Source organism: Euprymna scolopes, chromosome 39 (genome assembly GCF_053919585.1).
Source record: "Euprymna scolopes isolate OS-2025 chromosome 39, ASM5391958v1, whole genome shotgun sequence".
Taxonomy (NCBI): domain Eukaryota; kingdom Metazoa; phylum Mollusca; class Cephalopoda; order Sepiida; family Sepiolidae; genus Euprymna; species Euprymna scolopes.
The window spans coordinates 75,009,127-75,153,305 of record NC_136520.1 but is presented as its reverse complement, the minus strand read 5'-3'; the positions used below and the strand labels follow the sequence as shown (position 1 = coordinate 75,153,305).

Here is a 144,179-nt window from a genome sequence, read left to right as displayed (position 1 = left end):
AGGAAGTAAGTTTTATATTAAACATAGAAAGTAGAGAGTGAGATTGAACAGTCTGTAACTGGGAGTTGTGGAGTAAAGACATGGGAACACTAGACTGCATAAATGAGCATGTGTAGTCGTGGAGAAGAAAAGGGTGTGCCACTTCAGAATAAACAACTCACAACGACAATAAATGTAAATATGAAACAACTGACTTATTTGAATATTTCGTGAGAGACATGGCTACATTTCAGAAACACATCAGAACAGACGAAAATGGGTGTGATTTAAGGTATGTCGTTCTTTGTACAGTGATCTTAGCAACATATTTGATATAAGTCTTTCATTTTAAGGCCTACGAAAGAAAAGATGTTAAAATTCTCTGATTCTCTCTCCTCTGATCTCGAGTGCGTGGTTCAGTGGGGGAAGAGGTGGCTGGTTACCTTTAATGCATCCAAAACCAAACTGCTATCCTTACATCATCAACGCTCTGATCCCCATCTGGCATCAATTGTGATGGATGGCTCTCGTCTGGGTGAGGCCCCGTGTTTTGACAAGCTTCTGGGTTTGACCTTTACTCCTGATCTGAAATGGAACACGTACATCAAGTCTGTTGCCAAGGTCGCTGGAAAGATGGTGGGATCCTTCTACCGCTCCAGAAGATATCTCACTACGGATGCAATTCTCTATCTATATAAAAGCCAAGTACGTCCAAGGATGGAATACTGTTGCCATATCTGGGCAGGAGCTGCTAAAAACAGCCTATCCTGCCTTGACAGAGTACAAAATAGACTTTGTGGCTTAGTGGGGGATGCCCTTTTCTCTACCCTGCAACCTCTCTCCCACAGAAGAGACGTTGCGAGCCTGTCCTTGTTTTATCGTTATTTCCATGGCAGATGCTCATCTGAACTCCAATCTCTGGTCCCCCCTCGCCAATCTTTCACGAAAAACACCCGTCTAGCTGAATCCACTGTGATAAATTTCCCCCACTCTATATCTGTGCCTAAATCAAAACGCAGATTCCATGAACAAAGCTTCTTTGTTAGAACTGCACGCCTGTGGAACTCTGTTCCGTCTGCCTGCTTCCCTCCGGACTACAACTTGGATGTCTTCAAGTCCAACGTTAACAAATTCCTAATGAACCGCCCCCTTAAGTAAACATTTCAGCAAATCTCCTCACTAACATAATGTACTTGCAATAACCCTTATCCCTGAGTGGCTTCCGGGCCTTGATAAGTGGTGATCACTGTGTAAAAAAAAAAAAAAAAAAACTATTGTTATTGTGATTCAAAGGATATCGTTATTTGTCCAGCGCAAGTGTAAAATATGTTTATCCGTCCTTCTGCCTATAAACTGTTTAGTATGTCCACACGTAGAGATAACCATTATACACAAATTAATAAGAGAAACATTTCTACACTAGATGATATTAAATAGACACGAAATACATGAACACAAATTAACACGCTAGTAAGATTTTTTTTTTTAAGTCTCCTTCAGTATTTAATAGACTATGGATACCCGCGACGGGGTGCCAGCGCATGAAATTTTTGTGGTAGAAGGTGCGCAATCTCCAACCACACCTCTCCTGAGTTGACATTAATAGCAGTAGCAAGTGAAGCGTATGTACAAGGCCACTGGAAACAAATGCTGAGATAAGCGGAGAGCACATACAGCGCCTAGAATTCCCAAATGGTCACCCGCAGGATACTAGCCAGGTTCAACATTGCTTAACTTTGGTGATCTGACAGGAACCGGTGTGTCGATGTAATTATGCCGCATATGCACTCGTTATATAGCCCAAAATTAAAGTAAACTAATACAGGGATTGATTTACTAAAAAAGGAATCTTTAAACGAAGTTTTTTCATATAGTCTTAAATGTTAAAAAATTTCCAAGGCTTATTATATGTGTGTATATGTGTGTATATTTGTGTGTATGTGTGTGCATGTGCGTATGTGTGTGTGTATTATCAATTCCACCTTACATAGCAACATGGCCCAAGTTTTTTTTTTTTTATAAATAGCATTAAAGCCAAGGATCCATAACAACAGCAACAACAAAATAAAATTAATGGGATTCCTGCAATCTTGTCTCGATCTTTTAACCCACTTACCATTTTTTTTCGCCTCGAAATTTATTTTTCTTTCCATATTGAACACAATCTTGTCGCAGACGCGTCTGACTTACAACCGAACGGATCTGGCTTCAACAGAAACAGTTGTTTATCAAGTGTTATTTCCAAATTTATTTATAGGGCGACCAAAAGCAATGTCACCAATGGAATCGTTAATAAAATTCACAATCCTTCCTGCAATCCGACCATTTTTGGTATGTATATGTATATATATATATATATATATATATAAATATATATATATATATATGTGTGTGTGTGTGTGTGTGGGGGTGGGTGTGTGTGTGGGTGTGTGTGTGTGTGTAAAACTTTTTAAATTATTATAGTAATAATTTAATTTTTTTAGTAATAATATATATATGATATAATAGAATACACTAACACCCCTTCTTAGATGAAATGGACTATACCCTCTCACGTGACTGAGAGAAAAGGAATAAAGACAGGAAGAGAATAAGAAGATATGTCGAGTAACTCTTATGTCACCTGTATTCCATTGTATATAAACCCCTTTGCTTTTCACCCATAACCCCGTGTTTCTTGCTGTATTCTTATTTAAAGTAATGATATAACAAATGGCGACAGGATTCGAATTCACAAAAAGGAAATTTTAAGCCAATAATATATTGCAAACGAAGAGAAAAATACTGCACGGAAAATAAAACTACTGAAAAAAGCTAAGACACACAAAAAGTAAGATTTTTTTAATTCGGTCTGTTACAGTCCTACTGAGAAAAAAGAGAAATTGACATTTCACGAAACATTGAAAGGGATAATTTTTGAAAGTCTCCATTTCAAATTTCTTTTGTTTCACAAGAAGAAAAAAATACGGCGGAAAAGAACGCGTGTAGGTTGTGTTTTAGTGTCAATTTCGTGTGTGTTGCAAAACCCTTGTCTACAAAAGAATTTTTTTTTAGAAGCTCTTCAGTGAATTTATTTAATGCTTTGTGTAGGTACTGTTAACCTTTTGTTTTATTACTGTGTTTAAAAAAAATTCTTCAACGTAGAATAATTAGCCGAGTTTATAAAAACGATACAATTAGCACTGGCAGCTCAGCAAAGTCAGATAGAATTTTTACAAAAAGAACAGTTAAAACAAAATGAAGTATTAAAAACAATATTAATGAAACAAGAAAAAAAAAGGATTGTCAGTTCACTCCGGAAGGAATTGCAAATTCGCTGACAGAATTTTTATATGAACCCACTAATAGCTTAACGTTTCGAGCATATTATCGTAGATACGAAAATAGTTTTTCCAAACGATGTCAGGCCTGGTCGGATGAAAAAAAATTATTTTACTGTTGCAAAAACTGGGTTCCCATGAAAATACTAAGTATACAAATTTTATACTCCCAAGGAAACCCGAAGATATTTCTTTTAAAGAGACTATAGAAATTTATCGAACATTTTCGGAGAACGGGATAGCTTATTTTATACTCGTTATAGGTGTTTAAATATTTTGAAACAAGATGGTGAAGACTTTATAGCCTATGCTGGAAGAGTAAATACCCAATGCGAGTTATTTAAGTTGAAAGATCTAAAAGAGGACATGTTTAAATGCTTATAGATAAAGAGATTCGTTCTAGGATATTATCCATTATGAACCAAGACATAGAAATAACCTTACAGAAAGTTACTGAGGAATGCCAGAAACTGTTAAATTTAAAACAAGATAATACTAGTATCGAAGAGAAAAATGTTGACAAAATACAAAGGGTAAAGCAAGGTGACCACTATGTAAAAAAAAATACTGTAAGACGTGTGGAGGAAAGAATCACTTCACAAAAGAGTGCTACTTCAAAAGCAAAATATGCTATAAGTGCGGGCGTAAAGGACACAAGTCAACAGTATGCAAAAAGGAGAAATGTTGTAAGCCTGAAATAAAGATCATTGATTCTAAAAAAGAGTCCATGCATGGTAAAAAACGGAAATATATTGAAGTTAGATTGAATGGCCGAAAAGTAAACTGTCTTTTGGATACTGGAAGTGACATATCCTTAATTGATGAAACAACATGGAAGAAAATTGGTTCTCCAAAGCTGCAAAACACAAAGAAAATTGCCAGAGGAATGTCTGGAAATAGATTAAAATTTAAGGGTGAATTTTATACTAATGTGTCAATGAATGAAAATACTGTAAAAACTAAAATGTGACACCCGGAAAAAATTCTAATCTATTCGGTATAGATTTGATGATACTTTTCAATTTATGGGAGAAACCAATGAACTCATTTTGCAAAAGAGTAAATGTGACAGGATCTGAAAGTCCCAAACTGCTAAGAAGATTTGTTGGGGATTTGAAGAAGGATTTAAAAATGTATTTTCTGAAAGTCTGGGTTGTTGCACTAAAACGAAAGTGAAATTTGAACTGAAAGATGAAACGAAACCGGTGTTTAAACCGAAAAGGAAGGTTCCGCATTCGGCATTAAAAACAATCGAGAAAGAATTAAATAGACTCGAGAAATCGGAGTAATAAAAAAGTGGACTACTCTGAATGGGCATCACCCACAGTTTATGTGAAAAAGAAAAATTTTTAAAATTAGGGTATGTGGAGATTTTTCGACGGGACTGAATAATTCCTTAAAGGATCATAACTATCCACTCCCTACCCCTGAGGAATTATTTTCTAAGTTAAATGGAGGAAAAAAAATCCGCAAAAATTGACTTGTCAGAAGCATATTTGCAGGTCAAAGTCCACAAAGATTGTTCTAACTACCTGACAATGAATACTCATAAAGGGTTATTTTCCCTAGAACGATTGCCGTTTGGGTTGAAAGTAGCACCAAATTTATTCCAACAAATTATGGATGCCATGCTTGCAGTCTTGGATTTTGCTATGGCTTATTTAGATGTTGAAGAACATAAAAACCATATTCGGAAGGTATTCGAGAAAATAGAAAACTACGGATTTAAAGTGACTCTCGAAAAATGTAATTTTGGTATGGACAAGATTGAATATTTGGGACAAATAATTGATTGAAAAGGTAGAAGACCTAAGCCAATTTGGACAGAAGCAATTAGAGACATGCCTATACCAGACAATGTAATGAAGTTACAGTCATTCTTGGGTCTAGCAAACTACTATAATTCTTATATCCGAAATATGCACAAACTAAGTGCACCATTAAATGAATTATTGAAGAAGAATAAAAAATGGCTCTGGACAAAAGAATGTGAGGAAACATTCCAAAAAATTAAAAGATGTCTGTTATTCTGGCTGTGATTCTTTTTCTTTTTCTCTTTTTTTCTCCTCATGACTGGAATAAGCGATTTAAAAAAGAACAACAAATAACTCCATTAATTCCTCTGGGAAGTTATTGACTTATTACAATTTATATCCATTTTCCAAAATTATAAAGATGAGGATTGATAATTTTGATTATTCTGGTTATTGTTTTCAGCTTGGGGGTTACTCTCAACGAGTTTTGGCCGAGGAAATTTTCGACCTTCTTCAGACGAGTATCATCGAACTCAGAAACCTCTACAGAATTCTGAACAGAAACGTTCATTTAATCATGGAATCAGCTTGTTCTCATTCCGTAGAAATTTTAAGTAATTCATTTTAATATTCTTTGTGTCGCTTGTTCTAAAGATTGAGCCTTTAACCTATAGAAGACTATCGTTCAGAACTGGTTGAGTAAATAGTGATTCAGTGGAAAGTGACAATCATAGATATACTATCAACTTCTTTCTTTTTTTCTTCTCTTTTTGCTTAGAATAATGGAAACTATATGAAAGAACATCGAATAACATCATTATTTGCTCTGGGATTTGAATTACTTCTTAGAGCAATTTAAAGCAAAAAAAAAAATCCAGGACTACCCGCTGTCTTCATTAACAGGTAAATACTGACTCAGTAGAAAGTGAAATCTCTCAGAAGTAGTGATTTAATCATCTAAAGTACTGTCGTCCTTTGTTTGTTTTTTTTCTTTTTTCCCCCATGGCTTGAATAATAGAAACGATTAAAAAACAGAACAACAAATAACTCCATTAATTCCTCTGGGAAGTGATTGAATTCTTACAGCAATTTACATCCATTTTCCGATATTATTTGGATAATTCGGATTATTCTGACTATTGTTCTCAGCTTGGAGGTTATTCTCATAATGTTTCGGCCGATGTAATCTCCGACCTTCTTCAGACGTGCCTCATCGAACTCAGAAATCCATACAGAATTCTGAACAGAAACATTCATTTAGTCCATTCCGTTTTGTCAGATGGGAAAATTATATTCCATCTAAAAGACATTTCTCTGATTTTACAGAATAGCCAACAAATCAAATCGGGTAAAAAAAAAAATAATTACACAACAAATAAATGTTACCAAAGGTAAGATAAATTACTTTTCTACCTTTTGGATGAGGTGACATATCAAAGGCCTTCGATAAGGTGTGGCATAAAGGCCTACTTCACATGATTTCCAGCTACGGTATAACTGGAAATGTTTTCTCAATTATAGTGGTTGATAGGCAGAAATCAGAAGCTCACAGTATTAATGTTGGAATCTCTCAGGGTTCCATCCTGAGCCCAACTCTCTTCCTGATCTACATCAATGATTTCCCAAAACACATACTTAAATCATTCGTTGATGACGCGACCATCTACGGCAACACATCAAAGGTTGTAAATGACAAAGTTCTCTCTAATTCTATCTCCTCTGATCTTGCGCGTGTGGTACAATGGGGGAAGAGGTGGCTGATCACTTTTAATGCATCCAAAACCAAGCTTCTATCTTTACATCATCAACGCTCTGATCCCCATCTGGAATCAATTGAAATGGATGGCTCTCGTCTTGGGCGGCTCCATGTTTTGACAAGCTTCTGGGCTTGACCTTTACTACTGATCTGAAATGGAACACGTACATCAAATCTGTTGTCAAGGTCGCTGGAAAAATGATAGGATCCTTCTACCGCTCCTGTAGATATCCCACTGCTGATGCAATTCTCAATCTGTATAAAAGCCAAGTACGTCCAAGGATGGAGTACTGCTGCCACATCTGGGCAGAAGCTGCTAAAAACAGCCTATCTTGCCTTGACAGAGTACAAAATAGACTTTGTAGCCTAGTGGGGATGTCCTTTTCTCTTCTCTGCAACCTCTCTCCCACAGAAGAGATGTTACGAGCCTATTTTTGTTTTACCGTTATTTCCATGGGAAGTGTTCGTCTGAGCTCCAATCTTTGGTCACCCCTCGCCAATGTTTCATGAAAAATACCTGTCTAGCTGAAACCACTGTCAAAATTTTTCCCCACTCTTTATCTGTGTCTTAATCAAAACGTAGATTCCATGAACAAAGCTTATTTCTTAGAAATGCACGCCTGTGGAACTCTCTTCCGTTTGCCTGTTTCCCACCTGACTACAACTTGGATGTCTTCAAGTCCAACATAAACAAATTCTTGATAAACTGCCCCCCTTAAGTCAGACACTTTATCAGATCTACATTACTAACGATTATTACGATATTGTCCTATTGATTACTGTATACGCAATAACCCTTATCCCCGAGTGGCCTCCGGGCCTTGATAAGTGGTGACTTCCATGAAAAAAAAAAGATTTTTGTGTTATAACTTATTTTAAAGTGTTTTTCACTTAAAATAATGACAGTTATCAAGTTAAAATGAATAACCAAATAGTGGTCTCATAAGAGCCATAGACGAGCCTCGATGATTGCTTAAAGATCTAAAATTAAACAAAATATTGGTAAAGCACTACATTTTCGCATGATTGAGAACATTTATCGAGTGTGTTCCTATCAGTATTTTGTTTCATTTTCGATTTTTCAGCGAGTATCGGGTTCATTAGAACACTTGGTTCGCAATTCTCTCTGTGGCCAAATTTTGGGCATGTTCAATTCAGCCGATATATTGCTTGCAGGTTATTGATGATACCTGCTGGTGTGTGTGATCTTCGTCTTTTTGTTTGGTTGTTCGATTGTTGAAATTTTTAATAGAGAAATAATTTTTATTTTTTTTATTTATACACATTCAACATCTCGCCATTTGGGTCAAGAAACGCATTCCTTGACCGGTAGGTCACTTCCATCATCATCAGCAGCAGCATTGGTATAGTCCACTTTCTAGCAACCGGCTCCACTCCTACCCTCTGGATGGGAGGAGGAGGAGGAGGAGGAGGAGGAGGAGGAAAGGGCTTTTGCCCATTTTCGTCAGTTTTAACCTAGCCGTCAAAGGGTCTTGACATTAAAATTCTCCGTCAAAGGGTCTTGACGTTAAAATTAATTTTCCTAATTTCTCTCCTTTAGAAAAAAACGTTTGCTTAGAACTCCATTGGGTGGTACTAAACTGTTAACGTTATTTCATTCTCAGTCATTATAAGACAACTAGGTCTTACGACTGGAAGATTAATACCTGTTATTAAAAGAGAAACGAGTCCTACAACTGGTAAATTATTATTCTCAAAGGATTAACGAAGGAAACATGTGTTGAGGAGTTCTTTTCTAAGAAGAACAAAAATGTATTTCGCCGACGAGACGATCAGAATATCGTCCCTAGGAAGAAAATCCCCTCTTTGAAAGATTTTTCAACCGAAGTTTCCTTCAGAAAGGAAATCTTTCCATAATACAAGAATTTACCCCGTATTTGTACACATAAAGCCTACCAAAGCGGCTTTATGGTCTTCTCTCCCCTTTGAATTAAAAGTCACCTGAGCCTTCACAAAGGAAAATACTTCTTTCTCCCATTTTAGGTCCAAGAAACTTTTTGGTTGTGATTCCTTTCGGGAAAGAAAAAAAAGAACATTTTGCCAAAGAAAGACTGAACATTTCGTTAAAAGGACTGAATTCAAAACAAGGACTGTTTTCCGTTTTCTTTTTTTATATATATGTTTTCTTTCAGCCTTTCTTGCAAGTAAGGATTGACGTCTTTTTTTGCATTTTTTTATATGTAATTTTAAATGTTTCTTAAGGAGTTTTTTTAACCCAGCCTTGGGAAATAAAGGCAATCGATAACTTTTTGTTTTAATAAACTTGGATCATTTTAAACTTATTCGGGTCTGTATTTTTTTTGCTCATTTCCATTAGTTTTTTTTTTTTTACATAGGCATCACCACATTATCAAGGCCAAGAGGCCACTCAGGGATAAGGGTTAAAGAGTGTACAGTAGAGATTGGACAATATAGTAATCATTAGTAATGAAAATTTGATAAATTTGATAACTTATATGGAACAGCTCATCAAGAACTTATTTACGTTAGACTTGAACACAACCATATTGTAGTCAGCCGGAAAGCAGGAAAACGGAAGACAATTCCACAGGCGTGCAGTTCTAATAAAAAAGCTTTGTTCATGGAATCTACGTTTAGGTTTAGGCACAGATAAAGAGTGGGGGAAATTATTGATAGTGTTTATAGCTAGACGAGTGTTTCTTGTGAAAGTTTGGCGAGGGGGGACCATAGATTGAAGCTCAGTCGAACACTTTCCATGAAAATAACGATACATCAGAGACAAACTCGCAACATCTCTTCTGTGAGATAGAGGTTGCAAGGAGGAGAAAAGGACATCTCCTACGAGGCTACGAAGTCTATTTTGAACTCTATCAAGGCAGGACAAGTCCTTTCTAGCAGCTCCTGCCCAGATGTGGCAACAGTATTCCATCCTTGGACGTACCTGGCTCTTATATAGATAGAGAATAGCATCAGCAGTGAGATATTTACCGGATCGATAGAAAGATCCCACCATTTTTCCAGCGACCTTAGCAACAGATTTGATGTACGTGTTCCATTTAAGATTAGGAGTAATGGTCAAGCCCAGACGCTTGTCAAAACTTGAGGCCTCCTGAAGACGAGAGACATTCATTTCAATTGATGCCGGATGTGGAGTTACTCTTTTCCGAGAAATTTGCTCCAAATGCTTTTTTCTTTCTTTCATTTTGTTACTATGAAAAACGGATTTTTATAACGAACCCAAAATTCCGTTACGATTGCCACATTTGTTGGCGATTAGGGTCCTGCGAATGAAGGGACTTAGTACATTAGCTAGTTTACATAGCTAAACCAAAAAGAAAGAATAATTTAAAATATGCTAAAATTGGGAATTTACGAAAAGTCAAATGTTTTAAACCCAGCTTAAAATATTTACAATACGAAAAGAGATTTACAATGAACAAAGATGACTGTAAACAAAGGATTTCGGAAATGTAGGTTAAGCAAAATAAAAAGTTACAAATAGTTTTAAAGCTAGAGGAAAATATTTACAATACACAAAGGTAAACATAGGATTGGCGGAATTTAGTTTAACTATTTATGTAAGAGGAACAGTGTTTTTGCCATATGCAGAGTTTTTCAGATCTGGAGAGAAGTCAGTATTTACCGGAGGTCGGGCTTGGCGATAGGTCGTCGTTGTTACGTCCAAGGAAGTGTTCCTGGCGTATATAGCAACATGCAGAATCTAAGGAGACTTTGCACAACTCCGAAGGAAGTCATTACCTCGTGGAAATAAAGTCAGGTTTCAGATGGAGATACTGTATTTTACAGAACTTCAAGCAGGTGGCAGCCATCAGAAGTCGAAGAAAACAATATAAAGAGTTATGTCTACTTTTGTCGGGTGTGCCACGAAGACACTGATATTTATTGTTAAAGAAGTATCTCTAAAATAATTATTAGTCTACTTGGTTGAATAGTACAGTTGAATAACAGTCACAGAACGGCCATGGTGTAATTATGTTTTGTGACTTGTTTAATTGAATGCGCACACATGCACCCTCTCAATGAATTTTATATTTGTATTGTGATTGGAAATCGTTTATATATAAACTGCGTCAGTCGCTTTAATGCAGATTAGTAAAATATCAATATTTCCCTAAATATACGTCACAAAAGAAATATGAAAATTATACCATCAAAAAGTTGCTTTAAGTTTAGTTATTTCCCAAAATTTTATTCAAATTCATGCTATATTTACGAAGTTATGGCATTTTATTTTTTATCAAAGAAATTTTACTGTCCATCGCTTTATTGCAGATTCCTTGCAATGCCAAAAAAATCAGGCGAATAAAGGTTATCGAAAAGCAAAGGATAGTTGCTGGACTCGCAGAAGGATTGTCCATCAAAAATTTAGCTATGAAGCTGGAATGGGATCCAAAAACCTTGGCTGCATTCTTGAAAACCCCGAACACCAAATCCAGAAATATAAAGGCATCAGGAGAAACCTTTTAGATCGTGATATTCGGAAAATTCGTAGTGAAGTCAATCGAAACACAAACGGCACCAGTTCTTTCGTTTTTGCAAAAGCTGGAATTGCTCCAAGATCCAGGCATGCCCGATACAATGCGTTGAATGAGATTGCAAGGAACATCAAAACCTATTCCAACGACTCCATTAAGCAAACAACATAGGGAAAAACCAATGGTTTGGACACAGAATTGCATGAAAATGGATTTTCGAACAAATCCTGATTAGGGATGAGGCCCATACTACTCTTATCGGTCCGGATAGATGGACCAAAGTTTTAAACACGAATGGAACTCCGACCCGTTACAGAGTTCATCGCCAACAAGGAGGTGGAGGCGTCATGTTTTGGTCGGGAATCATTGGAGATAAGTTGGTTGAACCATTCCGAACGCCAAAGGGTGTAAAGCTTACCAGCAATGTGTACACGGCCTTTTTGGATAATTATTTGTCGACATGGCTAGATGACCTACCATTGTCACGTCGCTTTCAAATGATTTTTATACATGACAATGTATCGTCCCATTCTGTTTGGGGCTAATGCGTTCTTTCTTGAATCTATTGAATTCGTTGAGGAAATTCTCATGACCTGACCACCGTGTTCTCCAAACCTTAATCCCATTGAATATCTCTTATTATCTTATTAAAAAGAGGAGTTTATTAGGGAAGAGAGCAATTTACTTCAAATGATGCCTTGTGGAGAAACATAGTTGATGTTGCTAGATCCACAACTTTTTTTTAAGATCAAACAATTGACTCCCTCGGGGGATAAAAGGTTGTTTTAAATTATTTTTTTAAAAATGGTGAATATGTCATTAAATATTTCATTTATTTGAGGCTCATACCTAGGATATGTTTTTGTTTATTATTCTTTGACAGAAAAATATAATAAAAAATAAAGTTCGGAACATAAGACATTGTATTTTTGCCCTAAAACAACATTTTAAGAAACCTGCAATAAAGCGATGGACAGTAGAAATTCCATGATAAAGATTAAAATGGCATAAAATCGTGAATATCGAATGAATTTGAATAAAATTTTTGAAATAATTAACCTTAAAAGAGTTGTTTGATGATACAATTTCCATTTTGTTGTGACGTTTATTTAGTGAAATATTGATATTTTACTAATCTGCAATAAAGGATATATATATATATATATATATATATATATATATATATATATCCTGTGTAATCGCGTTGACACACCGGTTCTCGTCAGATCACCGAAGTTAAGCAACATTGAGCCTGGTTAGTACCAGATGGGTGACTATTTGGGAATTCTAGGCGCTGTATGTGCTCTCCGCTTATCTCGGCATTTGTTTTCAGTCGTCCTGTACAAACACTTCTCTTGCCGCTAGTATTTAACAATGTTGACTCGGAAGAGGTATGATTGGAGATTGCGCACCTCCTATCATAAAATTTTCACGCGCAGGCACCCCTTCGTGAGTATCCATAGTCTGTCAAAGACTGAAGGAGCCTTTATATATATATATATATATATATATATATATATATATATATAGTGAAAATGTCTGTCTGTCTGTGTACACTTCCCTGCCAAATAACTCTGTCAATTCTCAGTCTACAGACTCGAGATTTGATATAAGAGATATTGAGATTAAGGAAAATCTTTTTAATCGGTTTTCGGACAGAAATTTGGCTGTTAAGGGGTCAAAGTTCAATGATTTGACCTTTAGGAACTCTACCAAACTCCTTCGCCAATTTTGGGTCTAACCACTTGAAACTGTGTATATTTAGACAGCATTTTCTCATTTAGACAAATATTATTGAATAGCACGGAGTTATTCTTTTACAATTTTCCTTTTTATCTTTTCCAATCTCTGAATAGTCCTTTTTGTGTTCTTCTCGAAATTGTATATGTTGGATCCATAATCGCGAGCGCTTTCGACAGATGTGCTATCATCCTCAGGCATATTGTAGAAATAAATGTAGAAATTATTTTTTTATTAAATTACATATATATATACATTTTTTTCATAATCAAGTGGTAGCTTGTTACAAGTTAGGTGGGCGGACTTTTTTTATTTTTTTTAATTTTATATATATATATATATATATATATATTAAATATATTTACACACACACACACACACATACATATATATATATTCAAAATTTATCCTAAACATTTCAAAACGTTTCGGCTGCACTCATAATTAATATTATTTATTTGAGGCTTTTTTTGTTTTAATGTACAATGCTTCAAGTATTCTTAGCCTATTTACATTTCTTACTCTCTGCAATACTCTTGTATTTTCTACCATAATTCTTCGAAATTCCGAATTATGGCAGCCATGTCCCTTCAAATGTTGTGATATGGAGCTAGAGTCAGAGAGGTGGAGAGTCAATCTTCGCGACAATATGTTAGTTGTTGAACCAATGTAGCTACTAATATTGGAGATACATTCTCCTATTGGGCAACTGAATTTGTAAACTACATTGGTCCTTTCTAACAGGTCATTTGCCCGCGAAATGTTTTTCATTATAAGGCTTGTTTTCTGTATTTTTTTTATAATATATAATAAATTTTATTTTTTTATTATTATTGGGAGCCACGTATGTACGGATTATATTTTTAAGAATACTTTCATCGATTTTTTAGTTCTTGTATAACTGGTTACGGTAATATATATTAACAGGTTGATAATTTTCTTGGATATTGCTAATTTGATTCAAATTACTAATGGCTAGTTTTATTTCTTTATCTACAAGAGAGTTTTGGAATTGATTATTTGCTAACTCTTGTTTTATATTTTTAATTCATTAAAGAATATATTTTTGTTTGAGGAAATCACCTTTGCACGGTGTATAAGATTCCTTATTATATTCGTTTTATAACGGAATGGACATTCACTTTTAAAATTTGAAATACAGGAATTAACGGATGTAGGTTTTTTAAAAACGGAGGTGATAAATTCATCGCTAGTAGAGTCAATGAGAACATCTAAAAACGAGATTTTATCATTAGTACTTTTTTTTTTACACAGTGATCACCACTTATCAAGGCCCGGAAGCCACTCAGGGATAAGGGTTATTGCAAGTACATTACGTTAGTGTGGAGATTTGATGAAGTGTTTACTTAAGGGGGCGGTTCATTAGGAATTTTAATAGACAAATGCCTGAGGGAGTATTTATACAAAGATGATGTTACAGACTTTTAGCTTTGTACGACAGGTAAGTCTCTCTCTCTCGGTTCAAAATGTTGACATCCAGCAACAAGCAAGAGCAAGATAGCCAGCAACAAGTCAAACTGCAGACCAGCTTAATGCGGGTACTGGTCTCCCGCTTTGTTGGGTTTTTTTAATCGGAGATCCGCTTCTCCCAGAGGGGCTGCCCTCACCACGCCCCACGGGAGCCCTCTCCACCCCACACACACATGGAAATAAATACATGCATACATACAGATGTATGCCAACATACATATGCATACACCTGCAAACATACACACGTAGTAGCACACAAATACGCATATACATACATATGCATATACATGCGTACATATAATACACATGAAGGAACATTCAAAAAGTCTTAAATGCTCAATGATCAGGACGACGATGATGGTGATGGGAACGATTAAAAAAAAATGGCACGGGTTTACATCTTGTTCTTATTTTTACAAAAAAGTTTCGCTATAGGTGTAGTAAATGATGGTGATATGGACAATTTCACACATTATTTCACAAATAAAATCGACGACGAGTCAAATGTAAACACAGTCCAACCGCTTAATCTTTTTTTTTTTTAAATAAAAAGTATGGTTGATACTAACACTTTTGAAGTAGAAAATGATGATGATATGGACAAATTCACACATTTTCACAAATAAAATCGACGACGCGTGTATATATATATATATACACACACATACACACTATTTAAGTGTTTACCTAAGAGGAACAATGTTTTTTGTTTTTTTTATACCTAGAGTTTTCCAGATTGGGGACCGGAGTTGATTGTTACATACTAGAAAATGAGACCGGCAGTCGATCTAATGATGTAACCGACAAGTATATAGACTAGGCCCATTGGGAAAACCATCTTCTTTCACAGCCTTTCAAGTCCAGGTGCCAACCACAAGAAGAGACTGAAACTATAAAATATGTACCTTTGTCTGTGCGCTAAGATGATGTGAAGTATGCACACACACACACGAAATGACACCAATGCACAATATTATACATGCATTTCAAGAAATGTTTGGTGTTTCTTTATACATTCTCCAGTATGAACATTACATATTATTTATTGAAGACCGTATATACACCCATTATGAACATCAACCATCATTACGAACACGTTTGTATAGATAACTGATATTCTATGTATATTTAGGTATTTGACAACAGTTGTATATGAACCCGCTATCCTATATATATGTTTTGGTGCCGTGACAACTTCACCTATTTAGGAAGCTTCATAAACAAAAAAGGTCAGGCGGTCGACAGCATTTAATCAGCTCCGCAAAATCTTGAGAAACAAATCTAAATTAAGATTTTGTAACAGCAACGCCTTGTCCACAATGGAAGCAAAATTTCTTAATCCAACAAATGCTGCATGTAAAACAGACATTAAACTGATGATGATGATGATGATGATGATTTCATAAGCAAAATTAACGGGGGTGGGGAGCGGAGGGAGCATCCTGTATCTGAAGAACATGGTGTGAATGCTTCCCATTTCCAAATACTTTTTCAATCTTATCATTTTGATCAAGCGGGGGATGGGACATCCTACCGGATGCTAAACATTCACCTGCTATTTCATACATTCCAACTGAGAGATCTTAAGATGCTTAGTCTCTAAGTGCAATTGTTTGTATCTCGCTTGAACTTGGTTCACCGGGTATATTTGGAATTCTTTTTCAAGAGTCGGCTATTCCTATAATTTGATTTTATTTTTATTATTATGATTCTGATTGCTCCTATAATTACTGGAGTGATGGAGATCTTCCAAAGATTCCAATTTCTTTTTTATGCCATACATAAGACCTTAGTATTTCGTTATCCCCCCCTCTCAGCTCTGCTTAATCCAGCTTTATTGGAGACACTAACTTCTAAGATTGCTTCTTTCTCTTTGTCCAATATCGCCATATCAGGTTTAATGGCTTTGTTTTATAGCTACGTAGCGGTACATATCATAGTGGATTGTGTATGACTTATTTCCTACAGTTTTTTCCAGTATATGCTCCCAGGACTTACTGTTACACTGGATATACAACATTTTACACATAGTATACAACTCAATAAGTCCCCAGCCACCGATAATATAAAATCATTATTATTATAAGGTACTAATCTTCAAATGACATGTGTCAAAATTTGAGTCCAATCAGACTATTAGTTTACCAATTATGGTTGTTAAAGCGAAGTTCTTGTAATTTTCAAAACAAAAATCTGAAATTTCGTGCGTTGCTACAGCATCACTTTCTGATGAAAAAAAATACTGTTCAAGCAAGCTAATAGCTTGATAAGTTTTTTCAAACTCCATCGGAAACATATTCGGCGGTTGTCCTAGAAAACATGTCAAAACTCATTTTAGCCAATCAAATTGAAATTGAAGGAGATAGAAATGTTGTAGACGACAAAATATTTTTGGAATATGACATTTTGCTTATGTATTCATCATTTTCCATGAACATTTGTCAGTTTATGCCTACAAGCAGTGCTCCCCCCCCCACTCACTATTTTTTTGTCTTTTTTCAACAGATTCTTATCAATTTGACCCAAAAACGTCGAGCGATTCTAAAATGGAGGACCAATTTACTAGAATGTTGCATTAGAAACTGGACACACTCTACAAATATTTAAATATTGATTTTTTTTTAATAATCAGGTAGATTAGTGTCCATTCGATAATAATCCACTGAAAAAAAAAAAAAACATGAAAAGAAAAGATGAAAATAAAAAATACAGGAGGTTTTACCACTCGTACACATGAACCCATTTGTCAATAAAAAAAAAAAAGTTGTGCTTAAAGTGGGTGCTGCATTTGCTCTCAGTCAATCAAAAAAGAACATGCCTCCAATTCAGAACTTTATTTGCAACTGTTTCAATTATGTGGCACTTTTTTTCTTTTTTTTTTTTTTTTTTTTTTTTTTTTACACAGTGATCACCACTTATCAAGGCCCGGAAGCCACTCAGGGATAAGGGTTATTGCAAGTACATTAAGTTAGTGAGGAGATTTGCTGAAGTGTTTACTTAAGGGGGCGGTTCATTAGGAATTTGTTAACATTGGACTTGAAGACATCCAAATTGTAGTCCGGAGGGAAGCAGGCAGACGGAACAGAGTTCCACAGGCATGCAGTTCTAAGAAAGAAGCTTTGTTCATGGAATCCACGTTTTGATTTAGGCACAGATATAGAGTGGGGGAAATTTTTCACAGTGGATTCAGCTAGACGGGTGTTTTTCGTGAAAGACTGGCAAGAGGGGATCAGAGATTGGAGTTCAGACGAGCACCTGCCATGGAAATAACGATAAAACAAAGATAGGCTCGCAACGTCTCTTCAGTGGGAGAGAGGTTGCAGGGTAGAGAAAAGGGCATCCCCCACTAAGCCACGAAGTCTATTTTGTACTCTGTCAAGGCAGGATAGGCTGTTTTTAGCAGCTCCTGCCCAGATATGGCAACAGTATTCCATCCTTGGACGTACTTGGCTTTTATATAGATAGAGAATTGCATGAGTAGTGAGATATCTTCTGGAGCGGTAGAAGGATCCCACCATCTTTCCAGCGACCTTGGCAACAGACTTGGTGTACGTGTTCCATTTCAGATCAGGAGTAAAGGTCAAACCCAGAAGCTTGTCAAAACACGGAGCCTCACCCAGACGAGAGCCATCAATCACAATTGATGCCAGATGGGGATCAGAGCGTTGATGATGTAAGGATAGGAGTTTGGTTTTGGATGCATTAAAGGTAACCAGCCACATCTTCCCCCACTGAACCACGCGCTCGAGATCAGAGGAAAGAGAATCAGGCACTGGATGAAACATGGATATACCACTTCACTCTAGAGTCAAATCTGTGGTTAACTGTGTGGAATACATAAGATAAAAGCCTCTGAAATGATGCATTACATTCTTAGCATTATGTAAGAGTTAGGGCTCTTGTACTATCAGTCAGAAACAGCAAACTTGTACCATCAACCTGTCAGAAGAATAGCAACCCATGTGAAACTGACAAACAAATGTTCCCAAGTGGTGTCCAGATAAAAAGAGAGATAGTGACAAGGCACTCAATGCCATAGTCAGAAAACAAGGCCAAGCACTGTATATCTTTGAAGTGTCCTTGTGCCTGGCTAATAGACAGAAAAAAAAAAGAGTGCAAATCCAGGCAATAGGTGAAGCCATAATCTACTCTTTCTGTGCACAGAAACAACCAATTTTAACAATCTAAAAAATTGCAAAAAAAAAATTTTAAAAATACAGGGGTTGCACCACTCGTACACGTGAACCAATTTGTTAATAAGAAAGCTGTGTTTAAAGTGGGTGCTTCGATTCAGAGCTTTATCTGCAACTGTTTCAATGCAACAAAAAGGAGTTTTTACATCAATACAGGACAATGGATGAAACATGGATGCACCACTTCATATCAGAGTCAAATCTGCAATTAGCTGAGTGGGTAGCAGCAGGTGAAAGCTGTCCAAAGTAATCAAAGATGCAAACATTAACAACGTTTTGTTGACATATTCTGGAATGCTTCAAGTAAAAACAAAAGAACCATCAATAGCTAATGCTATATAACATTGTTAATGCATTTGAGAAATCCCACTAATAGTTGTAAGTGAAAAAAAGCAAGACAATGCGCTATATTAATCACAACAATGTCGAAACTACAAGTTGAATTGTTTCTGTACCGAGCAACTACTAGATGTTTACAGACTCCAAAGAGATTTAGCTCCAATGAAAAAGTGATGTCAGAAACTAAACCTAACTTTTTTTTGTTTTTTTACATGGGAGTCACCACTTATCAAGGCCCAGAGGCCACTCAGGGATAAAGGTTATTGCGTGTACAGTAATCAATGAGATAGTATTGTAGTAAGCATTAGTATTGGGGGTTTTGATAGAGTGTCTTACTTAAGGGGGTGGTTTGTCAGGAATTTGTTTATGTTGGACTTGAAGACATCCAAGTTGTGGTCAGGTGGGAAACAGGCGAACAGAAGAGAGTTCCACAATCGTGCACTTCTGAGAAAGAAGCTTTGTTCATGGAATCTACGTTTGGATTTAGGCACAGATAAAGAGTGGGGAAAATTTTTGACAGTAGTTTCAGCCAGACGGGTGTTTCTCGTGAAAGATTGGCGAAGGGCGACCAGAGATTGGAGCTCAGACGAGCATTTGTCATGGAAATAACGATAAAACAAAGACAGGCTCACAACGTCTCTTCTGTGGGAGAGAGGTTGCAGGGAAGAGAAAAGGGCATCCCCTACTAAACCATGAAGTCTATTTTGTACTCTGTCAAGGCAGGATAGGCTATTTTTAGCAGCTCCTGCCCAGATGTGGGAGCAGTACTCCATCGTTGGACGTACTTGTTTTTTTTTATAGATAGAGAATTGCATCAGTAGTGAGATATCTTCTGGAGCGGTAGAAGGATCCCACCATTTTCCCAGCGTCCTTGGCAACAGACTTGATGTACGTGTTCCATTTAAGACCAGGAGTAAAGGTCAAACCCAGAAGCTTGTCAAAACATGGAGCCTCCCTAAGACGAGAGCCACCCATTTCAATTGATGCCAGATGGGGATCAGAGCATTGATGATGTAAAGATAGAAGCTTGGTTTTGGATGCATTAAAAGTGATCAGCCACCTCCTCCCCCATTGTACCACGTGCTCAAGATCAGAGGAGATAGAATCAGAGAGAACTTTGTCATTTACGGCCTTTGATGTGTTGCCATAGATGGTCGTGTCATCAGCATAGATGCCAACAAATGATTTAAGTATGTGTTTTTTGGAGATCATTGATGTAGATCAGGAAGAGAGTTGGGCTCAGGATGGACCCCTGAGGGACTCTAGCATTAATACTGTGGGCCTCTTATTTCTGCCTATCAACCACTACTCTTATGAGCCTATCAAAGAGAAATGATTTAATGATTGAGAAAACATTTCCAGTCATACCGTAGCTGGAAATCTTGTGAAGTAGGCCCTTATGCCATACCTTATTGAAGACCTTCGATATGTCAAGAGCAATTGCCCTGGAAAGGAAACCTTTGTCAAGAGATTCACTAATCATATGAGATATAACCATTAGCACATCTGCTGTAGATCTTGCAGAGCGGAAACCATATTGCATGTCACTAAGAAGGTTGTTTCTGTTGCGGTGGTTGACTACTTCTTTATTTAATATGGATTCCAACTACTTACTCATGACACACAGGAGACTTATTGGTCTGTACTGAGAGGGAGATGACTTTTCACCTTAATTCTTAAATACAGGGCATACTGATGAGGTTTTCCAGGGTGTTGGAAAGCACTTCTCCTTAAGGCAACGCTTAAACAGTTTTGTAAGTATGGGGGCAAGTTCTGGTTGGAGCTTTTTCAGCACTATAACTGGAATGCCGTCAGGGCCAGTTGCTTTACTGGAATCAAGGTTCTTGATTAGCTTGGCGACCTCACGCACAGATATTTGTATGTTGCATAGCGTGTTGTCTGTTATAGGAGGAAATACGAGGAGTTGATGGCCATTGTCGCATAGGGTAGAATTAGCTGCAAAGTTCTTGGCAAATAGTTTGACCTTGTCTGATGCTGACGAGATGACCTGAGGTCCATTAATGATAGTTGGGATAGAACGCACGTTTTTGTTCAAGATCCTGTTTGCTATTTGCCAGAACTGGTGGGAACCAAGCCGCTGATCAGCTACTTTGGATTTAACAGACTGAGCATATAGCTCTCTGGCATTTTTTATTACTCTTTTACAGTGGTTGCTGGCAGTCCTGAAAGCAACTTTAGTCTCAGTACATCTATTACATTGGTAGCTATGGAAAAAGTGATTTCTGTGCATGATAGCAGCAGCACATTCTGGGGAGAACCATGGCTGGCTGTTAGGTTTTTATTGGAATTTTTTGGATGGTATGAATCGGTCTATGCCTACAATTAATAACCATTTGGTCAGGTCTGATACTATAGAGGACACATCCTTTTTAAACATGGAATGCAGGGGTACGTCAGGACAAATATGGAACTTTCCAAATATTTTGGGAATAAAAGTTGCTAAAAATGCATCAGAGACTTCTGGTCATTTCTTTGGGATGAATCTTCATTATAGCTTTTGCAGATCCGTCAAAAAGATGGACAAGGTATGTTTCCCTATTGGCCAGATGTAAAACCATACAGAACTGTTTTGTCCCTTTGTATTGTCCATGTTTTGTGTTTTTTTTTGTTTTTTTACATGGGGGTCACCACTTATCAAGGCCCGGAGGCCACTCGGGGATAAGGGTTATTGTATTTTCCAGGTTTGTTCTACGTCCCGTTAAACACATCTTATCCACACATCAATTACAAAATAAGAGACAATCACATGTAACATAAATACATGAACATTAAATTTATGGTATGCAACACACATCAACTTAGTCATTTGTAAATATACACTCGGCTATGTAACAATTACCAACGTTGTTCCCCAACAAGTGTTAAACAAAAAAAAGGAAAAAATATAACAAATAAAAAGGAAGTAAGTTTATCAGCAGAACAATGGAGAGGAAGCTGTTCACCAAGATGCACAAAAGAAAGCAAAAATGGGATTGTTGGTCAGGGTGTGGTGAACAAAAAAAACAAAAAAAAAAAAAAAAAAAAAAAAAAAAGATATAAAGGCAGATATATTTGGGGTTAGTTTACAGGCAGTTTTTGGGTGTGACAGTTTACGATGGTTGGGGACCGTTTGTGGACAGTTAAGGACAGTTGCGAATTTGACACAGTTGAAGGTAGGTTGTGGCTTGGACCAGATCGAGAGAGCTTTAGATGAGCTGATATCAACCGACGTACACAATCTTGACAGAATGTGGATGTGGACGTTAGCATATAGAGGTCGATGGTATCACACACCCATAGGATGCAACTGATATTTGCAGAATACGTGTTGGAGTTGATGTCTTCATTTAATGTTTCTTTTGTTTTATACATGTGAACCTGTGTGCACTCCCATCAGCAAAGACACAGAGAAGATGAAGGAGAAGACCTCGGTGTTTGCTATTGAGCTGGGGACCATGTGATGGTATCACCTAAAGGCATATGTTGCGGCCAAAGACAAATACACAAAAGCATTGATTTGCTAGAGAAGCGTAGTAATCACTGTAGAAGGATGAAATTATGTTTATGAATAAAGTTGAACTTTGCATAAAATTGCTTGGTGCCTTATTGAGCGATTCAAAAAACACGTAAAATAAATTTAAAAAAAAAAAAAATATTTTCCAATGATCAGATTTAATTTTACAAAGAAAAAATAAAAATAATAAAATAACAAAAAACAGCATTAGAATTATTCTTTTAATAAAAATATGAAGAAATTGCTTCAAAAATGTAATGCCATTTTCAAATTCCATAAAAACTATTTTAATTTTCAAAATTTTTATTTTCGAAAATTAAATTTGATATGTTTGTTTTTTTTTTTAAATTTCAATAAAAAATATTTTTATAAAACAATTTTTTTTTTAGTATTTGTAGTTATTGTCTAAAATTCAAACTAATTAAAAGTAAAAAAAATATAGAAATTTCTGTCTTACGTATATGCTCATTACAGAATGAAGATGTCATATTCCAAAACTCACATAAATTAATCAAGTAGAGATTTATTTAGAAAATAACTTTTTTGCAATTGTTAGTTATTTTATAGCAAATCGTATCCCTTACAAAAACTGAATTTGATCTCAGTAGTTCGAATTGAGTTGTCTCATTTAAAACAACATGGCTGATCAAAACACAGCCTTTCATTAACTCAGAGATTTTTTTGTTTTAAGCTAAAAATAAAAATCAAATACTACATGACAATTTATGTGACTTTTAGAATATGATATTTTCATTTGATGACGGGTACATACATTGTAAAGATTTTTATTTTTTTGCTTTTTAATTAGGTTGAATTCTGGACAAGCACTATTTTTTTCCCCGCAAGTCACTTTTTAATCTTTATAATAATGCGTTATCGTATTATCATGCTGATACGTTTCGCAATAATTGTCAGACCACTAAAGATGAAACACAAAAAAGTGACCAAAACTTTTATTGTTATTGTGAAGATTAGCGATCGTTTAAACACATTTCAGGTGAAAACATTAAGTACTTACCTATCATGTGAAAATTAGTATAAATTTCTAAAACTATGAAAAATGATCCAGTTGAAGATGTGATATATTTAAAAAAAAAAAAGTATTCAGCTATAATTACATTCTGAGATGGAGTTAAAAATTTATATATATATGAGGCCAAGGGTGGAGAGTTGTATGTTCTGTTTTAAATTTTAGCTGGTGGCACCCAAATCATATATTTAGTTTTGATCTCACTTTTATATATCAGTATTATAATTGATAGAGAATTATTGTCTCTCTCTCTCTCTATATATATATATATATATGCATACATATGTGTGTGTGTATCAGGTCGCCCAGCGTTGCTCAGTCATAACATATGGTTAAATATGATCCATCATAATTAACCATATGTTATGATAGCTTAATACATGCAGATTCTTTCTATTACTTTATTTATATATATATATATATATATATATATATATATATATATGGCACTTCATACTGTATGATTCTGGGGTCTCAATTATTTTTCTACTGAATCTTTTTTTTTTTTTAATTCATACTAACTTCAACAGGATACTTAAGTACATAATGTTTTCACCTGAAATGCGTCGGTTTAAAAGATCACCATTCTACACAAGTAAAAGTTGTAATTTTACTCATTTTAAAATAAATTGTTCCAAAATCACATTTTGTTGTTCCAGTTTTACTTTAGTGACATTTTAATGCATAACTAAGTGTTACAATGTTTGATTTTACAAAAAAAAAAGAACAAAAAAAAAAAAAAAAGATATTGGTTTATTTAAATTTTAACTCACAACAATTTATTATTACAGAAAATATATTTTTTTGTGTATTGTTAAACCTAAAATACATATATTATTTCAAGAAAGAAATAGAATTAGCAATAAATTAAATTATGGATGTTCTCAACCTTCACCACCCGGTCTCTCTTGAAAGTACTTCATGCTAGAAAAAATCAAGAGGAAACCAGTATCAACAAAAACAATCGAGCTGGTCAAAAAGTTATAACGTGTTGATCTGTATAAATTGATTTTTATACAGCTAGATTAAGACAACAGCCATAGAATTTCCACATAAATCTCTACATATTAACTTATAGAGTAGTTGGTTTTATTTTTTTTTTGTTGTCATATACTTTCACAAATGTAAAAATATTTACTTACTCGTATCAATAACTATTTATTATTAGAACCAACAATGATAAAATTTTTTTTTTTTTAATCAGAAAAGAATTTTGGTATCTGCAAATAGGCAGAATTTTTCCGATTCCAATATTTATTCTAAGTTCTGATTTTTCATGATTCCGATTGTCCAAACATGCACGATTATTAAGTCTAGTGGTTATTGATTAAACCTCCTTCTCTCTCTCACTCTCCGAGTAATCTGAACACATTTTTCTAATGCTGCAATTGTTAATGTTTCTTTTTAAAAAGATTTCCAATTTTTATTTTTCACTTCACTAAAAGATTTGTCTCAATAACAAGTTGCGGTTATGTGAAATCTTCTTAGATTGAAACAGGTTTATTGTAGTGGCCAATGTTTACCTTAATTGAATAAAATAATTATATATATATATATATATATATATATATAGTGCAAAATTTTGTTGAAAATTTAAAGACTCACGTTTTTGTTTTTTATAACCTTCGTTTATTTCCTGGATTTTTCCATTACAGCTGTTTCATTAATGAGTTGGCAATTTTACGATTTATGTTTCCGTAAAGTAACGATATTTCAAAAACAAAAATATATATATATATATATATATATATATATTAAAAATACTAGTGTTACTCAAGTTATTTTAGTCTTTTCAACATTACTATTCGAAAAGGTTTCATATTAGCAATCATCTAGGCCGAAGAATTAATTTTTCAAAACAAATTGTAGCTATGAACATCGTTGTAGGACAATAACAAAAGAAAATTGGAGATTGATTTGTCAATTTTAATGCTATATAGGTCTGACTTTGAAAATATGACAATATAACATATTTATATAATCAATACAGAAATGATAATTGATTGTCCGCTTCCTTCTTTATCAATTAATGGCAGATAAGAGAATGACACATGCTTATCACATGCGTCACCAATTATACCATTCTATCTGAATCTACATCGATCATTTGCATATGTTTAAGCACTTTCAGATTTCCGATAAGGCATCTCATTTTCAATGCATTCCAACACCTTGATGGCAGCATCTGGAATACGAGTACCTGAAAAAAAAAAAAAAAAAAAAAAAAAAAAAAAAAAAAAAAGTTATTAGAACAGATAAAAAATCCAAAATCGTTTTCATGTTATCACATAATGATGAGAGGCAATTATTTTCTTTTTTTAATCTTTTGAAATGAGGCTTCATAATTTGTGCATTCATTCTTTTTGCAGATTTATCCTCATCTTTCACCAGGTTTCAACCAATTATTCCTCTGGCCTTCGGGGCCCATGGCGTAGCGGATAAAGGAGTCGAGTCTATGGTTCCAGATGTGCACTGTCTGAAGAAAGTGGTTTCAATCCTACCCAAAGCAGGCCAGAGGTTTAGTTGGCCAAAACATGCGGAGACAACAACTATGGAAGGCAGTAATTACTCGGGATAAATTACAGGACTTGGTATTCCTATCCCGTCACGGTCGATCACCTGAAGAAGGCCAGAGGATGAATTGGCTGAAACATGGTGAAACAACAACTTTGAAAATGAGGATAACAGTCCGCAAAAAGAATGAATACACAAATTATGAGGGGCAAGTTGATTAACGGATAGAAAACAAATAATTATCGATTAGGTGTCAACATTCCCCCTTCCAAAGATAGAAGATAAATAATTAGGAATTAAAAATAAAAAAAAGAGAACTAGGTTTATCAGCAGAACAAAGATATAGGAAGTAAGGGTAGTAAAAAAAACAAAAAAAAACACTGGGGAATAGGATTGTTAATCAGGACAAAAGATCGGACAACAAGCCAAGCATGCGGGGTCCCATTCCATGAGTGAATGATTTGGGGTCAATTTTACCCCTGTAATGCTCCCTATGGGATCAACCAGAGTTATCCCGGAAAATCCGTTCTTTCACCATGATTAACGTTTCTGCAAAAAAATTTTAAAATCCAAGGTGTGGTTATGAGAAAAGTGTGGACAAACAATTTGGGGTCAATTTTACCCCTATAATGCAATCTAGGCTGAAACCTTCAACCTCCACAAGAGTGCCACTTAAAAATGAATTTTTATCAAGTACTTTGTCTGTTATGGGTCTTTGTTATAAATCGTCCCTCGTAGAAAATATTTTGTTTATTCCATCATTTTCAATCCTCTCATAATATTCTTCCACATCCATTTATCTCATTATCCTCAAGTTGCTTTTGGCCTTGATTGGTATTTAAAAAACATTTACTTTGTATTTACTTTTTTATAATAAGCAGATTACAATGTTATGTAGCTGGTTGCATTCTTACCTGGACCAAAAATTGCGGCACAGCCGGCTTCCGTGAGAAAATCATAATCTTGGGGTGGAATGACTCCGCCAGCAACCACAATTATGTCTCTAAAAAATAAGAACCCACCGGAACAAAATTATTGGTCTTTGTCAGGAATTAAAAATCAAAGTTAGGAGCAATATATTTAGTCTAAAGAAGCTTTCAGTAAAAACATGTAAAAATAAAAATAAAGAATTTAGTTTAAAAAGCCATACCTTCTTGGACTGTTCAACCTACCAAGCAAATATGAACAAACCACCTGAAGATGATTGAATGAATTGAGCAAAAGCTACTCAAATATTAATATAATCTATCTTATCGAGAAAAGTGAGAATGTGAAATTTGGTATAGAGGGTAGTCAGACATGTGGAAAAATTTTTTAATCTGTTTCCATCTAAAAAACAAGGCTACTAAGGGGTCAAAATTGAAAAATTGGTATGTGGGGTGGGGGATGGGGGGGTCATCAGATTTTTTGTTTGTCATCTGTTTCATGAATGCGCATGCGTGAATCGTTCACATGGCAGCTTCCTTATGTTAATAAATAGGTTTGAAAACACTTTTTAAAGATCATGTCAAGCTGACCAAATGGTTATGATACTTGATTCCCTGTTTTTAGGTTTTGGTTTCGACCTCAGCTCGAGTATTTTTTTTTTTTTTATTATTACAAGTAGTGAACTGTTTAGAAAAAACATAATACCCGCATGAACATGTCTCAGTTTCTGTACGAATTTTATGACTGGGCAATGCTGGATGGCCAGCTAGTTTAATATAAACTGTACGAAAATCTGACAAAAATACAAAATAAACAAGCTGAAAAAAATCAACTAAATTAAATAACAGTTATCTTAATAATATTAAATGATATTAACAGTTATCTTAATAATATTAAATGATATTAACAGTTATTTTAATAATATTAAATGATATTAACAGTTATCTTAATAATATTAAATGATATTAACAGTTATCTTAATATTAAATGATATTAACAGTTATCTTAATAATATTAAATGATATTAACAGTTATCTTAATAATATTAAATGATATTAACAGTTATCTTAATAATATTAAATGATATTAACAGTTATCTTAATAATATTAAATGATATTAACAGTTATCTTAATAATATTAAATGATATTAACAGTTATTTTAATAATATCAAATGATATTAACAGTTATTTTAATAATATTAAATGATATTAACAGTTATTTTAATAATATTGAATAATACTAGCGGGACCTGTGGAAATTCCACAGGGAACTCATCCATATGTAATATATTGATGTTGTCATTCTGTAGATGTTAAGTGTAAATGAAGACGCCCTGATATTACTGTAGCTCTTTTGTTAAAACTGCAAAAGTATTTATCCAAGCAAGCAAGGACGCCCGGCGTAGCCAGGTCGTAAAATACGCTTAAATATGATATTTTAATTCTTGCAGATTTTGTATATATTATTATAGAGTTAATGTTCTATTAATTTTTATAAAGTTGCAATTTCAAAAAAAAATATATATATCTATATGACTTTGGTTCATCAGCTTGAATCAAAACTAAATCCCAAACTTATAAATATATATATATAACTTTAGTTCCTTCAGTTATAATCGAAATCGAAACCAAGATTTATGAAGAATTCTTGATAAAATTATTTATAAAAAAAATAGATTACTAAGAATTCTTAGTAAAATTATTTATTACAAGAAATGGAAGTACATAATTAAATGACCCGAATGCAAGCGTGACACAGAAAATAACACACACGCTATGATATTAATATATGGATTATTAGTTTTTTTTAATAATATTAATAGTTTTTTTTTAATAATATTAATAGTTTTTTTTTAATAATATTAATAGTTTTTTTTAATAATATTAATAGTTTTTTTAATAATATTAATAGTTTTTTTTTAATAATATTAATAGTTTTTTTTAATAATATTAATAGTTTTTTTTAATAATATTAATAGTTTTTTTTTAATAATATTAATAGTTTTTTTTTAATAATATTAATAGTTTTTTTTTAATATTAATAGTTTTTTTTTAATAATATTAATAGTTTTTTTAATAATATTAATAGTTTTTTTAATAATATTAATAGTTTTTTTTAATAATATTAATAGTTTTTTTAATAATATTAATAGTTTTTTTAATAATATTAATAGTTTTTTTTAATAATATTAATAGTTTTTTTAATAATATTAATAGTTTTTTTAATATTAATAGTTTTTTTAATAATATTAATAGTTTTTTTTAATTATATTAATAGTTTTTTTTAATAATATTAAGTTTTTTTTAATAATATTAATAGTTTTTTTAATAATATTAATAGTTTTTTTAATAATATTAATAGTTTTTTTAATAATATTAATAGTTTTTTTAATAATATTAATAGTTTTTTTTAATAATATTAATAGTTTTTTTTAATAATATTAATAGTTTTTTTAATAATATTAATAGTTTTTTTAATAATATTAAACCAAAGAAGAAATAAAAATAAAATCAAAAAAGAGAAAGTGTACTTACGGTCTTCCCATGGATTTCAGTACTTTTATCAGCTCAGGAATAAGGGTTTTGTGTCCAGCAGCCAAAGAACTCACACCAACAACATGGACATCAGCATCGATCGCCTGTTTCGCAGCTTCCATTGGCGTCTGTTTCAAAATAAGAAATTTAACAAGAAATTTTATATGATCTTTTTTATCCCAAAAAAAGCTGATACGACATGAGGGGCTACTAATTGGGATCATGTCTACATGTGAGGAATTGAGCCGTGAGATGTCTGTTTACATTCTGAAGTGCCTTCAATGAGTTTCCAGACGTTTTTGTACAAGCATTTAAAATTGTAGACGCTTAAAAATTTGGTATGTTATTGCTATACATTTTATTAGATGACTGGCCAATTTTTATGATTTCAGGTTCAAATGAGCAGCTACAACAGGAATTGAAATACATCCTACTAAAGCCTGATTGTCACAGCTGGTGAATTTCAAAACTGTAATTTGGACGTGAGGAGGACACTTTAGAAGAACAATATGCAATAAGATTCTGTTTTAAACCTGGAAAAATGCCACAGAAACGTACAGATGGCTTCAGACTGGCTTTGGGACCATCTTGCATGAATTGAGCATCAGTTTTTGAGTGGTATAAGAGATTCAAGGAAGACAGGGTGTCTGTGAGGGATGATGAGAGGTGTAGGAGGAGTAAGGAAGTCAGAACACCAGAGCTAAGTGGCTAAATAAAGAATTTCATCGATAAGGACCATCGTATATCGTATGTCTATATATAGTGCACAGTGTGATGTCAGTGTAGGAACTGTACACACTTATTCGTGAGGAACTGAAGATGCAGAAGATTTGCGTGAAGTTTGTCCCAAGGACGCTCCATCCTTGTCAGAGACTATTTGACCAAGATGAGTATCATGACAGTTTCTCACCCTCCCTATAGTCCAGACCTTGCTCCATGTGACTTTTGCTTATTCCCTAACCTCAAGGAAAACCTTAGAGGCTGTCATTATGAGACAATTGAGGAAATGAAAGAGGCTGTGACGAGGGCTATTAACACAATCACACAAGACGACTTCCTTGGGGTCTTCCAGAAGTTGTTGAAACGGTACAATAAGTGCATTGCAGCCAGAAGAGATTACTTTGAAGAGGACTAGAGTTTCATGTGTTTACTATCAATAAAAGTGCCATACAAAAAATGTCTGGAAACTTATCGAAGAAACCTCGTACATCAAATTCTTTTACTTTATTTTTTTTTTAGCTCCTATATAACTACGTTTAAGAAAAAAAAAAAAAAAAGACTTGGCGCTATTTGCGTTTTAAATTTCTAACGGCTGTATTCACTGAAAAAGCAAATAAACCAAACATTTTTTTCATTATTCACCAATAACATCCAGTGTGAATGCACCTGAAGATGATTTTGAAGGTTACATCGGCTGAAACGTTGTGAAGAAAAAAACAACTAAGATGAGAAAAATAGTCCAAAAAATAATGAGCGAATATGTTTAGTCATCTCCTCAAACAGATAACCCTCCTTGCTTTTGTTTTTAACTTTGGAAACAAATTATCTCTATATATAAAAGGCATTTTGTCTGTGTGAGTCTGCTCTCTATGGACTCCAATTTTTGTTTTAATTTTACACAAATATATTGTGTGTTAGGTTTTATATTAGAATGCCTCCAATAAGTATTGAAAAATTGATAACCGAAAAAAATCTGATTAAAGAATGGACAGTCCAATTTTAACACCCTTATATAGCCTAACATGAGTGCATTTGAGAAGTTTTATCACCAAAGCAGAAGGACTGTATAAAAAAATCAACAGGGACACATTTCAAATGAATGTTTGTGTTTAGAGCACAATTGGACTATGATACTTTACTTTTGCGTCTTTAACTTCAAGACATTATATAAATTTTATAAAATCAATATCAGGTTCTCTACAGTGCAATGTAGACTACAATGTATCGTGAACTAACTCACTGCGAGAAGGCATGCGAAATTTTCTCCTGACTAATTAATCAATCTGATTGAAAAATGTGCGATTTCACTGATTTGGATGACAAGAAAAGTATTGTAAATGTGATTCTCATTTAATCCAGGTAACGTTGGGTCTCCTTGCTAGTAATTATAAAAAGGAAAATAAGGCAATAGAACTCACTGAAAATAGAGGGCCTACATCAACATCAAATCCCATATCTGCAAAGCCTGTAGCGATGACTTTTCCACCTCTGTCATGTCCATCCTGTCCGACTTTGGCAACCAAAATCCTGGGACGTCGACCTTCAACTTTTTCAAACTCCTGGGAAAAATAAATGCATTATGCCAGTAATTTCATTTTTCATGTTGATGTACAAAAATAAAAAAGATCATATTTCCAATCATCAACAACAAACATTCAGTTTTCACTAAAAAGACTTATTCACCTTAGGCTCATCATTTTCATAAACTACAGAAATAAAAGCAATAAAACTACATAATTTGCTGTTTCTGAATTTTTTAGATAATTTGTATTATTTCAATTATTCATAACCCTAACCGTTCTCATCTGGAGTGTTATTTGGCCAATGTAATCTCCGACTTTCTTCCGGTCTATCTTGTTGAACTCTGGAATCTTTTTGATTACTCGCAAATTTGCACAGTATTCTGAACAGAACTCTTTATTTAATCCATGGGGGTAGAATGCTCTTGTTCTATCAGCCATGAGTGGGTAGAAGTCCTAAGTAACTTGCAATTGTATTTTGAGTGTCACCCAGTGAGGATTGAACCTTCAACCACTAAAAGAGGGTAACTTACAGTTGAATTTTACCAATTAGTTTATTCATTATGCCACAGGTCTGCTTGATATTGTAATTTGAAATATTTCAATCCATTTCTGGACAAAATAAGAATACATTAGTATTTATGCCCCAAGTGAGATTCGAACTGACAACTTCTCTAAGTTCAGCGCAATAACCGATCAAGAGATTTCAGCAATTAAAACAAAACATATGATTCAACATCAGAACGCATGATTTTTTTTCTTCTCTTTTTTCTTTCTTCCCCTTTTTTCCTTGCATATTTACAGTAAAAAATTGTCAGTGAAGAGAAAAGCTCCTTCCTCCTCCTTTATTTATTGACTTGACATCAGATGACATTCACCAAAGATGAGTTGAGCCGGTTCCTCCCATAGAATACAAAGCATCCCGAATGAATACAGAACAGGCATGATTGTCCACAGCAGCCAAGATAGTCCTGGGACCAGTGACAAACATTATAGACCTGTAAACCAGAGTTAAGTTTGTTGGCTTTGATGGTGTCTAACCACTTCTTCAGCTGGTTTCCTAAGTGTCATCAACTTTGGAGTGGTTCTGGAATTATTGCTTTGTGGATGAACTTCTTTGCATTGCGGTGCACAGCATAACTGAACCAGCCAAGTCTCCTCTATGACTAATGTCCATTATTAAATTTATTCTGGTGTTATGTATGCCAGTATTAAGACATCTGAAGTGTGGGAGAAAAGCTCCCCCACTTCCTCTATTTATAACTATTCAAAAACAAAACAATCAAGATTAACTATTAAAATTAATTAGAAATTCAATTTTTATGTTTTTAGCACGGACCAATATTTAATTTAATTTGAAACAGATTTTATTATAGAGCTTATAAAAAAAAACCCACTATATAACCATCCTAAAAATCACAACTTTATATATAGGATAAGTACAATGTCAGCAGCATAAGATAATCTATTAACACTTATAAAAATGACGCTAACCCCCAACTTTACTCACCTCAACTCGGTTGATGACGTTGTCTACTTCGTCGTTCTCACCATATTCAGTTTTGTATGCTCCACTCACCAGGCGGTCAGAAGCAACGTAACGTCCAAACACCTGAGAGAAAAAGTAAGCAAAAGATTTTACAAACGTATTTATTTGCAAAACAATGAGAAAATGACAAGTGGATACGTAAGCTACACACTCAATCCACATTCGTACGAATCTATGCTGGTCCATTCTACAGCAATAACTGGACGACGGTGTGTTAGAATTATATAAGAAAGGAATATTAATTTTTGTAGATAGATCATTCTACAGTAATAACTGGATGAGAGTGTGTAGTTGGTTGTTTTTGTTTTATGGCATATCAACCTTTTTCGGATTATTTAATGCCGAATCCAAAGATTGTGAAGAAAAAATTTTCAATAAAATATATTTGTTGTTTTCAAGTCGGATTCTATTTAACCCATAGTTGGAACCCTAAAGGTACTACCACTCGGGGTCAGAGTGGACCTGGGAGCAATGGTAATTAAAGGGTGGCTCCACACTCCCCAAAGCCCGCAAGCAGGGGCCTCACCACTGGATATAGTTTAAGGTCATATCCAGCACCTTTAGTTTGGAAGTCAATTTCTTGAAGCTATTGCATGTAGATGTAGCTACGACAACTATCAACAATTTATATAGTTTAAGGCCATATCCAGGACCAGAGAGTGCGTAAGAAAGGAATATTAATTTTTGAAGTAGATCAAGTTCAGAGGAATATTTCACTAAAAAGAAAAATGTGTCGCTACTGGTTTTTATTATAGTCTGTGCTTGCGTTTGTGTTTGAAAAAAACAAAAAACACTTTTGTTGTTAAAACAATTGCAAAAAATACAATAACTATAAATATTACAAAATGCAACTTTTCCTGATATATATATATATATAAGGGGAAGGGCAATGAGCAAGGGAGGATGAAGGAAGAGAGGGAGAGACAAGAAGAGAGAGACACAACACGAAAGAGAGAGAGAGAGAAAGAGACAGACAATGATAGAGAGAAGAAAAACAATGACAGAGATAAACTAGAGGTTAAAATAAAATAATCTCTCAAAGTTACAGTAGACATGGAGGATTGAGAATGTGTGTGGACTTACTAATTCCATGGCATCTGTAATCTCGCCGACTGAACACCTCTCACGAGCTGCATCGATGGAAAGCGCCAAAAGGTTACCGTCTTGGGACTTGCAGCATTCTGTGATCGCTTCTAAACATCTGGCAACCTAATGGAAAAAAAAAATTATTTTCAAAAAAATTTAAAAAAAAACAAGGAAAACATTCTTTTATTTCCTCGATTGAGCACAGATTTTTTTTGCAACTAAATACTTTAAGATAAAATTTTTTTGGTTCTTTAGTACGACAGGGATGCAGATTTTCAGGTTTTACTTTATTAGCTTAGAAGAATGATGATATGGCAAAGACAACCTGGCAGACAGTTTTCTTCAGCATTCCCAAACATGTTACTCAGTACAAGCCCTCCACAGATATTGTTCTTCCGTCACATTCTTTGTTCACCCTCCTTCTTCCTTCTGTCAGTGTTCCCAGCAAGACTCATATTCCTCTCCTTCATATTCGTCATATGCTTCGACTGCTTATATGAATCTGTTCTTCACTAGATCATTCGTAATAGTGTTGTGTGACACGCTGAAGTTCTTTTGAAAGCATCTTATCTCTGTGGCCTGTATCCTTCCATCTCGATCTGCAGTTAGGATTCACAAATGTGGGCATTGATGGTGGTCAAGTGTTTAACTTGAGATTGAAAACCAAGGTGTGCTAGGTTCAAATCCATTTGATTCTACAGAAACGTTTTCATTTAGGTATGTTGGCAACCTTCATGTGGTGCCTCACATAAGTACCCAATGTATTTCTAGAAATGCCGACAGTAATCATCTAATTTATTCGAAAATTAAGCATTCTCAACAATCATTGATTCTTGGACATTTTTCTCGCACATCTTTTGTTGTCAAACCCACTTTTCTTTCCTGCACAATTCCTTGCAGGATGGTCTTTGCAAGACATGAAGATTGTATGATGTGGCGGTACCACTTCATTTTCTCGCCTTTACAGATTTTCAGATTTTCATATGGTCCAACTGCTTGTCTAAGTCTATTCTTCACTTCAACATGTGTAACGTGTAAGGTACTTAAAGCTGTTGACAGCTTCAACTCCTAATTTAAAATCATCATCAAATAATATAAAAATATACACATACCAAAGATTTTTTTTTAAATTACAATCTTTTTTTTTTTTGGTAAAATTCCTAAAAGGAGATCTCAGATTAAAAAAACCGTCATTTTGGCTAATAAAAAAATAATTTTAAAAAAATAGAAGACATTGTCCTATCTCAACACAATTCCTTCTCAAAAAATTCCCCCTATATTTAAAATGAAAAAAAAAAAGAAAAAAAAAATCTGTATAATGTACATACCTGTGATAAAACGAAAATATCATATTCTAAAAATCATATAAACTGATCGAGTAGTTTTATTTTTAAACAAGAAAATTAAATTTTATGAGTATCCTAAAAGCGACTGCCTTGTCTGCCATTTTGAAAAAAATCTCAATACAAAGAAAAGTTAATTCAACAATAATCCAAACTTGTTAAATTTATGCTGTAATGACTATGAATTCCTATTAATCACTTCAAAATGATTTTCTTTATGAAAAAACTGCTAGAAAGCTACTTACGCCTGAAATTATATATACCCATCTCAGAGGCAATTTTGTCGGGGAGGTTATTTATGAATATCAGGAACAATAGAGGTCCAAGGATAGAACCCTGGGGCACCCCCGCATTTATATCATATTGTTTAGATGTACGACCGTCGAGGACAACCTGGATTTTTCTCTTATCTAAGAAGGATTTAATTATGTTAAGTATTCTACCAGTGATACCGTATGATCTAATTTTTCTGAGGAGACCCTCATGCCATACCCTGTCAAAAGCCTTAGATATATCTGGAGCTACCACTCTGCCCTCCCCCGCTTTGTCCAGTGAATGGTATATACGTTCAGAGATCACAGTTAGGATGTCTGCTGTGGAACGGGCTTGTCTAAATCCATATTGTTTGTCAGTCAGTAGTTTAGCATCTGTAAGATGATGGACTAGAGCATGGTTAATTAAGGTCTCAAATATTTTGACAAAAAGTGGGAGGAGGCTAATGGGGCGATAATTTGATGGGTCAGTCCTTTCGCCAGAATTCTTGAATACTGGTACAACAGAAGCAGTTTTCCAACAGCCCGGAAAGCAAGCTTCATTAAGGCATTTGTTGTAGAGTTTGGAGAGAACTGGAGCTACTTCGGCTGAGCACTTTTTTAATAGCACAGCTGGGATAAGATCGGGTCCACATGCTTTTGAAGTTATCCTGTACCTCTATAAGGCCACCATTCACCCATGTATGGAGTACTGTTGTCACATTTGGGCTGGTGCATCTGCTAGTCTCTCGCTCCTTGACAGGGTCCAAAAGAAAGTCGCCAACCTAACAGGTCCTGAACTGTCATCTAGGCTTCAGCCTCTATCCCATCGACAAAATGTTGCATCTCTCTGCCTGTTCTACAAGCACTTGTACCTCCCTCGGCATAAATACCCCTGACAAACCCAACAAGCAGCTAAATCCCACCCCTACACAGTAGAGATCCCCAACAGTTTCTTCCCCAGAACTGCTAGACTTTGGAAATCTCTTCCGGGATTCTGTTTTCCCAACTGTACTGACATGCAGAAGTTCAAGTGTAATGTGAACAAACATCTTGCTGCCCATCTCCCTTCATAATACCCCTGCAACTTATGTCCCTGATAGTAGTTCCCTACTTCAAAGTGGCACCGTGCCTTGTTTGGGGTGAAAATTGAATTTAAAAAAATAAAAAATAAATAAAACTACTTGATCCATATACATAAGTTTTTAAGTATGATAGTTTCACTGCGTCATACGTACATACAGAGATTTTTCTTTTATTGTTTTTTAATTACAAGAAGAATTCTGGACAAGCATCCAATTTCGTTTTAGTGTCTCACCTTTTTGGGATTGCGAGTCTCCCTAATTTTGTTCAACCTGGCTGTTTGAGACTCTCGCACTTTGGTATTGTCAATGGCTAAGACATCGACCAGCTCCTCTTCTTTAAGACGATACTTGTTCACACCAACAATCACCTCTGAAGAAGACGATTAAAATGTTTTTTATTTTTTATTTTTGTTTGTTTAAAAAAACAGATTTCAACAGAAACGGTTTAAAATCAAGTGTTCATTCATTTCACTCATTTTTATCAAAGTTATAGTTTTATTACATGTCCAACCAATATTTATTGTGTCCTTATAAAATTTCACCAATTTTAAAAATCATTTTTTTTTTTGTTTTTAAAAAATGGATGAAATATATTTGATAGACGTTTCTTGGCAATAAAATTCAAAAATAAGAACCCAGTTGGTGACAGGTACTTTAACTAGTTTTTTTTAACAGATTTTTGGTTATTGTCCAGAATTTCTCCTATATTAAAAGAAAAATTATATGATGTACATATCCATGGTAAAATGAAAATAACCTATTCCAAAAATTACGTAAATTGATCCAGTAGTTGTATTTCTATAAGGAAAATCATTTTTAAGTGATTAATGGGAACTCATAGGCATTACAACATGAATTTAGTAAGTTTTATTAGTGTTGAGTTAACCTACCTTTGTCTCTTTTAGATTGTTTTCAAAATAAAACTAGTTGAGCAAATTACATGATTTTTTTGTTTTGTACATCATACAGATTTTTCGTGTTTTTTTTTTTTAATATAGGAAGAATTATAGACAAGAACTTTCCTTTTTAAGAAAAAAAAATTAATTTGTTGTTGTTCTTAAGCCAGTAATCATTTTTAACCTAGGCAAATTATTTTAAAGGAAATAACGTTGGGAAATCAAAAACAATTTTTTTGTTGTTAACTACTCATTTGTGACCTACCTGTGTTAAGAACGCAATGTTTGAAACAAGATTTAAGCCAATTGTACTGTAAATAGGGTTATGGTTTGTAATTTGCATTCAACCATTTTGAATCTGAGGATAGGAAGTACATAATAGGACTTTCCATGGCAGGTGCTCATCTGAACTCAAATCTCTGGTCCCCCCTCGCCAATCTTTCACAAAAAACACCCGTCTAGCTGAACCCACTGTGAAAAATTTTCCCCACTCTATATCTGTGCCTAAATCAAAGAGTGGCTTCCGGGCCTTGATAAGTGGTGATCACTGTGTAAAAAAAAATAAATAAATAAATAAAAAATAAAAATAATAGGAGTGAAAACGAGTAAGCCACATTTAATCTAATGGTATCAAAATTCAGACATTCTGGTTATATAATTTCTTCCTCTCCTCAGATTCAAATTAGCTGAACACAACTTAGAGAGTAATTGTCTGTATTTTTTAGATGAGGTGTTTTCATTTATTGAGATTGTCAGACTGACTTCCTCATCCTGTCCTAGTGACATATGGCCGAGTGGTCCTAGACATTGTATCAAAGTTTATAGTTACCCAAAGGTGCTGAGTTCAATCCTGAACGAAGGCAGTGAAAAGTAACATTCAAAACAGAGAATCAGCAACTATGTCCCAGAGCCTAGCTGGAGTCCGAACACGGTACCCCCGTAATAATAATAATACAGGGTTGGGTTCGAGACTCCTAACAAACGGTTCCCCAGTTCGGTACAAAACACCTGATGAAGGCCGGAGGGCAAAACGGCCGAAACGTTGTGACTGTAACAACCAGGATAAGGAAGTCGGTCCGAAAATCTCAATAAACAGATTAGAGACTTCCACAGTATTTTCACTACAGTAAATTGGCTTAAAACTTCTTTTAAACAATTTTTTCTATGCATATAAGTCAAAAATAAGTAGATAAAATAGTTTTTAATTTTTTAACAGAATTTCCTAAAAAATTGTGTCGATATTAATAATGATTAACGTTTTTTTATGAGAAATTTATCTCAATTTTCTCTACCGTTCATTGGCATGTGCGTGCATTATTTTAAGTTTTTAAACCAATTTACGGAATAGTAAATAATGGTTTTGAAATGTGTAATCTGTGTTCATCCATTTGAAATCTGAAGATAAAAAGTGCATAACAGAAGTAAAAGCGAATAAACCACATCGAATTTTATTGTATTGAAATGCAGATGCTTCTGTGATGGAATTTATTTCTTATTGGCTTAAAACATTTTTTTTTTATATTATAATGGACTTTTGTCCAGAATTCCCAGTCATATTAAAAAGCAAAAATAAAGAAAAATCTGTATGATGTACCCTTGACGGAAATAAAATATCATATTCCAAAAATCACATTAACTGATCCAGTAGTTTTATCTTTAAAAGAAAATCAAATTTTATGAATATCTGAACAGCGACCGTCTCGTTTACTATTTTGACAAAAAATCTCATAAAACAAGGGCGATAACTAAACAATGATTCAAAATTTGTCAGATGTCGTAATCACTACGAATTCCCATTAATTGTTTTAAAAGAAAGTTTTTTATAAAAAAAACTTTTTGAGCAATTAACATGATTTTTTCAAATATATTTTTGCTTCATAACATCATACAGATTTTTCATTTTTGTTTTTTAATATAGGGGGATTCTGGACAAGAATCTCAAAATGAGTAGATAAAATTGTTCTTTTTGTTTCTTGTTGTTTTTTTGTTTTGTTTTTTTTTTGTTTTTGTTTTTTTTACTGATTTTCCGGTACTTATACAATTTAGTCAAGACATTAAAAAATGAAAATATCGAAAAAAGTTTAAATTGTATGTATCCGTTATGGAACGAAGTTCTCCGAAAAAAAAAATTTCACTTCATTTCATCAAGTATTTTTTTGTTTGTTTTTTTTTTTACAGTGGAAAAAACACGTTTTTATGAGAGCGCGTTGAAGGCAGCCATCTTGGATTTTAAAAATGCCAAAGGGAGATAACTCCAGATAAAGCGCTGACACCCCTTCCCGTCATTAATACTAGCTTTTCTTCCTAAAAATCGAACATTTTGCTCGGTATCATAAATTGTTTTTTTTCACTGTAAAAAAAAAAAAAAAAAAAAAAAACTACTTGATGAAATTAAGTGAAATTTTTTTTTTCGGAGAACTTCGTTCCATAACGGATACGTACATTTTAAACTTTTTTCGATATTTTCATTTTTTTAATGTCTTGATTAAACTGTACAAGTACCGATTTTTTTTTTTTTTCTCAGAGGAGAGAGAATTTTTCCAATAGCATTACATTTAAAATAACAAGAAAAGTAACAAGAAAAATAAAAAGGAAAATAAACAAGGGAAATAACTCAAACTGTTTACCGGAGACTTACTTCCCTTTATTAAAGAAAATATTCAGGGGACAAAACTTGTTTGGTAAAATGAATATTAAAATGTAAAAATATAAAAACACTATAATTCAAATGCGTATAAACTTTTTTTCGACATTTTTAGTCACGAAACGCTTGTAAAGAAAAATTTGATCAAAAATTAGCCTTTTTTTAATGACATTTTTGGGTGAGATGAGCAAAGATCAAAGACGGCATAGCATTAGCAGAAAAGAGGAAAGACAATAGGAAGAAAAGAGAACTTGCAGATGAGAGAGAATACTATCCTCCCCCACCATCATTATCGCTGACAATACCTGCTCACGAAGCGGTGTCAGAAATTTCGTGAAAAATAGTGAATAATTCCACCCCATCTTTCCAAGCTTATAACTCCTCGAAAAATGCAATTCAAGCCCTAATTTTTTTTTTCAATTAAAGGAGCAAGGACCAAGATTTCATTAAAAAAAAAAAAAAAAAAAAAAAAACGTGTTTTTTTTTAAAAAAGGTTTTAAACTTCGGACTTTACAGGTAAAATTCTATAAGAACACTGTTTTTTTTTTGTTTTAAATTTGAATATATTATGTATTGACCTTTTCTCTTCAATTTGTGAGTAAATAATTATGTACTCATCGGGTTCTAAATTAATTATTATTAGACATTTACAAAATGGGAGGCGTGAATTATTCGACCCCCTGTCTTTCCAAGCTTATAACTCCTCGAAAAATGTAATTCAAGCCCTAATTTTATTTTCAATTAAAGGAGCAAGGACCAAGGTTCCATTAAAAAAAAAAAAAAGAAAAAACAAATAACGTGGTTAAAAAAAAAGGTTTTAAACTTCAAACTTTACAGGTAAAATTCTAAAAGAACACTATGTTTTTTTTTTTTTAAATTTGAATATATTATGTATTGACCTTTTCTCTTCAATTTGTGAGTAAATAATTATGTACTCATCGGGTTACTAAATTAAGTATTTACTTTTTAATAGACACTTAAAAATTGGGATGGGGGGGGGGTTCGTGAATTTAAAAAAAAAAAAAACGTTTGTCTAAAATATTATATTCGATTTATTGGAAAGAACATAAAATTTCACATTTACCCTGGAAATATCGTAAAAATAGAATCAATAGAAAAATTTTGATAGATTTTTAAAATTTTAAAATTGAAAAATTGAAAAATATTGAGTTTAAAAATTGAAAAATATTGAGTTCGGAAAATTCATTACTGTTTTAAAAAAAAAAAAAAAAAATTTCTATTACTTTTAAAACAACTGTAATAGTTTATTTTGGAAGTATAATCCATAAAGAAAATAAATAACCCACTTTTAACAGAGAAATTCCGAGATTTTTATATTGTATTCGCAGTTTCGTGTTAGGGGTGTCAAAAATTCCTACAAAAATTCTGATACTGCTACAGCTGCTGTAGTGCATCATTAGGTGTATCGGAATTTTTGACACCCCTAACACGAAACTGCGAATAAAATATAAAAATCTCGTAATTTCTGTTAAAAGTGGGTTGTTTATTTTCTCTATGGATTATACTTCCAAAATAAACTATTACAGTTGTTTTAAAAGTAATAGAAATTTTTTTTTTTTTTTTTTTTTTTAAACAGTAATGAATTTTCCGAACTCAATATTTTTCAATTTTTAAACTTTAAAAATCTATCAAAATTTTTCTATTGATTCTATTTTTACAATATTTTCAGGGTCAATGTGACATTTTACGTTCTTTCCAATAAACCGAATATAATATTTTAGACAAACGTTTTTTTAATTCACGCCCCCCCCCATTTTCAAGTGTCTATTAAAAAGTAAATAATTAATTTACTCACAAATTGAAGAGAAAAGGTCAATAAATAACATATTCAAATTTAAAACAAAAAAAAAAACAGTGTTTATTAGAATTTTACCTGTAAAGTTTGAAGTGTAAAACTTTTTTTTTTAAACCACGTTATTTGTTTTTTCTTTTTTTAATGGAACCTTGGTCCTTGCTCCTTTAATTGAAAATAAAATTAGGGCTTGAATTACATTTTTCGAGGAGTTATAAGCTTGGAAAGACAGGGGGTCGAATAATTCACGCCTCCCATTTTGAAATGTCTATTAAAAAGTAAATAATTAATTTATGTACCAAAGTCTTATATATCACAAATTGAAGAGAAAAGGTCAATAAATAATATATTCAAATTTAAAACAAAAAAAAGTACTGTTTTTTAGAAATTTACCTGTAAAGTCCGAACTTTAAAACCTTTTTAAAAAAAAACGTTTTTTTTTTTGTTTTGTTTTTAATGAAACCTTGGTCCTTGCTCCTTTAATTGAAAAAAAAATTAGGGCTTGAATTACATTTTTCGAGGAGTTATAAGCTTGGAAAGATGGGGTGGAATTATTCACTATTTTCACGAAATTTCTGACACACCTAGTGCATCATACTAGATGCAGAACGCCATTGTCCCTCAAGACAGAAAATTGCCATGTTATACAATGAAAAAACAATTTTATTCATTTTGACGTGAGCAATGTTTGTGAGGGAAAAATTATTAAAATACTTTTTCATATAGGAACAATTGGTTAATCAGCTAATGTACTTCCTAATTTCCAGTGTGGTTGCTACCGGAAGTGATGACAAGGAAAATCAATCCCTTCACTTCTATTGTTCTTCAGTTTTTCTATTGTGAATAGATTTTTGCAAATAAAATATAAGAAAAGGACATTGAAAAGTATACAATAAAAATTAATAAAATTATATTGATAAAAATAACAATTAGTTTTTTGTGTTTTGCACTTTTGATAAAAAGCTTTTATTTAAAATTTTATAAGAAATATTTATGAAATTATAAGAACATGTATTTTTTAATTTTAAAAATAAGTTTTTTTTTTTTAATTTATATAATAAATATATTGAAATCAAAATAACAAATAAAATTATTGAAATCAAAATAACAAATAAAATTATTGAAATCAAAATAACAAATAAAATTATTGAAATCAAAATAACAAATAAAATTATTGAAATCAAAATAACAAATAAAATTATTGAAATCAAAATAACAAATAAAATTATTGAAATCAAAATCGAAATCAAAATAACAAATAAAATTATTGAAATCAAAATAACAAATAAAATTATCGAAATCAAAATAACAAATAAAATTATTGAAATCAAAATAACAAATAAAATTATTGAAATCAAAATAAAAACCTATCCAATACATAATATTGCCAAAATAGTTTTTAAAGGATTTTTAAGTGCTTTCGATAATTCTTTTTAAAAAAATAATATTAAAAAAAAAAGACTAATTTCAATAATTCTTAATTAAAATAAAACCAAATAAAATTTTCAATTATTAAATAAAAAAAAACGATCGGAAAAACGTAAAAAAATAAATAAAAATAAAAAACTACTGCACAGGGCAGATATAGGCATGAGAGAAAAAAATTAAGGTTGTCACAACTTCTGGCAGCAGCCATGTTGGAAGTTAGAAAGTATGTTAGCTGACTATAACCAAATAATTTAATTCTTCAGTCTCTATAGCAAGTCATAACTGTAATTTCTTTACTTTCAGCAACTTTGTAGTACCTTCCCTTATTTTATCCTTTAGTCCTCACATTTAACGAGAAATGTTTCTGACAATGAGGAAAGAATTGCCGTTTTTTCACATCATAATCTATCAACACTTATTGTTAGCTAGTTTGTTTTTTTACCCTGAAGTAGTATTTTTTTTTTTTTTAGCTCTTTACATCATGTGGCATCCTGCCTTGTCTGGAGCGATTTCCACACCTACAAAATTGTGTGTGTGTGTGTGTGTGTATATATATATATATACACACACACACACACACACACACACACACACACATATATATACTAGCAGAAGTACCCGTCGTTGACTGGGTTCAAAAACAGCCTACAGAAAATGGATTCTGATTTATGAAAGTATGATAGGTTATGAAAAGGAAGGGTTGTAAAGAGATAGCTTCGAATTTGAGAGTATCAAAACCAAAGCAAAATATGATGAAAGTAAAAATAAAATAGATAAATCCCATAATTTATTATACCATACCTGTTCACACTAAAACACTTATCACAATATTCTGTGGATCTATATTAAAAAACCTTGTTAAACTTTGTGACATATTTCCATTCTATGGAGGTCAGGTGCGAACAAACACCCCATAATTTTATTATACCATATTTCTTCAAACTGAAACATAATTATCAAAGTATACTTACGCAGATAGATATGCAAATTCTTTATTAAAGTTTGTGCCTATTTCGAGTATATGGAGGCCAGGCACGAACACAGACCCCACAATTTTATTATACCATCCCTATTTAAGTTAAAACATACTTATCAAAGTATTATTATGTACATCTATATCAAAAACACTTGTAAACGTTTTTTTTTTAATTTTTTATTTCCATACTTTGTGGACCAGGCGCGAACGCAGCCCCACAATTTTAATGAATCATCATTATGCCAGATCAAACATACCCATTCCTGTGTCTCGATACATCTTCTATCATTATACGTGATCAGTTTTCTATAATAGTCAACCATATAGGAGCCTATTCGTGACCAGACACACACACAGACGTTCAGCTTTATATTATATAAATATATATATATATATACACACACACACATCCATACATATATATATATATATATATATATATATACCTATTTAAATTGCACATTAAACCAAACTTTGCATTTTGGAACAATAACCGTGTGCATGTAGAGGTGACACAAAAATCATAAGTTATCAAATTTGCAAGGAGAATTTTAAACTCACCACTTCCACTGTCAATCCTAGCCTGTTTTCGCGCAGCACATTCTTCAATCTTCAATTTTGGCATACCTGACGCCACAGCTTTCGCCATTCCTCCAAGTTCTTCAACCTGCAAAAAATTATGCAAACATTATTGATTCATTCAAGTTGTGTTCTGCCTGGCTCTCCATCTTTCTCTTTTCCTCCAGGCATTCGCGAATTCATTGGTGCTCATCATTCACAACCCTAGTCACACTTTCTCAAAAGTGTTTTCATGCATTGGCACAGCTTTCTTGGCAATTATACAGGTTGCAGTTTCTTTCTGTCCGAGCATTGCCCATACTGGGTGATTTTCCTGACAGTCGTTTGAGCGTATGGTTAATTCGCATGTCAGTGGGAAGAAAGAAATACACATTTTCTATGAACGTTGAAACACTATCAATAATCCCCTCCCCACTCTTTACCTGTGCCTAAACCTAAACGGAGAGTCCATGAACAAAGCTTCTTTCTTAGAACTGCACGCCTGTGGAATTATCTTCAGTTTTCCTGCTTTGCAGTCGACTACAATATGGTTGTCTTCAAGTCTAATGTAAACAAGTTCTTGATGAGCCATTCCACTTGTTAACAAATTTACTGAATTTCCATTACAAACGATTACTATATTGTCCAATTTCTACTGTACACTCTTTAACCCTTATCCTCGAGTGGACTCTTTACCTTGATAAGTGATGATGCTTATGTAAAAAAAAAAAGAAAAAAAGAAAAACAGAAGAAAAAAGGGTTGTCGTTTTTGCATGTGCTGAGAAAATTGCAAGCTGAAAAAAAAACTTTTTGCGCGAATGTATTTTTTTACAGCATTTGGCAGTTCAAAGGCAAACCCTTATTTTAACACTTTAAAATTTTTATTCATGGTGTTTGGTTTGATTGTTTTTGTAGATGAAAATTGTTTTACTTTTTTTTTATTTCGTTTTGCAGAACATGAATGAGTTTTGCAAGTGAAAAGGGAAAAAAAACAATAGCATCAATGTTTGTTGTATTTTAAGAAGCCAATATCTTCAGACAGCCTGATTTGGTAGCATCAGTGCATCAGATGAGTTATTTAATGCTAAATGCAATAATTCTGCAAAAAGGTTTTTACGAAGAACAAATATTTATTCATGGTGCTTGGTTTGGTTGTTTTTTTTTGTTACGACATATCAAGTATTTCTCGGATTATTTAATGCCAAATGCAATAATTTTGCAAAAAGGTCTTTACGTTTCGAATTCTTTATATCTTCAAATATGTGACAACGGCAATGGAAACAAGTGTCCAAGGGTGACGTGTGCATATTGTAAAAAGTCACCAACACTCGAACTCAAAACCCAACCGATAGGAAACAAAAAGATATATGCAAATTAAGACGTGGTCGAATTTGGGCAAATAAGAAAGCCGGTATTTCTTTTTTGGAGAAGAAAATTCTTCTTTTTGACTTGGAGTCGTTTGAACGTACAGTCAATTCGCATGTCAGAGCAAAGAAAGAAATACGGAATTTCTATGACTGTTGAAACAGAAAAAGAAAAAGGATTGTCGCTTTTGTGTCGAGAACATTGCAAGCTGTAGAAAAACTTCTTTTTTTTTTTTGCACGAACATTTAACCGTATTCGGCAATTCAAAGGCAAACTTAAATTTCTACACTTCATCCTCAACCCTCACTGGCAACCTTGCCAGTGATAAGGACTGACCTGAGAAATAGAAGGAATAAATAAATGAAGACCTGGCCAGAGATAGATTTAGTTTGGATTGGTTGGTTGTTTTTGCTTTACGGCATATCAACCCTTTCCGGATTATTTAATGCCAAATCCAAAGATTTTGAAGAAAATTTTTTTTAATAGAATATGTTTGTTGTTTTCAAGTCGGTTTCTATTTAACCCATAGTTGGGACCCTAACAGGTACTACCACTCCGGGTCAGAGTGGACCTGGGAGCAATGGCAATTAAAGGGTGGCTCCACACTCCCCAAAGCCGGCAAGTTTAAGGTCATATCCAGCGCCTTTAGTTTGGAAGTCAATTTCTTGAAGCTATTGCATGTAGATGTAGCTACAACAACTATCAACAATTTTTCCCCACTCTCTACCTGTGCCCAAACCTAAACAGATTCCATGAACAAAGTTTCTTTCCTAGAACAACCTGCATGTGGGACATTGTTCCATTGGCTTGCTTCCCGGCAGATTACAATATGATAGCCTTCTAGCAGAAGAAATCTTAACCCACTGTCAAAAGATACACGTTCATAACTTAAGCTCATAAAAAATTCAATTTACCTCTTCAATAACTTTCAGTGCAGCTTCATAGATGTCATTTGTTAAACTTTCCATCATGTAGGAACCTCCCCAAGGATCGGCAACCTGTAAAAGAGTTCAGAAATTAGTTTTACACACAAATGAAAAAAAAAATTAGGTAATTAATTTTTTGGTGCTTGTGCAGTATAATTCAATTTTAAAAAATGCATTTTAGAAGAAAGCACTATTATGTACTTACTTGTCATGTCAAAATTAGTAAAAAAAAAAATAATTCCAAAAATTATGAAAAATGATGAAGTAAAATATCTGCTAGAATTATTTGTACAAAAAGAAGCAGGTATTAGCAATCTGCCATTTTCTATTTTGAAATAGCAGCTTTTTAAGAATTAAAATTATCTTGTCAAATTCAGAGACTACAGTTACTTCGCCTGGATTTTAAGTTTTCAACATTAACCAATACTATAAAACTATTATTCTATAATTGGGGGGGGAGGATTTTTCTACACTTTTTTTTTTTTCCTTTTTAATTTTTACTAATTTCAACATGACACATAAGTGCATAATAATGCTGTTACGTAAAATGCATTCTTTTTAAATTGATCCTTTTGTTTTATGTAAGAAAGAAAAATATTCTCAATTCTTTGAAAAGTTAACAGTAATTACTGTAGAATCAAATTTATTTTAGGATGTTATTGATTTTTTAAAGGAACTAACAGGCTTCACCTATTGCCCAGATTTTCACTTCTTTGATGACTACTAGCCAGGCACACAAGTACCATCACAAGAACACTTCAAAGACATACAGTGCTGGGACTTGTTTTCTGACTATGTCAATGAACACCTTCCCACCATCTTTTTTATCTGGACAACACTTCGAAACGTGCTTATCAGTTTCACATGACTAGTATGGTCTGCTCGTCTTCTGACAGATTGAGGGTACAAGTTTGATAACTTGTTTGACTGCTGTTTCAGACTGATAGTACAAAAGCACTAACTCTTGCATAGTGCTAAAAGCAGCTGCTCTACCAAAAGTCGTATAATATCCGAGTTACTACAGTAATATGTTGTGAATGGACAGAAAACCTTGCTGAACTTATCTCTGGTAGGCTTTCCTGAGGCGACAACCCTGTAGATAGACTTGGCTAATAATCTAATTGCGTGAACTTTATTTTTATGATATCCAATTAGTTTAACATCTCCATCAAAAAATATTAATAAAACATCTTGTTCAGGAATTCCTACTTAGGATTCCTCCTATAAATTTGGCTCCTAAAAAAGCCCCTCATATCTCAGTGATAATATGCCTTGTGTATGTTAAAAAAACAAGAAAAAAAAATTCCCCAAAATTAAAAATGAAAATAAAAACAAATCTGTATTGATGTACATATCCATAACAGAAAGAAAATATCATATTCCGAAAATCATGTAAATTGATCAAGTAGTTTTATTTTATAAAGAAAATCATTTTTAAGTATATTTAAGTTTTTCCAATATCCCTATGGTAAGAATGGCTTTCTAAAATCTTGCAAGTTTGAATTATTTGGAGTTATTTCTCTCGTTTTCAAGAAGGTGTCGTGATATTGTCCTTATTCATTTGACGATGAAATTTGATTTTCTTAAAATAAAAAATGTATTAAATACGTTTACAAGTCAAATTACTATGCAAAAAGTAAACAAATATTTATTTGTTTAAAATTAATATTTTGGTGATGGACACTATCCTCAGAATTTTATACATATTTTCCCCTCTTCCATGACGTTAGATTGAAGAAAAAACAGTTAGTAAAGAATCAGCATGTTGTCCGTCTGCAGTGTTATTTTAAAATGCAGGAAGGATACGCTTGGCGCACATGATATTAAAGTCAGAATTATGTTTTAACATTTGAACAACGCTTCTAGTCACGGAAAACAATTCTGACTTTTGATTTTATCTAAAATTTCAATTTACACAATTTTTAATTTTCTTTGCTTATGAAGATTGGATTCTTTTTTTGTTTTTTAATGCAGTGTGACCCGAATATAAGAGACTGGGTTTCTTATATATGGGTTACACTGTACATTAACACAGGCTCTAATTTGGAACCAAGGTCACTTTAATATGCATATTTCTTTTTTTTTTCTTTTTTTTTTTATTCAATTTTCACCCCAAACAAGGCACAGTGCCACTTTGAAGCAGGGGGCTACTATTAGGGACTTAATTAGCGGGGTCATTATGAAGGGAGAAGAGTAGAAAGATGTTTGTTAACATTACACTTGAACTTCTGCATATCATTGCAGTTGGGAAAGCAGAATCCCGGAAGGGAGTTCCAAAGACCCGCAGTTCTGGGGAAGAAACTATTGGAGTAAAAGGCTTTCTTGCACCTAGGGATCTCTACTGTAAAGGGATGAGACTTAGTAGCTTGTCGGGTTTGTCGGGGGGTAGTCACGTCGGGGAGGTACAAGTGTTTGCAGTTCGTCAGAGCATTCACCATTAAAGTATTTGTAGAACAGGCAGAGGGATGCAACATCTCGTCGATGGGACAGAGGTTGAAGCCTAGATGACAGTTCTTATAGTCAGGTTACTCTATATATATAAACTGCGTTAATCACTTTATTGCAGATTAATAAAATATCAATATTTCACTAAATATATGTCACAAAAAAAATAAAAAGTGTATCATCAAATGACTCCTTTAAGGTTAATTATTTCCCAAAATTTTATTCGAATTCATGCGATATTCATAAAGTTATGCCATTTTATTCTTTATCAGGGAATTTCCACTGTCCATCGCTTTATTGCAGGTCTCTTAAAATGTTGTATTAGGGCAAAAATACAATGTCTAATTATGAAAACTTTACTTTTTATTGTATTTTTCTGTTAAAGTATAATAAACAAAAGCACATCCTAGGTGCTAAGCCTCAAATAAATTAATTATTTATCGCCATAGCCACCATTTTTTTTAAATAACTTTTAACAAACTTTTGTCCACCGAAGAAGTCAATTGTTTGATCTGAAAAGGAGTTATGGTTCTGGCAACATCAACTGCTTTCGTCCACAGGGTATCCTTTGAAATAAATTGCTCATCTCACTCATAAACACCTCTTTTCAATATTGACCAGAGATGTTCAATGGGGTTAAGATGGTGACTAGCTCATGAGGGTTTCTCCAAAGAAGCCCATAGATTCAAGGAAGGTTGCAGTCGCCCTAGCAAAATGGGATGGTGCATTGTTATGCATAAAAATCATCTGAAAGCGACGTGACAATGGTAGGTCATCTAGCCATGGTGACAAATGTTTATCCAAAAAGGTCGTGTACGCATTGCTGGTAAGTTTTACACCCTTTGGCATTCGGGATGGTGCAACCAACTTATCCCTAATGATTCCCGCCCAAAACATGATGACTTCACCTCTTTGTTGGCGATGAACTCTATAAGGTTGGAGTTCTGTTAGAGTTCCAAACTTTGGCCCATCCATCCGAATCGTCAAGAGTAGCACGAATCTCATCTGTAAATCGAACATATTGGAAATCCATTTTCATGGAATTCTGTGCTCAAGTCTTTCGTTTTTTTCCGTATGTTGTTTGCTCAATGGAGGCCTTGGAATAGTTTTGATGTTCCTTGCTATCTCATTCAACACATTACATCAGGCTTGACTTGATCTTGGAGCGATTCCAGTTCTTGCAAAAATGGAAGCACTGGTGCAGTTTCAGTTTCGGTTGACTTCCCCACGAATTTTCCAAATATCACGATGCGTGCCCTTATCCTTTCTGGATTAAGTGTTGGGGTTGTTCACATGAATTTGAATAAAATTTTGGGAAATAACTAATCTTGAAACAGTCATTTGATGATATAATTTTCAATTTTTTGTGACATATTTAGTGAAATATTGATATTTTACTAATCTGCAATAAAGCGATTGATGCAGTTTATATATATATATATATTACTCTCCTACAGAAAATCTTTTATATCCGTTTTACTTATATTCGGGTCTCTTATATCCGGGTTACACTGTATAAGGGAAATTCTGTACATTTGAAACAATTTTCTCCAGCTTGGATTACCACCTTGTCACGGTGAAGTAGCTAGAGCGTTTCAATGACCCCCTAGAGCTATGCTGGCAGGAGCAAAAGCTTCTGGCAGAGCCACCCATGCCAGAAAGGTCGATGGATAGAAACCAGACAAAGAGTGATCCCTGGTCCCCCAGGTTGGGAGTTAAGGATAGGGCTAATGACCCTTTCTCATAAAACAAGCATGCTACAGAAACGGCAACAAAGAGAACCTCTACTTCAGCGTGTGGGTGAGGGGGGGGGCCTTATGAGTCAAGTGAAACTCGTATGAATGCTGGTGGCCAAAGCCGAGAGGACATTAACAGCAGGATGAGGAAGGACCTTAACACCACTAAAACCAAGATTAGATTAGGACATTGGCCGAGAGCAACTCTGAGACAAATGGTGGAAAAGGAGAGGAAAGTTATGCAGCATTCTTAGGGTTCACTAGCTAGGTTGACTCAGGATAGGCGGAGGTGTAGGGGATTTGGTGCTGCCCAACACACCACTGGGTGTAATGGTTCATGATGAAATACAATTTTGGAAGACCAAACTGCTCCAAAAAAGATCAAATTCATAAAATTTGGCTTTACAAACCCTGGACAAAATATGACTGACCTCCCTTTGATGTAGCCTTATTTCTGAATATCATAGTCTTAATATACGATCACTTTTATAAGTGTGAGGAAGGAACTTATAGTAATTTCGATGTACAGCATCGAAGAAAGCAGCAAAAAATTACACATTAAAAAAAAACATTCAAAAAGAGCAAGGAAAAAAATAAAAGCACATTGTCTGTCAAGAGGTCCTGAACTGAAAGAGTAAATAACAGATTACAATGTGATTTTATTATTTGTATTGAACTATGTAGCACAATATTACTTTCTGAGTATTTATTAGTACTTATTAATTTATCTCATTTGAGTCAGTTTTATATTTAAAATACAATGGGCATTTTTCATAGAAGTATTAATAAATTCATATTTGCTGTGTTTTATTGTCCAAAAAAATCTTTTTTTTTTTGCACTATCCAAAATAAAATCTTTTTTTTTTTTATCAAAAAAAAAAAAAAAAAAAAAAAAAAAAAAACATTTTTTTTGCACGATCCAAAAAAAATCTTTTTTTTTATCTAAAAAAAATATCAACTTTATCCAAACATTGATTAAATATATTTCTCATTCTGTGGAATTTCCACAGGTCCCGCTCGTATTTAAATAAAAGATTATCACCTCAGACTGACAGCCATACAGCAGGTGTTTTCTGGCAAATTGGAGCCAATTCGAAACCAATGTAATATAGGTGATTGGGGGTTGCTTGCAAATTTAACATTTAATATTTCCTTGATGTAACAGTGCATGTACGAGCATGTGGGAAAATATCAGCATGAACTGTAATTGGCGTACGAAAATATCAGCAGCAGTAGCCAAAAAATACAAAAAAAAAAACCATCACATATGCAAATTAGGAAGAGTGCGCAGCGATAAGAAAAAGAGGACACCACATGGTCGGGGATTAGAAAAAGTGCAGTTGAAAAAGATAGACGTGTAAAGTTGAAGACGAGAAATGGTTGTCTACATCCAGCGTGTGATGGAGCAGAAAGAGAAAAGCGACCGGGTGAGATGGACATGTGGCAACGAGCCTTTTAAGCTGGCATTGAGACTGGGGAGAAAGAAAAATGATAATAAACGATTGTGTTAAAAAAGAAAAGCCGAGTCGTGTATATTTTGTTTTATTTGTTTGTTCCTGTGACATTATATTGACACTTGCTCCTTTGGAAGAAGCTGGTTCAACGTACTTAGGGTGAATGCTGTACAACAACAATGTAATTGAATGAGCTTTGGCCAACTGAACTCACCTTTGGAATGCCAGACTCTTCTTGTAAAATGATTTGTGTATTTCTCGCAATGCGAGCACTGAATGCTGTTGGTAAGCCTAGGGCTTCATCAAATGAGTTAGTGTGTAGCGATTGCGTTCCCCCAAATACAGCAGCCATGGCTTCTACTGCAGTCCTGATAATGTTATTATGGGGATCCTTTAAAAGAGAAAAGAAATTAGAAAATTAACAAGAATTATATTTTAAATTTCAAGTTAAAATATTAATACGTGTGTGTGTGTGTGTGTGTGAGAAAAGTATTAATATTTTAACTTGATCGAATTTAGCAAGGAATACTACATTTATTTATTTATAATGGAAAAACGTTTAACACAAAATGGTTGGAGATGACGACTAAAAGAAACTTGGGAAGAGGACAAAAAGAAAAAAATATGACGGTTGGTCGGCGAAGATGATGGAGTTAATTTAATGTCTACGTTCAACCACTGGTAACATATGCAGTATCATGCAGCACTCGCGACATATTTATACTTGGGAGTGTCTTACCTGTTCAGTTAAGGACCAACCGGATGTCTGACAGTGGCACCTCAACAATTTGGATTTGGGATTGCTAGGATTAAATTTGCCAACAAGATGGGCCCAGAGACGGCGACCTGCACGCAACTTAGCTATTTCCTGAAATTTAAAAGAAAAAAATTAAACGGTTTTAAATTATTTCCGATTCTATAAAGTTTTCGATTCTTGTCCAGAAAAATCTTTATAATGTACATAGCTGACGGAATTAAAAAATCATACTCCGAAAATCACAGCCCGTGTTAATGGGAAATCTGTGACTTTACTGGTCTGGTCTTACATCGTTCACTGCTATAGTCAGTCACCTCAATTTAGGCAGTAACTGTTATGAAGTAATGAAATTAATAGTTTGTTATTGTTATAAACCAAAGTTCTGTTTGTTTGTGGTTAGGACTCTTTATTTTGCAGCAAACCACAAGGACCAGCGGCATCATTGATCTACCAAGAGAGTACACAGGATAGGAGATGATTCGGTCGAGAGGCAAAGCACCCCACTATGGCACCAACAATTGTGACGAGACAACGTACGATCAAAAGAGCACCTGTTATATCGGGTGCAGTTTGACGAGGTTTTTTTTTTTTTTTTTTACACAGGCATCACCACATTATCAAGGCCAGGAGGCCACTCGAGGATAAAGGTTAAAGAGTGTACAGTAGAAATTTTTTTTTTTTTTTTTTTTTTTTTATTACATATTCACCCCAAACAAGGCACATTGCCACTTTAATGTAGGGGGCTACTATCAAGGGAAACATCTACTGGGGTACTATGTAGGGATTAGGGCAGCGAGATGTTGGTTCACGTTGCACTTGAACTTATGCATGTCAGTACAGTTGGGGAAGCAGTGACCTGGAATGGAATTCCAAAGTCTAGCAGTTCTGGGGAAGAAACTACTGGAGTAGAAGGATCTTTTACATCTAGGGATCTCTACAGTGTGGGGGTGGGATTGTGTAGCTTGTCGGGTCTGTCGAGGGTGTTCACGTCGTGGGGGCACAAGTGCTTGCAGTTCTTCAGAGCATTCACCATTATAATACTTGTAGAACAGGCAGAGGGATGCAACGTTTCGACGATGGGACAGAGGCTGAAGTTTTGATGCCAGTTTAGGGCCTATCAGATTTGCGACTCTTTTGAACCCTGTCAAGGAGCGAGAGACTAGTAGCCGATGCACCGGCCCAAATGTGACAGCAATACTCCATACATGGGCGAATAGTGGCCTTATAGAAGTACATGATACTTTCGGGTGTTAGAAGTTTTCTAGCACGGTAGAGAGAGCCCACCTTCCTCGCAGCGGCCCTGACAATGCCCTCGATGTAATTGTTCCAGCTCATGTTTCCTCTGAACGTTAGGCCAAGGAGCTTGAAAGACGTACTCTCAGCTAAAGAGTTGTTGGCCATTGCTATAGGTGGTAGAGAAGGTTTCTTGTAATTATTGAATGAAACCAGTTTTGTCTTGGTGGCATTGAACGTTACCATCCATTTTTGTCCCCATTCCACTACTGATTTGAGGTCATCCTCTAGTGTTTCTGCCATTACTTTAGATATATGTTCATTTGTTTTCCTGTCGTGCCTGCTATAGAGTGTGGTGTCATCAGCATATATACCCATCTCAGAGGCAGTTTTGTCGGGGAGGTCATTTATGAATATCAGGAACAGCAGAGGACCAAGGATAGATCCCTGGGGCACTCCCGCATTTATATTATATTGTTTAGTCGTACGACCGTCGAGGACAACCTGGATTTTTCTCTTATCTAAGAAGGATTTAATTATGTTAAGTATTCTACCAGTGATACTGTAAGATCTAATCTTCCTGAGGAGACCCTCATGCCATACCCTGTCAAAAGCCTTAGATATATCTAGAGCTACCGCTCTGCCCTCTCCCGCTTTGTCCAGTGAATGGTATATGCGTTCAGAGATTACAGTGAGGATGTCTGCCGTGGAACGGGCTTGTCTAAATCCATATTGATGGTCGGTCAGAAGTTTAGCATCTGTAAGGTGCTGGACTAGAGCATGGTTAATTAAGGTCTCAAATATTTTGGCAAAAAGTGGGAGGAGGCTAATAGGGCGATAATTTAATGGGTCAGTTCTTTCGCCAGAATTCTTGAATACTGGTACAACAGAAGCAGTTTTCCAACAGCTCGGAAAGCAAGATTCATTGAGGCATTTGTTGTAGAGTTTGGAGAGAACTGGAGCTACTTCGGCTGAGCACTTATTTTAATAGCACAGCTGGGATGAGGTCGGGTCCACATGCTTTGGAAGTGTCAAGGTTTTTTATGATAGCATGCACCTGAGCAGGGGTGATTTCCAGATCGTCTAGCGTGGTGTCTGTCCGCATAGGAAAGTCAGGTAGGGGGTGGTTTAGAGGGTCCAGTGTAGAGTTGGAGGCAAACCGACTGGCAAGCATGTTAGCCTTCTCGGTTGCTGAGCAAAGAACCTCGTGATTGTTGGTTAGTGGGGGAATTGTTGATTGCCCATTATTTACTACACTGTTGTAGATTTTCCAGAAGTCACGAGTTCCTAATTTTTGTGCTTCGATGCGTTTTTTAGTGGTTTCCGTAAATTCCCTCTTAGCTGTCGCTATTTCTTTCTTAACGTTACTTCTAGCTTCTATGTACTTTTGTCTGTTTGAACTGGACTTATGTCGGTTAAACCTGCGGAATGCATGCTGCCTTTGAGCAATGGCAGTTGCGCAAGTCGAAGTAAACCATTGGGGAGAGTGGGGCTTGCTATAGAATTTCCGCATGGGAACATGCGCTTCGATTGCAGTTTTGAACCATTCAGTGGTCTCAGTTGCACACTGTTCAGCAGGAAGAGAAAAAATATTTCCCCATGGGGCGTCTCTGATAAGATCTCTGATAGCTTCCCAGTCAGCCTTTTTCTTGGACAATATAGTAATCATTAGTAATGAAAATTTGGTAAATTTGATAACTTATATGGAACGGCTCATCAAGAACTTATTTACATTAGACTTGAACACAACCATATTGTACTCAGCCGGAAAGCAGGAAAACGGAAGACAATTCCACAGGCGTGCAGTTCTAAGAAAGAAGCTTTGTTCATGGAATCTACGTTTAGGTTTAGGCACAGATAAAGAGTGGGGGGAATTATTGATAGTGTTTTCAGCTAGACGAGTGTTTCTTGTGAAAGTTTGGTTAGAGACACCTGGTGTGGTTGGTGCAGTGTCGGTCCTATTATGCAAGGGTGAATTTACAGGTCTACCCTTATTTTGTTGGGGTACTTAAAAAAAAAAAAAAAAGATAGCATTCTTGAATGATATGCATTTGGACGCACTTACCATGTAAAAATTCATGCCAATTCCCCAAAAGAAAGACAGCCTGGGGGCAAATTTATCTACGTTAAGGCCACGACTCACACCTGAAAAAAAAACAAAAAAAAAACAGATTTCATAATTTCATTAAGAAAAAAAAAAAAAAAAAAAAAAAAAAAAAAAGAGAGAGAAAGAAACCATTAATTTAAAAACATTTTTAAATATTTATTTAAAATATTAATTTCCTTGATTAAACAAAGTATTAATGACCAAATCTGGAGATTTTGATGTGTATTTTTCCGATTTATATTTTCATAGTATCACTTTACTCCCTCCCCCCCTCATTCTATACATTGTCTATAACTCTAGCTTCTCTTTCTTTATTAACAGTTGCAGGTAATAAAGAAAGAAAATAAGATTGGAATAATTCATTATAAGCAAAAGGGAATATCACCACAGGTAGTAATACTATCTAACTCGTAATTGAAGAGGGGAAAAAAAAATTAATTATATATATATATATATATATATATATATATATATATAGTCTTGGACATAATTTGTAGGGGTACTATGTAGGGAGTTGAGCAACGAGATGTCTGTTTACATTACACTTGCACTTCTGCATGTCAGTACAGTTAAGAAAGTAGGAACTCAGAAGGGAAATACGTAGTCTAGCAGTCCTAGGGAAGAAACTATTAGAGTAGAAGACTTTCTTGCATATTGTGTAGGGGTGGGATTTTGTTACTTTAATTGTTCCTTTCCCCATAATGCTACCCTGAATATGGATGCATCAAAAAAGATTCTAGCATACCATTTTATATCATTCCTAACTGTATAACCCAGTCCCCCACACTAAAAATTGAAGTCACTGACCTGTTCGAATATATTCCAGACCATCTGCAATGGTAAACGCCAATTCCAAGACTGCATCAGCCCCAGCCTCTTGCATGTGATACCCAGATATTGAGATGGAGTTGAATTTTGGCATAAACTGAAACATTCAGAAAAGAAAAAATATTGTTTCGATTAAAAATCAATTATAAACACTTTCGCCTTGATATCAAACACTGCGATTGCAAACACAAAATTTCATCTATATAACAATGTAACGGTAACATCGTACACATTTACACACGTGTTAACATGTAGACATCCGGGACCCAACACGTTGTAGATTCAGTTGCAAATGGGACAAAGAATAAGAAAGAACTTCAACTCCTGTTTCAGGTTTTTAGAAAAGGCCTTTATTTCTTATTGTGATGTTATGCCCACACGTCTGTGGCCCCCAACAGATCGCCGACCCCCAACGTCGTGTGTCGTGGATTTTTTGTTCAACTATTCCTCTTATGGTCGGATCGTCATTTTCTCGCTGGCGACTGTGGATGGGAACACGCGTGGGAAAACCACAAAGTAAAAGAATAGATTAAAAGAATCGATTAAAGCGAACAGAAAAAACCAACGTTTCACATATATTTGACGGTTGGACTTGTGAATGTATGTCTTCTTCCCGTTCTATTGATGTTACATTCGTCTGTCAGTCACAATTCGTCTATCTGTTTCGCAGTCAACTCTAAAAACTGTCCAACCATTGTCGCTATCAGCTCCCATCCACCACAAATGGCATCTAGTTGTCAACTGTCTTCTGTGTTAGTATCTGAAGTCCCCCCCCACCCCAGCTACCAGAAACTGCCCTTCCCTGTGTAATCTCTGTAGGTTTCTATTGTCATTGTCAAATCTAAAAGGCTCAATCTAAAAATACCTACCGATTCATTGTCTGCTACTTCCCATCTCTTTGTTTATTGTAAGAGACTTCCTATTCCTTTGTCTATTGCCCCACCCCCTCTCAGCACTTAGTGACTCGGGTCCACCTCAGGCCCAATTTATAGTATCACAATGTCACCCCATCCCTAATGTGATCATGCTTCTTTCTGACCTCTCAAATGCCCTCGTTTGTCTGAAAATGTTTGAAAATGGTAGTCAGTAGGTGAAAGGTCTGGAGAGATGACAGATGAAGCAGAGTTACGTAGCCCAATTTGTTCAACTTCTGCAGGGTCGGTTTAGCAATGTGATGTTGGGCATTGTTGTGGAGGAGAATTGGGCCATTTCTATTGACTAATGCTGGGTGTTGGTGTCGAAGTTTCTGATGTATTTTATCCGTTTGTTGAGAGCACTTTACTGGAATGGTTTTACCAGCAGTTAAAAAACTAATGGATGAGACAGGTCGCAGACCTAAAAAAAAAAATCAGCATGACCTTCTTTTGGTACAACTCTGGCTTTGGAAAGTGTTGTAAAGTTTCGTTTGCATCTAACCACTGAGCTGAACGTTGTCAGTTGTCATAAAGAACTCACTTTGCATCACAAGTCACAACCCAGTTGGTTGAGAAATGGGTTGTTCTTGTTGCGGAAAAGATCGGAAGATGACACTTCATGATGGCGATTCTTTTGGTTGTCGTTCAGCACCTATTTATCAAGATTTTTTGTCTTTTCGAGCTCTCTCAAATGGTTGGAAATCATCATATACGTTATGTCTCATTAAGAAGCAAGTTCTCGGACAGTTGTGCATAGATACACTTTGACCAAGGCTCTTAATTGATCATTGTCAACATCCGATGGCCGACCACTACTCATCTTCATGACTCCTGTCACCGCCACAAACTTTCTTAAGCCACCATTGTGCTGTGTGTTCAGCAGTAATTTCTGGGCCAAACGCTTTGTTGATATCCTGAGCTGTTTTAGCACCTTTTCGGCCTAGTTTGAATTGAAATAAGAAAATTGTGCAAATTGATTTCAATATTCTGAAAAGACAAGTTTTTAAAACGATTCTAATTTAAACAATTAGATAGAGCGAAAAATGTCCTTTGAAATGATATATAAAGTAAAAGTATTATGAAAACTTATTTAAAAATTAAAAATTGTGCAAGAACTTTCTTCTAAACCTAATATATATTATCTAATATATTAGATAATATATATTATCCACTTATCTTGGCATTGTTTCAAGTTGTCCTGAGCCTCCACTTGCCATTGGTATTCAACAATGTCGACTCAGTAGAGGTGTGGTTGGAAATTGTGCAACTCTTGCCACAAAGATTTCACGCGCTGGCACAATTATTACAGTGGGTATCCATAGTCTGAAGGAAGCCTATATATATTTGTGAGCCAAACATGGTGTTGTTCACAAATCTGAGATGATGAAAACTTTTTTTCTAGATTGTAATGAAAAATTATGAAGAACGTTTTTCCTTTGAAACTTGATTTTGAATTGTTTTTTTTTCATGGCATTTCAACCATTTGTATTTAATTTTATGGCATGTCAACCATTTTTATTTAATTTTATGGCATGTCAACCATTTTTATTTAATTTTATTGCATATCAACCATTTTTATTTAATTTTATAGCATCTCAACCATTTTTATTTAATTTTATGGCATATCAACCATTTTTATTTAATTTTATAGCATCTCAACCATTTTTATTTAATTTTATAGCATCTCAACCATTTTTATTTAATTTTATAGCATCTCAACCATTTTTATTTAATTTTATAGCATGTCAACCATTTTTATTTAATTTTATAGCATATAAACCATTTTTATTTAATTTTATAGCATATAAACCATTTTTATTTAATTTTATAGCATCTCAACCATTTTTATTTAATTTTATGGCATATAAACCATTTTTATTTAATTTTATAGCATCTCAACCATTTTTATTTAATTTTATAGCATCTCAACCATTTTTATTTAATTTTATGGCATATAAACCATTTTTATTTAATTTTATAGCATCTCAACCATTTTTATTTAATTTTATAGCATCTCAACCATTTTTATTTAATTTTATAGCATATAAACCATTTTTATTTAATTTTATAGCATCTCAACCATTTTTATTTAATTTTATGGCATATCAACCATTTTTATTTAATTTTATAGCATCTCAACCATTTTTATTTAATTTTATAGCATCTCAACCATTTTTATTTAATTTTATAGCATCTCAACCATTTTTATTTAATTTTATAGCATATAAACCATTTTTATTTAATTTTATAGCATCTCAACCATTTTTATTTAATTTTATAGCATCTCAACCATTTTTATTTAATTTTATAGCATCTCAACCATTTTTATTTAATTTTATAGCATGTCAACCATTTTTATTTAATTTTATAGCATCTCAACCATTTTTATTTAATTTTATAGCATCTCAACCATTTTTATTTAATTTTATAGCATCTCAACCATTTTTATTTAATTTTATAGCATCTCAACCATTTTTATTTAATTTTATAGCATCTCAACCATTTTTATTTAATTTTATAGCATGTCAACCATTTTTATTTAATTTTATAGCATCTCAACCATTTTTATTTAATTTTATAGCATATAAACCATTTTTATTTAATTTTATAGCATATAAACCATTTTTATTTAATTTTATGGCATCTCAACCATTTTTATTTAATTTTATGGCATATAAACCATTTTTATTTAATTTTATAGCATCTCAACCATTTTTATTTAATTTTATAGCATCTCAACCATTTTTATTTAATTTTATGGCATATAAACCATTTTTATTTAATTTTATAGCATCTCAACCATTTTTATTTAATTTTATAGCATCTCAACCATTTTTATTTAATTTTATAGCATATAAACCATTTTTATTTAATTTTATAGCATCTCAACCATTTTTATTTAATTTTATGGCATATCAACCATTTTTATTTAATTTTATAGCATCTCAACCATTTTTATTTAATTTTATAGCATCTCAACCATTTTTATTTAATTTTATAGCATCTCAACCATTTTTATTTAATTTTATAGCATATAAACCATTTTTATTTAATTTTATAGCATCTCAACCATTTTTATTTAATTTTATAGCATCTCAACCATTTTTATTTGATTTTATAGCATCTCAACCATTTTTATTTAATTTTATAGCATCTCAACCATTTTTATTTAATTTTATAGCATGTCAACCATTTTTATTTAATTTTATAGCATGTCAACCATTTTTATTTAATTTTATAGCATCTCAACCATTTTTATTTAATTTTATAGCATCTCAACCATTTTTATTTAATTTTATAGCATCTCAACCATTTTTATTTAATTTTATAGCATCTCAACCATTTTTATTTAATTTTATAGCATCTCAACCATTTTTATTTAATTTTATAGCATCTCAACCATTTTTATTTAATTTTATAGCATGTCAACCATTTTTATTTAATTTTATAGCATCTCAACCATTTTTATTTAATTTTATAGCATCTCAACCATTTTTATTTAATTTTATAGAATGTCAACCATTTTTATTTAATTTTATAGCATCTCAACCATTTTTATTTAATTTTATAGCATCTCAACCATTTTTATTTAATTTTATAGCATCTCAACCATTTTTATTTAATTTTATAGCATCTCAACCATTTTTATTTAATTTTATAGCATCTCAACCATTTTTATTTAATTTTATAGCATCTCAACCATTTTTATTTAATTTTATAGCATCTCAACCATTTTTATTTAATTTTATAGCATCTCAACCATTTTTATTTAATTTTATAGCATCTCAACCATTTTTATTTAATTTTATAGCATCTCAACCATTTTTATTTAATTTTATAGCATGTCAACCATTTTTATTTAATTTTATTGCATCTCAACCATTTTTATTTAATTTTATAGCATCTCAACCATTTTTATTTAATTTTATAGCATCTCAACCATTTTTATTTAATTTTATAGCATGTCAACCATTTTTATTTAATTATATAGCATCTCAACCATTTTTATTTAATTTTATAGCATCTCAACCATATTTATTTAATTTTATAGCATCTCAACCATTTTTATTTAATTTTATAGCATGTCAACCATTTTTATTTAATTTTATAGCATCTCAACCATTTTTATTTAATTTTATAGCATCTCAACCATTTTTATTTAATTTTATAGCATGTCAACCATTTTTATTTAATTTTATAGCATCTCAACCATTTTTATTTAATTTTATAGCATCTCAACCATTTTTATTTAATTTTATAGCATGTCAACCATTTTTATTTAATTTTATAGCATCTCAACCATTTTTATTTAATTTTATAGCATCTCAACCATTTTTATTTAATTTTATAGCATCTCAACCATTTTTATTTAATTTTATAGCATCTCAACCATTTTTATTTAATTTTATAGCATCTCAACCATTTTTATTTAATTTTATAGCATCTCAACCATTTTTATTTAATTTTATAGCATCTCAACCATTTTTATTTAATTTTATAGCATCTCAACCATTTTTATTTAATTTTATGGCATATCAACCATTTTTATTTAATTTTATAGCATCTCAACCATTTTTATTTAATTTTATAGCATCTCAACCATTTTTATTTAATTTTATAGCATCTCAACCATTTTTATTTAATTTTATAGCATCTCAACCATTTTTATTTAATTTTATGGCATGTCAACCATTTTTATTTAATTTTATGGCATCTCAACCATTTTTATTTAATTTTATAGCATGTCAACCATTTTTATTTAATTTTATAGCATCTCAACCATTTTTATTTAATTTTATAGCATCTCAACCATTTTTATTTAATTTTATAGCATCTCAACCATTTTTATTTAATTTTATAGCATGTCAACCATTTTTATTTAATTTTATAGCATCTCAACCATTTTTATTTAATTTTATAGCATCTCAACCATTTTTATTTAATTTTATAGCATGTCAACCATTTTTATTTAATTTTATAGCATCTCAACCATTTTTATTTAATTTTATAGCATCTCAACCATTTTTATTTAATTTTATAGCATCTCAACCATTTTTATTTAATTTTATAGCATCTCAACCATTTTTATTTAATTTTATAGCATCTCAACCATTTTTATTTAATTTTATAGCATGTCAACCATTTTTATTTAATTTTATAGCATCTCAACCATTTTTATTTAATTTTATAGCATCTCAACCATTTTTATTTAATTTTATAGCATCTCAACCATTTTTATTTAATTTTATAGCATGTCAACCATTTTTATTTAATTTTATAGCATCTCAACCATTTTTATTTAATTTTATAGCATCTCAACCATTTTTATTTAATTTTATAGCATCTCAACCATTTTTATTTAATTTTATAGCATGTCAACCATTTTTATTTAATTTTATAGCATCTCAACCATTTTTATTTAATTTTATAGCATGTCAACCATTTTTATTTAATTTTATAGCATCTCAACCATTTTTATTTAATTTTATAGCATCTCAACCATTTTTATTTAATTTTATAGCATCTCAACCATTTTTATTTAATTTTATAGCATCTCAACCATTTTTATTTAATTTTATAGCATCTCAACCATTTTTATTTAATTTTATAGCATCTCAACCATTTTTATTTAATTTTATAGCATGTCAACCATTTTTATTTAATTTTATAGCATCTCAACCATTTTTATTTAATTTTATAGCATCTCAACCATTTTTATTTAATTTTATAGCATCTCAACCATTTTTATTTAATTTTATAGCATCTCAACCATTTTTATTTAATTTTATAGCATCTCAACCATTTTTATTTAATTTTATAGCATCTCAACCATTTTTATTTAATTTTATAGCATCTCAACCATTTTTATTTAATTTTATAGCATCTCAACCATTTTTATTTAATTTTATAGCATCTCAACCATTTTTATTTAATTTTATGGCATGTCAACCATTTTTATTCAATTTTATGGCATCTCAACCATTTTTATTTAATTTTATAGCATCTCAACCATTTTTATTTAATTTTATAGCATCTCAACCATTTTTATTTAATTTTATAGCATCTCAACCATTTTTATTTAATTTTATAGCATCTCAACCATTTTTATTTAATTTTATGGCATCTCAACCATTTTTATTTAATTTTATAGCATCTCAACCATTTTTATTTAATTTTATAGCATCTCAACCATTTTTATTTAATTTTATAGCATCTCAACCATTTTTATTTAATTTTATAGCATCTCAACCATTTTTATTTAATTTTATAGCATCTCAACCATTTTTATTTAATTTTATAGCATGTCAACCATTTTTATTTAATTTTATAGCATCTCAACCATTTTTATTTAATTTTATAGCATCTCAACCATTTTTATTTAATTTTATAGCATCTCAACCATTTTTATTTAATTTTATAGCATCTCAACCATTTTTATTTAATTTTATAGCATCTCAACCATTTTTATTTAATTTTATAGCATGTCAACCATTTTTATTTAATTTTATAGCATCTCAACCATTTTTATTTAATTTTATAGCATCTCAACCATTTTTATTTAATTTTATAGCATCTCAACCATTTTTATTTAATTTTATAGCATCTCAACCATTTTTATTTAATTTTATAGCATCTCAACCATTTTTATTTAATTTTATAGCATCTCAACCATTTTTATTTAATTTTATAGCATGTCAACCATTTTTATTTAATTTTATAGCATGTCAACCATTTTTATTTTTGTTTTGTAAAATAAAAATGTTTTTGTTTTTGACTTTGCAGAACATGATTGTATAGAATAGAAAGTAACTCCTTGCTTTATTTTGTTCTTTAGTTCTCATATTCCACGAACAATCTTTCTGACGAAGGAGGAAAAAATTGTTGTTTTCTTGATCGGCATCCATCCATCCATCTCACACTTATTGGCTGGTTTTTGACTTTGAAATCATGTTTCTTTAGCTTTTTACATAAAGTGGCTTCATACATAGTCTGGAGTTATTTTCCATTAAAAACAAAAAAAAAAAAAAAAAGGGGGGAAAGAAAAAAAAAACATCAGTATTTGATGCATTTTTGTTCAGAAAGTCTTATCTGATAGCACTAAATGCCCTAACAGGTATTACCACTCGCGGCTAAAGTAGACCTAGGAGCAAAAGTAACTAAGGTCAACTCTGCAATCTTCACAACCCCCAAATGGGCCCTCATCACTGGATCTCCATCCGTTAAGGTCATACTCGGAACCTATTTCGAATTGTGAGCAGAATTCAGAATTTTCAATTACTAAGCTGAATTATTTTATTTTTTTTTTTGTATGCATACGTTTAAACAAAATACCAAATTGTTTTCTATGACTTACCTTTGAGGTGTACTCAAAAATATCTCCGATAATTCGAATGGAAGGCTCTGGAGGAAAGATGTAGGTATTCCTCACCATAAATTCTTTGAGGATGTCATTCTGGATGGTACCAGCCAAGTCCGTTTGTTTTGCACCCTGGACAAAAAGATGAAACAATAAATTTGAAGAATGTTAGTCTACTTTACCCGGAGAGTTCATCGTTCAAACTCCTTGCATCATCAATAGACGATCAATATACAAATATATGTAGTTATGTATACACACACGCACAAATCCAAATATATCTACTGATATTTCGGTACTTGTGCAGTTTAATCAAAATATTAAAAAATGAAAATATTGAAAAAAGGTTATATTGTACGTATCTGTTTTGGACTGAAGATCTCCAAAAAAAAGTTTCACTTAATTTGATTGAGTAGTTGCTTTTTTTTTAGAGCGGAAAAACGTTTTTATGACAGCGTGTTGAAGGTAGCCATCTTTGAATTTTTTCAACATGCCACGGGGAGATAACTCAGTTTAAAGCGCTAACACTCCCCATCTTTAATACTTTTCTTCCTAAAAATGGAAACATGACTACCTTTTGCTCGGCATCATAACAAATTGTTTTTTCGCTGTAGAAAAAAAAAAATAAAAACTACTTGATCAAATTAAGTGAAATTTTTTTTCAGAGAACTTCATTCCATAACAGATACGTACAATATAAACTTTTCAGTATTTTCATTTTTTAATGTTTTGATTAAACTGTACAAGTACCAACGTTTCAAATCCCTGTACATAATATCTATCGATTTGCTTCCCACTTTCAGACACATACGCATATGTACACAAACTCCGATATATAACAATACTATAATCCAACGATAAAAGAAAAGATTGTTTTTACCTGTTCTTCTGCGGCCACAATGTACATGGCCATCACTGGAAGGACAGCACCATTCATCGTCATCGAAGTGCTGAATTTGTCCAATGGGATGTCCTTAAATAGCAATTTGGTATCTTCGACCGAGTCTATGGCCACACCAGCCATTCCGACATCACCCATAACTCGCGGATTATCAGAATCATAGCTGAAATATTAATTTTAATTTTTAATGAAGAAAAAATAGAAATCACGTAACATGTATTTATTTCATTAAAAATTTTATCCAAGTGATCAAAACACTTTTCTTTGATAGATTTGTATTTCAACAAATCTTCGTGGAGACAAGTTGAGTAATTGGCCTCACCACGCAGGGCTTTCTCAACAGCCTTAATCTATTAATGATGTGCTACACTGCTACATTACCCCCTGCTTAAGCTTACTCAAATATATCTGTCAACTTAACCCAAGAGAAATATAGGATATCAAAATATTTAACTGCTACATTACCCCCTGCTTAGGCTTATTCAGATATATCTGTCAATATACACCAAGAGAAATATAGGATGTCAAAATATTTACCTGCTATATTACTCCACTGGAGAGTATCATGAATTGACCTGGCAATATGAGCGTCTCTCCATCGTTATTATTTCTGAAAACACTTTGAACCTATTCTCAGCGTACCAAGTAAACAGGACATCCAATGAAACTTCTTGATATTCCGAATATAGGCTTTTTAAATTTGGTGGTTGAAAAATATTTTTTATTAACTTTTTTTATTGAAATTGTTCTAGACAAGACATGAAGCCACTTGATGTAAGGAACTATATAAAAAAAGACTAGTTCTAGGTCAAAAACTGGCCTATGAAAGTGTTATATGAATAGATTCCAACCCCCCCCAAAAAAAAAACAGGAATTATTTTCCTTTTCTCAGAAACATCACTTACGGAATGTGAGGACTAAAGGGACAAAATAAGGGAAGTGAACTTTATCTAATATTTTGTCAAATGTTGAATTAGGTTGTACTTATAGAATAAACAAACTTATATGGCAAAGAGATGGTGACTTACCCTCGATGTGTCGGCAGGTCAAAAGCCACGCTAAGACCCTGTTGTCCTGCTGCGATGTTGGCCTTGTAAAATTTGTTGCTTTCTTCCACAGTACTAAATCCAGCATACTGTAAAAATGAGAGAAGATGAAGTTTCTTTGTTAAAGAACAATCAGATATGAAAAAAAAACAAGCCGAGCATGCAGGGTCCCCTCTACAAGTGAAAAATTTATTTTTACCATGACTAATGTTTGTGCAAGATTAAAAAAAATTCAAGGATGGTTATTGAGAAACGTGCAAACAAATGAACGGGAGTGAATTACTAGGTCCAATCCCTCCTTTATCGGGGTACCAAAAAGCATCTATAGGGTGACACCATTACCCCCCCCCCTCAAAACATGCTATCTGTGACATGGTTAATAAAATTCACAACTGCAACGAAATCATATTTGATACAAATAAACTTCAGCCTTTGTCTATTATTTGTCTGGTGATCATGAATATATGTAACTTATACATTACCACCCCTCTCCAAAAAAAAAAAAAAAAAAAATGGTGACCTCCACCCCACCCCCAAAGTGTTAGGAAGTAAAAAAAAAAAAAAAGGATCAGCAGAATCTTTAATTTTAATAGAAAGATGACAGGGAGGAACTTGTCCACAAACGCATACAAAAGCCATCTAAAGAGGATTGTTAATCAAGGTGTGGCAGCAACTGGGACAAAAGACTGAACAATAGAGGTTAATATATTTAGAGTTAGTTTTTACAACAGTTTACGGATGGTTTTAAGTTTGCAATCATTGACGACAGTTTTACAGTGAAAAACAGTATACAACATTTTTCAGTTTGGGCCAATGGACAGCAGGTTGTGGCTTGGAGAAGAGAGATCAGCCGACGTTCACCAATGACAACTAAGATGTGGACGTTAGTGTGTAGGGGGTCTTTTTTCACGAAGATGTCATACACGCACCCAGAGATGAACTGATATATACAGAATGTGCTGGAGTCTGGTTTTTCTCAAGTTTGTGTTTTGAGGTTGTTTATCTTTTTAGACTTATCAGCAACTCGTTCCCTCAGCAGTCACCAATGTGAGAGACGACAACACAGTACAGTAGAGAGAGAGCCCACCTTCTTTTCATAGAGGTATATCTAACAAGCATATCCCAGATACACCCTCTAAGAAGATTGCCAGTTTGTTCGGGACTGCTTATTGGGCATTCACAGCTAACTTCCATATGTAAAGGCCATTCCCTTATGCTCCACCTAGGAACCTAGTGGAGAAGAGATATGGTTGGACTGCAAAAAGAATTGTGGATTATTTAATAATTTTATTAACAATTCCATGTGACATTTTTTTTTTTTCTTTTGGTGGGGTGGGTCCATTTTTATCACTTTTTCACCCATCTTTTACTTGGACTTCCCCCCGTGAAATAAACCTGCTACCTCAACAACTCTTTTTTTTTTTTTTTTTTTACTTAATAAAAAAAAAAAAAAAAAAAAAAAAAAAGTAAATACTAGTTTCGGCCTTTTTCTTCTCTATCAGCATTTTTTTCTGTTCTATGGAAAAAAGACATCTGCTTTGAAAAAATATTGAGTATTTCTGTTGACGTATATATTTTTCTCATCTATGAAAAAGACACTCTTTTTGGAAGAAATAGTCTTTCCAAGGAATTTAAAACTATGTTCAACATTCGTTTGCAAAGTTACTGAAGAAAACAAATTAACTCAGTTGTTCGCTAAATACAAACACCTGGTTAATCTGAACACGGTTTTGTTAAATTTCCATAAATTCTGCATTTTACCCATTATACAAGGATTGGCGCCTTACAAATTACATTGGAACAATGAGTAAAACTGCAAATTGAACTGCATTAGCAGAGCTTTATTAAAAAAAAAAAAAAAAAAAAAAAATGCACGAACTGCGTGTACTTTTGAACCAGCTTTTGAAAAAAGTATAATCATTGAGAATGGACAGCTGAGTGTCAGCGTTTTGAGGAATAAAAAAAAAGGTGTTAACTCGTACATTTAACCCGAAACTATCTACTATGCATAATCCCCTAAACAACTCCCACACAAATCATTGAAGTTTACTCTTCTACACATTTTCTCCTGATTATTTTTTTGGACGACAATGGTAATGGGTAAATGTTCGCCAGCAATCTGCCATGAATATTTTGCTCCTGACATTATTATAACAAAAATCATACCACATTCTAGAAAACAATTGTGCAAACGCATTGTCAAAAACAACACACCATGAAAATGACAATTTTGAAAAAAAAAAATCATCAAATGAAAATATTAGTATTAAAGTGGCAATTATGAGAAACTTTACTAGAACGTTATAGGGCAAGCAACCCTCCCCCACCCCTCCAAAAAAAAAAAAAAAAAAAAAATTACATAAAATTCAATTGAACAAACAAATTATTTAACGACAAAGACTATGTATTTTTTTATCAGTACATATATCACTACGTAGGATAAAGCACGGAGACCCTGACTAGTCATCTTCAGCTATGAAGGACTGCGTGATGATGATGATGGCGACATGTATCACTAAAATGAAGAAACAAAAAAATAGCGATTCAAAATATTTTTTTTTAATCTGTTTTATAAATTACATTTGATTTTTGACATTTAAAAAAAAAAAAAAAAAAACTTTTGTTTCATTTTCTTTTTACATTTTTCATCTAGTTGATGGATTGTTATTTTAGTTATTTTTGTAGAGTTTTCCTTATTTTTTTTAATTTCTTTTTTCTTTCAATTTAAAGCCTTTAAATTTAAACTCTTGGGATACTTTAATCACTGGAAAAATGCTGTAGTGATAACTTCCGAATTATATGGAGGAGGTAATACTTATGCACCAACAATATTGTTGGCCATCAAGACCGATTTCCAATTAACAGCATCTGATGACAATTTCTTACCTGTCTGATTGTCCATGGTCGGAAGGTATACATGGTTGTGTAGGGTCCTCGTGTGTATGGATATTGTCCTGGGATCTCATCTGGGAAACCTTTCACGTCAGCTTGTGTATAAACAGGCTTTATATCAATACCCTACAAAACAAGAAAAACTGATTAACAAGAAAATAAAATAAAACTTAAGAAATGGAAAACACACTATTTTTTGTCATTTATAGGAGGAGGAGGTGATGATGATGATGATGATCCATGGCTTGTGAAGACGACAGTGATCATGCAATTGTTCTGTGGGTTCGGAGATGTCTTTTTAGACTAATTTGAGCTCTCAAGTACGTGTTTCCCATATGTTGAACACCTTATTGCAATGTCATGTTTTCTCTTGCCTTCTTCATTGCCTACGGATTCAGCAATTGTACCCCTTTGTGAGTTATGGCATGCCAGGAACATCTGCTTTGGGTAGTTTTTCCCATGAGTTAGGATACAAGCCAAACTGTGTGAGGGAGACATTTAGATTGTCCTTGAACCGTTTCCACTTTCCTCCTGTGGGTCTTTTTCCTTTGGACAGTTCACTGTAAATGTGCTATTTTGGGAGCCTTAAATCAGGCATGTGGCATACACACATACATATATGCGATACAATATTATAAATTATGTCTAGAATAATTTTGATTCTCAAAAATATCTGAAATTGAAAAGGTCTCAAGAAATTTAAATTTAGGTATTCTTGCTAAATCAGTTTATGGATAATTCAGGTAGGACCATTGCACTCTGCATTTTGAAGGCGTTCGACAGAATGTGGCCTTCTGATCTTTTAAATAAACCTAAGGGTTATAGTATTGGTGGTGAGATTCTTGGCATCATTAGGTCTTTTCTTTCTGATTGAACCTTTCGCATCAGCTTGCGTATAAACAGGCTTTATATCATCTGTAAAAGTTGATGTTCGTCTGATGATAATGATAGAGTTGGAGTGCATCTCCTTTCAAATATAATACCATTTGCTGCAGCTTTGCGACAAGTAAAAACAAATTGTGTTATATTAGATATCCCGGATTACACCAGCATGTTGGAAACTGGAGTTGCTGGCAGGTTGGTTAGTGCAAAGAATCCTACCCTTACATCATCAACGCTCTGATCCCCATCTGGCATAAATTGGGATGTTCTTGAAGAAAAAAAAAATTTGACAGCTAGACGGGTGTTTTTCGTGAAAGATTGGCGAGGGGGGACCAGAGATTGGAGTTCAGATGAGCACCTGCCATGAAAATAATGATAAAACAAGGATAGGCTCACAACATCTCTTCTGTGGGAGAGAGGTTGCAGGGTAGAGAAAAGAGCATCCCCCACTAAACCACGAAGTCTATTTTGTACTCTGTCAAGGCAGGATAGGCTGTTTTTGGCAGCTCCTGCCCAGATATGGCAACAGTATTCCATCCTTGGACGTACTTGGCTTTTATATAGATAGAGAATTGCATCAGTAGTGAGATATCTTCTGGAGCGGTAGAAGGATCCCACTATCTTTCCAGCGACCTTGGCAACAGACTTGATGTACGTGTTTCATTTAAGATCAGGAGTAAAGGTCAAACCCAGAAGCTTGTCAAAACACGGGGCCTCACCCAGACGAGAGCCATCAATCACAATTGATGCCAGCTGGGGATCAGAGCGTTGATGATGTAAGTATAGGAGTTTGGTTTTGGATGCATTAAAGGTAACCAGCCACATCTTCCCCCACTGAACCACGCGCTCGAGATCAGAGGAGAGAGAATCCGAGAGAACTTTGTCATTTACAGCCTTTGATGTGTTGCCGTAGATGGTCGTGTCATCAGCATAGATGTCAACGAATGATTTAAGTATGTGTTTAGGGAGGTGATTGATGTAGATCAGGAAGAGAGTTGGGCCCAGGATTGACCCCTGAGGGACTCCAGCATTTATATTGCAGGCCTCCGATTTTTGTCCATCTACCACTACTCTTATGAGCCTAAATGATTGAGAAAAAATTTCCAGTTATACCGTAGCTGAAAATCTTGTGAAGTAGACCCTTATGCCATATCTTATCGAATGCCTTTGATATGTCAAGAGCAATTTCCCTAGAAAGGAAGCCTTTGTCAAGAGATTCACTAATCCTGTGGGATATAACCGTCAGCACATCTGCGGTAGATCTTGCAGAGCGGAAACCATATTGTGTGTCACTAAGAAGGTTATTCCTGCTGAGGTGGTTGACTATTTCTCTATTTAATATGGATTCCAGCAACTTACTCATAACACACAGGAGACTTATTGGTCTGTACTGAGAGGGAGATGACTTATCACCTGAATTCTTAAATACAGGGCAAACTGATGAGGCCTTCCAGGGGGTCGGAAAGCACTTCTCCTTAAGGCAGCGCTTAAATAGTTTCATAAGTATGGGAGCAAGTTCTGGTTGAAGCTTTTTTAACACTATAATTGGGATGCCATCAGGGCCAGTTGCCTTACTAGAATCTAGGTTCTTGATTAGCTTGGCGACCTCATGCACGGATATTTGTATGTTACCTAGCTTGTTCTGTGTTGTAGGAGGAAATATGGGGAGTTGATGGCCTTCGTCGCATAGGGTAGAATTAGCTGCAAAGTTCTTTGCAAATAGTTTGGCCCTGTCTGACGCTGACGAGATGACCTCTGGTCCATTGATAATGGTTGGGATAGAACGCACAATGCCAAAGTCCAAAAAAAGTCTTGCATGGGAAGTTGATGAAGATTATGAGTTGAAAGCCATTTGCAAAGTCTGTCAAATTAAAATATCGCGAGGAATAAAACCATCTAACATGACCACAACCAACATGTTAAAACATTTAACTATGAAGCATCCAAATAAATTGGAGGAGCAAAATAAAAAAGAAAAGGAACAAAAAATTACCAACTAGTCACTCAGAGCAGTTTTATTAGTGAGGGTCGAAATCGCAGTGTCTTTTTTTTTTTTTTTTGCCTACGTCTCCATCTAGGTGTCACCATTTTTTTTAACCCTCCTTAACTTCAAAGAGTAAATACAGTATATACAACTAAAAAAATAATTTTTAAAAATGCTGATTCTATTCATGAAAAATTCTTTTAACTAGAAATTAAAACTTAGGTAAAGATAGCTGACTGACAGCAACAGGAGCACTGGTTAACTACTGAACCACGTTGAAAGGTGTGGGGGGGAGGAAGAAAAGGAAATTAAATGATGATAATAAATTATGATAACCGTCTTTGAAAGGCACTAAACTCCTAAAATTTACTTCTTTAAAATTTTAGGCGGCACTCCCCGGCGATTTTAAAGCACTCTCTCTCTCCAAAAAAAAATAAAATAAAAAAGATTTAATTTTTAAGTTTGGGAAAGATATATTTATTATAACCGAATTCTTGTATGAAGACTGGATCTACTTTATTGGACGTTAATTTGTGAGATAAGTAATTTTTCAATGTTTAATGTTTTTAAAGTTTCAATTATCAATTAAATTTTTTTAATTGCGTTTATTTTTCAATTTATTTAAAAAAAACAGGGTTTTAAATGTATTTTTCAAGGTAACAAGCTTCGAAAGAAGTCTAATAAAAAAAATCACTTCTTTTTAATTTCGACAACCCTGAGAATTTAATTATTAAAAAGATATTGAAATGTGACATTTTTTTATTTAACATTTCTATTAGTTCAATTAATTTTCTTTCAATAATTCATTTCACTCAACAAACTTCACCATTTTTTTTTTTTTTATCTTTTTCTGTAATTTTGGTAATTATGTTTACCCAATTTTATCTAGTATTTCATTTGTTTTTTATAGTGGTATCATTTTTATATGTGTTCCTTTGATATACCCTATTTCAAAATTAGTTTGGCTAAACTTATTCTTCACGTTAGAAACAACGTGTAAAAGCAATGAAAAAGTAAGAAAAAATAATAGGTGTTAACTACTCCTTGTGAATTATGGAGGTCTGAAGAACTGCCGTCACAAATACAACTATCAATAGCCAAACAAAAAATCGTTTTTGAAATTCCTTTAATTGTAACTTTTCGCTATACCTACTTTTTTGGTATAAAACACAAAAACTTTTGATTAATGGTATTTCTCATATATGGTCGTTAACTTTGGAAAGGTTATTTTGTATTTACGGCGCCATGTCACATGGTATATTGTTTTTTTTTTCATTACGCACGTTCATTTATAAATTATTAAATTAAATATTTATCTTTTTTATATTTAATTAGTATATATTTTCTTTCTCTTCCGCTATATTTTTTTTATTTAATTCATTAAATCTGTTAATTATGAGGACCAAAATAATGAATCGTGTGTATTTATTCTCTAATTTTCTTGTTTTTGTTCTGTTATATAAATTCTATTTTATTTGTTTTTTCTCTGAAGGATAAATTCTATTTTCTTTGAGTTATTTTTCTGTATTCCAATTAAGTAAAATAAATTTTCTCTAAAATAAATTTTGCTAAGTTTTCCGTTTAGTTTACTATATAATAATTTTATTTAAACCAAAACACGACGGTGTAGACATAAAATATCTCTTCCAAAGTTAGGGAACATATTTGGGAACTACCGACCATAAGTATAAAACTACCTGGTATATTTCAAAACAATAATTCCCTAGGAATCGGAATCGGAATCGTACTTGGTATCGGAATCGTTAATCAATATTTTCCTGGAATCGGAATCGTATAAAAATTAGGAATCGTCCCAACACTAATAATAATGTTCATTATTTAACATTTTAACAGTTGATTTTCCTAAATCAACAATCAGCAAGGAAACCCAACGTCACCTCAGCATAATCTAATACACGGAAGCATCTCTGGACCAACTAGTGACGATGTAGAACACAGAAATGCATACAAACTCTGAGGGAATCCTACCAAATTAAAAATAAAGTTACATAACGAAAATATATCTTTGTAATATGGCATTTTAAAGTATGGCGGGGAAGATGAGGATTATTATATGTTGTAAAGAACTTTCTCATTATGTTATTGCCCCATATTAATCAACTATATTTTATATGTATAAAGCATTCACGAATAAACATACAACTCACATACAAAATTGACAAGCTTCTGGGATTGACCTTCAATCCTGATCTGAAACTGAACACATGCCTCAAATCTGTTGCCAAGACTGCTGGAAAAATGGTTTTGCTCCAGTAGGTATTTCACTGCCAATGCAATCCTCTATCTGTATAAGAGCCAGGTACGCCCTAAAATGGAGGACTGTTGCTATATCTGGGCAGGATCTGCTCGGCGCACCCTATCCAACTTTGAAATCTAGTAGGTGATGCCCTTTTCTCTTCCTCGCAACCTTTTGTTATTTTCGTGTGTGCTCAACTGAACTCTAATCTATGGTCCTTTCTTGCCAGACTTTCACAAAAAACACTCAATTATCTACAACCAATATATATTTCCCCCCTCACTCTCTATCTGTGCCTAAATTTAAACAAAGATTCCATGAACAAAGCTTCTTTCCCAGAACTGACCACCCGTGAAACACTGTTCCACTTTCCTGCTTCCCAGTAAAATACAACATGGTAGCCTTCAAATCCAATGTAAACAAATTCTTGTTAAGCCTTCCCCATAAATAATCAAATTCTACCTAATTTACACCATTAACGATTTCTATACTACCACCTTACATTCATTAACCCTTATCCTCGAGTGGCTTTCGGGCCTTGATTAGTGGTGACTCCCAAGTAAAAAAAAAAAAACAGATGGTACACACAGGTACAATGCTAGACAACACAAGCTGCTAAACACAAATATACACACACACACACACACAAATACAACAGTAGATGACAGTTCACTATGAAAAATATCTACACACGTACATCTCCGAGACGTCATTATATAGACACATTATATAAACAGTTCTATAACAAATTAAAATATAGCACACATTATCACTTTTTACACCTAGCAGATATGTTTTAAAATTCATAATGATTAGTTCATTAGTTTAGGAATGAATCCTTTATATATATATATATATATATGCACACCTAATTATTTGTTTGTATATATTATTTCGGGTTATTATTTTCCATAGGAGGAAGCAATCAATGAAGTTTTAATGAGGTTCATACAAAAGTGCTCAATACTGAAGTAGGGCAAGATACTTTTTTTGTTTTATATAACATTTTCACCACAAACAAACATATATATAAGATACCACTTGCACTTTGTAAGAGTACTTAAGTAGGTGAACTTCTGATTTTATTCTACAAATACATTCTTAACCTGGAATACACACACACATATATATATATTAGATCCATATATGCATATATACATACATAAAGATATCTATATGGGAATTAGTATTAAAGCTCTTGTAAGCAACTGTTTTTAGAACACGTTAAAAATGCAAAATATTTTAATAGAAGGAAGAAAATCTGATTTTTTTTTCTTTTTTAAAAAGTTGAAATATTTCTAATGTATATATATATATATATATATATATATATATATATATATATATATAGATAGATAGAGAGAGAGAGACGGGCACTTGCACTTTGTAAGTGTACTTTAATAGCTGAATAAATATCTTCATTAATTTTGTCAATCAAACAGCTCCATCTATTTACGTCAACAAAACCAAATAAAAAGAATCTTTATTTCAAGCCATAAATAATTGCTGCTTTACTCTTACAGAGAAGATAAAGCAAGCTTTATCCTGGTACGCACCTCAGGTGTCTTCCAAATGAGCACATCGTCAGGATTTTTGCCCTTTAATTCTTTTGTGGCCCCCTTTTTCCAATCTGGGTGAATCGGCTCCTTATGTGCATGTCGCCTCGGGTTGCCACACCAACTGGCACTGGTTGACCACAGAATCTAAAGGAGATTAAAAAAAAAAAAAAAAAAAAAAAAAAGCATAAGAAAAAAAATTTAATTATAAAATATTAAAAAGGATCAATTAGATTTCCTGCACCCCAGAACCAACAACTACAAAAAGGACACATTTTGGTCAACATTACTTTGACATCTGATCGATCATTGATGTTAAAAAATCTTACGACCCAACCTCCAAGACCTGCCCCCTTTGCACCACCGAAAATATAGGATTCTTCAGGCTATCAATAATCCATCCGTAGCCTGTATGAGCATTAAAAAATGAGATCTTCAGACAATATCCCCACAAAAGGAAATTCCACATTGCCAAATGGCCTAACAACAGCATAACTTAACCTATACACACCTTAATTAACACAAAGACTCCTAAATACTGCATTCACCTCTTATTCTAAACTCCAAACCAATCCTCTTCTAAATCATATCTCAGCCTTCCCTGCTACCTAACTTCTTTACCTTAACCATATTATCCCCCCCCCCCGATAATAAGGAAAACCTTTTTATGAAGTTGTTATCCCCCCCCTCCAGCCTTCACAACCTTTTCATTTAACTTACCAGGCTACGTAATTTGACCCCCCTTCTTAACCTTATTTTTAGTACCATTGTACCTTAAAAGGTGCCCGGAAAACTCGTCTCGGGAAAACTCGTCTCGGGAAAACTCGTCTCGGGAAAACTCGTCTCCGGAAAACTCGTCTCCGGAAAACTGGTCCCCTTTCGCTAGGTAGGAAAACTGGTCCCGTATTGAATAAATACCGATTGAAAACACATTTTATGATCATTCTTGAAGGAGATATTATTTTTTAAAATAGACTATAGCCCCCCCCCCTAATATTTTTTAAAAATATTTTTACTTGTTTAATGTTTTCTTTTCTTTTTTTTTTCTTTTAAATAAAATCGATTTTCTAAGTGTCCGTTTTCTACCTAACTGGCTAAGTTCTTAGTGGTTTCACTTCTTTTAAAGCGTTTATTATGTTCATACAAAGTTAATTACAATTTTTTTTTTGTTCTTATTTTAACGATGTTTTTTGGAGTCATAAAAACAATAATTAAAAACAAAACCAAAAAATTAAAAAACAGGGAGCGATTGATTTTTCGTTACTTTTTTGTTTTGTTTTTTAATTATGATAGTTTTTTTGTTGTTATGTTTTTGTTTTCTCTCATACCAAATGCACTCATGCGTTATTTAAAATTATAATTTTATCAATTATCAACATTTATTGTCGTCCTGTCAAATTTTGCAAAAATTTACTAATAAATTAAAAACGAAATATTTTTTTGGCGCGAGAGATGCCATGTGCTAACAATCTCTCGTTAACTAATTTTTAATTTTTTTAAATTTTTACTTCGAAATTCTAAAATCAATCATTAAGAGAAAAAGTAATCACTAAATAAATTTATTAATCAATTTTCTTGAAAATCCCGCTATCGTTTATGAAGAATCTTTTTAATTTCATTTTTTGTTGGTTGTTTTTCGGAGGGAGATATAGTTTTAACCCCCCCACTCTCTCTCCCTCTCTCTAAATTATATTTTGAAAAATATTAAAATTTATTATTTTCTTTTTAAAACCAAATCTCCCTCAGTAATTTCTTTAATTTTCTATTTTTTAGCGATTATCAAGACCCCTAAGATGTGATATACCGCACATTATTTCTAGTTCGGGTTTGTATTACTGTACACATAGATTCGAAAAAGTTGTCAAAAAACAAATATATAACAAATAAATGTTATCAAAGGCAAGATAAATTACTTTTCTACCAAACTGGATATAATTTTCGTGTTTTTATTTAATTTAACATGTTTATTCAGCTCAAAAAGCATACAGTGTTTACCGATGTATTGGAAAATTCAAAATGGCGGCCGACTCTCTCTTTAACACGGTAAGTTCGGGAAAAGGTGTTATAAATAATAAACTAGACAAAATACTATTAAAAAACCACCGAATATATGTCAAGTTATGTCACGGTAACATATATTGAAAAGGTATTATAAATAATAAACTAGACAAAATACTGTTAGAAACTCGCTCAATATATGTTACTGTGACATAAGTTGACATATATTCGGTTGTTTTTTAACAGTATTTTGTCTAGTTTATTATTTATAACACCTTTTCCCGAACTTACCGTGTTTAAGAGAGAGTCGGCCGCCATTTTGAATTTTCCAATACATCGGTAAACACTGCATGTTTTTCGAGCTGAATAAACATGTTAAATTGAATAAAAACACGAGAATTATATCCAGTTTGGTAGAAAAGTAACTTATCGGGTAACCCAACTTATCTTGTCTTTGATAACATTTATTTGTTATATATTTGTTTTTTTAACTACTTTTTCGAATCTATGTGTACAGTAATACAAACCCAAATTTTAATATTTTTTAAAATATAATTTAGAGAGGGGGGGGTAAAACTATATCTCCCTCCGAAAAACAACCAACAAAAAATGAAATTAAAAAGATTCTTGATAAACGATAGCGGAGTTTTCAAGAAAATTGATTAATAAATTTATTTAGTGATTACTTTTTCTCTGAATGATTGATTTTAGAATTTTGAAGTAAAAATTTAAAAAATTAAAAATTAGTTAACGAGAGATTGTTAGCACATGGCATCTCACGCGCCAAAAAAATATTTCGCTTTTAATTTATTAGTTAATTTTTGCAAAATTTGACAGGACGACAATAAATGTTGATAATTGATAAAATTATAATTTTAAATAACGCATGAGTGCATTTGGTATGAGAGAAAACAAAAACATAACAACAAAAAACTATCATAATTAAAAAACAAAAACAAAAAAGTAACGCTCCCAGTTTTTAATTTTTTTTTGTTTTTTTATTATTGTTTTATGACTCCAAAAAACATCGTTAAAATAAGAAACAAAAAAATTGTAATTAACTTTGTATGAACATAATAAACGCTTTAAAATAAGTGAAACCACTAAGAACTTAGCCAGTTAGGTAGAAAACGGGCAATCGATTTTATTTAAAAAAAACAAAAAAAACATTACACAAATAAAAATATTTTTTTTTAAATATTAGCTGCGGGGGCTATAGTCTATTTTAAAAAGCAATATCTCCTTCAAGAACGATCATAAAATCGATATTTATTCAATAAGGGACCAGTTTTCCTACCTAGCGAAAGGGGACGAGTTTTCCCGAGACGAGTTTTCCGGAGACGAGTTTTCCCGAGACGAGTTTTCCGGAGACGAGTTTTCCCGAGACGAGTTTTCCTAAATTCACCTTAAAATCAATCCATTCCTTCTCCCTCTCCTCCTAGTTTTTTTAGATTTTTTGCTTCTGTAATTTTTATTATTTATATATATGTGGGTCTATTATTATTATTATTATTATTATTATTTATACATACATTTATTGTTTATAATGTTATTACTATTGTTATTATTTTAATATTAATAATAATATTTTTATTTGATTATTTTTTTTACTTTATTATTTTATCATCAATATTATTATTATCACTATTATTAATAATAATAATAGTGATCAATGGATTGGTAATAATATTAATAGTAGTGATGGCAGTATTGGTAAACTTTGTGAAAGTAGTAGGACTCTCTCACCATAGATATCTATGAATTACTTTTTATTATATTTTCTATATATAACTCATTCCATGGCAAGTCAACAGGGGGTAAAACCATGTCGGACACTGATTTTTTTTTTTTTTCAAATTTGCTACACTTCTAGATCTCCATGAAAGGAATTGTATGGCACTTGTTAAACATCTCAAGGTCAAAGAGTTCCTGATATATAACCTTGACCTTTTACAAAAATGTGAATTTTTATGAAGACTTGACCAACTTTAAAAGATGATATCTCTATTGTTTATGGGCCTACAAAGTTCATTCATATATCATTTTAAAGTACTTGGATAGATCTTTAATTTTATCTGGGAATATTTTTTTCAAAGTCGAATTAAGAAAGTTAACCTTGACCTCAACTTTTAGCCTGAATTATCTCAAAAATCGTTGTTTCAATTTCTTTTAAATTTTGATAGATTTGTCTATCTTATGACAGTATATATTCCAAATTTCATGATGGACATTTCACTAGAACTATCGTTGCAAGCGTTTTAAAGAAGTGGGCAAATTCAAAATTGGCAGAACGTAGTATCTGCGACTTCATATAAAACATTTTGATATTTCCTAATATGGTCAAGTTTGATATCTTTGCAAAGCTATTTGGATGTTGATTAATATTTACATTAAGACCATGGTCAAAAAGTTAAAAAAAAAAAAAAAAAAAAAAAAAATGATGAAACTGAATTTTCTTCATTTGTTTTATTTTTTGTTTTTGTTTTTTTAATGCAACACAGATTTTGTTATGGAAAATAGTGATATAATTAGTGCTGAGGCAGTTAATCAGAACATCTAGAACTTTTTTTAGGTATGGAATCAGAAAACTTAAACCAATGAAAATTAGTATTTTAAACTTATGTGATAAAACAATTCCAAAAAATGTTAAACATTTTGTTTGTATTAAAAGATGGAAATAAAAGCTGAACATAAAAATATGATGTGGATTTATTTTAGCTGTGTGAAAATCCCCCCCATAAAACCTTTTTCCTGTCCAGTCCTTCAGACAAGAAAGTGCTAAAAGATATTAAAATACTTTGGTTTTTCAGTAAGTGAAACTTTTATCACCTCTATGTTAGACATCTCTTAAGTTTTGAAGTCACCGTCCCTTTACATGTGACAACTGCCTGTTATAAAAATAAGTTCTCAATATATGTAGTAGAGGGATTCGTGAAGATAAAAAGCAAAAAATTATAAAAAATTTTTATTGAAATCGTTTTGACAGTTGAGTTTGACTTGGAACAGATATGACACTAAAATTCATGCTACAAGATTGACATTTTGTCAGTCACCATAAAAATGTAAGTTCTATTTTCATTAATTTTATGTAGAATTTTAGTAGATATTTTTATCAAAATGGTGAACCCGTAGGAGCGTCACTCCTACTAAAAATATTTTCTGTTCGGTTTCTAGCTATTTTCAGTGGATTATTATTGAATTGACACTTATATGCAAGATTATTAAAGAAAAAAAAAATCAAAGTTAATATTTCGTCATTTGTAAGGGGTGCTCACTTTTTAGTTACAACATTATAGTAAATCGATACCCTATTTTGTAAACAATTTGTTTCTTTTGCCTATTTTTTGTACCTATGTATTTTAGCTACTGTGCTGAAATAACATTATTTCGAAAGCCATTCTTAACATGGAGAGAGTAGGGTGTTTTGTAGGGATCTCCAAACGTTTGTGAAGAATTCTGCACATAATCCCGTGACGTCAAACTTGTGTTTACTTTACGAAATATGGAACCGCAGAAGCGACTTAATGCGTTTTTAAAAACCTTTGTTTATTTTCTTCAAATGACAACTAATAAATAATATTTGTTATAATTTTGTTAGGCTTTAAGTTTTACAGTTTAATGATTAGTAATATCATAAACATTTATATAGTAACTATAAAATACGGTTTTACTAAATATTTACGACTGTTCCTTTGGTTAATTATGGGTTTCCATACTTTATTTGGTAAAAAGGGGCAAACTAGAAACCGTAGTGATCTTTGAAATAGCTAATTTTTCGCACAATAATATTTTTCAATAGTCTTTAATCTGGCGATGAAATAGATGGCAAGAGTCGTGTTTATATTATAACTTAATATTAAAATAAAATTTAAAGTTTTTTTTTTAATCTATGTCGTAATGGAACATTTTGAAGTAACGGAGTTTTAATGTTTTAAAAATTAATGAACTTTTAGGAAGTTTTTTTTCTTCACAATTCAACGGGAGAAAAAAAACGTTATTTTAAAAAAAGGATTAATTTTTTAATTCCAAATTCAAGGTAAGTTTTTGTCCAATTTGTGCATTTAAAATGTAAAAAAAATAAATATTTTATATTTATTGGAACTCTTATCTTTCATAATAAATAGTAATTTCGATCGATTTAAATATATTTTGTTAAGATTCCTTCCTCATTCACAAGTTTATCTTTGCCAAATACACGAAAAAGCTAGATTTCCACAAGATACAATTAATAAAGTAAAGCAGTTTTACAAAAGTGAAGAAGTCAGTCAAGTGATGCCTGGGAAAAATGATTACAAGACTGTTTTAAAGGATGGGGAACGGGTTCAGGCACAAAATTATCTTATTCTCTGTAACCTGAAAGAGGCATTTAAATTATTCACATCAAAGCACCAAGAGAAAATAGGATTTTCTAAATTCGCCGAGCTTAGGCCAAAAGAATGCGTGCTAGCAGGTGGTGCCAGGACTCATACTGTTTGCATTTGCACAGTCCATCAGAATATAAAGTTGATGATTACAGGATCTCCTCAGGCTAAACTGACTGAAGGAGAAAGTCATCATTTGACAGATTACAACCAATGCATACTTGCTGTTACATGCAATGAAGCATCGACAAATTGTTACTTGGGTGACTGCTCATCTTGCAACAAACTGATGGATGATTTTGTTATGCAAGAAGAGTTTTTTTGAAAACTCAATTGATGATTTTGTATACAAACAGTGGTTATCAACTGATAGAATCATTCTACAAACTATCACAATCTACAGAGGAATTTATTGAAACTTTCCATGCAGGCCTTCAAAAATTGAAGAAGCATAATTTCATTGCCAAAGCACAATCAAAATTTTGTTCTGATATAAAAGGTTCTTTAAACTTTGGTGAAGTCTTAGCAATAGCAGATTTTTCTGAGAATTATTCATTTATTTTGCAAGATTCAGCTCAAATCAAGATTCAGCTGGAATAATGATCAAGCTACGTTGCACCCATTCATCTGCTACTATAGAAATAGAATTGACCTTGAGCATATTAATTTTGTTATAATATCTGATTGTCTTAAGCATGATGCAGTAGCTGTCCATTTGTTTCAAAGAAAGGTTATAGAAAAATTAAAAGAAATTATAAATTTTAATGTACAAAAAATGATATATTTCTCTGATGGGGCTGTTACACATTATAAAATTTTAAAAGAACTTTGTAAATCTGTGCAACCATAAATCTGATTTTGGTATTGATGCAGAGTGGCACTTTTTTACCACTTCTTGTGGGAAAGGACCATGTGATGGGTTAGGTCGCACTGTAAAAAGGTTAGCAGCAAAAGCTAGCCTGCAGCAACCCTATAATAAACAAATAATGACGCCAAGGCAGTTTATTTTTATGCAATAAAAAATATTTCAGGAATACATTTCTTATATTCCTCAACTACAGAATGAACAAAGGAAGCAAACATTTAGAAAACAGAACAATATAGAGTTCGAAGACATTAACGGATTTGTGACAGAACTTTATGAGAGGAATTGGTGGTTAGGATGTGTACTTGACAAAAATCCAGATAATGGTGAAAGTGACATTTTTACAACCAAATGATTCCTCTCCATCTTTCTATTATCCATCACATCCAAATATATCAATTTTGAAATATTCTGATATTATTAGCTCAGTTGATCCAATAACTGAAACAGAAATATCTTATAAACTTTCAAAAAATAAGATGAAAAATGCATCATATATTTTAGAAAGAAAGATTATGAAAGAAAAATCTAAATAAATACTTTGATGTTCATTATTATACAAATGTTTCAGTAAAACAGATTTTTCATTTGAAATGTATCCTAATGAACATATGTTGATTTCTTGTGTATATAGTGTATACTTAAGATTTCTAAAAATGTCAAAGAAACTGTTTACCATCGCCATCAAATGTTGTTTATTCTTTTGATATTATAACCTAATTAAATCTCAATGCACTTTTTAGAAATTTTTATTACATCACTTTCTGTATAAAAATCTGTGTTGTATAAGAAAAGTATGAAAGTCATAAAACAATTTGACTTCACAACCAGAATTTGCATAAATTCAACATGTCAAGAATTTTTAAGAACATGCATTTTAAAAAATTTTTAGGTCTGCAAACCTAAACTGCTTAAGGAGTAGATAGGCACTGTCTATCGCTCAGCTTCCATACTCCTTCTTTGCCTATTAGCCAGGCGTAGAGGTCGAAGCACAGGGATTCGACAGAAACACTCAGTGGTCGATCTTGTTTCCTGACTAGGGCAATGAACGCCGTTTTCTCCTTCTCCCGACACATCCCACCCCCCTCTAAACTGGGCGCTTGGGAGTGCTTGAACACCATAATGCCAATACAAGTAGATTGGGTTGACCATTATCTGACAGGTTGAATGTACCAAATTGACAGTTCGTGGCTGCTGTTCCCGACTGGTAGTACAGGTGCTCTAACTCTTGGGTAGCACTTACAGCGGCTGCTCCATCAACAGTTGAATAATATCGGGATGTTTGTAGTGCCATGTTGCGCATTGAAAGGGACCCTGCACTTATCCCCGGTGGGCTTTCCTGAGTCCACAGTCCTGGTAGATGGAAGGTCAGCTGATGGTCTACTTGTTGCATGCCTGGTATTCTGCATAACTACTTGTTCAGCATCCCTTACCTAAACTGAAACTCTTAAAAAAAAAAAATGACAGTACAATCTAAAATTACGCTTAAACCAGGACAAAACTCAAACAAAATCAAATTGCCTCCTCCCTTGAGGCTTGCATTTGCGCAAATGAGACCACTGAATGGTTCAAAACAGCAATTGAAACATATGTTCCCAAGCGGAAATTTTATAGCAAGCCCCACTCTCCACAATGGTTTACTTCCACATGTGCAGCTGCCATCGCGCAAAGGCAGCACGTGTACCACAGATTTAACCAACATAAATCCAGTTCAAACAGAGAAGTATATAGAAGCCAGAAGTAACTGTAAGAAAGAAATAGCAACAGCTAAGAGAAAATTTACTGAAACCACTAAAAAATGCATCAAGGCACAGAAATTAGGAACCCGTGACTTTTGGAAAATCTACAACAGTGTAGTAAATAATGGGCAATCAACAATTCCCCCACTATCCAACAATCATGAGGTTGTTTGCTCGGCAACCGAGAAGGCTAACATGCTTGCCAGTCGGTTTGCCTCAAACTCCACAATGGACCCTGCTAACCACCCTTTCCCGGACTTTTTATTTTGCGGACAGATGCCACACTAGACTATCTGAAAATCACTCCTTCTCAAGTGCATGCTATCATAAAAATCTTGACACTTCAAAAGCATGTGGACCTGATCCCATTCCGGCTGTGCTATAAAAAAAGTGCTCCGCCGAAGTAGCTCCAATCCTCTCCAAACTTTACAACAAATGCCTTAATGAATCTTGTTTTCCTGCCTGCTAGAAAACTGCTTCTGTGGAACCAGTTTTCAAGAATTCTGGCGAAAGAACTAACCCAGTAAATTACCACACCATTAGCCTCCTCCCACTTTTCGCCAAAATATTTGAGTTCATAATTAACCAAGCTCTAGTTCATCACCTTACAGATGCTAAACTTCTGACCGACCAACAATATGGATTTAGGCAAGCCCGTTCCACAGCAGACATTCTAACTAATCTCCAAGCGTATATACCATTCACTTGACAAAGCAGGGGAGGGTAGAGCAGTAGCTCTAGATATATCAAAGGCTTTTGACAGGGTATGGCATGAAGGTCTTCTCAGGAAAATCAGATCATACGGTATCATTGGAAGAATACTTAACATAATTAAATCTTTCTTAGATAAGAGAAAAATCCAGGTTGTCCTCGATGGTCTTACATCTAAACAATATGATATAAATGCGGGAGTGCCTCAAGGGTCTATCCTTGGACCTCTATTATTCCTAATATTCATAAATGACCTCCTTGACAAAATTGTCTGTGAGATGGGTATATATGCTGATGAGACCATGCTCTATAACAGACACGACAGGAAAACAAATGAACACATATCTAAAGAAAGGGCAGAAATACTAGAGGATGACCACCGATCTGTAGTGGAATGGGGACAAAAATGGATAGTCATTCAATGCTGCCACGACTAAACTTGTTTCCTTCAATAATTATAAGAAACCTTCTCTACCACCAATAGCAATGGCCAATGACTCTTTATCTGAAAGTACATCTTTTAAACTCCTTGGCCTAACGTTCACAGGAAATATGAGTTGGAAAAATTACATTGAGAGTATTGCCATGACCGCTATGAAGAAGGTAGGTTCTCTCTACTGTGCTAGAAAGCTACTAACACCCGAAAGTATTCTGTACCTCTATAAAGCCACAATTCACCCATGTATGGAGTATTGTTGTCATATTTGGGCTGGTGCATCTGCTACTAGTCTCTCCCTCCTAGACAAGGTTCAAAAGAGAGTCGCCAACCTGATAGATCCTGAACTGTCATCTAAGCTTCAGTCTCTGTCCCATCGACGAAACGTTGCATCCCTCTGCCTGCTCTACAAGTACTTTAACGGTGAATGCTCTGAAGAAATGCAAGCACTTGTACCCACTCAACGTAAATACCCCCAACAAACCCGACAAGCAGCTAAATCCCACCCCTTCACAGTAGAGATCCCTAGATGTAAGAAAGCCTTCTACTCCAATAGTTTCTTCCCCAGAACTGCTAGACTTTGAAATTCCCTTCCAGGTCTCTGCTTCTCCAACTGTACTGACATGCAGAAGTTCAAGTGTAACATGAACCAACATCTTGCTGCCCAACTCCCTACATAGTACCCCTACAGCTTATGTTCCTCATAGTAGCCCCCTACATCAAAGTGGCAACATGCGTTGTTTGGAGTGAAAATGTAATAAAAAAAAAAAAAATTTTTTTTTTTTTAAAAAGTTCCATAAAAATAAAAAGTTTAAATTAAAGAAAGCACATTTTTCGTTAAAAAAAATGTGCTTTATTTGTTACTAGCGAAGGTACCTGACGTTGCCCGGGTGTTTGGAGGTGTGTGTGGAAACTCCGGGGGGGGGGGGGTTAAAAAAATGTTTTGGTAGGTAAGTATGAGGATCGAACCCGCACCCTTGAGGCAAAGTTGTAAATTAAAGTGTGAGAAAAAAAAACGTACGACGTTAACCATTGCCCCACCGCGAGATATTACAGAAACACGTTTGAATTTATTTAATTACTTGGATTTGGCAGGTGCCTGTTTTAATGACTTAATGAGGTCAAGTTTGACTGCGGGATAGTATTTCATTTACTGCGGGAATGCTTCCCAAGATGTTATATAGGAAAAAGACTAACCCACATGCGGCGAGCGACAAATGTTGAATATCTATCTTCCCAAACTCGAGCAAATTAAATCGACAGGCGAGCTTCGTTGTTATATGTGATATAAAAAGTTTTAAAAAATTGTTAGGCGACCGACCGCTTCTCTGAAAAAAGCCTTTTGTAGACATACAGAAAACGCGAACACACATACAAACATATATTTTCGCTTTTATATTTATAGATTAAAAAACAAAAATAAAATAAAATAAAAAATAAAAACCTAGAATATTAAAATAAAAAACAGGTCTATTTGCAAAATGAAAAAAGTTTTACAAAATCTACAAAAATGCTAGTCATATTTTCGGGTCTTAAACTTCCCACAACCCACCCGCCTTTGTGCTGATGAGGAGACTATGTTCGATGGAACATTATTTTCAATTATTGTCAATTTTAATAAAATTAATATCGTTTCTGAAACGATCGTACACTCAAATTTGATTTTGTTTGTTTTCACCTTATGAAACTGATTCATAATTTACAATTATCAATCTTTATACACAATATAATAATATATAGCTCTAGGATAAATATACCTACTGAGCTTTTTAGATATCTTCAGTACTATGAGCACTGTTCTTTTAGAGTATTAATACATTAAAATAAACGTTGCTGTTTTAGACACCAGATCAAATTCCCCCTTAAAATATATATATATATATATATATATATATATATATATATATATATATATATATACACTCTGGTTTTTTTATATTCAAAAGTAATGGACTAATGAATTCAACGAGGTTGTTAGATAGTGCTCAATAAAAAGAGCTGATAATACTTGTTTATTGTTATATAAACATGCTCACATCCCGCTGCTACAAATAGCCACTTGTTTCAATCAAACAACAGATATCATCAGGCAGCGACTTAGTCGCTGCCTGATGATATCTGTTGTTTGATTGAAACAAGTGGCTATTTGTAGCAGCGGGATGTGAGCATGTTTATATAACAATAAACAAGTATATATATATATATATATATATATAATTTAAAGGAGATTAGAGCTATATTCTAAAGAGCTGAGTGTATTTTAATGTAACAGTGAAATTACCAGTTTAATTAAAATACAGGAAAGAGAAAGTGCCCGTTGTAATTTAGATATATAATAAGCTCGATAGGTAAATATCCTAGAGCTAATTCAATATTTAGTAATGTGATTGATAATTTAAAATTTAAAAAAATCAAATTATAATTAAATTAAAAATCCGTTTCATAAGAAGGAACAACAACAAAATCAATTATCTGTACGATCGTTTCGGAAAACAGTGCTTTTTATTGTGGTAGACATCCAGTTACGAACAATAATTATTACATATAGTTTTTTAATAAGCAAGGTCTCCTCGTCAGCAAATTTTCCGAAACGATTGTACAGATAATTGATTTTGTTGTTGTTCCTTCTTATGAAACGGATTTTTAATTTAATTATAATTTGATTTTTTTTAATTTTAAATTATCAATCACATTACTAAATATATATATATATATATATATATATACACACATACGTTATGATTTTCCAATCTTAGTATTTATTAAAAGAAATGACAATTCTGAGATTTGCCAGTCATGGTATGTAAGACGACTTAGCACAGGTCATATATTTATAAATTTTGGGAACAAACAAAAAAGTAGAGAGACCCCCACAACACACACACACACTTAGTCATTTCCTTGTTTTTTTTTTTTTTCTTTTGTGATACATTCAAGATGATTCTACAAAAAAATAAGACTTCCAAATTTTTATTTCCTATTCAGTATCAAAAAAGATCTTTCATTTTTTTGGTTATAGTCGGCTAACGTACTTCCTAACTTCTGGTGTAGCGCTACTAGAAACAATGACAAGGCAAATGTGTTCCTGCACTTTTGCTGTTCCTAAGTACTTTTATTGTGAAGCGATTTATTGAAACAAAATATATGTGAAAAGGACATTATTGAAGATAAAAATAACACAGTCTTTACTTTTAATAACAAAATTTTAAAAATAAGTTTTTATGTTATTTGAAATTTTATAAGAAATATGTCTATGAAATTATAAAAATAAGTTTTTTTTTTTTTAATTTCAATAATTCTTAATTATTTTAATTAAGACCAAAAATACTTTTCTATGATTATTAAATAGTTGTAGGGAGGCAAATAAACAGAAAAAAGAAAATTGAGCCACATTTTGTTGAAAGCATAAGTTAAAATGAAAACATTGGAAAACCACATAATCTAATTTATAAAACTCACTATGTCTGTGTTCATATATTCAAACTGCATCTCCTCAGAGATGCAAAGGTGCGAGAAGGGTCAAATGATTGCAATTTTGTGAACCATACTTTTCCAAGTTTTTAGCTCCTGTGGGGGTCAAAATTGAAAAAAGAAATGGAACTTTGCAGGCATAAGTCAACTTAACATACTCTTGTATGCAAATATACATTATAGTCAGTTATATATACATTATAGGGTCGTACTAAAAATGTACGTCTACTTTATGTCCGTCTAATTGCTGCTGCTCCTGATGATTATGAAGCAACTTCTTTAAAGCCACTTCCGGTTTTTGCCAGTGGAAATTATCGTGTGCTATTTAAAACATATATATATATATTATCTTTGTTAAAGAAAATAATATAATGTTCGGACAAGTGATCTTTTCCTAAGAATTTGTAAAATACAATAACAGATCTGCATAAAATAAAATTAGAATTATATTTAGTAATTTACACTAGTTTTTGGGATTCAAAAACAAGAAAAGAATCGAGTTTTCGACCATTCGCAGCTGTTTGTTTTGTTTTTGCGTTAAACATTTTTGTAAAAAAAATCTTTTTTTTTATTTTTTTATTTTCAGAATTAGGGAAATATTTAAAATAATAATAATAATAATAATAATAATAATGATAATAATAATAATAATAAAATATGAGTCAAAAGTACACTCTGGCCTACAAAAATGCCCGGACGGTCCCATCGACATTTCCAAGTACGGGCGCCTCGGGCGACTAGCAGCAGCAGAGCAGCAGTATCTAATGCCTTTCGAAGTATTCTAAAACATAGGAAAAGAAAAAAAAAGCGTATTAGGTGACTACTGACTCGGTGTGAGCAAATAAAACGCTATTGTTCCAGTTGTTTTTTTTTGTTTGTTTTTCTTTTTCACTGTTTTGTGTTCGTTTTTAGTATTATATTATAACACTTATAAAAATATATCACTTTATGAAATATTTATTTATATTTGGCAAGGTTTACTTGAAATGTCCACAAGATAGCGGCTGTGAACGAATGTAAAAAATGAAAATGGAACGGAACGCACATTTAAGCGAAACGAGATTATCGCGTCAATAATAATAATAATAATAATAATAATAATAATAATAATAATAATAATAATAAGCGTGTATTAATTTTTAACTAATCAATACTTGTTATGAATATGTTAAAAAAAAACACACAGTAGTGCTAGTGCTTACTTTTGTTTGTTTTTTTTTTTTTGTTTTTTTTTTTGGTAAATAAAATTTGTTTTCTTAGGGGTTTTGGGGTCGCTGACAACGAGCCTGATATTCAACCCCGTGTAAATTTACCGTTTGCATGGTATTAACCCCTGAACGCTTGGACTACGCACGAGCGCGCAGTAGCATACACAAATTTACATTGGTCGTCGCTCGTCGACAAGTACTTTTCCTAATATTAATGCGTGCGTGTTGTTTACACTGGTCGCCGTGCGCACGCAAAAACAACACATGGCGACCAGTGAAAACAACACGCAATACACTGGATTAACGCATTAATATCAGGAAAAGTACTTGTCATCACTTTAAAGACAGGTGTGGAGGTTGACCTAATGTCAATTCGTTTATGCGCTCGCGCGTTGTCCCAGGGTTTAGGTGTTAATACCATGCAAACAGTACATTTGCGACGGGCTTGAATATCACTCAGATTCGTTGTCAGCGACCCCAAAACCTCCTTAAAAAACAATTGTTTTTGGTTGGGGCTATATGGTATTAAACCACATATTTACCTTTTCTTTTGGTTGTTGTTTATTTTTTCGACTAGTCTAAGTTTCATGTAACAATTTAATAAAGAAAACATACAGAAAAAATGAAATAACATAGAAATATTTTTTTTTTCATTTATTTTTTTTTTTAATTAAACTAGGCTGTACTTTCGCATGATGATTTAATAAACAAAAAAAATACAATAAAAATTAGATTTCATGTTCAATCTCTGCATAATTACCGAAAGAAAACAATAAAATAAAAAAAGTAAAAACTTCTCTTATAGTCTTCTCAATTATTAAATCATTTCTCTCTGATAGGTTCATAAGAGTAGTAGTTGATGGGCAAAAATCAGAAGCTCACAGTATAAATGCTGGAGTCCCTCAGGGGCCCATCTTTGGCCCAACTCTTTTCCTGATCTACATTAATGATCTTACAAATCACATCATAGACATTTATGCTGATGACACTACCAGCACATCTAATACAGTAAACGACCAAGTTCTCTCCGATTCTCTCTCCTCTGATCTTGATTACGTTGTACAATGGGGAAAGGAGTGACTGCTTACTTTAAATGCATCTAAAAGCAAGCGTCTATCTTTGCATCATCAACGTTCTGATCCCCATGTGGTATCAATTAAAATGAATGGCTCTCGTCTTGGGGAGGCCTCAAGTTTTGACAAACTTCTGGGCTTGATCTTTACTCCTGATCTTAAATGGAACTCGTACATCAAATCTGTTGCCAAGGTTACTGAAAAAATGGTGGGATCCTTCTATCGATCCAGTAGATATCTCACTGCTGATGCAATTCTCTATCTATATAAGAGCCAGATACGTCCAAGGATGGAGTACTGTTGCCACAGGAGCTGCTAGAAAGGACTTGTCCTGCCTTGATAGAGTTCAAAATAGACTTCGTGACCTCGTGGGAGATGTCCTTTTCTCTTCCTTGCAACCTCTATCTCACAGAAGAGATGTTGCAAGTTTGTCTGCTGTATCGTTATTTTCATGGAAAGTGTTCGACTGAGCTTCAATCTATGCCCCCCCCTCGCCAAACTTTCATAAGAAACACTCGTCTAGTTGAAAACACTATCAATAATTCCCCCCACTCTTTATTTGTGCCTAAACCTAAACGTAGATTCCATGAACAAAGCTTCTTTCTTAGAACTGCACGCCTGTGGAATCGTCTTCCGTTTTCCTGCTTTCCAGTTGACTACAATATGGTTGTCTTCAAGTCCAACGTAAACAAGTTCTTGATGGGCCATTCCACTTGTTAACAAATTTACCGAATTTCCATAACTGACGATTACTATATTGTCCAATTAATTGCTGTACACTCTTAACCCTTATTCCCGGAGTGGTCTCTGGGCCTTGATAAGTAGTTATGCCTATGTAAAAAAAAAAAAAAAAAAAAAAAAAAAAAAAAAAAACTCCTTTTGTTTTCGTTTTTTTTTTTTTTCCAAATAGAATTTTATCAGCAGTGGAGTCTTTTTTTTTTTTTAAATGCTGTAAATCTGCATAAAATAAAAAATAGAATCAGTTTTTGTTTTTTTTTAATTCTTATGCCTAAAACAATAAGCAATTGTTGCCGCGCCAGCATTCACCTGTAGGGACGCCCTAGGCGACTAACAGCTAGATAATCCCTTTTAATATTTTTCTGAAACTTTTATCACAATATTATAATGTTGGATAATCGAAACTGTCCTTTAAAATTGAAGAAAACTATTTGTTTATTTTTACGCTAGTTTAATTTTTAATAGTAGATCCCCCACCTCCAAAAAAACAACAACAAACAAGCAGTGCTCATCAAGTTGCTTTATTCTACAAAATTCTCGGGCAGAAATATTGCGTTCAAATCTATACGTACATAGCAAGCAATCTATACGGACATAGCAAGCAATCTATACGTACATAGCTAGCAATCTATGTACGTATAGATTGCTTGCTATGTCCGTATAGATTGCTTGCTATGTACGTATAGATTTGAACGCAATATTTCTGCCCGAAAATTTTGTAGAATGAAGCAACTTGATGAACACTGCCTGTTTGTTTTTTTTTTTTTTTTTTTTTTTTTTTTTTTGAGGTGAGGGATCTACTATTAAAAATTAAACTAGCGTAAAAATAAACAAATAGTTTTCTTCAAATTTAAGGGACAGTTTCGATTATCTAACATTATAATATTGTGATTAAAGTTTTAGAAAAATAATAAAAGGGATTATCTATTAGTCGCCTACAGGTGAATGCCGACTCGAAAGCGATTGCTTATTGTTTTGGGCATAAGAATTACAAAAAAAAAAAAAAAAGAAAAACTGATTCTATTTTTATTTCATGCAGATTTCCAGTATTTAAAAACAAAATTGTTACAAAAAAAAAATAAATAAAATAAAAAAACTCGATTGTTGATTAAGTTCTATTTCGAAAAAAAAAAAAAAAAGAAATTTTTACTTTTTTTACTTTATTGTTTTCTTTTGGTAATTATGCAGAGATGGAACATGAAATTTCATTTTTACGGTATTTTTTTGTTGATTAAATATTTATGCGAAACTAGTTTAGTTTCCAAAGTAAAAGGAAAAAAAACATTTTTTAGTTATTTCATTTCATTTTTTCGGTATGTTTTCTTTATTAAATTGTTACGTAAAACTTAGACTAGTCGAAAAAATAAACAACAACCAAAAGAAAATGTAAATATGTGGTTTAATAACAATTGTTTTTTAAGGAGGTTTTGGGGTCGCTGACAACGAATCTGATATTCAAGCCCGTCGCAAAATTACTGTTTGCATGAATGCATGGTATTAACACCTAAACCCTGGTACAACGCTCGAGCGCATAAACGAATTTACATTAGGTCAACCTCCACACGTTTCTTTAAAGTGATGACAAGTACTTTTCCTGATATTAATGCGTTTATTATCCAGTGTATTGCGTGTTGTTTTCACTGGTCGCCATGTGTTGTTTTTGCGTGCGCGAAAACAACACATGGCGACCAGTGTAAACAACACGCGTCGCATTAATATTAGGAAAAGTACTTGTTGACGAGCGACGACCAATGTAAATTTGTGTACGCTACTTCGCGCTCATGCGTAGTCCAAGCGTTCAGGGGTTAATACCATGCAAACGGTAAATTTAAAACGACAACAACAGCGACCCCAAAAACCCCTAAGAAAACAACAAAAAAATAAAACAAAAGTGAACACTATTGTGTCTTTTTTTTTTTTTTAAACATATTCATAACAAGTACAGATTAGTTAAAAATTAATACACGCTTATTATTAGTGACGCGATAATCTCGTTTCGCTTAAATGTGTGTTCCGTTCCATTTTCATTTTTTACATTCGTTATCGTTCACAGTCGCTATCTTATGGACATCTCAAGTCAACCTTGCCAAATATAAATAAATATTTCATAAAGATGTATTTTTATGAGTATTATAATATAAAACTAAAAACGAACACAAAACAGTGAAAAAAAAAAAAAAAAAAAAAACTGAAACAATAGCGTTTTATTTGCTCACACCGAGTCAGTAGTCACCTAATCTTCCATTACGCTTTTTTTACTTTTTCTATATGTTTTACATATGACTAAAAACCGTTTTAGAATACTTCGATAACTGATAGTCGCCCGAGGCGCCCGTACTTGGAAATGTCGATGGGACCGTCCGGGCATTTTTGTAGGCCAGAGTGTTTTCCTTTTTACTTTTGACTCGTATTTTATTATTATTTTAATATTTCTCTAATTTTGAAAATAAAAAAGCAAAAAAACAACATGTTTTTACAAAAATGTTTAACGCAAAAACAAAACAAACAGCTGCGAATGGTCGAAAACTCGATTCTTTTCTTGTTTTTGAATCCTCCAAAACTAGTGTAAATAACTAAATATAATTCTAATTTTATTTTATGCAGATCTGTTATTGTATTTTACAAATTCTTAGGAAAAGATAACTTGTCCGAACATTATTGTATTTTCTTTAACGAAGATAATATATATATATATATATTTTTAAATAGCACACGATAATTTCCACTGGCAAAAACCGGAAGTGGCTTTAAAGAAGTTGCTTCATAATCATCAGGAGCAGCAGCAATTAGACGGACATAAAGTAGACGTACATTTTTAGTAAGACCGATACATTATATATGCGCAAATATACATTATAGTCGGTTTATTTTTAACTATTTCCTATCATTCTGACAATAGCTGAAACGGTTACAACTAAAGCTGGAGCGCTATATGTTTTGGTTTCAATTCTAGCTGAAGGTACTCAAATCATTTTTTTTTTTTTTTACTTTTGAAATCACTACTCTATATTGGGTACAATATAATAATACAACAGAGAATTGACTTAATAATAAATACAAAATTTGAATGCATTAAAATATTATATTTAAGCATATTTTCCGCCCAGGTATATTTTTTGTTTGTTTTTTATATTACAGCATTACTATATATCATTTTAATTGGAATTCATTATTGAGATGAGTATTGTTTTTATTAATTTTTATTTATTGTGGACTATTATCCTGGACTTATCTTAGACTTGATGTACGTGTTCCATTTCAGATCAGGAGTAAAGGTCAAGCTCAGAAGCTTGTCAAAACATGGAGCCTCTCCAAGATGAGAGCTGTCTATTTACATTGATGCCAGATGGCGATTAGAGCATTGATGATGTAAAGATAGGAGCTTGGTTTTAGATGCATTAAAAGTAACCAGCCACCTCTTCCCCCATTGTACCACACACTCAAGATCAGAGGAGAGAGAATCCGAGAGAACTTTGTCATTTACAGCCTTTGATGTGTTACCATAGATGGTCGTGTCATCAGCATAGATGTCAACGAATGATTTAAGTATGTGTTTTGGGAGATCATTGATGTAGATCATGAAGAAAGTTGGGCCCAGGACAGACACCAGCATTAATACTATGGGCCTCTGATTTCTGCCCATCAACCACTACTCTTATGAGCCTATCAGAGAGAAATGATTTAATTATTGAGAAAACATTTCCAGTTATACCATAGCTGGAAATCTTGTGAAGTAGGCCTTTATGCCATACCTTATCGAAGATGTCCAGAGCAATTGCCCTGGAAAGGAAGCCTTTGTCGAGAGATTCACTAATCCTATGAGATATAACCGTTAGCACATCTGATGTAAATCTAGCAGAACGGAAACCATATTGCATGTTACTAAGGTTATTTCTGCTTAGGTGGCTGACTACTTTATTTAATATGGATTCCAGCAACTTACTTATGACACGCAGGAGACTAATTGGTCTGTACTGAGAGGGAGATGACTTACCACCTGAATTCTTAAATACAGGGCCTACTGATGAGGTATTAATAGTCTAAAGAACCACTGGACGGATGGCTTTCACGTTTTGGTATATGTTTACTATACCCATGTGTGTTTTTATATATTTCGTTTTAATTATAACATTATACTTAATTTTTCTATAATAAATAGGTGGTTTTCTTTGTACTGATAGGCCATTTTTTTTTATTTAGGGACAATTATTTATTACCGCTTCCCGTCACGTGACCAGTGTTTCCAATTTAGCGGTTTTCCTGCTAGATCTGGAGATTTCGTTTGCAATCTAGCAGGGAATTCTAGAAAATCTGTAGATATTTGGCACCCACACACCTGCAATTTTAGATTAAAAAAATAAAGAAAAGCGCTTGAAAATACTTTAAAACATAAAATAAACTCATTCATGTAAGTAAAAAAAAAAGTAGCATTTATTGCCTTTGGTAACAATTATTTATTGATTATTTGTTTTGTTTTTCACTTTTTTTTTTTGGCTAACCATTCTTAAACCTCGCTACAACATCGATTTTTCCAAGTACATTTTAGGGGGGGGGGCATTCCAACCTCCGAAGTTTAGTTTAAAATACGATCTAAGCAACCCCGCTTAATTTAGAAGTATTTAGTCGAAAATTGTAAAAAGCAAGAAACAACAGCAAAGAAAAACAAACTTATACCAATACAGTAGAATTTAATTATCTACCAACCTAAATACTTTTAACATGCTAAAACAAAATTTGTTTTTTTTTTATTTTTCTAATTTCAAAATATGTTGCATCATTATTGTGATGTTTAATTTGCAGAATATTTCAATTTAACTTTTATTATAAAAAGTTTGAGTTTATGATTTGTTTCTTGCAAAAAACAAAAATACCCTCTCTGAAAAAACAGGTAAAACTAGCTGATAAAATATGTAAGCCTTCTGGGGAGCTAACCACTTCAATATAATTCCAGAAACATATAGTGAGAAAACACGGAACATTTTACATATTGAATATATTATATTTATAATTTTTTTTATGGTAGGAAGTTAAAATATGGAGTTTTTTTTTGGGGGGGGGGGTGAATTAGCGATTTTTGAAAATTTCAGACGATAAAAATTAAAAATCTAGCGATTTTCTGGAGATTTCTTTCTCCTGATCTCGCGTTTTTTTTTTAATCTAAGTTGCCAACACTGCATGTGATATCACTAAAAGGATATTTTGGTCTCACCACTACACAGAATGTGTTTACAATATCGGTAAATTTTCAATGGGTTTAATCACATGATTATTGATAATGTAACCATGTGATTGAAATTTAATTTAAATTAACCACACTTGGTCGCTTTCCTATCAAATATTCATCGAAAAATAGTAGGTACAGACAAAATGAATGCCGACGCTCAAAGTGTATAAACATTTTGACCCCCTCCCTTTACTTAAAAAAAAAAAAAAAAATCACCAAAAACCAGGAAATTAACTAATTTTAATGAAAATTTCAGTATTTATCAAATAATGATCGCAGAATATAATGAACTAATTATTTTTACTTAACTCTTAGTGAAAATGTTTACTAAAGTATGTGTTTTTGTTTTTTTTGCTTAAAAAAAAATAGCATTAATACAGTAAGTTAGGTAAAATTTGCATAGAATGCTCTGCTTTACGGTTGTTGTAAAAATGAAACGGAAATTTGAATTTCGTTCCCTTTTAAATTTGGTATATTTTTATATCACGTCCAACTCATCATTCACATTCGACACGTCAACTTTTATAGCTTTTCGGGTATGCTGACAAGGTTAGGGGTGTCTATTCCAAAAACCGTTCTTAACATGGGTAGATTGGAGTGTTTATTCGTTTACCCGACAACCTATAAATGTCGACATTTCCAATGTGAATGGTAAGCTGGAAAAAATGTAAAAAATAAAAAGACATACCAAACTGACTTTTTCGTTTAAAAATGGAATTATTTCCCTTTCGTTATTAACTTTTTTTTTTAATATTTTGTGTTTTATATACATAAAGTACAATTGTTGAATGTTACTGTTTTGATTATATTCGTTTGGGGGTGGGCACAATTAAAAAATTAAGAAAGATTAAAATGGAGCAAAAGTTTCCGTTCCATTTTTACGACAACTGTAAAACAGCATATACTCAGCAAGTTTTATTGTAATTTATAAGCATAATGTTGAAACACTAAATTAACATTTTATTTATTTTTTTTTTTGCATAATTAATGATGGAAGTATTTTTCTGTTTATTTTCTGAATATCTGTTAAAAAAAAAAAAAATTTGTACATTCTCATGAAAAAAAAGAATCAAACTTTTCTCTACTTTAACCTAACTATTTACAGTGTTCATGTAAAGCATTCATCTGTTCTTTTTATAATAAAAATTCCGTTTTCAAAGAGAAACCTTTACTGACAAATTTCTTTAAAAAAAAAAAAAAAAAAAAAAAAAAAAAAAAAAATGCAAGTTTTCATGAAAAAAAAAACTTTCACCTAACAATTTATGGTAAAAAATTAATCTTTTTTTGGGGAAAAATAACTTTTATTGATTAAAAAAATTGCAAAAACTAATAAAAGTAAATAAATGAACAAAATGCAATTTTTCTTGAGGAATGTGTTGCATTTTAACAAACTGAGCCACAGCAACGCGTGGCCGGGTACAGCTAATATATATATATATATATATATATATATATATATATATATATCCAGACACAAGTTTTGTCTTTTGAAGGCTACGTATATATACACACACATATATATATAGGTCATAAAAAATACACACACACATATATATATATATATATATATATATATATATATATATATATATATATAAAAGTGAACGTGTATGTATCTGTGTGTCTGTCTGTGTGTGTACATTTCCCTATGCAATAACTCTCTCAATTTTAAGTCTACTACAGACTCGAAATTTGATATACAGGGTACTGAGATTTGGGCAAATCTATGTGATCGGTTTTCGGCCAGAAATTTGGCTGTTAAGGGGGTCAAAATTCAATGATTTGACCTTTGAGAACTCTACCAAACTCTGACAATTTGGGGTCTAAACACTTGAAATTTTAAATATAGGTCCCTTGGACATGGATCTAACTTAATAACTTGATTTGAGCCCAAAACAAATGTTAAGGGGTCATAATAGGGGTCAAAGTTAAAAAATTGACAGCTTTTTTTTTTTTTTTTGCTCAACATACACCTCCAAACACCCCCGGCAACGTCTGGCTGAAATGCTAGTATATATATATAATATATATATATAAATTTTAATCATGATTTTATTTTTGTTTTCTTCTTGCTGATATACAAAAAAAATTTACAAAAAAAAGGGTGTGGGGGAGATATATTTGTAGTAGATACCACTTCAGATTTTGTTAAGGGAAGGTCCAGCGCCAAATGACTGTGCATTTGTCAAGCATGCAAATATTAGATAACAGAATGGTAAATGAACTTACGAAAAGAATCTCTAACAATCAACAGCACTTTTGTTGATTCTAGCAACTCAGATTTAGTCACACATTAAAGCACAAAAGCTGTATTCTAAAAGATGGCTCCAAAAATTAATTTATTTATGTATGCACACACATATGCATAAACATATATATATATATATATATATATATATATATATATATATATAGGATATATATGTAGTTTGCTTGATATATATATATATATCTTGTGTGTAATCTCAAATCTTTACAGACTTCATGTTATTCACACATGCTTTCTATCACAGTCCGTCCAACATACTTCGTTCCAGCACAAACAGCAGCATGTCAATATTTTCATGGTTTATCTAATTACGTGCTCCTCTCTTTCTGATTATAAATTTCATTACTTAGGGTGTTTCTATATATATATATATATATATCCACAGACACAAGTTTTGTCTTTTGAAGGCTTATCAGTGTGGCTAGACACAGCAAAAGCATCAGCTACAAAATTCAGACCCTGGACTTTATTCACTAACAACTTGAAAAAATCCAGCATTCCTACCACCTTGGTCAACTTGCAAGCTGCTTAAAATATAGGGATATATATATACACACACACTGTTTTCCCAAAAAATTGTATTAATTTTTTTTTTTATATATTTATTTATTTTTTCTTTTTTTAATGATATCGGCAACCTTAGAGGATTAAATTCTTTTTTGGGGAGCAAATCGTACCCATTAACTTAAGTGGAAGCTTATTTCCTAAATCAGCAAAGGAGAGATAATTCATCAAGATGAAGAGCAAAGGGGAGATAATTTATCAAGATTTTAAAATTTTTAAATAATCAAATTCTACCCAATTTACACCGTTAATGATTACTACACTACCAACTTACATTCATTAACACTTATCCTCGAGTGGCCTTCAGGCCTTGATAAGTGGTGACTCCCAAGTGAAAAAAAAAATTCTCAAACAAAATTGACTTCATAAAAAACAACTCTTTCTGACATCACATTTGAAATCGGATAAAAAAAATATTCAAGGTAAGACATTTTATATATAATATATATCATCATTTTAATTGCTCAATATACTAGATAGAGCAAATAAATCCAAATTTAGCAATTTAAAATTTGTGATTTGAAAAAGTTAAATTTCAAATATATTTTATTGTATGCAAGACAAAGACTACAGTATAGTAAAATATATTTCCTTAACCCATGAGTTTTCCATGTTTATACATCTCCTTGGAGGAAAAATATTAGCAAATATTATAAAAGGATTTTTAAAGACTATTTTGCTTTGGTTCGATATGCAATTCTTTTATTTAATTATTTTCATTTAATTTTATTTGCCTGTCTACGGATATCTTTTGGTTTTTATTCACAAATTGATTGAAAACTTGAACTGAATTTTGAAACTGATATATGGAAAAAAATTTTATCAGATTGATATAATCAAAGATTTGCCGGATATCCAATTAAACTAAAGAAAAACTGTGGAAATATGTACATATTGGATTGTTACCAGTTTCCTTGGATTTATTACAATACGCGTTGGATTTTTTACCTGCCGAATACCAAGAACTTCCATTACAGGATTTAGCATGCACTTTCGATTTGAAGTTCAATATCCTTTTTTGCTGCATCAATATCCAATTTCGCTTATTCTATGTAGCTAAAATGATTTAAAAACTTTAAAAACATTTAACTTAATTTTCTATGTTTATTACCTTTAGCAAATTAGGTGCAAACCTTTTATAATATTTGCTAATATTTTTCCCCGAAGAGATGTATAAACATCGAAAACTCATGGGTTAAGGAAATATACTTTACTATACTGTATTCTTTGTCTTGCATACAATAAAATATATTTGAAATTTAACTTTTTCAAATCACAAATTTTAAATTCCTAAATTTTGATATATATATATAAAATAAAATTAAATTAAAGAATTGCATATCGAACCAAAGCAAAATAGTCTTTAAAAATCCTTTTATAATATTTGCTAATATTTTTCTTCCAAGGAGATGTATAAACATCAAAAACTCATGGGTTAAGGAAATATATTTTACTATATTGTATTCTTTGTCTTGCATACAATAAAATTTCTATATTTGAAATTTAACTTTTTCAAATCACAAATTTTAAATTGCTAAATTTGGATTTATTTGCTCTATCTAGTATTGAGCAATTATATTTAGCTGGGATAGTCTTATACAAAATATTACAGCCAATGATATTTTGTAAGATCAATAATCACTGGATTTGCACACCAGTAGATTTATTGTATTTCATTATTCTGAATAATTTATATTTATATATATATATATATATATATATATATATATATATATATATATATATACACACACTCTTATAAATATTGGGGTTTTGTGTATTGATATTCATATTAAAAATCTTTTTTCTATTTATTTAAAAAGAAAATACAACTTAGTTATATATAGGTCATGGAATTGTATTCATCTGCAAAAGATCTAACTGATTTTCATATTCTTTTAAACATTCATTTTAATTAATTCCTTATTAGTTTTTTCGGTTTTCTTATGGGATGATCATCTTTAGTTAACTATTACGTGTAATTATATTCATGCAGATATTCTACATGATTTATACTTGCGTAATATTTGCAAGAAAAGATTATAATAAATACAAAAATTTATATATACATATATATATATATATATATATGTATGCGTATATATTTATACTTGCATAATATTTGCAAGAAAAGATTATAGTAAATACAAACATTTTTATATATTTATGTATGTATGCGTATATATTTGTTTAAAAAATTTTGCCTACCACACTCTTGTCAAATTTTGTGTCTACAGACATGAAACTTAAGATATAGGGTATTTCAACCCATGTGGAGCTTTATATTTGGGTTTTAGCTGGGGGAAAATCGGTGCAAAATTGTGAAAATTAAAGAAATGGAATTTCCCAGGTGAAGGTCAAACGACAGCATAACGAATATGCATGCACAACGTAATAGCTATTCGTTCATGTTTTAATTTTTAGCTTTTAAGCAAACATGTCTTCATAACTCAGGCATTAACATCAAAGGAAAAAGTAAACCGTGAGCTAAAGGTTTTGGCTTCGATTCTCGGTGGTGGCACACGAGTAATTTTTATTTTTAAATCATTACTATGTATTGGTTCAATATGATATAATAATAAATATGAAATCTGCATTAATCAAAATATCATATTTAAGTGTATTTTACAACCGGGCAATACCAGGTGGCCTGCTAGTATATATATAGATAGATAGAGAGAAAAACACAAATTTTTATATTCACTTAAAGTTTACAGAAGCCTTTAGCTTAAAATTTAATCTTTACTGTTTGTGTATATATATATATATATATATATATATATATATATATATACTAGCATTACAACCCGGCGTTGCCCGGGTGTTTGGAGGTGTATGCTGAGCAAAAAAAAAAATAAATAAAAAGGTCAATTTTTTTTTTTTTTTACTTTGACCCCTATTATGACCCCTTAACATTTATTGTTTGGGCTCAAATCAAGTTATTAAGTTAGATCCATGGCCAAGGAACCTATATCTAAAATTTCAAGTGTTTAGACCCAAAATTGGCGGAGGAGTTTGGTAGAGTTTTCAAAGGTCAAATCATTGAACTTTTACCCCTTAAAAGAAAAATTTCTGGCTGAAAACCGATTACAAAGATTTTTCCAAACTCAGTACCCTGTATATCAAATTTCGAGTCTGTAGACTTAAAACCGAGAGTTATTGTGTAGGGAAATGTACACAGACAGACAGATACAGACACGTCCACTTTGATAGATATATAGATTAAACAAAAATATATACATAAATATATATGGAAACAATTTTGTGTTTACTATAAACTTTTTACGCAAATATTATACAAGTATAAATCATGTAGAATATCTGCATGAATATAATTACACGTAATAGTTAACTATAGATGATCATCCCATAAGAAAACCAAAAAAACTAATAGGGAATTAATTCAAATGAATGTTTAAAAAAATATGCAAATTAGCTAGATCTTTTGCAGATGAATGCAATTCATCAACCCATATATAACAAAATTGTATTTTGTTTTTAAATAAGTAGAAAAGAGGGCTTTTAATATGAATATCAATACACACAAAAGAAAAACGAATTGATAGTATATATATGTATATATTTTTTAAAACAGTAATCTACGTACATGCATGTTTCGGGGCCCTACCCCTCTTCATATATTTATATATATATATATATATATATATATATATATATATATATACTAGCTGTAGATATGCCCCATACTGCATTTACTTGCTAATTGTTTTCCTTGTTTTTTTTGTTTTTTTTTTAAACTGCAACTTTTTAGTTCTAAAATATAACTTTTTTTTTTTCCAAAACAAAGAAATAATTCTGTATTAACAGGTACCGAGTTATGTCTCTTTGATGAGGATTTTTAAAAAATTTGCTCAAATAAATTGACTTCATACAAAATCAACTCTATACATCACATTTCAAATCAGATAAAGATAATTAATTCCAAAGTGCAGCAGTCCAAGAGAAAAAGCTATTCAAATTGAAGGCTTTACGGTATCCAGAGATCGCTACAGTGTAAGGGTGGGATTTTGCTGCTTGTCAGGTTTGTTGAGGGCATTGTTTTCGAGGGGGGTACTAGTCCTTGGTGTTCGTCAGAAAACTTACCATTGAAATACTTGTAAAACAGGCACAAGGATGCAGAGGTTTCAGTGACGATGCAGAGGTTGACAGTTAAGGACCTACCAGATTAGCAACTTCTTTGAACCCTTTCTAGGAGAGAGAGAGACTAGATTAGCCATGACAATCAGTGGTTGAGAAGATTTCTTGTAATTATTAAAGGAAATAAGCTTAGTCTTGGCAGAAATGAATGTTACCAATTAGTTACGGCCGCATTCCACTACAGACTAGAATTTTAGTAATTTCCTTAGATATTATGTGTTCGTTAGTTTTACCCTTGAGTTTGTTACAGAACGTGGTGTCATTAGCAAATATCCCTTTCTCAGAGAAAATTTTATCAGGGAGGTTATTTATGGATATCAGGAATAGTAAAGGTCCAAGGATTGACCCCTGTCGTACACTCGCATTTATAGCATGTTGTTTTGATGTACGACCATTGAGGACAACCTGGATTTTTTTCATATCTAAGAAGGATTTAAATATGTTGAACATACGTCCAGTAATACTATACGATTCTATTTTCATGAGAAGACCATTGTGCGAAACCCTGTCAAATGCCTTGGATATCTCTAGGGCTACTGACCTAGCTTCCCCTGCCCTATCCAGTGCTTGGTATATACATTCGGAGATTAGTTAGGATATATGCAGTACAACGGGCTTATCTGTTGGAAACGCCCCTCCATGGGATTAATGGACTATCTCATGACAACACTTCCTCTAATGACGTCACTTCTGGTAACAAGACCGGTGCCCAGCAGTCTGAGATTGGTACACGACGAAGCAGGTCATGTGCAAACACCCACAGTTGAGGAATGGTACTCTCAACCTGTCTTTGCCTGTATATATATATATATGTGAATACAAGTTTGTTTCCTAAAAATCCTGTGTTCCTTCATTCTTAGCACCATTTAACCTCATAACATTATCTAAAACCATATTGTCGGTCAGATAAAAGTTTGTCTGTGAAGTGGTAGACTAGTGCTTGATTGATTAAGGACGCAAAGATTTTGGCAAAGCGAGGGAAGAGGCTAATGGGATGATAATTGAATGGGTCAGTTCATTTACTAGAATTCTTGTAAACGGGCACAACAGAAGTAATTTTCCAACAGTCAGGAAAGAAGATTCGTTAAGTCATATATTGTAGAGCTTGGAGAGAACTGGAGCAACCTTAGCGAGGAGCATTCTTTTAATAATATAGCAGGGATAAGATTAGGGCCACATGCCTTCGAGGTGTCTACATTTATTATGGCATCATGAACAAGAGAATAGGTGATTTTCTGGTCATCGAGTGTAGCTGTTATCCGCAAAGGGAAATTTGGGAGAGGGTGGCCTGCTGGGTTTAAAGTAGAGTTGGAGGCAAAACTTTGGCCAAGCAGACTTGCCTTTTACCGCTCATAATATTCATTTTGAAATAATGTCTCTCACAATCAATACTAAATAATATAAATCTCACCTGTCTGTTTAAATGTATGTATGTATGTCTAAAACTTTCGACAGAGGTGACAGATTTTCATGAAATTAATATCATTTTGAAGCTCGACCCTTCAACAAATATTCAACTCGACAAATATGGAAGCATTGGCTAAAAACATTCATTTCTTCACCTTTATCTTTTACCATTTTCTACAAGGAGAGGTCGCTTTTTCCACCAATATTTTCGAAAATCATCCCCTCTTTTCGATTAACTAGCCTTAATTTAAACATTCGTCACTTCTGGTTTGGCGATGGGCGCAACAGCAAAGAGGTCACGTTATTTTTAATGTTCTTTGCCCCCTTCGCGGTACGGGTTCGAGCCTGCTTACCTACCACCACTTATTTTTTTTGGGCTCAGCACACACCTCTAAACACCCGGGCAATGCCAAGCACCCAGGCTAGTATGAAATAAATGATATTCTTCTAATGGAAAAATAATTGTCTTTGTCACAGAGATATAACATTGTGGTGATGGGACAGGGGTTGGAGCTTAATTGATAGTGTGGGATTGAAGACTGTTTTGAACTCTATCCAAGAGGGAGAGACTAGTGGTAGATGTGCCAGCCCAGATGTGGCAACAATACTTTGGTAAAGTCGGAATTTTGTACTTAGCATCCGATAGATCCCCAGCTAGAAAAAAATGAGAAAATTAAAAAAGAAAAGAAAAAGTGTTTTACCAGCGTTCTTACTCAGTATTTATCTAGAAATGTTACAAAAAATGTAAAAATTATTAGAATTATGCCATCATTAACATCATATTTGGTTTAACATCTGTTTTACGTGCTGCAATATACTGTACAACTTTAAGAAATTGACTTCTAAACTAACCTATCTCTGGCCAGGTCTTTATCCCTCAGGTTCATTTTTATCACTTCCTGCCACGTTTTATTGTGTAACATTACTGCAGATGTTGGGTTAGCAGCAGCAATATGCAAATGACCAAGCTGGTGCAGAATGTGAGACAGGAGAGATAAAAAGAACACACGTGTTCGAGATGTCGAGGATGTAGATGTTCAAGACATGAGAGAGTGTAACTAGACATGTTACACACGTGGATTGCGAGCGACAGGAAAAGACGTCTTAAACATGGCTGGACAAAGACATGGTACCATTTGTTCGACATGGCAGAGTCTTTAAGAAATTGACTTCCAAACTAACCTATCTCTGGCCAGGTCTTTATCCTCACTTTCTGCCATGTTTTATTGTATAACAGAACACATTGGAGTAAGAAGACTTTTGAATAAGAGACAAGGATGGAATACTGCTGCCATATCTGGGGAGGAGCTGCTAAAAACAGCCTATCCTGCCTTGACAGAGTACAAAATAGACTTTGTGGCTTACTGGGGGATGCCCTTTTCTCTACTCTGCAACCTCTCTCCCACAGAAGAGACGTTGCGAGCCTATCCTTATTTTATCATTATTTCCATGGCAGGTGCGCTCGTCTGAACACCAATCTCTGGTCCCCCCTCGCCAATCTTTCATGAAAAACACCAGTCTAGCTGAATCCACTGTGAAAAATTTCCCCCACTCTATATCTGTGCCTAAATCAAAACGCGGATTCCATGAACAAAGCTTCTTTCTTAGAACTGCACGCCTGTGGAACTCTGTTCCGTCTGCCTGCTTCCCACCCGACTACAACTTGGATGTCTTCAAGTCCAACGTTGACAAATTCCTAATGAACCGCCCCCTTAAGTAAACACTTCATCAAATCTCCACACTAAAGTAATGTACTTGCAATAACCCTTATCCCTGAGTGGCTTCCGGGCCTTGATAAGAGTTGACCACTGTAAAAAAAAAAAAAAAAAAGAGAGGCGTTATTCTGGAAAGTACCTGTAAATATTTGTTGTTTCAACTAAAAAGAAAAAAAAAAGGGCGATCAAATTCTTTTGTCTTTTGTTCCTTGCGGCTGTCTGCATACATGTGGGTCCCAAGTGTTAGCACGTAATGACTGCATTACAGTTAGCCTTCTCCTATAAATTGACTGCTACCTCAAACTGTTATACGTCTACTAAACCAAAACTTCTCATCCATTCTCCCAACATGGCTACATCATCAACGTCTACTCTTCTACACACATCTCCCTATACTGACCGGATTTTAAAACTAGCATTACTCATCTATTACATTATTCTCATATCATTTCTCCTCATGCAACGCATGTCCTCAATCCTCACTGGCCAGGTTTCAATGATCACACTACATATACATGACTGTGAGACTCTTTCAACATTGGTAACTCTCTGCTAATTAGTAATGGCAAAAGTTCCCTAAACTCCATCCATTCCTAACCCTTGTAATCCTACTAGCATCGGCATTACCCTTTACTACATTGGTATCACCAAGGTAACAATACTTCTTGACAGCTTTACCATCCACATATACATTTTTTTTTTTTACTCAGGAGTCACCATTTATCAAGGCCAGAAGGCCACTCGAGGATAAGGGTTAATGAATGTAAAGTGGTAGTGTAGTAATTTTTAATGGTTGTAAATTGGGTAGAATTTGATTCTTTATGAGGACGGCTCAACAAGAATTTGTTTACATTGGATTTGAAAGCCACCATGTTGTATTCAACCAAGAAGCAGGACAGCAGAACAATGTTCCACAGGAAGGTAGTTTTGGGAAAGAAGCTTTATTCGTGGAATCTGCATTTAGATTTCGGCACAGATAGAATGTGGGAGAAATCGTTTATAGTGGTTGTATCGAGTCAAGTGTTTTTTGTGGAAGTTTGGCAAGGGGAGACCATAGATTGGAGTTCAGTCAAGCACTTGCCATGAAAATAACAGTGTTACAAGAAAAGAGCTCTTTTCTTGTAAGAAAAACATTAGATAAGTAAAAATGAGATTAGGATAGACCGAGATTCGAACCTTGTAAGTAAGGTTCAGAAATAGATTCAGAAAGGAAATTCGCATTGTTCAGTTTCACATAAAATAGTTTAGATATGTTGTTGTAAAAGGAATTTTAATTGTCCAATTCTTTTTATGAAAACTGAATTAAAATAAGGTCAGCTAGGAAATAAAGAACAATGCAATTTAAACATATTGAAAAATAAGTTAGGTTGAAAAATAGGTTAGTGAGAATTCTTTGTCTGCAGAAATGGTTTGGGAACATGTGCGAACCACATATGTTTAGGCCACGCGAGTTTCCCACATGAGTGGGTCACGTTGAGAGCCATACATGACATCATAGCAGAAAAGCAGATTCTCAATATAGTTTGCTAGTTTTAGTGAGATTAGGGGACAGAGAGAGACAGAGTTGGAGACAAAAATAGGAGACACAGCTGACATGGTCAGAGGAGGGTCCCTTTGGAAGCGAGGGAGAAAGTTTTAATCATGTAGTCGACTTTGAATTCCTGGATGTCATTATCATTGCGACCGGTCGAATGGAATAAAAGAACATCATATTTTTGTAACTGCCGTGTTTGTATAGGCTTTCTACAACAAAGGTAACGTGTAATCATCTTTAATGAACTTTGAATAACTCCTCATGAGTAATGTGCCCCCCTCTCCATCATAAGTAATGACTGTTCTCTCTTCTGTGTTATTAGAACTGATCACCCCCTCTCACCTCCTACGATATATGTTATAAGAAACCACAGACTGTAAAATGTATGTGTCATATTCATTGAGTTTTCATCTCCAACGTCATACATGTCTTGCAAACCAGTAATTCCACTGCGCTTTTGTGTAGCCAATGCTAACACTTACCACAAAAAATAGACTCCCTTTCCACAAAGTGAGCAGAGAAATTTTCCTCAGTTTTGGAGCTTTTGAACACTACGATCACTGATCATCACTTTGGTCTTAATAGCCACATTTTTTTTTTTTCTAAATTAAAATTAAAAAAAAAAAAAATAGAATTGTTTTTTAATTAAAAAAGAAAAAAGCAAGCCTCTCATCATTGTACAAATACTATAAATTTTAATTTCTGATGACTTAAAAGAAAAAGAAAACGCCTACCATTGATAGCCAGAAAATGCTGAAGCACTTAGCCAATCAGAAGGCTTGAGAAGCAAGTAACAACACTCATCAGAAACACTAAAACATCTGAAAAAATATTCAAACTAAAAAAAAATCTTCCAGTTTTTAACTGTAATTGAACGTAGTGAATGCATGTCTTTGGTGTGGTTGTCAATGTTAGGTGTTTATGAATGGATGACACGTGGGTTGTAATGTGTTCTTTTATGCATATGTGCAATGGCTTAATTGTGCTACCAATGTAGAAATCATTGTATTTCATACATTGTATTTGATACACTGAATATGTGCAATTGCATAAACCCATGTTATTGAGGAGTCAGTATGGTAGAGTGCAGGGGTGTTGTTTCGTTTTTACCATAACCTTGTCAATCTAACCCTTTTTTTATGGTTTAAAAGCTGTACTAATACAAAAAAAAAAAAATCGGGCTATACAATCAATGCTCATTTTTTTTTTCATTTCAGAATACCAATCACAACAAATCAAGAAAAATTAAAGAGTACAAGTTGAAAAAGAAAAAAAAAGATGATATCCAACCTCGAAACCAACTTTGACCAGACAGAAGCTCAGAAGGAAGTGGCATCAATCATCATACCTATCATATGCACAATCGCCATACTCATGTTCGTTGGTATCATCGGCAATGCTGCCGTTATTTACATCTACGGATTCGTACTCAGGAACACAACTGTGCACTATTTTATCACCGTGTTGGCCGTCTTTGATTTTATCAGCTGTCTCCTTGGCTTCCCTTTGGAAATCGTGGAATTCTACTATTACATGAACTATCCGTCCACCGGATTATGCAAGTGGCAGAGGTTCATCACGTTCGGATGCAGCATCGGTTCCGTCATCGTGCTGCTCATTATCTCAATTGAACGCTACCGAAACATCTGCCGTCCGACCAGTTATCAGTTAAATCTGCACCACGCAAAATACTTCACCATTTTGGCTTGCATTTTATCAGTACTCTTAGCAAGCCCGATGACCCTTTTTGCTCGAAATAAACAAATAAAGCTGAAGTGGTCCAAAAATGTAACCGGACATGATTGTCAGCTTAGCAACAAGTACGGCGCTGGCCCATTGATCTATTTCATTTTCCTTCTGGTTTTTGTGACAGTTATTCTTGCGGCCATGCTAAGTCTTTACGGACTTCTTTGGCGGACTGTTCGAACACACTTCTTACGGTCAGACTCCAGGTTCCAGCAGAGTGTAAACAGTGCTGGAACAGGGAGTTCTCCAGCCAAGCGGCAACTCAGCCGAACAAATCGAACAGTAATTTTGCTGACAGTACTTTTCACCATTAGCTTTTTCCCGACGTTAATTCTCAGCATTTTCGCAGACCAGCTCATGAAAGACCTGAATTATATCGAAGAGATAGTGTTCTTCATGTTCGTCCGAATGTACATCCTCAATTTCGCATTTAATCCGCTTGTTTATGGCTTCTGTAACAAACATTTCCGAAAAGCTTTCATGAGACTGATTAAAACAATTTTTTGCTCCACAAAAGAGATACCAACTATATCTACTGTGACATCTTAATTTTATTTTTTTTAAATGCAGAGTAATTCCCCCCTCCCCACTCACACAAAATTAAATATCAACAGAATTGTTAAAACTCGAAATTCTTTTCTGCAATCTGACCATTATTTCGTCACAGTTTGTAAACTTAAGTAGTGCCAAGAAATAAAGAGACCGAAGGAAAAAAAAGACCAAGGAAATAAAAAAATGACACTTCTGCAGTTTACAAACTGCAGTATTTTTTGTTTATTAAATTGATAGGTGAAAGTGCAGAATAGTGAAAAAAGGCATACCCCCTTTTTCCATGTCAAGAAATGGTTTCTAAATTTAGTACCTTTAACGTACATGTATCACAGTTTCCAGATTATAGATTTTTCGATCAGGAGACGCCATTTATTAGAAAGGAAGATAGGTAATAACATTCTACGAACATTAAATCAGAATATAGATACACTAATTAGCAATACAAGTTGATTTTTGATTTTTAGATGATTGTTATTTTATCAACTTGCATGAAAAGACCTATGTAAAAAGATGCTTAAAACCGTTTGAATTATGCAAATACCATCAGTAGTTCAAAAGTTATGAGAATTTTAAGTGCCAAAATTTAGGCCTTTCCGTGGACATTTTTCTTTAGAAAAAGTGGGCTAAATTACAGACCTCAACATTTCAAGAAATTCGGTAATTTCTCCACCATTTACTTATTTTTCAAGCTATTCTCATGAAACTTGATACTCTTATGTAAAATTGTGTGCTCTTTCTGATTATACAACTAAATCTGATATATCTCTTTACCATAAGCCATGAATTATAAATTCAGATGTACAAATTTCAATTTTTTTTAAACTGGTGCATGGTATCATACAGTGGGTGTTTATTTATGAACAAAACTAAGTATTATAGTGGTATTTAAATATAGCTTTATTGAGAATAGGCATTTTCCTGCCTCCTCACCAAAGGAGAGCTTAATCTGGGGTGTCGCCATTGAATGCCTAAAGAGCATTCATGGCCGGTATTTACTAAGCCCTTCAAAGAAAAAAAAAATTGAGTAGATACAAGTTAATCTCAGAAATAAATCGAAGAATATTTTTCACATAGATTTTGGATTTCTGTAAAAGATGGAAATTCTCATAGTCAACCAGAACTTATGCATTTTGGGACCAGTCCAATTTTCACTTCTGTAAATCCTCTCTATCTGGCCCAAAATATACCCCTATTTTCTGTGATGCAGCCATAAATCGTACTGTATATGAATCCTTGATGTAGCTTTCACAGTACCAGGAATTCTGATAAACAACAACTATATATTCACCAGTTGATCGTTTTCGTCATTTCTATTCTGTTGTTTTACTGAAAATTCAACTATGTAAACAAAGAAATAAAACAATAATTTTTACCTTGTTTCCACCTTAACATTTAAAATGATTACTTTTTTAGGTTTTATGGTATGCTGAAAAAGAATATCGCATTAAAATTTTCTGCAAGTAAGTAATTTTCCGAATATTAAGCAATGTCATTATGTTATCGCTGGTGGCCATCTTGGAGCACGCAGACGTAACCTCAAGACACTATGCACAAACAAGTGTAGCAAAATGGCCACCAGCAATAAGATAAGCAATGACATTGCTTAATATCCGGAAAGCTACTTATTTGAGAAAAATTTAAATGCGATATTCGTTTTCAGCATACCCGAAAACCTTACATGGTAGAAAAATGTTAAGGTGGAGACAAGGTAAAAATTTACAAAATGCATCACAATGAAATTCTTTATCGAACCACCTAATTATTATTATTGTTGTTATTTAGATACACTCAGTTAAAAAAAAACGGTTTTGACAAAGAGTTAAAAATAAAAAAAGATTATACAAAATACTATTATACTAAAAGTGTTAAAAACAACAAAAAAAAAGTGTTAAAAATACATTGTACTAAAAGCATTAAAAACAACAAAATAGTATTGTTTGGAAATCAAATTTGAAAAACTTGAAAATAATTTTTTTAAATTGACAAACTCAGAATAAAAAATGAAATTTTTTTCTGCTTTTGCTTTGAAAGCAGAAAAAATAGTTTTCTATTTTTAAGAGAATACAAACGAAACTTATTAATATGCTGACTGTAGGCAGCTCAGCGCATTAGAGCATAGCGAGTCGTTTTCCCATTAAATTCTATATTCTGTAATTTCTATAAAAGATAACATTTTAAAGAAATTTCCGCACAATTAATAATTATCAAATATTTACATATAATACATGAAAATAATTCTGAAACTATTATCTATATGAAAATGGGCAATATATATTGATTTATCTTATCAATTTTGAAATATTCTTTGTCAACTTTGCTTGGTCTAACTTTGCTTCCTGTGGTCATAAAAATATAAATCAAAGTCCAGTAGAGATATAACCTGCAAAATTTCAGCCATATCCAATTAAATTTGACCCAGCGCATGCGTATCCAAATGTAACGTATGAAATGTAAACATTGAAAAACAGTTTCCCTTTTTGTCGTTATTTTTTACCAGTTTTTCATTTTTAACTTGGAGCATAAAAACATTGAACGCATAAAAGAAAAATAAATTAACATCATTGGAATGCTTATTCTATTCTCTTTCCATCAATGTAATTCTTTTAAAAATTGACCAACAAGTAAAAAAGATATGACTTGTTGAAGTACATTAGGTATGTAATATTGCCGATGTCCACGAAAATACAGCATACGCTTGTAATGCTACACTAATTCAATATTCGTAGTATGTTATCACCTTCTATCCTCCGTTTTAATAAATAAGATCTCCCGATCACTAAAGACGCAATGTAAAAAAAGTAAATGTAATAAATTTAGAAAAAAAAAAAAAAATTATATTGCTTTTTGGCCATACATTAAATTAAAATATACCTTCTTGGTCTTCTGACTAGGATCCAAGGGTAGTATCTGCTCTGTCTAAAAATGGTATGATACAGTGGGATTTCCACTTGCAGTGGATGTCCATACAATGGAAATATGTCACAAATTCCTATAAGGATATTGGAGATAAACCGTAATAACCAGATATATTCTGACACTACATTAACCAGATTACTTAGATAAATACTTTTACAGTTTTAACAAAAGGGCTACAATTTTTTTTTTTTTTTTTTTTTTGGCCTTTTGGTCAAGATCAAAGTGTAGTATCTGTTCTTCAGATGCTGCACTTCATTTTCTTGTTCTCTTTCATTAGAGGAGAAATCCTTCACGACTGAGACAATTTTTATTTTTGTACCTTTTCTCCATGTTAAAAAACGACCCTGGTGTCTAACTCTGTCCCGTGGGGAGGCATAGTAAATAGGTACAATAATATCGCTGGGTGTCCATTCACATTGAACGTCCATAGAATGCCCAGCAACAATATATTACATGTGAAAGACACCACCGTGGAATTTCCACAGGTCCCACTAGTAACATTGTTAATGAATCAGTAGAAGTACCATTTGGTTTATTCATTTGTTAGGTGAATGTATGGAATAGTTAATAAAGTTAATTCCTCATCTTTAGAATGGATTTCTAAATAATAATGTTATTATATACAATTTTATAACCAAAAGATACTGTGGTCTATAAACTGCAGAAGTCCAAAAGAAATATAGAAATCAAAGGAAAAAACACTGAAGAAATATAAGCAATTGATACTTCCACAGTTTACCGATTGTGATATTTTCCGGTTAGAAAAAATATATATAATGACATTCAGCATGATTCGTCAATTGTGAAAGTGCCCTTTTTGTTCATTGTTAGATGAAAGTACAGAATAATTAACAAAGACCCATACCCTTGACAGAAATAAATTTCATTTTATGTTCGACTTATCCAACAAAGATCCCAACAGTTTCCTTGGAAATTCATTTTTGTTTTCAGAATTTACCGAGTTTAATCTGAAGTTTTTACACAATCACAGGTATCTCGTCATTTTTTTTTTTTTTACACAGTGATCACCACTTATCAAGGCCCGGGAGCCACTCAGGGATAAGGGTTATTGCAAATACATTACGTTAGTGTGGAGATTTGATGAAGTGTTTAATTAGGGGGGGGGGTCATTAGGAATTTGTTAACATTGGACTTGAAGACATCCAAGTTGTAGTCCGGAGGGAAGCAGGCAGACGGAACAGAGTTCCACAGGCGTGCAGTTCTAAGAAAGAAGCTTTGTTCATGGAATCCACGTTTTGATTTAGGCACAGATATAGAGTGGGGGAAATTTTTCACAGTGGATTCAGCTAGACGGGTGTTTTTCGTGAAAGATTGGCGAGGGGGGACCAGGGATTGGAGTTCAGACGAGCACCTGCCATGGAAATAACGATAAAACAAGGATAGGCTCGCAACGTCTCTTCTGTGGGAGAGAGGCTGCAGGGTAGAGAAAAGGGCATCCCCCACTAAACCACGAAGTCTATTTTGTACTCTATCAAGGCAGGATAGGCTGTTTTTGGCAGCTCCTGCCCAGATATGGCAACAGCATTCCATCCTTGGACGTACTTGGCTTTTATATAGATAGAGAATTGCATGAGTAGTGAGATATCTTCTGGAGCGGTAGAAGGATCTCACCATCTTTCCAGCGACCTTGGCAAGAGACTTGATGTACGTGTTCCATTTCAGATCAGGAGTAAAGGTCAAATCCAGAAGCTTGTCAAAACACGGGGCCTCACCCAGACGAGAGCCATCCATCACAATTGATGCCAGATGGGAATCAGAGCGTTGATGATGTAAGGATAGGAGTTTGGTTTTGGATGCATTAAAGGTAACCAGCCACATCTTCCCCCACTGAACCATGCGCTCGAGATCAGAGGAGAGAGAATCCGAGAGAACTTTGTCATTTACAGCCTTTGATGTGTTGCCGTAGATGGTCGTGTAATCAGCATAGATGTCAACTCTTATGAGCCTATCGGAGAGAAATGATTTAATGATTGAGAAAACATTTCCAGTTATACTATAGCTGGAAATCTTGTGAAGTAGACCCTTGTCGAAGGCCTTTGATATATCAAGAGCAATTGCCCTAGAAAGGAAGCCTTTGTAAAGAGATTCACTAATCGTGTGGGATATAACCGTCAGCACATCTGCGGTAGATCTTGCAGAGCGGAAACCATATTGTGTGTCACTAAGAAGGTTATTCCTGCTGAGGTGGTTGACTATTTCTCTATTTAATATGGATTCCAGCAACTTACTCATAACACACAGGAGATTTATTGGTCTGTACTGAGAGGGAGAGGACTTATCACCTGAATTCTTAAATACAGGGCAAACTGATGAGGTCTTCCAGGGGGTCAGAAAGCACTTCTCCTTAAGGCAGCGCTTAAATAGTTTCGTAAGTATGGGAGCAAGTTCTGGTTGAAGCTTTTTTAACACTATAATTGGGATGCCATCAGGGCCAGTTGCTTTACTGGAATCTAGGTTTTTTATTAGCTTGGCAACCTCATGCACGGATATTTGTATGTTACCTAGCTTGTTCTGTGTTATAGGAGGAAATATGGGGAGTTGATGGCCTTCGCAGCATAGGGTAGAATTAGCTGCAAAGTTCTTTGCAAATAGTTTGGCCTTGTCTGATGCTGACGAGATGACCTCTGGTCCATTGATAATGGTTGGGATAGAACGCACGCTTCTGTTCAGGATCCTATTTGTTATTTGCCAAAACTGGTGGGATCCAAGCCGCTGATCAGCTACTTTGGATTTAACAGACTGGGCATATAGCTCTCTTGCATTTTTTATTACTCTTTTACAGTGGTTGCTGGCAGACCTGAAAGCAAGAATGGTAGCATACAATGCACATGTCTGACCTGTACTCTTGTATGTTTGCGAAATGTGGTCCACGATGAAATGTTAGAATGATACGAGCAACAAATCGGATGGAGAAGATTGTTGGGTTCACGTTGATGATGATCTGATCCTGAGAAGCTGAACACGTGAAATGGCAAGAAAAGTTGTTCATGAGACATCTAACCTCAAGCTTAAGACGAAAAACAAGAATAATTTCTAGATGCATTCTAAATGGGGAGTTGTACAACAAAATATGTTGTTAACATTACATTTAAACTTGTGCATGGTGGTAGTCATGGAAATTAGGAGCAAAGAGGGAATCCCAAAGATTAACTGTTCACGAAAAAAGAACTATCAGAGTAGAAGAAGTTTGAGAAAAAAATTCTATAAATGTATAAAGTCTTGAAGCATCTTGTAATTTCTACAGTGAAAAGGAGGTTATTGACATCTAGAGTGAACGAGTGCGAGAAGTTCCTCAAAGCAAATTAAAATAAAAACAGGAATAACAAAGCATTAATTGTTTTTAGATTGTTGTTAACAAGACTTTCGGACCATCCTGTAACTTTGGGGTAGGGGTTACAAGACTTTCGGACCATCCTGTAACTTTGGGGTAGGGGTTACAAGACTTTCGGACCATCCTGTAACTTTGGGGTAGGGGTTACAAGACTTTCGGACCACCCTGTAACTTTGGGGTAGGGGTTACAAGACTTTCGGACCACCCTGTAACTTTGGGGTAGGGGTTACAAGACTTTCGGACAACCCTGTAACTTTGGGGTAGGGGTTACAAGACTTTCGGACAACCCTGTAACTTTGGGGTAGGGGTTACAAGACTTTCGGACCATCCTGTAACTTTGGGGTAGGGGTTACAAGACTTTCGGACCATCCTGTAACTTTGGGGTAGGGGTTACAAGACTTTCGGACCATCCTGTAACTTTGGGGTAGGGGTTACAAGACTTTCGGACCACCCTGTAACTTTGGGGTAGGGGTTACAAGACTTTCAGACAACCCTGTAACTTTGGGGTAGGTGTTACAAGACTTTAAAATCACCCTATACACAAACAAAACTGTCAGTGAAGTCTGGATTATAAATGTCAGTACTTAAGAGATGACCTTCGACCCAATGTATAAAATGGGGTCATGGTTTTGCTTTCAACAATCCAGATTCAAGATAGAACCAAATGCACTTAGTAACAAGATCTACAAAGGCCTTACTTGTTTGGCATCACCGGAGTTTTAATGTTTACTTTAATGAAATGTTCTTTTAAACTTTACGATTAACAACAATGAATGTTTTATACAAACTCACACATGCGGCTACTTTTTATCTTTTTTTAATTTCCTTTCCGCAGACAATTATAGTCACTTGATACATAAGACAGAATTAAAGCAAACCAAACTCAATGAGTATGTGAAGATATAAAGAACTTAAAGGATAAAATTTTTCTAAAATTATCAGATTTTGCACTAAATAACCTGAAATGGATTGATATGCCATAAAACACAACCAAACCAGACAGAATTCAAATCAAAGCAAGGGGATCATGCATGGTTCCCCCCCCCCGTGAGTCCACAGTGAATGAGGCATAAAGAAATATAAGTATGCAAATTAGATAGCATAATAATATGCATATTTACTTGTATAGAAGAAAAATACTACTACTACTATTACTAATAAGATTACTAATAATAAAAATAATAAAATAATAAAATAAAATAAAAATAATGATAAAAATAAAAATAATAAAAATAATTAAAATAAAATAAAATAATGATAAAAATAATAAAAATAATAACAATAATAATAAAAATAACAATGATAAAATAATAAAAATAAAAATAAAATAAAATAAAAATAATAATAAAAATAAAAATAATAAAAACAATAAAAATAACAAAAATAACAATAAAAATAACAATAAAAATAACAATAAAAATAATAAAAATAACAATAAAAATAATAATAAAAATAATAATAAAAATAATAAAAAATAAAAATAATGATAAAAATAAAAATAAAAATAATAATAACAATAACAATAATAAAAATAAAAATAATGATAAAAATAAAAACAATAAAAATAATAATAATATAAAAATAATAATAATAATAATAATAATAAAAATAATAATAATAATAAAAATAATAACAATAATAAAAATAATAATAATAAAAATAATAATAATAATAATAATAAAAATAATAATAAAAATAATAATAAAAATAAAAATAATAATAAAAATAAAAATAATAATAAAAATAATAAAAATAATAATAATAATAATAAAAATAAAAATAATAATAAAAATAATAATAATAATAAAAATAATAATAATAAAAATAATAATAAAAATAATAATAAAAATAATAATAAAAATAATAATAAAAATAATAATAAAAATAATAATAATAATAATAAAAATAAAAATAATAATAAAAATAATAATAAAAATAATAACAATAAAAATAATAATAATAATAAAAATAATAATAATAATAATAATAAAAATAATAATAAAAATAAAAATAATAATAATAATAATAACAATAATAATAATAATAATAACAATAATAAAAATAATAATAATAAAAATAATAATAATAATAAAAATAATAATAAAAATAAAAATAATAATAAAAATAATAATAATAATAATAATAATAAAAATAAAAATAATAATAAAAATAATAATAAAAATAATAATAATAATAATAACAATAATAAAAATAATAATAATAATAATAATAACAATAATAAAAATAATAATAATAATAATAATAATAATAACAATAATAAAAATAATAATAAAAATAATAATAATAATAAAAATAATAATAATAATAAAAACAAGTGAACCATGAGTGGAAAGTAAACTATGCATAAAAAATGACTAAGTTCAGCATTTGCTTCCTCCACCATTTACCCCCCCCAAGTCCCCAGGGGTCGTCAAATCCTGGTGAAAATGAACAAACAGTGCAGTTTTAGGCCTTAACATATGTAAATTTGAGTTCAGCACCATGCAAAAAAATGAAATGACTAAGTCAATCATTTGCCTACCTCCAGCCCATTTAGCCCCAAAAGTCCAAGACGTTATCATATTTAAATTTGAGTTCAGCACCATGCCAAACTGCTAAATAGATATATTTTGGACAAATATGGTAAAATAGTTCCAAAAATTGAATGTTTTTATTAGGCCTAAAAGAACCTCTGGGGCACACCCAAGAATTATCGCAAAGTGTAGACAAACAAAATTATATAGAAATCAGTTACAACTTTTTAGAAAGTTTTATAAAAATCCATGGCATCAATTTTCTTTTTAATAAGCACAAAAGTGTAAATTTTTGCCATTTTAACCCGAAAGGCACCCCTAGGGGTGCAACCAGAGTTTTCCCAGAAAATCCGTTTTGTTACGTTTTTTTACTCATACCATGTTTAATGTTTGTGCAAAATTTTAAAAATTCCAAGGCGTGGTTATTGAGAAAAAGGCGAACAGACAAATGGACAAGAGTGAATTTACAGGTCCACCCTCCTTTTGTCAGGGGGGGGGGACTAATAAAAAGTAAAACAGTTGCAATGTATGTATTGGTAAGAATGAATAAAATTTGAAATCGTGGAAGTACATGTTTTATGAAATAATGCAGTAAGAATTGCAATTAAGATAACGTTGATCTTTAATGGAAATTAAATGTTGCAGCTTTCGATTTTTGTTCTAATATTGAAGAAGCAACAATTTTTTTCAGTGTTATTCGAGTAAAAGAAAAATATATTATTCTATCCCATTTAGGTAAACAAAATTACCATAAGTCGCTACAATAAATTTACTGTTTCAGTTTTAAAAGACATTGTCTGGCGACAATAAATCTCTGGTCTTGCTTGAGGCCAGTCATTTCAGTAAATGCCTGGTGTGATATTTGCGCTGAGACAGCTCTCATCAAAGGACGAAATTTCTAGTGAAACTCAAATGAATATGTGAAATAACATTTAACGGTCGCCATGCATACAGTTTTCGACAACCATTAAGTGCTGATTGCCGAGAATGGAGATTTTAAAAAAGGAAAAATATGAAATAAATGTAATAAACATTAATATTAGCCGAATCTAGTAGAGAATTTGATTCTTATGCGTTTGGAATAAATTATGTTTTTTGGAGGGGGGGGGTACAAATTATCAAGTGTTAACTATTTTGAACTTAACAGCAACATTAATATAAACTTACTAAAAATTCATTATGCTGTGACAAAATTGAACGTAGAATCGGTACAATTTGTCATTTTCATTAACCTAAACATACGATCAGGTTGTTCAGAATTTTTGAGATGAGGATTAATTATTTGTATTATTTAGATTCACCAGACTACTGTTCTCATCTCCAGTTTTATTGTTACAATGTTTCGATTGATGTGACCTACAACCTTCTTCAGGTGTATCTTGTCCAACTCAGGAATTTTTCTGTCAAACTCGGGAACCTACATGCAATTTCGAACACAATTTTTATTTAATCCAAGAAGGTAGCATGTTCTTGTTCCATCAGCCATGACCTGGTAGAAGTCCTAAGTAATTTGCAATAGTATTTTGAGTGTTGCCTGCACCGCGGATTTAGCCTTCAACCTCCAGAAGAGTGTAACTTAAAACTGAATTATCAATTACTTTATCCACTACACCATTGCAACATTCAAAATACAATCGACTTTCTGTTTCAGCAAAAGGCATTTATTACTGTTACTTTCCAAACAATGCCTGCACCTTGTTTTTATTTGTTTTTTTTTTACTGTTCATTTCATCTGCCATGAGATTAACAAAACCCTGCAATCTCAACATCAGCTTAAAAGTCTCTTGTCACCACCACAGGGCCACACATCCATTACATCCGGCACTCACTTTTTTCTTCTCTCGACCTTGCGCTGGCATCAGCCAATCATTTTTTGCCTTCGAATTTACACGTGCATCTTCTCCGGCACAGATTTTGCTTTTTCTCCGACCACGTGCTCTCCTGTTTTCCTTTTTTTTTTGCCATGCAAGCCCACGCACACTTCCTAATTTGCAGATGTGCTTTTTCGGCTACTGCTGCTAACATCTCAAGCCAGCCAGCCCACAGCTCCTGCTATTTTCCCCGCACACTCATACACATTCTGTTACAACAGTGGAGAAAGAGAAGGGAAAGAAAAAGGTAAAAAAAAGGCACTATATGAAAGGGCCAGAAGAAAATACATGCCAGTGTGAGATGCACGTGTGGTCCTCTTTTGACATGAAAGACTTAAGCACGTGTCTAGACGGCAGGGTTTTATTAACTAAATGGTGAACTTTTAAAACAATATGCAATAAGTTGCTGGGAAAGTAACGGTAATAAATGCCTTTGGTTAAAACTGAAAAAAAAAAAAAAATGCCAAGTTAAATTTCTTTCCTTTTGCTTGTTTCCTTGCGATAGTCTCAGGCATATGTTGGCTTTGGGTGCTAAAATTTAACACAATTGAAGATTAACACGCACATTACAAAACCGCAAAAATAAATTTCCATTAAAAACCAACGTTATCTACTCAATCGTCACGTTGCAATTAATAGCACATTACTGCATCATTACGGTCGTGAATTTGCATTTGAACACTTGCAATTGCATAATGGCTAGATTTTTTTTTTTAAGGTAAATCTCATGGGTAAGATTTCACCACAATCAAACGTGTCAAATTATATTGGATTATATCCGGTTATTAGAGAAGGTTTTTCCTACATAATTCGGATGCAGAAAGGAACTCAATGGGATCTTATCTATATATATATATAATTTTATATTAATTCTTTACTATAATATCAAAGTATATTCAGTCAGTATCATCAGTGGAATTAATAGATTTAAAACCGTATTTTTAAGTAAGAGATTATTTACAATAAATATTATCTCCTTATCCAATGTTCAAATCAATAGATTTGTGGCGTGGTTCTTGTTTTTCTTTGTTTTTTTTTTTTACATGGAAGTCACCACTTATCCAGGCCCAGAAGCCACTCAGGGATAAGGGTTATTGCGTGTACAGTAATCAATGGGATAATATCGTAATAATCGTTAGTATTGGGTATTTGATAAAGTGTCTTAAGGGGGGCGGTTTATCAGGAATTTGTTTATGTTGGACTTGAAGACATCCAAGTTGTAGTCAGGTGGGAAACCGGCAAATGGAAGAGAGTTCCACAGACATGCACTTCTAAGAAAGATGCTTTGTTCATGGAATCTACGCTTTGATTGAGGCACAGATAAAGAATGGGGAAAATTATTGCCAGTGGTGTCAGCTGGGCGGGTGTTTTACGTAAAAGATTGGCCAGGGGAGACCACAGATTGGAGCTCAGACGAGCACTTGCCATGGAAATAACGATAAAACAAAAACAGGCTCGCAACGTCTCTTCTGTGGGTAGGAGGTTGCAGAGAAGAGAAAAGGGCATCTCCCAGTAAGCCACAAAGTCTATTTTGTACTCTGTCAAGGCAAGATAGGCTGTTTTTAGCAGCTCCTGTCCAGAGAGACTATTTTCGACAACGATAGTGTCGTTGGGCATTGCCAAGAACCACACCAGCATTTTGGTAACCCCAACGTTTGTTAGATGTATCATAAGCTGATGTATCTAACAGACATGGGGTCACCAATATGTTGCGTCTATTATCACGTCGGGTTGTCAATTGTCGTGAATTGCATGATGGTTAGATTTATTGTGGGTGAGATTTTGTTGCAAATTTGTTTTTCGCACCAAACTCAAAATAAGCGAAGTATCAGTTCCTGTAAAGATTTTGCCATGACCAAACGTGTCAAATTGTACGGCACCATCACATTGACACACGAATTCTCGTCAAGATCACCGAAGTTAAGAAACGATGAGCCTGGCCAGTACCAGATGGGTGACCATTTGGGAAGGCTAGGCGCTATATGTGCTTTCTGGGAAGGTTGGGCATGGGGCCAGCACCCTCACCCTGTAAAAAGAACTCCTCGCTACAAAAACATCGACAAAAAGTTGTAAATGGCCTGTGCCCCTCCAGGGGCTCAATGGCTATGGATGGAAACGTGTTGAATTATATTGGATTATATTTGATTATTAGGGAATGTTTTTTCTCGCCTAATACAGATGCAGAAAGGCATTTAGGAATTCAATGCCTCTGCAGTTATCTCTTAAAATAAGATCTTGTATTAATTTTCCCTTTTGGAAACATATTTAGAGTTTATTGTACTTTCAACTTTATTGCGATAATGAAAACCTGATTCTCTTAGTTTTGATCTCACTTCTTCCTCAGTTTAGAAGGATAGTTTTTCTCCCTCGATAAGGGAACATTGTTGTTTCTCACTCATTAAGGAACATTACTCAATGATGCTCTAATAACCCTGCTAAAGATACAATTGAACATTTCAGCTTCGTGCAAAAGGAATCAATATCAACAACCCTCATCTCGACGACATTGAAAGGAGCTAAAAAAAAAAAAAAAAAAAAAAGGGGCCTCTTAACAGATCTGAAGGATCGAAGTTGCAAAAATGTTTTTGCAAATACAGATCCTGAAAATTACTTCAAGGTAAGTGGTCACTTTATGAATTTTCGAGCCTTCACGATCCATTTCTGCAGAGGGGGCCCGATTCCACCATATTACATAAAACATTGATTTCACGATTCATTCATCTGCCATTATTGGGGAGGGGAGGGTGCAGTATATTACAAGACAGACCGCGGTTACCTCTCCTATTTATTAATTAAGTATAACTTGCAATTTTTTTTTAAACCTATTTTCATTAATAATTTTCTACTTTATCAGTTCTTTTCATTTTGGGATATGTTACTAATTTCGACATTACAATTAAATAGCCACCATTGGTCTTAGTTGAAATTTAGGTACTCATGCACTTATTGATCTGTGCTGAAATAATAACGTTATTATTTAAAAAGCCGTTCTTAACATGGGGAGAGGAGGGCGTTTTGTACCTATTCTGTACTTTAACCTTACAAATGAATAAAATAAAAACAAAACTTTAATTAAACTTGGAAGTACGATTTAAAAAAATAGCGTGGATCAGTAAGCGCACTGGCACCGAAATTTAATACTTAGATTTTCGTTCTTATTCTGAAGAAGCACCAAATAAACTTACTTTAAAAATGGCCACAACGTCGGATATTATGATTTATTTAGGTTTTTAAACTTTTCCAGTAGTTATTTGGTACGTCTGCGGAATACGGACGATGTAGAATATTTAGAAAGCCGTTCTTAACATGGATAGAGAGTAACTAGCCTGTACTTTCACCTAATAATTTTAATAAAGAAAAGGGTACTTATTTAGAATTACACTTAGTAAAAAGAAAAAAAAAAAAGAATTTTTACGTTGTATGTATTCCTCGCGGAACGAATATATCATATTCCGAAAATCAGTTAAATTGATCAAGTACTTTTTCGTTTGTTTTTAATTAAGAAAATTCAATTTTATGAAGAAACGGAGAAGAGGCAGAGAGCGACCATATGGTGGGTTTGTATTACTGTACACAGATTCGAAAAAGTTGTCAAAAAAACAAATATATAACACAAATGTTATCAAAGGCAAGATAAGTTACTTTTCTATAGGCACCGCCAAAACTGGGGGGGGGGGGGCAGGTCAGTATTTTTTGACGGACCGTCTTTTTAAAAATCTACCAAAAATCAGGTAATTATCCGATCAATACGAAATTTTCAGCGATTATTAGGAGAAGAATGAACTTTATAACAGTGTACTTATTTTTCATAAACGATATTTATATATATATTTTTTTTTTTTGCTTAGAAAACCCCCCCTTGTTTTGAAGTGGGAACAAATATGCTTAAAATAATCATCTGAAACTGAACAAAACATATTGTGTTGTTGTAAGGGACAGAATTATAGATTAAAAAAAAAGAAAAAAAAATTGTTTGCATACCTTATTTTGACGTCTGAATATCAGAACTTCGATTGTGTTTAATTATCCCGCTTTTGAGTTTTGAAGTGTGAAATTCGGTGAATATGTTAAGTAAAATAATTAATTTAAGTTAAGCAAAACAAAAAAAAATTTTTTTTAATATTTATACGAAAAAAGCCATTTTAAAATTTTTGATAAATAAATTAACATTTTTTTTTAGCGAGCCGAATAATGCATGACCATTATTAAACAGGGCATGCTTTGAATAATCGATACAAAAAAAAATTTGATAAATATTGTGCCCTTTGTGTTAAAAATAGCATCATTTTTTTCGATCCCGTTTGAAAACTTTTGCCGCCTTTCGACTACGGTGGACCAAACGCGCTGAAATAATTTTTTTTTATTCTGCTTTAAATTGCCCCCCCCCCCCATTTTGGGGAGCCTGGCCCCCACACACATACACATTAAAAACGAAACTCATACAAATGGTCACCCATCTGGTACTGGCCAGGCTCAGCGTTATAATACATCGAAATTTTCGTCACTGAAAAATAAGTTTTTTTGGCCTGTTTGGTCTTCCATAGTTTTCTTATCAAAAGCAAACGTAAACAGAGTCGATCTAGACTCTACATCGACGCGAAATATCTGGTTACCTATATGAATAAGTGGAATTATTTGAAATTCAGGTACTTATATTATAATATTTTTGCATATTCTCTTAGAAATTCATCCTAAATCTTAGTTAGACAATAAATAAATAAATTAATTATTTCAAAAACCTTCTTTTTTTTTTAAATATTTAAGTACGTTTTTTGTGCAAGACAAAAAATTTCAATTGTTAACTTTTTGGGAAAATTTAATATTTAAAATTTAATTAAAAATAGAAAAAGTTTTACATTATTCTGTTTCCTATATGATAAAATTCAGGGTTTTATCTTTCTGGAAAAAAAAAAGTTACTCAGAAATAATGGATTTTAATAAATGTAATTTAGTTTTAAAAAACAACAACAACTTGATTTTGCGGCCATTTTTGGCGGTGCCTACTTTTCTACCAAACTGGATATATTTTTCGTGTTTTTATTCAATGTAACATGTTTATTCAGCTCGAAAAGCATACAGTTTTTACCGATGTATTGGAAAATTCAAAATGGCGCCCGACACTCTCTTTAACACGGTAAGTTCAGGAAAAGATGTTATAAATAATAAACTTGACAAAATACTGTTAGAAATTCGCTCAATATATATTACCGTGACATAACTTGATATATATTCGGTGTTTTTTAAATAGTATTTTATCTAGTTTATTATTTATAATACCTTTTCCCAAACTTACCATGTTAAAGAGAGTGTCAGACGCCATCTTGAATTTTCGAATACATTACATCGGTAAACACTGTTTTTCGAGCTGAATAAACATGTTACATTGAATAAAAACACGAAAAATATATTCAGTTTGGTAGAAAAGTAACTTATCTTGCCTTTGATAATATTTATTTGTTATATATTTGTTTTTTGACAACTTTTTCGAATCTATGTGTATAGTAATACAAACCCTGGTAAATTTTTACGACGTGCCCCAGCGTATTATAAACACCTCAGCCACCCTATGTTAAGAAAGGCTTTCGGAATACCCCCTCAACCTCGAAAGCCGTTCTTAACATGGGGAGGTTGGGGTGTTTATTCCGAAAGCTGTTCTTAACATCGGGTGGTTTGGGGTGTTTATAATACGCTGCCCCACCCAGCGTCGCTAGGGAGGGAACGTCGTAAAAATTTCACTTACTTAACTATCATGTCGAAAAGAGTAATCTATCCAAAAGTTACTAAAATTCATCGAGTAAAAATTTATTTTTAGTTAAAAGTAATTTTTACAGAAAGTTAGAGAAAATTGCATCTTTCGTAGAACTTTTGAAGTAGACGATGAAGAATTCACACACAGGGGACGTAACTCGGAACTCATATTTTTAAGTTTTTACGATGTTTTGTTGTACGTACTTGTCACGGAAAGTTGTCATATTCCCAAAATCATATAAATTAATAAAGTATTTTTCTTTTTTTAATTAATAAAATCCAGGTGCTTATGTAGAGAAGGTACCCTGCTATTTTCAAGTTTTATGGCCTTTTTTTTTAAACGTTGTTTGGTGAAAGTACATAATAGTTACAAAACATTCTCCCCTCTCGTGTTAAGAATGTGTTTCTATATAATGTTATTTCCCCACGGTTACATAGATGCAGAAAGATAAGTTACTTTTCTACCAAACTGGATATATTTTTTTGTTTTTATTCAATGTAACATGTTTATTCAGCTCGAAAAACATACATTGTTTACCGATGTATTGGAAAATTCAAGATGGCGGTCGACACTCTCTTTAACATGGTAAGTTTGGGAAAAGGTGTTATAAATAATAAACTAGATAAAATACTATTTAAAAAACACCGAATATATGTCGACTTATGTCACGGTAACATATAATGAGCGAATTTCTAACAGTATTTTGTCAAGTTTATTATTTATAACATCTTTTCCTGAACTTACCGTGTTAAAGAGAGTGTCGGGCGCCATTTTGAATTTTCTAATACATCGGTAAAAACTGTATGCTTTTCGAGCTGAATAAACATGTTACATTGAATAAAAACACGAAAAATACATCCAGTTTGGTAGAAAAGTAATTTAAGTGTACGAGCACATTTTTTAAATAAATTTCTGGGTTTGTATTACTGTACACATAGATTCGAAGAAGTTGTCAAAAAACAAATATATAACAAATAAATGTTATCAAAGGCAAGATAAATTACTTTTCTACCAAACTGGATATAATTTTCGTGTTTTTATTCAATTTAACATGTTTATTCAGCTAAAAAAGCGTACAGTGTTTACCGATGTATTGGAAAATTCAAAATGGCGGCCGACTCTAACTTTTAACACGGTAAGTTCGGGAAAAGGTGTTATAAATAATAAACTAGACAAAATATTATTAAAAAAACCACCGAATATATGTCAAGTTATGTCACGGTAACATATATTGAGCAAATTTCTAACAGTATTTTGTCTAGTTTATTATTTATTACACCTTTTTCCGAACTTACCGTGTTAAAGAGAGAGTCGGGCGCCATTTTGAATTTTCCAATACATCGGTACAGTACCGTATGCTTTTCGAGCTGAATAAACATGTTAAATTGAATAAAAACACGAAAATTATATCCAGTTTTGTAGAAAAGTAACTTATCTTGCCTTTGATAACATTTATTTGTTATATATTTGTTTTTTGACAACTTTTTCGAATCTATGTGTACAGTAATACAAACCCAAATTTCTTTCGCAATATGAAACTATAAAAAAAAAAAATAATAAATACTACGCCGCATAAAGGCATGAGTATGACCTCACAAAAACAAACGTGTTATTAAAAAAAATTAATGATTAATTTAAAATATTTATTATGATTGTTACCTTTTTAGTCGTATGCCAGGAGGCATTGTTTCTCACGGCAGCCGATAAATTCAACATTTTCTAGCATTAAACGATAAGAATATTTCACAGCAGGACAAAATATAAAGTCAATAACAAGAAGACATGTTTCTCTTTCGTAATAAAAAAAATAATACCTTAAACTTTTTTATAGACGTGACCTCGTAAAGTCAGCAACTTTAGTTTCGTATTTAAAATAATATATTTTTTAAATTGTATTTTATTATGAATATAAAATGGAAATAATTATTTAAAATAATGAATTAATAAATAATGTATATTCTTTCTGTTTATTTATTTGGTTTTCTATTTTTAATTTAATCCATTCTTTATGTGCGAAACTAAAAGGTTATCTATATATATATATATATATATATATATATATATATATATATATATATATATATATATATATATATATATGTACTTGTTTATTGTTATATAAACATGCTTACATCCTGCTGCTACAAATAGCCACTTGTTTCAATCAAACAACAGATATCATCAGGCAGCGACTTGACTATTCAAAAGTTCAATGAATAAAGAACACGAAGGCACAAAAGAAAGTGAAAGTAAATCTGACGTCTTACTGATACTCCATGACGCGACCGGAAGTCTAAAGCGTTCAAAATTAACGTAGTTAATCAAAAACAAAAGATGACTTGCAGAAAAGGCGTTGTTTTTAAACCTCCCACGAAAGCAAAGGTCGTTTTTAATATGGCGAAAACCAGCTCCCCCAAAAGGGGGCACTTCAAACAAACACTGTGGAGATGACGGCATGGTGGGAATTTTTTTTTTAACTTGATCAAAAAAAGGGAAAGAAAGAATATCCATTTGCAAATGCGAGATATTATGATCTGATAAGTATCCGAAAACTTCTCGCGGAATCTAACCAACGTGAGAACCCCGATCCAAACAACCCTTCATGAACATACACAAACGCTTGCAGCCATTTTGCCCTTTATATAATAGATTAGCGAGGATGGGCGGTGTTGCCCAGGTGTTTGGAGGTGTGTGTTGAGCAAAAATAAAAATGAATAAAAATAAATAAATAAATAAAAGGAAGGCTCGAACCTGAACAGTGAAGGAGGAAAAAAATGTGAAAAAATTTTTAAAAAAGGATAGAGAGAGGGAGGAATGGATCAAACTCAAAAACGTAGTCTTCATCGCTAACCATCAGGCCAAAGAGGATAGCGAATTCAAAGAGTTGATCATTAAGTTAAGAATCAAAGGAGTCACCATGCGCAGAAATGAACGTTGCTTTAAAACCTGCCTTCCCGCTTTCTGTCTTGGTATTTATTTGCTTCCCTATGAAAGCAAATTAGACACAAGGTCATTTTTAACGTGGGGGAAGACCAGCTCCCCCAAAAAGGGGGCACTCTGGCAGTATCCAAATAAATAGTTATTGTCTCAGTCGTGAAGGATTTCCCCTAAATTGACCAAGGACCAATTACAGAACAGATACTACTCGGCTCCAAGTTTCGAAGATTAGTTTCGCTGTGTTTTTATGAAAAAAAACAAACAAACACTCGAAACGAGGGAAGTTTTTAAAGCTCGATCAAAAGAACGATAGCGACGATGTCCGTTTGCAAATCTGAGATATTACGTTCCTAGAAGTATGCAAAACCTTCTCCCGGAAGTTAACTGACGCGAAAACTCCAATGTAAAAAACCTTTCGTGGACATACCCAAATGCCTTTTATATATGAGACTAGTGGGGGTGCCCGGCGTTGCCCGTGTGTTTGTAGGTATAAAAGTGGTAATAGCCAGGCAGGCTCGAATCCGCAACGCAATGGCGGAAAAGAAAGTGAAAGAAAACGTGACATCTTACTGCTAAGCTATGACGCAAGCGGAAATGTTATTGGGATTTTCCCAACTATAGCCCAGCAACAAAAATAATGTGACGTCGACAAGAAGGCATAAACACAACACAAGTGAAGTTGTTATAAGAAAACTTGTATTAATAGGAAAGAGAAGGAAGAAAGAATGTTTCTTTGCAAAAACAGTCGCTTTTGCAGAACTTATTTATGAATCGTCCTTTTAACGTTGTTTGTTTCCTGTGGAGTTGGGCCGGGTTGACATAAAAAAGGGGAAGCCTTGAATTCTTTGGTGCTGCAATAGTTGTCGAAAGTTCTCCCATGTGTCCGGTATGAATGGCGGAGAAGACTGAAAAACATGTGTTGTCTTCTAGACTTCAACGATCTCAAGGGGTTAGGAGGAATCTAAAAAGGGAGGTCTGTGATTGGTTGTTTTTTCCTCCAATCACAGAGCGCCCCGTTAGTGACTCCTTAATAATTCTAATGATGTAAAGCATTGAAATCTAGCGATGTTAACCATAGCAGATAGCAAAATGAAATCACACACTTAAGTCTGACTGGAGGCCAGTTAAGCTTTCCGCTTTCCACCGTATTTGTTTCCCCATGAGGTTGGGGAAAACCAGCTCCCCCAACAAAGGGTGAGCTCTGGCAGTGTCCAAATGAATAGTAATTGTCTGATATGAAGAGTTTCCTCCACATTGATCAAAGCTAATTGCTTTCAAGACGTCTCGGCCTGGAAGGCCAGGCAGATGTTTTTGCTTCGATCAGTTTCACTTTATGTATACGAGAAAGACAAACAAACACTGGAAACCAGGGATTTTTTTAAAGCTCAATCAAATAAAAGATAGAGACGATGTCCGTTCACAAATCGGAGATATTACAATCTAGGAAGTATAAGGAAAGTTCTCCATAAACGTAACTGACGCGAGAAGGCCAACAAAAAAAGCCTTTTGCAGCCATACACAAACGTGCGCGCCTATTTTGCCTTTTATATAATAGACTGGCCAGGGTGGCCAGGGTTGGCCAGGTGTTTGGAGGTGTGTGTGGAGCAGAACAAAAAAAGTTGCAGGTTCGAACACTTGATGCAAAAGCAGAAAAAAAAGTGGAGGTTAGGGTTAGGGTGTCGGTTAAGCAAAAAAAAAAAAAAATAAGAGTAGTAAGCAGACTCAAGCCCATAACGCGCCAAAGGAAAAAGAGGTGGAAAAAAAAAACTGTTTTACCGATGTGTACCTACTGCAGTCGTGAATGTGAGGGTTGAATTACTTGCAAAAATTGTCAGCGAAAAACTCGACCCTCCCTGCACAAAAATGCCCAGTAGAGGGTGAAGGAATTAATGTTTTGGGCCAATTTTTCGATATTTCTTGAGCTTCGAAATGATATTAATCTCATGAAAATCCGTCGCCTCTATCAAAAGTTTTAGGTAGACATACAAACATACATACATACATACATACATTTAAACAGACAGGTGAGATTTATATAATAGATTAGGAGGCTGGCAAGGCTACAGGAGAGACAACCAGGTAAAAAAAAATAAGTAAAAATCATCCCAAACTAACAAAACTGAAGCTGGCCTGCAAGACACTATACATATACAAATGTAGGCAAATTTGGGCATATTTTATTGGCTTGAAAATATAGGTTCTCTTTTATCAATTGTCATAAGATATTAAGCATAGAACAGCATTGTAATCTTCAAAAAGCCTGAAAATTTTCGAGTACTTTCGTCCCATAGAACCAAAGATATGAACATTTTAATATTCAATTTAGCTACCAGTATAAATATTAATGGCCTGGCAAGGTCACTGGGGAGACAACCAAATCAGCAAAACTGAAACTGCTTGCTAGGACACTATATATACAAATGTTTGCATATTTTATTGGTTTGAAAATATAGGTTCTTTTTTACCAATTGCCATAAAATTTTAAATAGTCTGCAAATTTGTATGTAGTACTGTCCAATGGAACAAAAGATATGAGCATTTCAATGTTCAATTCGGATATGAGTATAGCTATATCCATATATAAATAGTTTTTCCTCAAAACCTCTGGCCTTGATGGAGGGGAAAGCAAAAACTTGCTGCTATGGTTTCAAATGATCTGAAATAACAGCAATGGGAGACTTGATTCCAAATTATTCTCCCCTCTTTTGGAAATATGGTACGATTGTAAATATCTCCAGTATCCTTATACACTGTGAAATTTACTTTATGCATGAAAACCAGAGAGGGGAGATATAACATATGAGAAATATTTGGAATCAAGTCTCCCCTTATTGTTACATACTCTGTTGAAATGGTTAGCTGCAATTATTTTTCAAAGGGTCACACATGGAATGAACATCGAGAAGTAATATTCTTTTCTAAAGTATTAGGTTGGTGAAAAATAATACCGTTTTCTCACGTATGTTACTTTTATATACGATTTCTAACTTAATTCATTGATATATATAGCCATGTTATATATCATGTTGAAGCACGTTTTTTGCTCAATGGAATCGTGTTATTCGTTACCGTTCTCAATCCTTTCATTCATGTTTTTTTTTGCAGGCTTTTTGACAGCATGGACAAAATTCAAATCCACACGATTTTCTTTTTTCAGTTCAAACTAGGCCGAAAAGCTGCCGAGACAGCTTGTAATATAAATGATGCGTTTGGCCCAGGAACCACTAATGAACTATGGTACAACACTATTTCAAGAAATTTCACAATGGTGACAAGAGCCTCGAAAGTGAGGACGGTCACGGCCAGGAAACTGTGGTTGATAACGAATATTTGAAAACTTTAATCACAAAACCACACAAAATGTTGCTGTTGAACTCGATGTCGACTACTCAACAGTCGTTCAACATTTAAAGCAAATAGTTGGATAAATGGGTGCCGCGTGAATTTAACAAGAATCAAAAAAATTCGTCATTTTGAAGTGTCTTCTAAGCTCCTTCTGCACAAAAAAACGACCCATTTCCTTAAATTGTGACACATGATAAGACTGTTCAGTGTTCCCAACCTTTTTCCCACGACTGTTCATTGTTCCCAACCTTTTTCCCAAGACTGTTTAGTGTTCCCAACCTTCCTCCCACGACTGTTCATTGTTCCCAACTTTTTTCCCAAGACTGTTCATTGTTCCCAACCTTTTTCCCATCACATTTCATTGTTCCCAACCTTTGTCCCACGACTGTTCAGTGTTCCCAACCTTTTACCCACGATTGTTCATTATTCCCAACATTTTTCCCATCACATTTCATTGTTCCAAAACTTTTCCCCGTGACTGTTCATTGTTCCCAACCTTTTTCCCATGAGGTTTCATTGTTCCCAACCTTTTTCCCACAAGTTTTCATTGCTTCCAACCTTTTTCCCAGGACTTTTCATTGTTCCCAACCTTTTTCCCACGACTCTTCATTGTTCCCAACCTTTTTCCACGACTGTTCATTGTTCCCAAACTTTTTTCCCAGGACTTTTCAATGTTTCCAACGTTTTTCCCGGAGAGTTCATTGTTCCCAACCTTTTTCCCAGGACTTTTCATTGTTCCCAACCTTTTTCCCACGACTCTTCATTGTTTCCAACCTTTTTCCCACGACTGTTCATTGTTCCCAACGTTTTTCCCACGACTTTTCATTGTTCCCAACCTTTTTCCCACGACTGTTCATTGTTCCCAACCTTTTTCCCACGACTGTTCATTGTTCCCAACCCTTTTCCCACGACTGTTCATTGTTCCCAACGTTTTCCCAGGACTGTTCATTGTTCCCAACATTTTTCCTACGACTTTTCATTGTTCCCAACCTTTTTCCCACGACTGTTCATTGTTCCCAACCTTTTTCCCACGACTGTTCATTGTTCCCAACCTTTTTCCCCACGACTGTTCATTGTTCCCAACCTTTTTCCCAGGACTGTTCATTGTTCCCAATCTTTTTCCCACGACTGTTCATTGTTCCCAACCTTTTTCCCACGACTGTTCATTGTTCCCAACCTTTTTCGCACGACTGTTCATTGTTCCCAACCTTTTTCCCACGACTTTTCATTGTTCCCAACGTTTTTCCCAGGACTGTTCATTGTTCCCAACCTTTTTCCCACGACATTACATCGTTCCCAACCTTTTTCCCACGACTGTTCATTGTTCCCAACCTTTTTCCCACGACTTTTCATTGTTCCCAACGTTTTTCCTACGACTGTTCATTGTTCCCAACCTTTTTCCCACGACTTTTCATTGTTCCCAACCTTTTTCCCACGACTGTTCATTGTTTCCAACCTTTTTCCCACGACTTTTCATTGTTCCCAACCTTTTTCCACCGACTGTTCATTGTTCCCAACGTTTTTCCCAGGACTGTTCATTGTTCCCAACCTTTTTCCCACGACTTTCCATTGTTCCCAACCTTTTTTCCATCACATTTCATTGTTCCCAACCATTTTCCCACGACTTTTCATTGTTCCCAACGTTTTTCCCACGACTGTTCATTGTTCCCAACCTTTTTCCCACCACTGTTCATTGTTCCCAACCTTTTTTCCACGACTTTTCATTGTTCCCAACCTTTTTTCAACGACTGTTCATTGTTCCCAACCTTTCTCCCACGACAGTTCATTACTTCCTACCTTTTTCCTACGACTGTTCATTGTTCCCTACCTTTTTCCCACGACTGTTCATTGTTCCCAACCTTTTTCCCACGACTGTTCATTGTTCCCAACGTTTTTCCCAGGACTGTTCATTGTTCCCAACCTTTTTCCCACGACTGTTCATTGTTCCCAACCTTTTTCCCACCACTGTTCATTGTTCCCAACCTTTTTCCCACGACTGTTCATTGTTCCCAACCTTTTTCTCACGGCTTTTCATTGTTCCCAACCTTTTTCTAAGGACTGTTCATTGTTCCCAACCTTTCTCCCACAACAGTTCATTACTTCCTACCTTTTTCCTACGACTGTTCATTGTTCCCTACCTTTTTCCCACGACTGTTCATTGTTCCCAACGTTTTTCCCAGGACTGTTCATTGTTCCCAACCTTTTTCCCACGACTGTTTATTGTTCCCAACCTATTTCCCACCACTGTTCATTGTTCCCAACCTTTTTCCCACGACTGTTAATTGTTCCCAACCTTTTTCCCACGACTGTTTATTGTTCCCAACCTATTTCCCACCACTGTTCATTGTTCCCAACCTTTTTCCCACGACTGTTCATTGTTCCCAACCTTTTTCCCACGACTTTTCATTGTTCCCAACCTTTTTCCTACGACTGTTCATTGTTACCAACCTTTTTCCTACGACTGTTCATTGTTACCAACCTTTTTCCTACGACTGTTCATCGTTTCCAAATTTTTTCCCACGACGGTTCATTGTTCCCAAACTTTTTCCCACGACTGTTCATTGTTTCCAACCTTTTTCCCACGACTGTTCATTGTTCCCAACCTTTTTCCCACGACTGTTCATTGTTCCCAACCTTTTTCCCACGACTTTTCATTGTTCCCAACCTTTTTCCCAGGACTGTTCATTGTTCCTAACGTTTTTCCCAGGACTCTCCATTGTTCCCAACGTTTTTCCCATCACATTTCATTGTTACCAACCTTTCTCCCACGACACTTCATGGCTTCCTACCTTTTTCCTACGACTGTTCATTGTTCCCAACCTTTTTCCCACGATTGTTCATTGTTCCCAACCTTTTTCCCACGACTTTTCATTGTTCCCAACGTTTTTCGCACGACTGTTCATTGTTCCCAACCTTTTTCCCACGACTTTTCATTGTTCCCAACCTTTCTCCCACGACTATTCATTGTTCCCAACCTTTTTCCCACGACTTTTCATTGTTCCCAACCTTTTTCCCACGACTGTTCTGTGTTCCCAACCTTTTTCCCGGGACTGTTCATTGTTCCCAACCCTTTTCCCACGACTGTTCATTGTTCCCAACCTTTTTCCCACGACTGTTCATTGTTCCCAACCTTTTTCCCACGACTGTTCATTGTTCCCAACCTTTTTCCCAGGACTGTTCATTGTTCCCAACCTTTTTCCCACGACTTTTCATTGTTCCCAACCATTTTCCCAGGACTGTTCATTGTTCCCAACCTTTTCCCCATCACATCTCATTGTTCACAACCTTTTTCCCACGATTTTCATTGTTCCCAACCTTTTTCCCACGACTGTTCAGTGTTCCCAACGTTTTTCCCACGACTGTTTATTGTTCCCAACCTTTTTCCCACGACTTTTCATTGTCACCAACCTTTTTCCCACGACTGTTCATTATTCCCAACCTTTTTCCCACGACTTTTCATTGTTCCCAACCTTTTTCCCACCACTGTTCATTGTTCCCAACGTTTTTCCCACGACTGTTCATTGTTCCCAACCTTTTTCCCACGAATTTTCATTGTTCCCAACGTTTTTCCCTGGACTGTTCATTGTTTCCAACCTTTTTCCTACCACTGTTCATTGTTCCCAACCTTTTTCCCACGGCTTTTCATTGTTCCCAACCTTTTTCCAAGGACTGTTCATTGTTCCCAACCTTTCTCCCACAACAGTTCATTACTTCCTACCTTTTTCCTACGACTGTTCATTGTTCCCTACCTTTTTCCCACGACTGTTCATTGTTCCCAACGTTTTTCCCAGGACTGTTCATTGTTACCAACCTTTTTCCCACGACTGTTTATTGTTCCCAACCTATTTCCCACCACTGTTCATTGTTCCCAACCTTTTTCCCACGACTGTTCATTGTTCCCAACCTTTTTCCCACCACTGTTCATTGTTCCCAACCTTTTTCCCCACGACTTTTCATTGTTCCCAACCTTTTTCCCACGACTGTTCATTGTTGCCAACGTTTTTCCCAGGACTGTCCATTGTTCCCAACGTTTTTCCCATCACATTTCATTGTCACCAACCTTTCTCCCACGGCAGTTCATTGTTACCAACCTTTTTCCTACGACTGTTCATTGTTTCCAACCTTTTTCCTACGACTGTTCATTGTTTCCAACCTTTTTCCCTCGACTGTTCATTGTTCCCAACCTTTTTCCCACAACTGTTCATTGTTTCCAACGTTTTTCCCACGACTGTTCATTGTTCCCAACCTTTTTCCCACGACTTTTCATTGTTCCCAACCTTTTTCCCACGACTCTTCATTGTTTCCAACATTTTTCACACGATAGTTCATTGGTACCAACCTTTTTCCCACGACTCTTCATTGTTACCAGCCTTTCTCCCACGACAGTTCATTGTTACCAACCTTTTTCCTACGACTGTTCATTGTTACCAACCTTTTTCCTACGACTGTTCATTGTTTCCAACCTTTTTCCCACGACTGTTCATTGTTCCCAACCTTTTCCCCATCACATTTCATTGTTCCCAACCTTTTTCCCATGACTGTTCATTGTTCCCAACCTTTTTCCCACGACTACTCATTGTTTCCAACCTTTTTCCCACGACTTTTCATTGTTCCCAAGTTTTTTCCCACGACTGTTCATTGTTCCCAACCTTTTTCCCAGGATTGTTCATTGTTCCCAACCTTTTTCCCACGACTCTTCATTGTTCCCAACCTTTTTCCCGCGACAGTTCATTGCTTCCAACCTTTTTCCCACGAGTTTGCACTGTTCCCTACGTTTTTCCCAGGACTGTCCATTGTTCCCAACGTTTTTCCCATCATATTTCATTGTTCCCAACCTTTTTCCCACGACTGGTCATTGTTCCCAACCTTTTTCCCACCACTGTTCATTGTTCCCAACCTTTTTCCCACGACTGTTCATTGTTCCCAACCTTTTTCCCAGGACTGTTCATTGTTCCCAACCTTTTTCCCACGACTCTTCAGTGTTCCCAACCTTTTTCCCATGAGGTTTCATTGTTCCCAACCTTTTTCCCAGCAATGTTCATTATTCCCAACCTTTCTCCCATGACAGTTCATTGCTTCCTACCTTTTCCTACGACTGTTCATTGTTCCCAACCTTTTTCCCACGACTTTACATTGTTCCCAACGTTTTTACAAGGACTGTCCATTGTTCCCAACCATTTTCCCATCACATTTCATTGTTACCAACCTTTTTCCCATCACATTTCATTGTTAACAACCTTTTTCCCATCACATTTCATTGTTACCAACCTTTTTCCCAGGACTGTCCATTGTTCCCAACCTTTTTCCCATCACATTTCATTGTTACCAACCTTTTTCCCATCACATTTCATTGTTCCCAAACTTTTTCTTACGACTGTTCATTGTTCCCAAACTTTTCCCCACGATTGTTCATTGTTCCTAACCTTTTTCCGATGACTGTTCATTATTCCCAACCTTTTTCCAACGACTGTTCAGTGTTCCCAACCTTTTTCTCATGACTGTTCATTGTTCCCAACCTTTTTCCCACGACATTTCATTGTTCCCAAACTTTTTCCCACGACTTTTCATTGTTCCCAACCTTTTTCCCACGACTGTTCTGTGTTCCCAACCTTTTTCCCAGGACTGTTCATTGTTCCCAACCTTTTTCCCAGGACTGTTCATTGTTCCCAACCTTTTTCCCACGACTGTTCATTGTTCCCAACCTTTTTCCCACGACTGTTCATTGTTCCCAACCTTTTTTCCAGGACTGTTCATTGTTCCCAACCTTTTTCCCACGACTTTTCATTGTTCCCAACCATTTTCCCAGGACTGTTCATTGTTCCCAACCTTTTCCCCATCACATTTCATTGTTCCCAACGTTTTTCCCACGACTTTTCATTGTTCCCAACCTTTTTCCCACGACTGTTCATTGTTCCCAACGTTTTTCCCACGACTGTTCATTGTTCCCAACCTTTTTCCCACGACTTTTCATTGTCACCAACCTTTTTCCCACGACTGTTCATTATTCCCAACCTTTTTCCCACGACTGTTCATTGTTCCCAACCTTTTTCCCACCACTGTTCATTGTTCCCAACGTTTTTCCCACGACTGTTCATTGTTCCCAACCTTTTTCCCACGACTTTTCATTGTTCCCAACGTTTTTCCCAGGACTGTTCATTGTTCCCAACCTTTTTCCTACCACTGTTCATTGTTCCCAACCTTTTTCCCACGGCTTTTCATTGTTCCCAACCTTTTTCCAAGGACCGTTCATTGTTCCCAACCTTTCTCCCACAACAGTTCATTACTTCCTACCTTTTTCCTACGACTGTTCATTGTTCCCTACCTTTTTCCCACGACTGTTCATTGTTCCCAACGTTTTTCCCAGGACTGTTCATTGTTACCAACCTTTTTCCCACGACTGTTTATTGTTCCCAACCTATTTCCCACCACTGTTCATTGTTCCCAACCTTTTCCCACGACTGTTCATTGTTCCCAACCTTTTTCCCACGACTGTTTATTGTTCCCAACCTATTTCCCACCACTGTTCATTGTTCCCAACCTTTTTCCCACGACTGTTCATTGTTCCCAACCTTTTTCCCACGACTTTTCATTGTTCCCAACCTTTTTCCCACGACTGTCCATTGTTCCCAACGTTTTTCCCATCACATTTCATTGTCACCAACCTTTCTCCCACGACAGTTCATTGTTACCAACCTTTTTCCTACGACTGTTCATTGTTTCCAACCTTTTTCCTACGACTGTTCATTGTTTCCAACCTTTTTCCCACGACTGTTCATTGTTTCCAACCTTTTTCCCACAACTGTTCATTGTTTCCAACGTTTTTCCCACGACTGTTCATTGTTCCCAACCTTTTTCCCACGACTGTTCCTTGTTCCCAACCTTTTTCCCACGACTCTTCATTGTTTCCAACATTTTTCACACGATAGTTCATTGGTACCAACCTTTTTCCCACGACTCTTCATTGTTACCAACCTTTCTCCCACGACAGTTCATTGTTACCAACCTTTTTCCTACGACTGTTCATTGTTACCAACCTTTTTCCTACGACTGTTCATTGTTTCCAACCTTTTTCCCACGACTGTTCATTGTTCCCAACCTTTTCCCCATCACATTTCATTGTTCCCAACCTTTTTCCCATGACTGTTCATTGTTCCCAACCTTTTTCCCACGACTACTCATTGTTTCCAACCTTTTTCCCACGACTTTTCATTGTTCCCAAGTTTTTTCCCACGACTGTTCATTGTTCCCAACCTTTTTCCCAGGATTGTTCATTGTTCCCAACCTTTTTCCCACGACTCTTCATTGTTCCCAACCTTTTTCCCACGACAGTTCATTGCTTCCAACCTTTTTCCCACGAGTTTGCACTGTTCCCTACGTTTTTCCCAGGACTGTCCATTGTTCCCAACGTTTTTCCCATCATATTTCATTGTTACCAACCTTTCTCCTACGACAGTTCATTGCTCTCTACCTTTTTCCTACGACTGTTCATTGTTCCCAACCTTTTTCCCACGATTTATCATTGTTCCCAACGTTTTCCCACGACTTTTCATTGTTCCCAACGTTTTTCCCACGACTGTTCATTGTTCCCAACGTTTTTCCCAGGACTGTTCATTGTTCCCAACGTTT

General features: G+C 33.6%; 2 protein-coding genes and 1 pseudogene across 3 annotated transcripts; 1 reads left to right on the top strand and 2 right to left on the bottom strand.

Moving 5' to 3' along the window:
* Nucleotides 1–25,499: 25,499 nt before the first annotated feature.
* LOC145263880 (methylmalonyl-CoA mutase, mitochondrial-like) lies at nt 25,500–132,120 on the bottom strand. The gene is made up of 19 exons (XM_080120962.1): nt 131,931–132,120; nt 78,081–78,227; nt 71,396–71,527; nt 68,492–68,598; nt 67,443–67,626; nt 66,560–66,694; nt 58,271–58,388; nt 57,422–57,501; nt 54,106–54,234; nt 53,581–53,757; nt 47,720–47,803; nt 45,444–45,549; nt 37,359–37,495; nt 34,444–34,569; nt 33,322–33,423; nt 31,710–31,850; nt 29,572–29,699; nt 27,023–27,111; nt 25,500–25,794 (listed from the first exon to the last, which is right to left on the bottom strand). The coding sequence occupies exons 1-19, from the start codon at nt 131,985–131,987 to the stop codon at nt 25,712–25,714; spliced, it is 2,262 nt and encodes a 753-aa protein (XP_079977088.1). The 5' UTR covers nt 131,988–132,120; the 3' UTR covers nt 25,500–25,711.
* On the top strand, nt 102,050–116,316 carry LOC145263879 (neuromedin U receptor homolog nmur-2-like). Of its 2 annotated transcripts, none has more exons than XM_080120960.1 (2): nt 102,050–103,159; nt 112,769–116,316. In XM_080120960.1, the coding sequence occupies exon 2, from the start codon at nt 112,830–112,832 to the stop codon at nt 113,844–113,846; it is 1,017 nt and encodes a 338-aa protein (XP_079977086.1). In that variant the 5' UTR covers nt 102,050–103,159; nt 112,769–112,829; the 3' UTR covers nt 113,847–116,316. The 2 variants fall into 2 exon arrangements, with proteins under 2 accessions (XP_079977086.1, XP_079977087.1); XM_080120961.1 differs by lacking the exon at nt 102,050–103,159 and adding an exon at nt 111,281–111,771.
* Nucleotides 132,121–143,077: 10,957 nt separating the features above from the next.
* On the bottom strand, nt 143,078–143,825 carry LOC145263924 (uncharacterized; annotated as a pseudogene).
* Nucleotides 143,826–144,179: the final 354 nt, after the last annotated feature.

Excerpts from the sequence above, each read along its gene's own strand:
- LOC145263879 (XM_080120960.1), top strand. The coding sequence starts at position 112,830 with ATGATATCCAACCTCGAAACCAACTTTGACCAGACAGAAGCTCAGAAG.
- LOC145263880 (XM_080120962.1), bottom strand. The coding sequence starts at position 131,987 with ATGTTGAATTTATCGGCTGCCGTGAGAAACAATGCCTCCTGGCATACG. Across the intron at positions 33,424-34,443 it reads TTACAGATGCCATGGAATTA|GTGTTTGGACGTTACGTTGC; the intron begins GTAAGTCCACAC and ends TTTTTCTCTCAG. Across the intron at positions 29,700-31,709 it reads ATGTAGGCCCTCTATTTTCA|ACGCCAATGGAAGCTGCGAA; the intron begins GTGAGTTCTATT and ends ATTTTGAAACAG.